At 41.9% G+C, this 103370-nt stretch overlaps 2 protein-coding genes and 1 long non-coding RNA gene across 10 annotated transcripts; 2 read left to right on the top strand and 1 right to left on the bottom strand.

The window, feature by feature from the left end:
- Window positions 1–11731: 11731 nt before the first annotated feature.
- AP1S2 (adaptor related protein complex 1 subunit sigma 2) lies at window positions 11732–68423 on the top strand. 6 transcript variants are annotated; one of them, XM_075914237.2, is made up of 5 exons: window positions 11732–11966; window positions 13319–13497; window positions 22554–22662; window positions 23407–23544; window positions 65826–68423. In XM_075914237.2, exons 2-5 carry the CDS (start codon window positions 13319–13321, stop codon window positions 65871–65873), a joined length of 474 nt encoding a protein of 157 aa, XP_075770352.1. In that variant the 5' UTR covers window positions 11732–11966; the 3' UTR covers window positions 65874–68423. The 6 variants fall into 6 exon arrangements, with proteins under 6 accessions (XP_075770352.1, XP_014428960.2, XP_014428961.2 ...); XM_014573474.4 differs by lacking the exons at window positions 11732–11966; window positions 65826–68423 and adding exons at window positions 12680–12890; window positions 33732–33881; XM_014573475.4 differs by lacking the exons at window positions 11732–11966; window positions 65826–68423 and adding exons at window positions 12684–12890; window positions 28764–28901.
- Window positions 68424–68538: 115 nt separating this feature from the next.
- Window positions 68539–95995, bottom strand: ZRSR2 (zinc finger CCCH-type, RNA binding motif and serine/arginine rich 2). 3 transcript variants are annotated; one of them, XM_075914233.2, is made up of 12 exons: window positions 95772–95995; window positions 93931–94010; window positions 92049–92124; window positions 91486–91594; window positions 89362–89448; window positions 86790–86828; window positions 84913–85028; window positions 82242–82455; window positions 77966–78021; window positions 77414–77523; window positions 75186–75663; window positions 68539–68920 (listed from the first exon to the last, which is right to left on the bottom strand). In XM_075914233.2, the coding sequence occupies exons 1-12, from the start codon at window positions 95816–95818 to the stop codon at window positions 68917–68919; spliced, it is 1416 nt and encodes a 471-aa protein (XP_075770348.1). In that variant the 5' UTR covers window positions 95819–95995; the 3' UTR covers window positions 68539–68916. The 3 variants fall into 3 exon arrangements, with proteins under 3 accessions (XP_075770348.1, XP_075770347.1, XP_089631171.1); XM_075914232.2 differs by having other exon boundaries at window positions 92049–92181; XM_089775045.1 differs by lacking the exon at window positions 68539–68920 and having other exon boundaries at window positions 75021–75663.
- On the top strand, window positions 92181–94437 carry LOC149525709 (uncharacterized). Its single transcript, XR_016348223.1, has 2 exons — window positions 92181–92400; window positions 93707–94437. It is a non-coding gene; the product is annotated as an uncharacterized LOC149525709 (long non-coding RNA).
- Window positions 95996–103370: the final 7375 nt, after the last annotated feature.

The following is a 103370-nucleotide window of genomic DNA, read 5'->3' on the forward strand; positions in this document are numbered from 1 at the left end:
CCTAGCTTAGTGTCATCTGAAAGCTTGCTGAGGGTGCAATCCATCCCCTCATCCAAGTCATTAATAAAGATATTGAAGAAAATTGGCCCTAGAACTGATCCTTGGGGCACTCCATTTGAAACCGACCACCAACCAGACATCGAGCCATTGATCATTACCTGTTGAGCCCGACAACTTAGCTAGCATTCCAACCACTTTACAAGTGCATTTATCCAATCCATACTTCCTTAACTTGCAGGCAAGAATATTGTGGGAGACTGTATCAAAAGCTTTGCTAAGTCAAGGTATATCACATCCACTGACTTCGCCATATCCACAAGGCCAGTTACCTCATCACAGAAGCTAATCAGATTGGCCAGGCATGACTTGCCCTTAATGAATCCATGTTGACTATTCCTGATCACTCTCTCCTCTTACAAGTGTTTCAAAATGGATTATTTGAGGATCTCCTCCATGATTTTTCCAGGGACTGAGGTGAGGTCTATAGTTCCCTAGATTGTCCATCTTCCCTTTTTAAAGATGGGCACTACATTTGCCTTTTTTCCAATTATCTAGGACCTCTCCCGATCTCCACGAGTTTTCAAAGATTATGGCTAAAGGCTCTGCAGTGACATCTGCCAAATCCCTTATTGCTCTTGGATGCATTAAATCCAGACCCATGGATTTGTGTATGTCTAGTTTTTCTCACTAGTTCTTAACCAGTTCTTTCTCCACCATCGGCTGCCTACCTTCTTCCGATACTCTGGTGCCTAGTGCAGTAGTCTGGGAGCTGACCTTGTCCATGAAGACAGAGGCAAAAAAAGCATTGAGTACTTCAGCTTTCCCCACAGCGTATCCCTATGTTACCTCCCTCATCCAGTAAGGGTCCCACACCTTCCCTGATCACCCTATTATTGCTAACATGCCTGTAGAAACCTTTCTTGTTATCCTTCACATCCCTTGCTAGATGCAATTTGAATCGCACTTTCACCTTCCTGATTACTCCCCTACATTCTTGAGCAATTTATACTCCTCCCTGGTCATTTGTCCAATTTTCCACTTCTTGTAACCTTCCCTTTTGTGTTTAAGCTTGTCAAGGATTTCACTGCTAAGCCAAGTTGGTTGCCCTCCACTTTTGCTTTTCTTACTGTGCATCAGGATTATTTGTTCCTGTGCCTTCAATAAGGCTTCTTTAAAATACTGACATTTCTCCTGGATTCCTTTCCCCCTCATGTTAGCATCCCAGGGGTCCTGCCCATCAGTGTTGAGATGGTGTTCTAAGCCCTAAGGTAAGTGGGGACGTGGGATACTGGGAAGAAATAGAAGGAGGAAGGAGAAAGAAAGGAGGACCCCTGATTCGTATGGAGAACGTGTTTGCTCTTCTGCTTTTTTTTGCGGAAGAGCAAATGCGCTCTTTCAGAAGCCCTCTACTCCTTGTCCTCTTTCAAAAGAGGGTTTTTTCTGACATTTGGCCCAGTCTAGACAGGCCAAATGTCGGAAAAGCCTCTTCCAACAAAAGAATCCAATAAAAACTTGTAGTCTAGCCATACCCTAAGAGAGCAGTATGATTGCTTAGTACTCCAGTATATACAGGGAGAAAACTGTTGAGATTTTTTGAGTTAAGCTTAGAGGAAGGAGCAACAGAGGTGATGTTGTGGTTGGTATATGCTATAGACCTCCAGATCTGGTAGATGAGGTAGACAAGACTTTCTTCAGACAACTAAGAGAAGCTTCCAGATCACTGGTTCTCATGGGGGACTTTAATCGCGTGGACATCTGCTGGGAGACCAATGCAGCAGTACACAGACAATCCAGGAAGTTTTTGGAGAATGTTGGGGATAACTTCTTGGTACAAGTGCTGAAGGAACCAACCAGGGACCATGCACAGCTTGACCTTCTGCTCACGAACGAGGAGGAACTAGTAAGGGAAGTAGATGTGGGTGGCAACTGAAGAAGCAGTGATTATGAGATGGTTGATTTCAGGATCCTGACCAAAGGAAGAAAGGATAGACGCAAAATACACACCCTGGACTTCAGAAAAACAGACATTAATCTGGAGTCAGATGTGGCAGCTAAAAAGTCAGTGAAATGTTGGGGGCCTGATCGTGGTAACACTAAAATGTGTGCATGATTGTAAGAGTTTCAATAATATGGAAGTGCTTGAGATTAAAACATACTTAAGTGTTTGTAGGATCATAGCCAAGCAGATAGATAAACAGAAGTTCCTTTTATAGTTCTGGTCTGACTTTGGAATGATCTATTCACATCTCAGCTCTATATTATCAGAATGATGCTAATACATTGGAAGGTGTCCAGAGAAAAGCAAAACATTTGTCAAGGATTGGGACTGATGATTTATGCAGAAAGATCAAAAGTAAGAAAATTGGATTGCTTGCTTAGGCAATGACTAAGAAGAAAATAGACATATTTGAAGGTTATATATGGCAAGGATGGATAAAAATTATATAATGTATACGCCTGTAAAAGGAGCAATGGGATTCAATTTCAGAAAGAGACGAAGAAAGAGTGGGGGGAAGGAACCACATTTTGTGGGACTTCTAAACTTATAATGGCCAAGCTATTGTAAGATGTATTGTAGGGAATAATCCTGTATATGCAAAAGGATGTACTGGTTGATTTAACTTCTTTCCTTCTTTTATCCATCAAAAACAACTAAATACCAGACTCACAGAAAGGCAAGTTAAAATGGGGATATAATGAATTTACTAGTTGAGAGAGTTTTCTGTGTGTCTGTGTTGTTTGAGCAACAACTCCTCCTAAATGGTAAGAGCTAGATTCACCAAATTAAGTATGCAACTTCTTCTTATCATAACTTAAAGCAAGGTAAGGGTTGGTAGTGCCAAGAAAATGGGATGTTCCTGGAATGGGACTGCTTCTCATAAAACCATATGGAAAAGAGACAGACTCACCAGGCAGATGCAAGGGGCTGGCTGGGGATGCTTCCCTCCCTCCCATCTGGGAGTGCCCCACTCCCAAGTCTCCCACCTCCCAAGCACACTTTAAGAGGGGGGGGGTATTCTCCCCATTCAACGATTTGTAAGGGAACATTGCTGGCTATTCCCCTTTGTCAGGGAGTGAGAAGAAAGTGCACAGTTTACTGCATTCCTCAGTCTGGCTGGGAAGCTCAGAGGGCAGACAAACCTGAACTACCCCAGCCTGGAGATATGCTCGCCTCCTCCGGCTGTGCCCACTAGAGCTGCAGCAGCCATGGGCAGGTGCTTCTCACTTGGCCCCAAGCTGCTGCAGTGAGAGAGGGCTGGGGTAGTCCTCTCATCCCCAAGGCAGCCTGCATACGGAATCCCTCGTCCCCATTCCCAACCCAGAGCCATGATTTAAATGAAGCATGAACATTTTCATTTTTATTAAAAAAAGAAAAAAGAGTTAAGGACTCAAGTAATGCCAGTAAATCTTCTAATGCTAAATAAACATTTACATATTTTGGTGATGCACGCCTTAAATGGTGTCTTTGGCCTAGGTTCGAAAAGTTACTTAGTCACCTAAGCCCTAGAATTAGGCACCTACGTTCCATGCCAGAGTCTACTGCAATCCACAAACCTTCCTAAACTTGTAGTTGACTAAATTCTTTTGGTGCCTAAGTTTTCCAGGAAAAATTTCCCCAGGCATCTATGTTTCCACCTCTGGGAATCCATCTCCTGCCTAAGCCCAAACAAGATCTATAAACCAGGGGAAGAGTGCCTATTTCTCTGATCTGATAGTCTTGCTCAGAGCATGCTAAGGGATCAAACCTTGTTCAAAAATTAATCTGTGGGAAGAGAGCAGCAGGTAACCTTATGGGTATGTCTACACAGCAGGGCTAAAGTCAAATTAAGCTACACAATTTCAGCTATGTCAATTGCGTCGCTTAAGTCAAAATCACTTAATTTGGCTTTTGGCACTTTCTGCTCAGCAGGAAGTCAAAGGAAGAACACTCTTCCTTCAACTACCTTTACTCCTAGTAAAATCAGAATTACCATGAGTCAGAGTAAGAATTCTTCCAGCTTGTCATTATTTTGAAATAAAACCTTGTAGTGTAGATGTGCACTATGTTACTTCAGAAAAATGTCAGTTATTCCAAAATAATGCTGCTGTATAGACGTACCCATAGGCTACGTCTAGACTGGCATGATTTTACGGAAATGCTTTTAACGGAAAAGTTTTCCGTTAAAAGCATTTTCGGAAAACAGCGTCTAGATTGGCATGGACGCTTTTCCGCAAAAGCACTTTTTGCGGAAAAGCGTCTGTGGCCAATCTAGACGCGCTTTTGCGCAAAAAAGCCCCGATCGCCATTTTCGCGATTGGGGCTTTTTTGCACAAAACAAATCTCAGCTGTCTACACTGGCCCTTTTGCGCAAAAGTCTTGCGCAAAAGGGACTTTTGCCCGAACGGGAGCAGCATAGTATTTCCGCAAAAAGCACTGATTTCTTACAGTAGGAAGTCGGTGCTTTTGCAGAAATTCAAGCGGCCAGTGTAGACAGCTGGCAAGTTTTTCCGGAAAAGCGGCCGATTTTCCGGAAAAACTGGCCAGTCTAGACACAGCCATAATGTTTAGCCCATTGGCTCTCAAACTTTCCAGTCTACTGTACCCTTTTCACGAGTCTGATTTGTTTTGTATATGCCCAAGCTTCATCTCACTTAAAACCTATTTGCTTCCAAAATCAGACATAAAAATACAGAAGTGCCATTGCACAGTATGATTGAAAAAATGCTTACTTTCTCATTTTACTATATAATTATAAACTAAATCAATTAGAATATAAATATTGTAATTACATTTCAGCATGTAGTATACAGAGCAGTATAAAAGTAGTCACTATAGGACATTTTAGTTTGTACTGACTTTGCCAATGCTTTTATGTAGCCTTTTGAAAAATTAGGCAAATATCTAGATAAGTCCATACACTCCCTGGAAGATCTCTGCATACTCCAAGAGGTACACTTTTCCCTATTTGTGAATCATTAATTTAGCCCAGTGGTTAGTTAGCACACTCAGTTGGGTTCTGAGAAATGCAGGTTTAATTCCACTCCACCCTCCTTGTAAGGGAGAAAAGATTGAACAAGCAGCCCTTGTGAATATGTACCAATCCTGGTGCTATGGGGTAATCTGACACTGAGCACCCTCCCTTTCTCCTGTTGAAGCTGTTCTGCTTTGAAGAATGACTCAGTCTTTGGACCAGAGTGTGTGAATGACTGTATAACTGAGGCTAGAACAACCACTCAGGCAGTAGTTGACCCAAGGTCCAATCTGTGGTTCACAAACATGGTTGCCAACCTCACAGCAAACTATTATAAACCTCAAACTGGTTGTGTGTTCTATAATTAGATTTCAGTAACCCAGGAACAAGTGTAAACTTATATTCATGCTATGACCAGCCACTTATCACAGGTCAATTATATCTTATATCTCTCACCAAAGACAATACGTAAATGAGCTATAAAGATTTATTAACTAGCAAAAAGTGAAAGTTATTATTAGACACTCTTTCTATTAAGCAGCCACCGTTCTTGTCTGTCTGTCATGGAATTTTCAATTTGCTACTCCTGCGCACACACCAACGTGGCCCAGCTGCTGCGCACGTGCCAATGCGGCTGCTCCTGCCAGCTCCTGCAAGCATGCTCTGCTGCCTAGCTCTGTGCCTTGTGGCTCCTGGCCACCCTGGCAGGTCGCCCCTGTCATGGCTCCTTCCCCACTCTGGCATGATAAATGCAGAAGTGGGGGCCAGCAAGTGTACCCCAAAGCCTTATCTACCAGGCTTTGGTATAAAACTTCCCCCAAGATCTTAAAAACCTTGATCTTGGGAATAAAACTTCCACTGCCACCACTCAAATGTTGATAAAGAAATTAGGGGAAGGATCATTTGGGAAATCTCACCCCTATGCAAAAATCAGGGCACACAATTAACCACTGCTAGGTTAATAAAAGAAAAGAAAGAACTTTTATTATTACAATATTCCTGTTGCAAGCATAATGACTAGATAGGAAGGTAACAAAATATACTCATGGAGAAACTCCATCGGCCTAGAACTTAATTACAAAGAAAAGCCAAAACATCTTTTAAACAGTGCCAGATCTCAGATCCCATACCCAATCCTTAAAACAATAAAACCTAACGAAACTACCTAAACTTTACCCTACTTACAGAAAATGAAGAATGGTGTCTTGGAGAGAGAGAGACATGCTTGTCCCTCTCTGTAGCTGTAGAGAACTCTCTCAGGGTGTGTCTAGACTACAGGGTTTTGTCGACAAAAGTGGACTTTTGTCGACAAAACTATACCTGCGTCCACACTACTGCTGAGTTCTGTTGACATAACGTCGACAGAACTCAGCAGTTTTGTCAACGCTGGTAAACCTCATTTTACGAGGCATAACGCCTTCTGTCGACAGAGTTTCTGTCGACAGAAGGTGTTATTGCATGTAAACTGTCCTTTGCGTCTACACTACCATGTCGACAAAGCAGCTTGCTTTGTCGACAGAACTCAATGTAGTCTAGACGCTCTTTGTCGACAGAAGTTTTGTCGACAGTATCTGTCGACAAAACTTCTGTCGACAGAAGCCTGTAGTCTAGATGTACCCTCAGAGAGACAAAAGGGAGAAAAGAAAAACCCAAATTCCTTTGTCTCAGTTTGAAAAGTCCCACCTACATTCCTATTGGTCACGCCACCTGGCTAGGTGTAGTTAACCCCTTAATCCCCAGGCTGCTGGCTAACCCTCATAATCATGACAGCCCCCTCCGCCAGCCTGTCTGCGGAAGCCGTCGAGGAAGCCTTTTGCTGCCACCCTCCCTCGGCTGGCCTGACCACGGGAGCTGTCACGGACCTCTTGCCACCATTCTCCCCTCCCCGCCAGCCTGACCACAGGAGCCGTTGAGGGAGAGGGCAGTTACAGGTAACAGGAGCTGAGTGAGAGAAAGTAATTGCTTGGAAGGGGCCTAAGAGACAAACTAGAGGATTGCTGGGTGTGGTGGGAGAAGTAAAGAGCAGATTTTTTTGTGGGGAGGAGGAGGGGGACGGGGACTGTTAAGAAGTTGGTATTCTCATCCATGCAGACTCTAGCCTCTCCCATTTAGTAAGATACTTCTGTCTTGTACCCATGTGTCCCTGCACACTTCCATCTCCCTATCCTCATGTATCTCTGCTCCCTGCCAGCCCCATGTGTCCCTTCACCCTCTACTCATCCATCTCTTCCCCATCTCCATGTCACCCTGCTCCCCTCCTCCCATTCAGCTCCTACTCCAGTCTGTCCCTCCACTAGCCGTTCTGAACTCCTTGCCGCTCATATATCCTGCTCTGTCTGTGCCCCATAACCCATGACTCCTTACCTGGCATCATGAGGAATACAGCCTATCCCCCTCTATTCCGGCATCACAACAACCTCTGGTTGGCCAAAGGCTTAATTGCAGCACCTCTCCAGCAAAATATATTTTCTGCAGGAGACATGAATTTTGGGCATGCACAGTTATGTAATAAGTTTCAGGAGCTTTTGCTTATGCTCCAAATTTTAAGCAGGATAGTGATAAAGTGATTTCTGTTCAGGATTTGAATTCTCTTCCCCCAGAGTTCAAATTGACGGAACAAATTTTAGTGCTTGTTTCCTCTTCGAGGGGTATATGCAGGGTTTGTGTATGTATGGATGAAAGGGCATCAACACATTTTTTGTTCTTTGATATTTCGCAATGGCTTATATAGTTTCAAAAGGCCTTCTTGTGAAACCACTTCACATTCATTAATGCTTCTTTCTTGTTTGGTGAATTATACAATTACAGAGGCTTACAATATAATTTAATACTACAGGCTACAGATGTAGTAAGTAATACGCACAGCATCCTACAAGCATTTAACCAAATCCAAACAAACACACTCTTATAAACTTCACATCTATATTAATAATGCTAACACACAGGTGATCAGCTATGTATTTGTCACTGCTCTGAGGGCTAATGCCCTCGGCATGAGCTGGCATCTGGTCTGTCAGTATCAATCTCTCCTGTTGAAGCTATTTCACTTTAAGGCTACATCTACACTGGCACATTCTCACGCAAAAACTCTTTTGCGGAAGAGTTCTTCTCCGAAGACTCTTCCAAAAGAGATCGTCTACACTGACATGTGCTTTTGCACAAGAGCATCCATGCCAGTGTTGACGCTCTCTTGCGCAAGAAAGCTCTGACAGCCATTTTAACCATAGGGCTTTCTTGCACAAGAAATCCATGTTGCCTGTCTACACTGGCCCCTTGCACAAGAGGGCTTATTCCTGAGCTGGAGCATCACAGTTTTTGCACAAGAAGCCCTGATTTTATACAGTAGAATGTTCGTTTACTCACACAAGAATACATGGCCAGTGTAGCCAGGCAGCAAGTTTTTGCGCAAGAGTGGCCGGTTTGGCACAAAATCGCGCCAGTGTAGACACAGCTAAAATATCTGACTCCATGAGAGGGGCTCTCAGGTCTGGATCACTAGCAGAGATAAGGACCTCCCTGCATCCAGGACTAAACTGAGATAGCACATCTACATTAGTGAAGCTTGTCTTTTGAGGCTTCCCTGAAGTGTAGATGTGCTATTTCAAAATAAATTATTCTGGAATAGCTTATTTTGAAATAAATGTGCAGTGTAGACATAAGTGCCTACCCCAGGCTTTGTGGATCCTAGTCTTGCTCAAAGGTTTTCAAGGCACCCAAAAGTTAAACACCCGTTGTGGATGTTGTCTTCTTCTTTGTAGTCTTCAAGCTTGTGATCAACTTTTCTGTCGAGTTTGGCTTTACACATTCCTTTCCTTTCATATGTTAGGTTCTAGACTAACAATTGTCATCTCAATATTAGAGATGAAGAAAGTAAGGCACAGAAAGGTGTGAATAATTTGGTCAACAGTAAATCACTACTAGAACTAGGGATTAGATTCCAGTTTTTGCTCTAACTGCTACACATCATTCACTTACTTGCCAATAGCTTTAATTGCTTTAGAAAGCATCAGTTTTTATATAGTCTTTTTTTTACTACTGTTATTAACTACGTAAGTTTAATAAATTACATGCTTTTGGAAAGAAACAGTTGTAGCAGCAGAAGTTGTTACTCCAAACACTATTTGGAAATGTTTCCTGCCATTTCATAAGATGTTGTAATCAAAAGTACTTGAGAAAAATTGCAAATATATTTCCCTTTCTGTGCCTTACTTTCTTCATCTCTAATATTGGAGGGGGGGGAAGGACAATTACTAACAACTGTAGTGTTGAAATTTAAGTTGTTTGTTAAAGCACTTTGAGTTGCTTATACAGAAGTTTCTTTAGAAGGTCAGCCAGTACATTCTATCATCCCCATTTTTACTTTCTCTTATTCCTTCTGTACTGAAATTTTGTATGTAGGTTCTTAACTAAAAAGGTGTGAAAGGGAGGGGAGAAGAGGGGGAGGAAAAGAATTTGAGTTGTTTGAGCTATGTGATTATGGAAAAAACACTTCCCCTCCATACACTAATCACTATCATAAATTTTGCAGTCTGATATAATTCAAACCTCTGACCAGAGGCCTTACAATTACAGTAAAACTCTGATAGTCCGGCATCCAACTGTTCAGCACTCCTGATAATCTGGCATCAAAATGCCAACTGCTCCTGGCCAACTGATTAAAAAGCCTGCCGCTCAGCACATGTGCTGGCTGTAACCAGAGGGAGCATAAGGTTGGGGGAAGGAGAGGGGAGAGAGAGAGTGGGATCCTGTTACAGTATGGAGAAGAGCATTTTGCTTCAGGGAAGGGGAAAGGAGAAGGGAGGGGAAAGGAGATTGTGTCCTGGCCAGCTGTTAAGCCCTGCAGCTGTACCGGAACTCCCGATTCTTCAGCGAATCTGATAATCCGGCACCACGTTGGTCCAAAAGGTGCCAGATTATTGGAAGTCTACTGTACTTTTTGAAGCTCAACTGTCATTCAAAAAGGTGACACAAAAAGTCTGTTGAGTAGGTTTTAAATTATGCATGATTAAATTCAGCAGTTTTGCACATGGACACAATCTAGTCCCAGTTTTGCAGACTCATTGCAGCTATGCATTTGTTTAAAAAAAAAAAAGCACACACACAAAACCCTAAGCCACCCCATTTATTTCACTAAGGGTTTGTCTAGACTACATGGCTCTGGCGACAGAGCCATATAGATTAGTTTACTAGACATACTCAAATGAAGCAGGGATTTAAATAATCACCACTTCATTTAAATTAAAATGACTGCCACACTGAGCTGATCAGCTGTTTGTCAGCTCAGCGCGCTAGTCTGCATGCTCCGTGGTAGACATCAAAGGCATTTGTCGACCGCCCTGGTAAACCTCATCCCACGAGGCATTTGGGTATGTCTAGTAAACTAATATACATGGCTCTGGCAATAGAGGCATGTAGTCTAGACATACCCTAAGACAGTGGTCCCCAACTATTTGAAGCTGCTGGGTGCCAGGGGGCAAGGCCATTCGTCTGCTAGGCGCCAGAGAGCAGGGACACTTGTGCACACGGGGGCACGCATATGCCACACCTCCCCATGATCCACGTGCCTGGGGCCAGCAACCCTATGTGCCACGTGGCCACGGGTGGGGCCGCCCATTTGCAGCAAGCCTAGGGCCAGCACTCTGCAGAGCCATGCACCCAGGGCCAGCACCCCCCCCATAGCTGTGTGCCCAAAGCCGGCACCCCCCCCCATAGCTGCGTGTACAGGGGCATGGATGCCAATTTGCCGCAATACTGGGGCTGGCGCACCCTACAGCTGCATGTCCGGGAGCTGGGGCAGCCAATTGGCCACGCTCCTGGGGCCAGCACTCCCCATAGCTGCATGCCTGGGGGCCGGGATGGCCAATTCGCCATTCGCCTGGGGCTGGCACTCCCCATGCGCCATGAGCCTGGGGCCGGCTTCAGCACTGCACATGCGCCACACGGCGCCAGCCCCGAGCACTTGGCGGGAACACACAAATGCCCCAGTGGGAGGACCATTGCCCTAAGGGACTCACAAAACGTGTAGATGGTACCTTGAGTTTTCATGGGCACAGCCCCCTTCTTCATATGAATTGGTTTGAAGAAGAGGGGTGTCCCCACAAATGCCCATGCTAGCAGCTACACGCTTTGTTACTCTCTACGGTGCTGCAAGACTAATCCTTGTTTTTTAAGTTTTCCCAGTTACAGACTAACTCGGCCACCCCTCTGCAGCGTTTGGAAATGGCCAGTTGCCCTGCCTTCACCCTGAACAGCCACTGAGAAACCCCTGAGGCAAAGGATTCAGCTTCCTCCTTCCCCCACCCATTCACACCAGCCTCCCCAGGCTCCCGCTCTGGAAACACCCGCAAGACTCTATCAGCTGCCTAATAAGTTTCCCTTCGGGATGAGTGGCGCATGCGCAATAAATACCCCTGGCTCAGCCACTTCCGGCTCTGTGTTAGCGGAATTTATCTCCAGCTTCCTGATTGACTGATGTCATTTTCCTATCTGCGTTTCCGTCGGTGATTGGATACCGCAAATAAAGGCTCCGTCTTTGATTTTTCTGGTTGGTTGCTGGACTCTCTTTTTCACCCCTTTTGTGGTTCTGTCTCGATGATTGGCTCCTTTCGTTCCCTCACGCCCTGCCCAGAGCGCCCGGCTCGCTCATTGGCAGCTGCTAGGCTACCTCCCGGCCTGCCTATGCGTCCGACTCGCTGACTGGCTGCTCCAACCGCTGCCCTCCCACAGCCGGGTGCGCGCAACTCCCCCCGCCCTTCTTACCCTCGCGCGCGCTGGCGCCTCTGTTCGCCGAGCTACTAAAGTTTTGCGGAAAGAAACTGCTCGCTCCTGCCCCCTCCCTCCCGGGCTGCTCGCCGCGCCCGGCCCCTCCTTCCCGGCTCGAGCCCGCCCTGGGGGCGGTTGTTTGTTTCTCGCCCAGCTGCGCGCGCGCCACGAGCTCGAGCCGGAGACTCCCGGAGGCTCCCTCCGCCCGCCCCGCGCTTGTTGCCGCCGCCGCCGCCTCCTCCTGTGGGCACGGTAAGCGGCTGCGGGCCCGGCCGCGAAGAGGCGTTGGGGTGTCCCCTGGGGGTGGGGGTGCTGCTCGGGCAGGGACTCCGGGGTATAGACCCCCCCCCCCCAGCCGCTCGGCGCGTGTGGCCCCGGGGAGTTAACGGGACCGGGGGGGGGGGGGGGCTGCGCAGGGTTCTCTCCTCCCGGTGTGTGCGCGGCGGTAAAGCGAAGCCACCTGCCTGCCCCGGGCCCTTCTGCCCGGCCGGGGCGTGCTCCGGGCCCGGCTCGTGGCGGGGGGGGCGGAGGGGGAGGGGGGTGAGTCTGGGGCCGAGGCGGTGCTTTGCCCCCGGGCGGCTCCGTTTCTGCAGCCGCTTGGGACCGAGCATCCTGCCTGCCCTGCCTCCGGGTCGGGTTGAGGACCTGGGGAGAAGCAGACCCGTCCGACAGGGTGGTGCTGGTGCGGCCCCTCGCTCTTCCATTCAACAGACCTCAGAGGCCAAACAAAAAAAAACCCCAACAAAAAACAGAAACCCCCCCAAAAACCCCCCAAAAGTACGTTCGGTCCCATCATCGCAAGAAAACGCGCTGCCGATAAGTGGTTTCTCAAACATCATAGTCCCATCACACCGTGTGTGTGGTGGTGGTGGTGGGGTGGGGAGGGGGGGCGTTGCGACCTGGCACAGCGGTCCTTAGCCGGCCTCTTCATTTTGTTCCATTTTCCTTGTTGGTCATACGGGGAAAAGGGTTGCCTCCTCCTAGGATGTTAGGAGTCTTAATCAGTGTCTTGCAAGCGCTTTCACACACTGGAATAAATTAACAATGGTGTGGAAAAAAGTGTTCTTCATTCAATGCCTAAAAGCCAGTCGACAGTGAATTTAGATTTTGACGTTAGGCAGGTGATTGTGCATTTTTTTTTCATTTGTCTACAGTGGAACAGCTGTGTTGATGACCGTGAGTATCAGCAAAAATATGTGAATGCGCTAGTGCTGAACATGGCTAAAGCTGCAAGCACAGACTTATGTGTTCAGCATCTGGTGACATTAACCTCTGTTTTTGAAATTCCTGAACACTGTTTCTTTGTCTACACGTTACTCTTGAACATCTTCACTGTTCAAACTGTTGTGGACATCTTATCAACAGTGCTTCATTTTTCTATATAGAACATGCTTTAGTTAAGACAGTGGTCACCTCTTAAAATATCTTGTAGATAGCTTTAGCATGTCAGTCTTTGATACATCTCATTTTCAATTGTGTTTGGGGGAATATGTGGTTATCTTTTTCTACATTAAAATATTTTTCAACCAATGAAACTAATTTTAAACTATTTGCATTCAGTACAGCTGAACAAATAATTACACTTTTATTTGTTAATTCAACAGATGCAGTTTATGTTGCTTTTTAGTCGTCAGGGGAAGCTGAGACTTCAGAAGTGGTATGTCCCATTGTCTGACAAAGAGAAGAAAAAAATAACAAGAGAACTTGTTCAGACAGTGCTAGCTCGTAAACCGAAAATGTGCAGCTTCCTGGAGTGGAGAGACCTGAAGATTGTCTACAAAAGGTGGTTCTGCCTCACTAAGCTTGTAATTATTAGATGTAAAAAATAATAATAGAAGTGGTATGTTTTCTCCCTTACTGGTTATGAAAACAGGCTCATTTTGAGCTTTTTCTTAGATCTAATTTGATAATCTAATAGGAAGCATTCATGTGTAAAGAGCACTCATGCGTTTAGAAATGTGCTGAAGAACAGAGATTAGATTTTCTTAAATTTGAGAGAATGATTCTTTCTGGTTCTGTGTTCAGCACTAAGTAAAACAAGACATACAAATAGGAAAACATGTATGATTTAATGGATATTTAGAATGATTAAACTCTATGTAAATATGTTTATCTCCAGCAGTGGATGATTTAAATTGGTTTCAACATAATTGGTTCTAAAAGGCCTCATATATATGAATAAGATTAGATTTTTGCTATCAGTAAAAAAATATTTTTTCACTTTGAGAAATCAAGATCAGTTTTCTATGGGTGAAAATACTATGCAGTTTTCTTAGAAAGCTCTCTTTGTATCTGTTTACAAGCAAAATACTAAGGTGGAATGTTTTGATTCTGCAGACCTTTTGAATGTAATACAAAACGGCAGTGAAATTGCTTTTCTCCAAAAATTACAGTAATTGATAATTCATTGAGATGAAAGAAATAAATGCATCCTGCCAAAAGCTAATTTTATAAAAGGAGTTTCATTCTTTCAGTTTTAATATTTAAGTAGGAAAATCAGGGAACATCAGAGGTTTGTTTTTAGTATTTACTGTAATTCTTTCTTGGGCTATAAATGTTTTGCTCTACTGTTGTTGACTTTTCTGTTGATAGCATAGATTTCTCCACCTTAAAAATGGAAATGAAATTATTATGTAAATAATATTGATGTATTGTGGCAAATAGTATAGCTATATTCAAGAAAGAATTTGACACTTAAGCCACGGTCCTGCCTTTTTGTAATTGTGTATACCTTTATTCATATCAGTCCTGACATTGATTGTCAGTCTAAAACATGTGAGTAAAGGTATGCTTATATTAGCAAGATCAGTGCCTCAGAATGAAAGAGGATATTGTATCACTTGAAGCATGCATATAGAATGTGTGCCTTTTATGTCTTGCTAATTGATCATGGAACATTTCTAGGCAGTACTTGAGAGAGGGGGTATGCATACATACTTTGAGTCCTTATAACCTATTAACAAAGATCTATAGTATCCATTGTAATCACTAGTTTCATTCTCCTCACCAACAGGTGGAATTAAGTTGAGGAATTTATTAAAACAATTGCGTTTGTAGTTTTTTTTTTTATGGAAAATTATTTGATGTTGGGGAAGTAATTTAATTTTTCCTTTGTTTATTTTTCCTTGTTTTTCTTCAGCTTTGGATAGTCATGGTTCTTGTGCAGCTCAAAGAATACTACTAAGAGGACTGTGTTTAAGTAGTGATAGATAAAAAACACTTAGGCTGCGTCTAGACTGGCAAGTTTTTCTGCAAAAGCAAGTGCTTTTGCGGAAAAACTTGCCAGCTGTCTATACTGGCCACTTGAATTTCCGCATGTAAGATTGTCAGTGTTCTTGCGGAAATGCTATGCTGCTCCTGTTTGGGCAAAAGTCTTTTTCCAAAAAACTTTTGCGCAAAAGGGCCAGTGTAGACAGCAGATATTTATTTTCCGCAAAAAAAGCCCCGATTGCAAAAATGGCGATCAGGGCTTTCTTGCGCAAAACCGCTTCTAGATTGGCACTAACGCTTTTCTGCAAAAAGTGCTTTTGCGGAAAAGCATCCATGCCAGTCTAGATGCTCTTTTCCGCAAATGCTTTTAACGGAAAAACTTTTCCGTTAAAAGCATTTGCGGAAAATCATGCCAGTCTAGATGTAGCCTTAGTCTGATAGGTATAAGTGTATTTGGCATTGGGAGAAGTACATTTTCCAAATATACTAATGAAAAGCAAATGGAATAAGCAACCTCTGGTGGCCCAAGAGCAGCCTTAAAAGGAAGCAATCCTTCATATTGGGAGAGGTTTTGTAGACTTTGTCATAAGCAGGTAGCCTAAAGAAAACCAGACACTCTATAGTAATTGACACACTTTGGCAAGAGTTATGATCTTCGTTAGCAAGAGATGCAAGTTTGATGATGCTACAGAGGATCCTGAACTAATCCGCTATCAAGTTCTGCCATCTATCCCATTTTTGGTGATAGTTTGGATCATGTTTGGTAAAAAACATGAATTGTTAAAAATACACAATATTTAACATTTTTAGTTTTATGGGGTAGTTCTTCACGTGTTTCTAATAGTCTGAATGGCTGAATGCTTTGTACATATTTCTTCTTTAATTATTAAATGTTTAGAATTTCAGATACAGCCGTTCCCCAAGTTACGAATGGTCAATTTACGACCATTCTCATTTATGACCAGACCTCCCATTAAGCGGTCATAAAGGTGGTCCCCGAGTTACAAACGCAACCCGTGCTTACAAACAGCGCAGTCGCAATGTAACTCAATGGGGTCCAACTTACAAACATTTCGAGTTATGGCCAAGTGTTTGGTCCGTAACCCGTTCGTAACTTGGGGACCGGCTGTATTACAGAGCATGGTACAAAGAAAATTTAAAGTAATCAGTTTTAATTGTTTTTTCTTTTTACTCATGAAGAGAAATGGTTTCTCACTGATATTTAAAAAATTAGTTTGTAACTAAATATAGCCTTTATATTTAATTTGATACTGCTTTTTGTAAAGTAGGAGGAAACACTATGTATGCACATTAATATAAGCAGTTCTATTGCTTACTTTACATTTATTCAGATGTTTAATTTTTCTAACATATGCATTGTTAGAAAACAGTTAATGCATTTATTTGCTAGATTTTTTTTATTTGTGGTTGTTTTGAGCTTTGGATAGCAAATGATATGCAAGTAAAATGCAAATAACATTTTAGTTTTTAATTAATAAACTAAAGTTATCAAATATTCTGAATGCATAAAAAAGTTATTCAAAACATGTTTAAAACTATCTGATTTGTTACAACAGACAGGACTATGCAGCACTTTAAAGCCTAACAGGATGGTTTATTAGGTGATGAGCTTTCGTGGGCCAGACCCACTGCCTCAGATCAAATTATGGAAGAAAATCGGCATGACCATACATACCAAGGGATACAATCAAAAAAAGTGAACACACATAAAATTGACAAATCAGATTTTAGAGCGGGGGGGGGGGGGGGGGTCAGGGGGTGGAGATTAGTGTCTGAGATAATGATATTAGGGGTGATAATTGGGGAAGCTATATTTGTAATGGGTAAGATAATTAGCATCTTTGTTAAGGCCCATTCGTAAAGTGTCAAATTTAAGCATGAATGACAGTTCTGAGGCTTCTCTTTGTAGTCAGGTGTTAAAGTCTCTTTGAAGCAGGATGCATGTAATAAGGTCATTGAAACAACGCCCAGTCTGGTTGAAATGGCAAGAAACTGTTTTTTCTTTGTGAAAACTGTTTTTTCTTTGTGGATGGGAGCTGGAGGCATTTAGGTAACTCTGAGTCAGTGGGTTTTCTGTAGAGAGTGGTGTCTAATTTACCACTGGTAATTTTACAGTGGTGTCCAGGAAATGGATCTCTCGTGTAGAATGGTCCAGGCTGAGATTGATAGTGGGATGTAGGTTGTTAAAGTCTCTATGGAATGCATCCAGTGTTTCTTGCCTATGGGTCCAGATCATAAAGATGTCATCGATGTACCGTAAGTAGAGAAGGGGTAAAAGGAGATGGGATCTGAAAAAATGTTGTTCTAAGTCAGGCATAAAGATGTTAGCTTACAGTGGGGCCATGCAGGTACCCATGGCTGTGCCGCTGATCTGGCAGTATAAGTTGTCCCCAAATTGGAAATAATTGTGGGTGAGAACAAAGTTACATAGGTCTGCTACCAGATTGCCAGTGGTATCCTCTGAATATGGGAGTGTTTCTTTAAGAGGTCAGGCTTACTATTGTTTTGATTATTTGATTATTGCTGACATTGTTTTGAAAGACTGCTTTCTTCCTAGCCAGTGTATCATTAAAGGCAACTTTGACTTTAACCTTTGTATTAAAGGTGCCAGCTTAGATGCTTTTGTATTTAAATATATTTAAAACTAGCAGGTGAGGCCTGTCGCTGACCAGGCAAAGTCATTTTGCTTAGATTACACCTATAGGAAAGTCCAAGAAATTAGAATATATGTAATAGTTTTTTTAATTAATGTGCTTGCAGAAGGGAAATTAAAGAACAGTTTTAAATTTATGGGATTTCAACTTCACACAGTATTTTATTGAATACCATGCACAGTAAATTTGAATCAGAAACTTGTAAAGCTTCCATTACTCTTTCCAGAACTAATTTCAATTACTTTGTGATTTGTAAAAGTAAAAATTTTCTTTGCACTAAAATGACAATTGAATAGGTGACTCGATTTTAATTTTGTTAGCAAATACTTTTATGAACTCTAATCATAATAGTCAGAGCTCGACAAATAATGCAATCTATTCGCTCGTGGCGAGTAGATTGCAACCTGGAAGAGCCGGATTCAGCCGATCTGCGCATGCGCAGATCACTGGACAGCGCGGCTGGCGAGCCTTGATAATAGTCATGACTTTTGTCCAATGAAAGCCAAAAATAATTATTTAAACCTTTCACCCAGCATATTTTAGTGTAAAAAGTAGTTCATTCAGCTATTTAAGTAGCAGGATTGTTTATGCAAAATGTGTTATCTGTATAATCACAAAATATGACTTGTGTTTGCACAAACAAATCCACAAAAATTATTTAAAACATAGTAGGTTTCCCCTCCAAATTGCATGTTGTAGAACTTGAAAATGTGTTTTAGTTAATGCTTGCTTTAACTTAATCCTAAATACCATAGAATGTTTCCTACTTTTAATTTGCCTTTAAATATGTTCATAAAAACAAACTGTATAGTCTTTAAAGAAGAAAGATCTAGGCCAGGGATGGGGACCCTAAGGCTCGGGGCCGAATTAGACCCCTGGCTTGCCTAGATCCAGCCCCTGAAGCTCTGGCAGCCCATGCTGGTGCTCCAGTCCCACACCGCCTTCTCTTGTAACTCCCTCCATGGAAACTAGCCTGGGACCTCCAAGGCTTTCCTGTGCGAGGAGAATATGGGGAAGTATCTTTCTGCTTCTCAGATGGTGGGTTTTTTTTTTTTCGCTTTGCTTTTTTCTTCTCACTTCTTTTGTTCAGCCTCCCGACTGATTTTTTTTTCCTGTGGGTCAGTGGCTTCTGATTCAAAAAGGTTTCCCACCCCTGTAGGCTATGTACTCTTTCATATTCTCAAGACATACTTTTATGTATTAAAATGGTCTCAGAAAAGGTTCTAGTTTTAAAATCTTAGTTGTGGACTCTATTATAATCGTGTTGTGGAGCGAGTGTACTTTTTTTAAGTGGCACAAAAGCTGTTTTGTCTGAAACAATTCAAATTGTTTAGATTATATTTAAGGCCTGTTCTTGTAAGAGCTTACTACTCGTTTAACTTGAAATGAAGGTCTGCTGTTGTCATGAGATTCAAATTATCCTTACGCATTAGAGGAGAAACAATTTAGCTGAACCTAGCAATACTCAGCTGACATTAAAATGAATGTGGAGGAAGTCATGTGCTTTGAGTAACAGAATAGAAGTATTCAGACAGACTTGCTTTGTGTGCTAGTAATTAGAATAAGCTTCAGACTAATGTGCTAAAACAGCACACAAGTATTCTTGTTTCTCCAGACTGATATTTAAACCCTAATGTATTATTTCTAATCTAGATTTTTATATCTTATGTTGTGAGGCTTCTGTATCCTTTTAAAAACCAAGCCAGTAGAAAGCGATTTATACAACTGTGTATAAAAGACATAATTTGCTTTGTAATGTATTAAAAAAATCTTTGCGTTATTAACAATGTAGTTCCTATGTTTCTATTTCTGTTAAATCAAGTTTGACAGAAAAAGCTAAATTTTTTTCTTTTCATTTTTTAGCCATCTCTATTTGACCTTAGAGAAGCCAGTGATTAAAAAGGCCATAGAAAGGGGTAAACAGTGAAGTGGCAAAATTTGCAGATACTAAATTGCTCAAAATAGTTAAGACCCAAGCAATGTGTGAAGATATTCAAAAAGATAGCACAAAACTAGGTGACCGGGCAAAAAATGACAAATGAATTTTAATGTTCATAAATACAAAGTACAGGTAGTCCCCGAGTTATGTGGATCCGACTTATGTCGGATCCGCAGTTACGAACGGGGATTTTCTCGCCCCGGAGGACTCGAGCGGCGGGACGCTTGGTCCCGCCGCCCGCCTCCTCCGGGGCGAGAAAAGTTGCTCCCCGTCTCCCTGGTCTGCGGGAGCCAGCAGACCAGGGAGACGGGGAGCAAAGTGGCGGAGGACCCGGGGCCGGACCCGCAGCCGCTTCCAGATCAGCTGGAAGTGCCGCGGGCCGGGTCCTGCGCGGCTTTGCTCAGCGTCTCCCTGGTCTGCAGACCAGGGAGACGCTGAGCAAAGCCGCGGAGGACCCGGGGCCGGACCCGCGGCCGCTTCCAGATCAGCTGGAAGCGGCCGCGGGTCCGGCCGGGTCCTGCGCGGCTTTGCTCAGTGTCTCCCTGGTCTGCAGACCAGGGAGACGCTGAGCAAAACCGCGGAGGACCCGGGCCGGACCGCGGCGCTGATCTGGAAGCGCCGCGGTCCAGCCCGGGTCCTCCGCCGCTTTGCTCCCCGTCTCCCTGGTCTGCTGGGGGGGATGCAGCTAGTGCCCCCCCCAGCAGACCAGGGAGATGTGGAGCAAAGCCCGGGGCCTGTGGTAGAGCAGGTGGGGCGCTGCCGGTTGGTCCAGTAGCGCCGAAGAGTGGCCGCACTACTGGACCAACCCAGCAGCACCCGAGCTGCTCTACCCCAGGCGTCCCCAAGTTAGCCGTTGCTGAAACTGACCAGCAGCTGACTACAGGAAGCCCCAGGCAGAGTTGCTCTGCCCCAGGCTTCCTGGAATCAGCTGCTGATCAGTTTCAGCAGCAGCTGACTTGGGGACGCCTGGAATTCTTAAGTTGAATCTGTATGTAAGTCAGAACTGGTGTCCAGATTCAGCGGCTGAATCTGGATGCCAGTTCCGACTTACATACAGATTCAACTTAAGAACAAACCTACAGTCCCTATCTTGTATGTAACCCGGGGAATGCCTGTACAGTAAAACTCCGATGTGCTCCGGGCAGCCAGACCATTGGAGCTGCTCTGCCCCCAGCTTCCCGGATTCAGCCGCTGCTAAAATTGACCAGTGGCTGAATCAGGGAAGCTAGGGGCAGAGCAGCTAGAGTGCTGCCGGTAGGTCCCGTAGCGCCGAGGAGCGGTGCTGCCAGACCAACCCGGCAGCACCCCAGCTGCTCTGCCCCAGGCGTCCCCAAGAGCAGCTGGGGTGCTGCCTGGTTGGTTTCGCTGTGCCAAGGGTCGGCGCTACCGGACGAACCTGGCAGCACTCCAGCTGCTCTGCTGCAGGTGTCCCCAATTCAGCCGCTGCTGAAACTGACCAGCAGCGGCTGAATTAGGGATGCCTGGGGCAGAGCCGGACTATCGGAAGGGGGGACTATGAGGAGTCTGGGGCCAGACCCCTCATAGTCCCCCCTTCCGATAGTCAGGCATATTTGATAATCCGGCACCCCCTGGGTCCTAAAGGTGACGGATTATCGGAAGTTTACTGTAATGCATATACTGGAAAATATAATCCCAACTCTCTCTATATCTATATCTAATCTATATCTAATCTATATCTATATCTATATCTATATCTATATCTATATCTATATCTATATCTATATCTATATCTATATCTATATCTATATAAAATAAAAATGATAGGGACGAAATTAGCTATTACCACTCGAGAGATTTTGGAGTCATTATGGATAATTATTTGAAAACATCCATTCCCTGTGCAGCAGGAATCAAAAAAGCAAACAATATTAGGAATCCTTAAAAAAGGGAGAGAGAATAAGACCGAGAATATCTTATTATCTTTGTATAAATTCATGGTATGCCCACATCTTGAATGCTATGTACAGATGTGGTCACCTCATCTCAAAAATATATCTTATCATTGAAAAAAGTTCAGAAAAGGGGAGCAAAAATGAATAGGGGGTTGAAACTGTTGCCATATGAAAAGAGATTAAAAAGACCGGGACTTTTCAGTTTAGAAAAGAGGAGTTGGGGGTAGGGGTAGAAACTGCGAGAGGTCTATAAAATCATGACTGGTGTGGAAAAAGTGAATGAGGAAAAGTTATTTACTTGTTCCCATAGCATAAGAACTAGAGGTCACCAAATGAAATTAATAGGCAGTAGGTTTAAAACAAACAATAAAGGAAGCATTTTTTCATACAATCTGTAGAACTCCTTTCTAGAAGATGTTATGAAGACCAGGACTTTAATAGGATTAAAAAATAGAACTAAATAAATTCATGGAGGATAGGCCCGTCAATGCTTATTAGTCAGGATAGGTAGAAATGGTGTCCCTAGTCTTAGTCAGAGGCTGGGAATGGGTGACATTACTTGATGATTTGTCTGTTTTGATCATTCCCTCTGGTGAACATGGCATTGGCTACTGTTGGAAGACAGGATACTAGGCTATATGACCTTTGGTCTGGCCCAGTATGGCCATTCGTATGTTATTAAATTGAAATATTATTTGTAGAGATGTTAAAATGGTTAACTGATTAGACGAGAGCGCTTAACTGGGTAACCATATTGACTTGATCATTAGGTTCCACCACTGGGTGCGCTGGCCCAGCAGACTGGTCACCACTGGAGTTCACTGGCAGTGGTTTTAACCAGAAAGCATATCAGTAAATCTCATGCTTACTAATAACCTAATTATTTTATCCATGGAGGTTGTCCCTGCCAGTTATTTTTTAGTCACAGCAGGCATACTGTGTGGGCAAGTTTGTGGTGCTGCTGCCTCTACTCTGCTGCTTCTGAGGATAACAGATCTTAATTTCCAGGATTGAGGACAATTTGGTATCTTTCAGGAGCAGTAATTTAACTGACATAGGCATTGGTGGTTTTATACTAACAATAATTTTGTTGTTGTTGCAGATATGCAAGTCTTTACTTTTGCTGTGCTATTGAAGATCAGGACAATGAACTGATAACCCTGGAAATAATTCATCGTTATGTGGAACTACTTGACAAGTATTTTGGCAGTGTAAGTTAGTGGTTCTGATTTTGGTTTCATTTTTACAAAGTTCTGTTGTGCTTTTGTTAATATAGCAAGTACATCATCTAATTCAGTATACAAAATATTTTTTAAAAGTGATGTTTGCTCCTGGATATGGATTTCTGATGGACGTGGATATGGCAAATCTTACATCACTTATATTGCCAAACCAACTTGGTAACTAACTTACCTTCACAACACCCTTGTCAGGTCAGCAGATGGTCATCTGTCCTGTTCCCTTTTCTTCCCAGGTACCTTCCCCAATCTGCTTTCCTTCAGCTACAGTTTTAGGGAAAGTTCTTTTCAACCTCCTAGTTATGAAGCTCAAGCAAGTCTCTACTAGCAGATATGAACTGTGTTTTTTCAAATGCTTGTGATTTGGTCCATTTGGGTGGATTCTCATGGGGAGAGTGAAAGGCCCATCCCTGACACTGCCGCCTCCTTTCCAGATTTTAAATACCGATTCCAAAACATGGAGGTACTGGAGCTTATCATAACAAAAATATCACAAGAATTTTTTTTAACATGTACAAGATGTATGCCTCACTAACCACGTTCTCAGAAGTGACTGAACCGTTTTGGCTGAAATTTTTCGAAGATACAGCCTCCGGCAAAGGCTAAAAAGTTGGGCTAAGTTATGAGCAAGAGAGAGAATCTAATGGCAGGAAGCATAGGACAACCTTAATAAGACTGGGCTACTTCCCCCATTATAACACTTACTGTGTTTTTCAGGTGTGTGAACTTGATATCATCTTTAATTTTGAAAAGGCTTATTTTATTCTGGATGAGTTCCTGTTGGGAGGGGAAGTTCAGGAGACCTCCAAGAAAAATGTTCTCAAAGCCATTGAGCAGGCAGATCTGTTACAAGAGGTAAGCAAATGGTACTTCTGCCTAAGCATCAGTTTGCTGTACTCTGGCAAAGGAAGGTTCTCACTTTTCTAATATGGTAGAAAGTGCTTTTTAGCATGCTTAGGATGTACTCTCCATTTAGTTTTCTTGTGTGTGCAGTGTATGTACTGTCATATGATTTTCCTTCAGTTTTATTCTTTTAAACTTTTATTCAGTATACACATATGTAACCTACTGAATGGTTTGCTGCTTTTTACAACTTTAGATTTATTTAGTCATTGTCCCTATGTTGTAAGTTTTTTGCTAAAATTGCAAGCTGCTTTTCTGTGCTTATACCTAATATTTACAGATGTTGCTATTTTATTTTATCCATATCTTTTCCTTAGATTTACCTTTATTTCACTTTAATTATCTTGATAATTATCACTAGCTTTTTGTCGTATCTGATGCATGTGTGCTTCTTTACTGTTTCATTGCTCGTATCCAGAAGCTAGACTCTCTTCTTTGAGGCTCTTTCAGGTATAGTTAATATTAACTATTCTAAAGACATTGGCTTAATGCTACAGTTAATTTACTTTAAAATAGAAATGCATTATAAACTTAGAATAATAGTCATTAGTCATGGAAATATGTAGAATGAAATAGAATAAGTATTCAAATCTTCACCCGTTATTCAGTTATTGGAAAAAAAAAATAAAACTGTTCATTTCTGACTTTGGAGAATTGTTAGTATATGAACTCAGCTCTTAAACCCAGAGTGTGGAAAGCAATTATCTTTTAATTGTTTGGCAAAATCCCTGGTAATAAAGTAATTTTTTTTAAAAAAGTCCTCTTGTTTCTACCAGCCCTTTTGTATTTTATTCACTAATTATGATCTCAGGGTCATAACAACGAGTTGGCACTTTCGACCCTGTCATTAATACCTAGTAAGACCTTAGGAAAGTCACTTAACTTTTCTGTGTACAAGTTTGTCACAGGGATGTACAACTTGCCCATCTCATGTGCATATTAAATTTTGAGGCTTGTAGAGTAAAGCCCTTTTATCTGGCACTTCACAAACTGGCAAGCTCCATAAACTGCCATTTCTGATCTGCACGGAAAGTCCAGTTTATAGGATGGTTGGTGCATAGCTAATAGCAGGTTGGGATGAGGGAGAGGTTTCAGAGCACTTTCTGGGAGGGAGTTAGGGTCCAAAAGGGGTCTTGGGTCAGAGGTTGGGTCACAGGAGGAGCTCGGGATGCTGGATGGGAGGCGCTCACTTCCAGTGGCTCCCTATCTTTGCTGTTGCTGGTAGAGACGTGGTTAGTTAGTGGCTTGGCAAGCACACTGCTTCCATTTCCCCCACCCTGAGTACTAACTCCAAGGCTAACAGCTCATTGACTGGGAATTGCTGCCAACGGGAACTGCGGTGGGTGGCACCTGCAGATGGAGGCTTGCAGCAGACCTACCTGGCTGCTTGTGGGGGCTGTCAGAAGAGAGTTCCTTTCCCCATTCAGCACACCACGCCCTTTCCAGGCCCGAATGCCATGCTGGATGCAAGCTTTGTCCCAGAGTCTGTCCCCTGCCCTGCACTCTGTCCCCCCTACTCTAAATCCCTCCCTCTTAAATGACATTTTTAGTTTACTGGCACCCCCTATTTCTCCATGCTGAGTTAAAGGGCTTTTACTGTAAAATGGAGGTCACTGGTAAAAGATGCTATATAAATGCAAAATATTTTTCTATGTTTGTCCTGTGAGCATTTTGTGGTGGTGTTTTGTCTGCGAGAGCTTTCTATTGATCTATCGTGAGCATTCCATAGTTTTGAGGGTCTCTTCCTGCCGTCTGAGCTATTGCCGCATGAATATTTTATTGTTAAATTATAGGATCGCAAATTCATGCCATTCTTTATTCTCCATCCTTACAGTTTAGTTGCATTTTGTAAGCCTATAACTTGAGGTGAAAATGAGAGGATGGCATATCAGCTAAAGTTCATATTCATAGATACAGTTTACTAGCATCTATGTGATATATCCTTCTTTTTGGTGTGGGAAGCTTAATTATTCCTGCTTTCAAAGAATGCTCAGAATCCTGTTTCTCATCACTACTTTATTGTGATAAAAGGGAAATTTCCTAATGAGGTGGATCCTACAGAACTGCTGAAATTTTAGCTGTTTGTACTCTACTAAAGTATCCATTTCAGGAAACATTTCATGGGGTTTTACTTTTAAAGCTTTTGCTTCCCTAGAATCAAAGAATTGCAGAAGTTACAAATGGGAAACGACCTCGTAAATAATCCATCTCCATTTTTTGAAGAGTGAATTGCCCCCTTAGAGATTTGTCCGTTTGTATTCCCCAGCAGTTTTCTAGGAGATGCTTTGTACTCTAGAGAACCTTTTGGAGTATGGTGTACTTAAACTCTCAGTGCTGTTATACTCTCTTAAAAACACTCAAAGCTTGTTCACATTTAAAACACTGCAGTTGTACCTCTGTAGTGCTTCAGTGAAAACAGGAGGGCTTCTTCCCTCAAGATAGGCACTCCTATCTCCTGGAGAGGCAGTAGTTGGGTTGATGGGAGAATTTACCTATTGACCTAGTGCTATCTATGCTGGGGGTCAGTTCAGTTTAAAGACATTGCACAGATGTAAAAGTTGTTTAATAATGTAACCGCTAAAACTCCTACTGGTTACACGGCTGCATGCACTGTAGATTCTGCAGTACAAAGCTTAAATAAGCTTTCTACAGTACTGCCTGCAGTGAAGTCATGGCTCCTAGGGAGAAGGCTTCACAGTGGAAAAGCTTCACCTGTTAAGGTTAACAATTTAGATCCCTGCTCAATACTGACACATAGCAGGCCCTCACTTTACGACGGCCCAATTTACAACCCCCCACACTTACGACCTTTTCCGTAAGTGCGGAAAGGGCCGAAATCCCCCGACTTACGTCCTCACATTTACGGTGGCGTACGACGCCTGTCATAAATGTGGGCCTGAGTTGCGATGCCCCTGACTTGCGACGCTATTCCTGGAACTGATCACGTCACACGTCGGGGACAGTCTGTAGTTATACCAGCTTAATTTCCTAGTGTAAAGCAGCCCTAAATTTTGTTAGCCCTCATCTCACTGTAATGTACTGTTTTTGGAGACTAACATCTTTGTACTGAAGCTTCTAGCCCTGCATATCCACAGATAGTGAAGAGGATACCATCGCAGCCCTGTTCTTTTCACTTCTTCCTGCCACACAGAAGGAGGGAAAGGACTCAAGAAGCTGTGTCCTAAATCTCCCTGCAGGAAAGGTTGAATGCTGGCCCTACCCAGCCCCTTTCTCTCCCCCTTCATCTGCCTGGTGAGCACTGATCTGCAGAGACCCAAGCACATTGTTAAAAAAGGACAGAAGCCTCCACAAGTGTGGAAATCCAACAGGTAGTTGCTGATCCATCCTTCCCCCCCACCCTCTTTCTGTATGTAGGAATGGAAACAATAGTGCTCAAAATAGGGATTAAGTGATTAATCGACTAGTTGACTATCCAATAAGCAAAAGCTTATTGGATAGTCAACACATTAGTTGACTAGTTGCTTCCCCCCTTGCTGCCTCTATCAAAGAAGCCGGTTCTCTCCAGCTCCAACTCATTGGGATGGGGTAGCGGCTCAGCGGCGGTGCTTCCTCTCTGAAATGTACTAGAGCCCCAGTAGGGGCTCGAGTGCATTTCAAAGATTGAAACGCCACATGGAGCCCAGGGTTAACCGGGGGATTCGGAGTATCCTGCTGGCCCCAGGATCCATGCTGCACTTCCTCTTTGAAATGTACAAGAGCCCCAGTGGGAACTATTGTACATTTCAAAGTTGGAACACTGCATGGAGCCTGGGGCCAGCAGGGAGCGCCCCATTGATCCCAGACTCCATGCTGGGGCTCTTGTACATTTTTAAAGCGGAAGCGCCCATATGGAGCCTGGGATCTGTGGGGGATTCCCCGCTGGCTTCAGGCTCCATGCTGCGTTTAAATCTTTGAAATGTACAAGAGCCCCAGGAACGGCTCTTGTACATTTTAAAGGCAGAACGCGTGATAGTCTTTATCAACTAATTGAATAGTCAATGGAAATCCCATCAACTATTGGATTAATTAATTGGTTTTTAACATCCCTAGCTCAAAAGAGACTAATAATAAAATAAAAAATGTGACAGTCTTGCTACTTGAGCACACACACTATCCCTGCTGCTGCCTGCTTCTTCCATGCGGGATCTTGTCCCATCTTTGCTTATTGGTGTTTCTTCTTCATTACCTCTCAAGATTTTTTTGTGCAGATACAAATAAAATCTGAATTGCAGATTGGATGTGGCTCCACATTTTTATATCCATGCAGAGCTCTACTGATGCTCATTTTTCTTTAGAGTCCTTCTTTGCACTCTCCACACTGACAGCACTTTGAGTGTTTTTGTATCTGGTGCTGTCTAGGGATGTTAAGATGCGGGTAATTTGCTCATTGAGTTGTGGATAGAATTTTTATCTATACTCACTCAGTCCTAGCTCGTGAAGAGTCCTTGCATCAACCTAGCTGCAGCTCTGCAGTAATAAGGATCTGGGGAGCTGACACCAAAGGACACTGGCTCAGTCCTGGCTCTCCTACTTATAGCGTCTCAGCCCCCTGCAGTGTTTCTGTTGCCAGTCAGCCATCTCGGTTTTCCTATAATTAACCTTCTGGCTTGCTCAGTGTCCTGGCTGTTTATGGGACCTGGGGGTTCTTTGTTACTTTCTGCCATTAATTTCCTTTATGCCTGTCTCGGCATCAGCATTATTGATGTGGGCTGCTGGTCCCTACTTGGGCTTTGCTGTTCTCAACGTTTATCTAATCTGCAAATATTCCCCTTCCCTCACGTTGTTGTGTCCTCCTATCTCTCCTACCACATGTCTTTGTTTCACTCTGCAAAGTAATTCTCCCTCCCTCACTCTTTGCTGGTGTCCTTTTGTTTCCACCCCCAACCCCAAGTCTTCCTCTGCCCTCACACTTTTGGTAGCCATCTTCAACCAGCTACCACCTGTCCTTGTCTTCCTGGGCAAAATGCAGAAAAAATTCAGTTGGTGTCCCACCTGTTTGTACACCTTGCCAGCTTTCTTCATAGTTCAAACAGCATTGAAGTTTTTGTTTTATTTTACTGTTGGTGACAGCTACTGGATAGTTAAGATGGAATGATCAGAAAGGAGTGTTGCCTGGAATTATTTCACACAACTTAGTGGAGACACTGTTACATGTAAACTGTGTTCTGCAGAGCTAAAGTATGCATGGAGTACGGATCAATGCGCAACCATTTGAGGCTGAAACCACCCGCCTGATTCATGTGAGCCAGAAAGCACACAGCAAAAAACATGGACAGCATTTGTTTCTGGCAGTTCTTCAAGAAAATGCAATGCACAGCATGAGGAACAACTGACGGAATTGTTGTGCACCGTGATCACTACAGACATGCTTCCCATAAGTTTCGCTGAGGGTACCATTTTCCGTGTGCTGATAAGCTTTGTGGAACCCAAATATCATGTGCCTGTGAGACAAACAATGACCTTGCAATTAGAACATTGCTATAAAGCCTGTTTGAAGTCTCTCCGTGGCAAATTGGACAAAGCTGTGACAGTAGCTTTAACCACTGATTGCTGGACTGCATTAACTACTGAAAGCTACATTATTGTCACTTGTCATTACATTGAAAATTGGGAGCTGCAATTTGTAGTTCTACAAACCCAACAGTCTCCCAGGCGGACATACAGCAGAAAACCTTGCTGCAAAATTATGTGCTGTAGTTGAAAGACAGGGACTGGTAGGCCATGTCCTGGCGTACACGAATGACAATGCAAGCAATATTGTGTGTGCTAACTCATCAAGGTTTGTTACATGGGAATCTGTCCATTGCCTTACCCATGCCTTGCAGCTAGCCATAAATAATAGCTTCTTTGGGAAACAAATGCACAATGCGATCACAGCAGTGAATAAACTAGTTGCGCACTTCCATCACAGCACCATGGCCACCAAAACACTGGAAAGAAAACAAACTCCGCTTCAAGTTCAGAAACACCATCTGATCCAGTCATGTAAAACTTGCTGGAATTCAGTCTAACATGTTTGAAAGACTCTGAGAAAAGGTGGGCAATAACGGCTGTGGTTTCTGAAAGCACTGTAACAAGACAGGCTGATGCCCTCACCCTTCAGCTGTGCGATGAACAATGGCAACTAATAGAGGATGTCTTATCAGTGCTTTCCACTTTAAAGTATGCTACAGCTGTCATGTCTGCTCAACAGTCAGTCAGTTTCAAATATTTACCCAATTTGCAACAGTCTTCTCCACACTCACCTGAAAAGTAAAGCTTCTGAGAATACAATTGCCAGTACCTTCAAAGGTGCTGTAAGTTCCTCTGGAGTGTCTCATGACACAGTGACCTTGACACATTGCCTCCTTGTTGGATCCACACCATAAGTGCATGCGGTTTCTTTAATCTGCTGTCCATGATTCTGCTAAGACTAAGCTTCTTGAACTTGCATCAGACTGGAAACAGAAGAACCTCCAAGTGCTGGGGCTGAACTAAGAGATGCTGAGCCAGATCAGGCATTAGAGCTAGCACCAAAGAAAAAAATGTGTCATTGTGATGCTTCTAGGTGAAGGTTACACCAAAAAGGATATTGAGGAGAAATGCTGTGGAAAATGAACAGGAAAATTACTTCTGGGAGTCTTGCCCTTCATTGGAATGCGGTTCTTTGGCGTGGTAGAAGGCCAAAGCCTAGCACTTTCCCATTACCTATGCATTCCAGGAACCTCTGTGCCTTTGGAACTTGTGTTTTCTAGCGCTGGCCTTTCTGTTAATTGGCTTCACTCAAGGCTGACATCAAACCATTTAAACGTTCTTTTTTCTTAACAAAAATAAGTAGTAGTAATGCAATTGTAACCTGATGTTGTGTGGTTTTTGGTTTGGATACCTCAGGGTTACTGTGCACAAGATTTTAACAGTTCAGTTTTTGCACTAAGACTGGGCTGGTTTTGTTTGTTAATAAAGGCATTTGAAAGAGAATACATAAGTATGACTGATTCATTGTGAGGCATTTGCACTGGAAAATCTGTAGTGGGGACCCTAGGTGTAGGCAGGGTCAAGCCTAATGCCAGATATGCTAAGAAGGGATGCTGGGCATCAACGGAGCCCTAAGCAGGGCACAAGTATAGCCCCAAGTGTGGGGCTTGCAACTAGGACATCAAGAGAGGGGCTGGCAGCCCCTAGTTCCCAGTGGAGTGCACACTTGTGTGCCTGCACAGGAGGAAATGAAGAGCTGTGCATCTAATTAGTGGCAAGCATGGCTGTTGTCCCACTAATGAGGTGCCTCTGAGCTACCTGGACCCTGAAGAAGACCTGGCAGGGAGAGGTGTGAAAGAGAGTTGGGCAAGGATCAGTGGGTCAGATGGAGTTGGGGGGAGGGCAAAGTTTGAGGTGTCCATCCTACTCCTAGCCAGACTGCCTATGACAGCCAAGAGAAGTCCCAATAGCTGGCCGGCAAAGGAGCATTCCGTTCCATGCAGCCTCGGCTGAGAGAGACTGGAAGTGTGAGCTGCAGCTATGTGAGTCAGCAGGTAGAGGACAGTCTACTTCCATTTCAGCCCACAGTAGGGTGGGGAATGGGGGCGCTGGAAAAGACTGAAAACCATTAAGGGTGGATGCCAGATCTTTGTTTTCTAGGGTAATTTCTTGATTCTTCATGGTACCTCAGTTACTCATAAGTCTCACAAGCACGGGAAGCAAACTCCACAGAAATGTGTTAGTGCTCTGTCTCCTTTAGTGGAGGGGGAAGCAGGAAGGTTACCTAGTTAAGCCTACTCTGATTTGGGGTGTGTGTGGGGGGAGGGTGTGTTTTTTTTTTTTTTTTTTAAATCTTTGTGAAATACAGTGAAACCAAGAAAGTTTTGCCTTTTTCCACAGGGCTCTGGTCTGCAGCATTTGCTGTGTGTGGATCCAACACACTGAGGCAGCATCCTCTGGCACCAGCTCCCTAGTCCCTAATAATGCACTGGAGCCTCAATGGGCCGGGGGTTAGGTTGTTATGCTGAGATCAGGCGGGACCAGGGACGGAGCCAGCATCTTTGCACACTGGCTCCCCAGTCCCTTAATATTGCAGAGTTGCAGCAAGGAGGTGGGGGTGAGGGTTAGGGTGCAAGTAGTCGATAGTGTTAACCGATAAACTGCTTATCGGTTTGTCGACGACTCACATCCATAACTATGGAACATTGAGGTAAAATTTTTCAGGTCTTGATGTGATATTAACCACGTTGCATTGTAATTATATTTACAGAACTAGTTTTCCATGCCATGTTCCTCTATTCTACTCTGTTTGGTTTGATACTGATATTCTAATAGTATTTCAAAAGAATTATAGGAATTTCTAATCTATGCATACAGGGTTTTTTTCTGTGTAGATAATGTTTTTCATTATATATTTTTTCTTTGTAGATTTCATGATGTGAGCATCAGTTCAGCAAAGCATTTAAGCATAGTTTTAAGTAAATCTTCATTTAGCAGAACACTTTAGTATTGTAGTTCAGTTTGGCTGCGTCTAGACTGGCATGATTTTGTGCAAATACTTTTAACGGAAAATTTTTCTGTTAAAAGTATTTGTGCAAGAGAGCATCTATACTGGTATGTGCCTTTGCGCAAAAGATTTGCTTTTGCGCAAAAGCATCCATGCCAGTGTAGACGCTCTCTTGTGCAAGAAAGCTCCGATGGCCATTTTAGCCATTGGGCTTTCTTGCGCAAGAAATTAACGTTGCTGTCTACACTGGCCCTCTTGCACAAGAATACTTGCGCAAGAGGGCTTATCCCTGAGCAGGAACATCAGAATATTTGCACAAGAACCACTGATTTTGTACATTACAAAGCCAGTGTTCTTGCGCAAATACTTGCGGCCAGTGTAGACAGGCGGCAAGATTTTGCGCAAAAGCATCTGCTTTTGCGCAAAATCATGCCAGTCTAGATGCAGCCTTTAAGTTTAAGTGCTTTGCTGAACAGGGTCCTTTTTTGATGAAACATGCCTGTTTTATTGCAGTTACCAGTGAGTTTTATAACTCAAAACAGTTAGGCATACCATTGTGAAAAACAGTATTTTGCGTTTGCAGTCATAGCTGAACTCTTCACCCTCTGGTGACATTTTTCCTCCCTAAGTATAAAATGCTTTTGCATTTGTGCTAATTTGTGTCTTGATACTGAGCAGCAGAAAAGTAATTTTACTTTACCTCATGCATCATATTTTGTGGATAAGTATAGGTCATGTGTCCAATTTCATGTTTGTTTACCATTCCAGTTAACTGCTAATTGTTTTAATAATGCTCGACACATAAGTAAATAAGGCAAACAATATAGTTTTCATTGTTGTAGCATGTTGATTGCAGGATTTGAAAGATAATGTTAGTGAGCTTACATCTTTCATTAGACCAACTTCTGTTGGAGGAAAAGACAAGCTTGAGCTCTTTCACGTTTGAAAAATAGGTTAATTGCCTACTTCATTTTAAGAGGTTTCTTTCAGCATTTGTAAATCCCTTATTTTTAACAATCTGTCCCACCTTGTAGTTAGCTGTGATATTCTGGTTATCTTTTTTCCAGACCCGAAGAACTCTCAAAAGCTTGTCTCCCTCAAGCATATGTTTGGTCCAGTAAAAGATACTACCTTATGCCCCTTGTATCTGAGTGTAGTACAGAACAGTAATGAAGTGTCAGTTTTTCATTTAGCAATATAGGAATTGCCATTTGGTAATTTAATGATGGTCCATTAATACAAGATATTGTCTCTAACAATGACTATTGTGCAAACCTACATAATAGTTCCAATATTCAGTGTGGAATTTTTTGTCTTCAATTCATGATCAGCCTTGAAGCACGAGGATAAAATAAAAGGGCAAGCAATCCCACAAGTATAGTTACAGATACTTTATTATATATTTTAATAATATTTAAAGAATGAATCTCCTTAAACAAAACAATTACCATCAGTGATTATTAAACAAAGAACATAACTGTTAAATGTGTATGAGTTAGTGATTTTTTTTTCTAGTAACCACACTTCAAAATAATTTTGTAATGTAAGTGAATTTTTTTTCACTAGAATTTCCCAAACCTTGTGCAGCCCACATTTTCACTTGGAGATATTTATTTCTCCAGAGGTCTTCAGCTTAGCCGTTGGATATTTCATTTTGAATATTGTTGTTTGTTTTCAGGGGAAGTTCCAACAAGAGCGTCAAAAGGCCTGATGAATCACAATTGGTTGTTATTTGTTGCCATATTTTTTATTCATATTTTATAATTGTATGGTCCTTTACTAAATATTACTTACTTATGTGCTGCATTAAAATCAACAATTAACCATATTTGTTTACTCTTTTAAAAAATATCTTGCATCCTAATTTCAGTCAGTGGCTACTTGTTCTTGTATTTGAAGAAGGATAAGTGTGCATTTTCAATCTCTTACTACTCTACTTTTTTGAAGGTAAATGTTTCAGGGGAAGGGGGAGTTGTATTTAAAATCTTCTTCCCCACTGAGATAAGTAATGTGTGTGTGGAGGTTATTTTGGAAATCTCTTAATTATTCCATTAGAATTTCCCATCAGAGGAAGAATAACTCAACTTGGAAACCATCAGTTTAAAAGAGCACCTATATGTAGACTGTAGAATTGTATATGGTATTTTAAAGGTTGTAATATGACTTTAATAGTATATAACAATTATGTTTATAAATAATGCTAGCAAAATAAAATCTCCAAATATTTTAACCTGTTTAAGGGATCTCCACAAGTGCATGAAAACATAATTTTTCCTCTATCTCTATTAAAAGAGCACCCCTGTAAGCAACAGCTTTTGTTGGTCCTTCAGTAATTGCTTAAGATTGTTTACTTATAGTAAAGCTGAGGTTGAAAAACTCAGCCACTGGTGAATGGAGCGCTTTCCATGTAAACGTGGTGACTTCACATTCAGTTTATGCAGAATTTGATCTTACATTTAGAAATATTTTTAACTTCTCATAGATATAAACTTGTCTTATCTATATGAGAAGTTTTAGTTGCTTCTCCCACCCCCTTTCTGCCTCTATTAGATAGAGGCAGCAAGGGGGAGAAAGAGGAGGCTACCACCACAAAGGGGCAGTACCACACAGAGCCTGGGGTCAGCTGGATTCCCCAGCTGACCCCCAGGCTCCGTTCAGTGCTAAGCCTGGGATCAGCTGTGCGCCGCTGCTCCTTTGAAATGCTGCCACAGTGTTTCAAAGCAGCAGCACCTCATGGAGCCAGGGATCAGCTGGGGAATCCATAGCGACATTTCAAAGGGGCAGTGCCGCTCTATCAACTAATCGAATAGTCGATGCAAAAATGCATTGACTATTCAATTAGTGAAATACATGCTAGTTAGCATCCTTCTGCTGAACCCCTCGTCCTTAGCCCCACCCCAGATCAATGATTTAAATGAACCATCACAGTGTAAATCTAATTGTTCATTTTCACAAAAGTAAGAGAATTAATGAGAAAAGCAGAGTTTTGACTAATTCATGCAAGCTTGCATATCATGATAGTAGTACAGTAGACTTCCGATAATCCGGAACCTATGGGACCTAGGTGGTGCCGGATTATCAGATATGCTGGACTATCAGGAGGTACTATAAGCTGGTTTTATCTATATACTGTATACATTATATACTGTATATAAAGTGTTCCTAACCCTTTTTATTGTACATACTGTATACAGTATACTGTAATGTTTTAGTTTAAGCCTTTTTTACCCTTTTTGCTCAGTTCAGCTGCTGCTGCTGTTACCTTGTGACTCATTTTTTGCCAAAGCTCACTCACTAGGCTCTTGCCATTTTGATGCCGGACTATCAGGAGTGCCGGAATATTGGATGCCGGACTATTGGAGTTTTACTGTATTGTGAAATGTGTTCATCATACATAACTTCCACTGATGTCAATATGGGACACATCTTATTGTGATACCTTTAGATGTTAGTCCTTCAGAAGCCTACAGATATGTTGTGTCTCAGGGATAATCTAGATAAGGGCTACTCAATTTTGGAATATGCCACGGGTTGCAACTTAAGTGTGGGTGCATATGCATGCAAATATATGCAAATAGCTTTTTTCACACAGTGCCCCAGCGCTCGTGGCACCACCTCCCTGGGGACTAGAAATGCTGATGCCCTGTACCCGTCTATTCCAGCCATCCTGTCCATTTGCATCTTTCAGTGCTCACCCCATCTGGGAGACACCTTGTTGTTGTGGAGCGTGTTCCCAATGGAGGCCACGTTCAAAGGATCCCACCCACGGGCCACGTGTTGAGCCTTGTGTAAACCCAAACTGCATTGTGGGCCACAAATAAATGGGCCATGGGCCGTGTGTTGAGTAACCCTGATCTAGATGGTGCTTGGTCATGCCATGAGGGTAGGGAACTGGACTTGATGACCTCTCGAGGTCACTTCTAGTTCTAGTATTCTGTCTAATTTCATGCAAGAATTTCTCTTGATTTGCATTTGTAAATTAAGCTATTGTGTGGGAGCACTTGTGGAAAAGCAATATTGTGTGTGTCAGTGGGATGCATTCAGTTAAGTATCTGAGGGTTGGGCAACAATGGAAATTTATATATATTTGTTGGGAGACCGCAGAATCACAGGGAAATGTAGGAAGCAGTGGTGTTGATCAAGTAGACAACAGCCTTCCCCTAAATCTAATACTGGGTAGTGATGTTACATAGTGGATAATAGAATAGTTGAGTAACCATATGAATTCTTATTGGTTACTCAGCTATTCTATAATTCTTCACTGCTTGTTTGCATCCTAATGCTGAACCAGTATCCCTACATCCCAGGAGAGTGAAGGGGAGTGAAGCTCTTCATTTTGGAGGTGAAGTCTTTACAATGAGGTGGGAAATATAAGGGTATGTCTACACTACAAATTTAAGTTGAATTTATTAAGGTCAACTTTTTAGCTTCCGAATTTACAAAGTCGAAGGTGCATATCCTCATTGGGCACATGAGGTTGACAGAGTGCATCTTCAGTAGCATGGCTACTAGGGATGCAAATGGTTAACTAGCGCCTAGTCTGGCCAGAGCAGCTTCCCTCCCATGGTGTGCTGGGCCTGGCCCAGCTCTGCTGCAGGCGAGGGAGACTGGCACACCCAGGTGGGTTGGACACTGTGCTGTGGGGCCTCCGGAGGGGGCGAAGTGTTGTTGATGGGATAAACATAGTTTATCCAGTTAACATTTTAAACAGGATTTTACATCACTAGTAGCTACTTTCAACTTGAACAGCAATACACTATGGGTATCCATCTTACAATTTGTTGTCCATTTGCATTCTGGGTTAGGCTTCCAGTATCTAATGGGACAACAACATTGCAGCGGGTGGTTGTGTACATACCAGCTTCCCATAATGCACTTATCTCCTCCCTTCCTACTTGAAAGAGATAGCAAACAATCTTTTTGCTCCTTTTTCCTATGTTATCCATCCAGACGTCATAGCATTGCAGGCATGGACTCCACTCAGCTTTAGACTGCTGTGGCAAGCATTACAAATACCTTGCGTATTATGCTGCAGTTTGTCCAGAGACTAGCCAAGAGCTGCCAGTACAAGGAAGAATTTGAGTAGCCATGAACACAGACTTGCAGGAACCCACAGCATTTGGCATATGCTGGCAGCAGTCAGACCTATTGATAAAGTGGAATGCCAGTTCCGATCACATGAGATAAGCACAGACTAGTGGGACTGCATAGTAATCGGACATTATCCTTTTGAAGAGGTGTTAGCCAGATGAAGAGGTCCTGACCACATACAGGAAAGATGATCTTGTGCCTATATAATTGGTTTGGTATATGTTTGGAGCATGAGATTTGGGTTCTGATGTGGCTGTGCCATATATTTCCTGTGATCTTGAGTAAGACATTTCATCTCTATGTGATAATACATTTTGAAAAGATATAGTCATTAATGTTTGAGGCCCTAAAATACTGCAATAAAGCCTGTAGAGAAGTCTATATGTAAATAAAATACTTGGGTACAGTTTGGGAAACAACATTAACCCTATTTCAATTTCCTCTGAAGTTTCACTTGCTTTCTTGCTTCTGTTGTTATAAGATGTGGCTGCATCTCAGTGCTAAGATGAGGGGATAAGTAACGTATGTTTTTTGCGAGGCACTTGGGGATCCTCTGGGTAGAAGGATCTAAATGTGAAATGAAATAGCTTTTGTGGAGCTATTTAATTGAGAGTTAGGAAACTTGTTAAAATACTGAACTCAAAAGCAAAATGTAACAGTGTTAACCCAAATTAAGGTAATAATTTAAATGTTCATGTTTCCAGGCTTTTAAGTTAAACATAAATTATTATTTTCTTCCCTATCCAATTAGTTATTTCCATCATTTCATCAAAAGTAAATGTTTATATCTTTTAATCTCTGGCTTTCTGGACCAAGAAGATATTTGTTAAAACAACTGATACTTTTCTTTGAGGTGTGTCTTTGTGGGTGCTCTACCTTACATGCCAGAGCGCTGCTGAGCCTCTTATCAGAGATTTTTTGATAGCAGTGCTTACTGTCAGCTGTGCAAGCAGACCTACCAGTGTGCAATATTTGAAACAGCTATTCCACATTCGCAGCCAACTGTCCCTTCAGTTCCTTCTCCACTGCTGCCGGCTTTGGTCGCAGCTTAGCAATTGCCCTCATCTCTTAGAATTAGATAGCTGTTAATAGCAGTTTTTTCTTAGTAGTTAAATGTTAGTTACTGTTCTTGTTGACGTGTAGTTTAAACGTTTTTTTTTCTTAGTACAGTTGGCCTAAATAGTGTAGTTTTGTGGTGCCATTTTCCAGCAACCACTAGAAATATTTCTCCTACTGGGACATCCCTGGCTCACCTGGGTTTAAGAGGGTGTATATAGCCTGCAGTTGTCCATTCCAATAAGATGGGCATTCACAGTGTGTCTGCTGCCTATGAGAGGATCACTTCGCTACTCAGTGCTCCCACTGTAAGAAGTTAACATCTAGGATGAGAAAAGCCAGGGAGATCCAGTTAAAAATGATGCTCCTAGGAAAAAACAGCTTGTCCCGTGTTGGACCTGGAGTGTGCCACACTGCCCAGGCAACCATCCCCTGGCACGGCATCAGGAAGAGTGGCTTCCACAAGTTTGAGTCCAGAAGATCATGACAGGGCTCAGGTGCCCCAAAAGAGGTCTCACTCTTCTCAGGGCCTGATTGCCCCTTAAGAAAAAGGCTGCTCCTGCACTGGCAGCACTGAAGACACTGGAAAAACCAGTACAGAGACCCTAAGAAGAAGAAGGCTGGCTCGCTCCAGGCACTGACAGAGGCCAAACAGAAAACCTCATCGGGGCCAGCCAAGGCACCATTGGCACCAGCCACGGCACTGACCAGGCAACACTTGGCTTCAGCACCAAGCGCCACCATGCCGCTACCAATGGTAACATTGGCACCATCCAAATACTCGGCACCGACAATGCACACCAAACAGTTGGTACAGTCTTAAGCCAGATATCGGCTTGGTACCGATGCTGCAAGTTGTATTGGTAACCATACTGCTCCCTTCTCTGCCGGTACTGCATGCTTTTATTACTGCCACAGAGCTCATGGTTTCCTGAATGCATCTTGATTAAGCCTCTCATTTACTCCAGCTACCTCAGCACTACCATTATCCAGTGATGACGATGATGAGCCCATCCAGGGACATACCCTAAGACACCCCTCAACCAAGCCCACTTGGCAGCAGTGGCAACCACCACAATGGCTTCCACCACCCATCCCTCCCAGCTGGCCCTATTGGGACCCATGGGCAGCTTACAGACCACAGCAGTCAGAACAACTGCAGCAGCCATCTACAGCATCCAGATATCAGGCTCCCATGGCTCAGTCACCCACTCATTCCAGTTTGTGTGGGGATGAAGATGACATGGATATAATGAGCAATGACCAGAAACTTGATTTGCCCCCATGCTTGCTTCTATCATCATTATCTCTGGTCAACACAATCATGCCCCTGCCTTCAACATTGGAGGATGATTTAAAATTATCTCAAGGACTTTTAAAGAGAATTGCAGACACATTAGAGATCTTTTTCAGCCATGCCAGAGACTCAGCATAAGTTGACAAATATACTCCATGCCTCCCATGCCATTCTCGAGGCTGGGCATTCACATACCTGTCAAGAAAAGAAAGCAGGGAAGGTCGTTTACACAAAGATACACACTGACACTGTTCAACCAGCAACCCAGGCAATACAATAGGTACCAACCATGTCAAAGTAGGTGCAGACAGGCGCCTGACCAGGCAACGACCCAGCAACAATCCACTTCATGACAAGCATTTTGAAATACTGGTCAAGGGTATGACAGCTTCCGTTTTTCTATGGCAGCAATTTAAATCTGCTGCATTCTAGCCAGCATGACACATCATTCCAGACAGGTGGGTGCTGGGAATCATCAAAACTGGTTACTGCATCCCATTTTTAGTTATCCCCCCACCCATTCCTACCCCTCTTGCTTATCCCCCTTCAGGTACCCCCTCCTGAACATCTGCTCGTGCAAGAAGCAGAACGCCTCCTCCAGTTGGTGTTATAGAAAGAGTACCTCCAGAGCACAAGGGCAAAAGGTTTTACTCCCATTACTTCCTCACTACCAAGAAGATGGGTGGATGGAGGCCTATTTTAGACCTTGGAAAATCCTTACCACCATCATTCCTGCCTTGGAAAAGGGAGCTTGGCTGCCTATCCTCAACCTCCGGGACGCCTATTTTCATATATCAATATGTCTACCATACAGACACTTCCTGAGATTCACCATAGGCGACCTGCATTTCCAATACAGAATACTACCATTCAGACTTTCAACAGCCCCAAAAGGTTTTCACAAAGGTCCTTGCCATGGAAAACTCACCTACACATATTCCCGTATCTGGATGACTGTCTAATAAAAGAACCCACGATATGTGACACAAAACAGGCAGTCAAGACCATTAGAGCCCTATTCGACAGCGTAGGCCTCAAGATGAACCTGTGAAAGTGCTCACTCGTTCCTGCTCAGAGTCTAGAATTTATTGGAGCACATCTTGATTGCAAGACACCAATAGTCTTGCTACCAGAACAGAGTTCTCAGCAATTGTAGAGCTTATATCTCTGGCACACACCAGGCCATGCATAACAGCTTGACATGGTCTCCAACTTCTTGGACACATGTCTGCAACCACATTTGTGGTACCATATTCCCATCTCCATGAGAGACCACTTCAGGCCTCATTACTCATAGTATACAGAGCACATGTCCATCATATTAATAAACAGTGTGCCATGCCCTCCGAGATAAAGAGCTCGCTCATTTGGTGGACCGCTCATGACAGTGTTTGCAAGGGGTTTCCTGTCCCACAATTACAAGTGCCGCTAATAATCACCACGGATGCTTCGCTAGTAGGATGGGGAGCTCACTTAGACCACCAAGTTATCCAGAGACAGTGGGTCCCAGAGGAATGCAAACAACATATCAATCTGCTCAAGCTCAGAGCAGTCTGTAAATTTACTAATATACTTACCATTAACTGTTTTTGAGGCTACTGTTAAAATGTCTTAAACATATAATAAAAGTAGAGCTGGCTTTGATATGAATAAATACAAGACTATGCATATTCATAAATTATAGGAATAGTGGAACCATCATCCTTTTGGTTAGTATTTTAGATCAGGTATCTAAAATAAAATATCGATTAAATGAATAATTGTGTAACCCTATCAAAACATAAGTTACATGATTATTCAGTAGTTCTGGGGAGTGGGCTGGCAGCCAATGCGCTCCCAGTCCCACTCCCAGGGAGTTCCCTGCCACCTTCGGCAGCAGTCCCTGTCTCTGGGGGGCCCGAGCTCATCGTGGACAGAGCTTACACCACCATCTCACAGAGCAATCTCTATTTGTGGTGAGTCTGGATCTGCCACGGACAGAGGCTGCTCTACTGTAGCTGCCCTTGCCCCCTGTGCTGCTGCAGCAGTGGAAGGTGGGGGGCTCTACAGAGCTGGTGCTTATGGTCAAGCCATCTTTTAAGTTGACTCTTCCAGAGCACAAGCTCCTGTCTGCCCTCCCTCAACTTCCCCACTGCCTCTGTGGGAGGCAGCAAGAGGGAGGGTAGGCAGCTCCAAGATCTGGCAAGCAAGGATGGGCTCCTGCCACTTCCCTCTCCTCTCTCTCCCCCGACGCTGGTTCCTCTGCGCGGGAGGGCAAGTGGCTACATGGGAGCTGATATGTGTGGGCAGTTGACTGACGCCTGCCTCCCTCACCCTCTGCGATGCTGCCTTTCTATCAGCGCATGGGTGATTGGAGCAGGTGGCTCCGTAGGATCCAGAGGCTATGGGGAGTAATCTTAAAAGCTGTGATACAGAGGCAGCAAGGGGAGAGGAGTGTGTGTAGTCAATGGGATTAACCGATGAGCCCAGGCATTGCTAGTTTAATATGGAGTCTTTATTTTAAAAGTTATTTAAAAGTAAAATCAGCCTTTTAATGCTACTAAATGTGCTCTCTTCATGAGTCATCAGCAAACTATTTCTTCCATCTTTGGAGGAATGGGAATTAGGATAGATGAAAAGCAGATTGGACCTGTTTCTGGTCTGGCACACTCAGGACCTGACTGGTCCTGGATGAGGGACCAACCCAGGGAAAGTCATTTTTGCCACCACCTACTTGCCCTGCTGACCCACTGGGAAGCCATTGCTGTGCTGCCAGGTAGCCAGGAGCTGGGTCTCCAGGTAGCTGCACACACCAGGGCTCCCTGGGCAGCCATGTTCTGGGGCTTCAGCTCTGCTGGGCAGTCTCGCTTCCATGTGCTGGGTGGCCCCATCATCATCTCCCTGCAGGTAGCCCACTACCCTGCTGGCCTTTCAGCGATCCTCACTGCTGGCCCTCCACTAGGACTCTCTGGTCCTGCAACATCCATGCCGGACCATGGATGTTGCTGGACCAGAGAATCCCAGTTGAGTTTCAACCTGTATGAGAATTTCTCTAAAAATAAAATGTTTTAGAAGAGCAATATGTAAAAGTAACACATAAAACTGAAAAGGAACTATGGCATTTGGGCATTGTAGAGGTTGTAGAAAAAATTCCTTATTTTATTCCTCCCCCTGAACGTGATTATTATTTTTTTTTAAACCATAACTGCAATATCTTGATGATTGTCCAGACAAACTCATTTTTTCTGTAAGTATTATGAAATAGAACTGTTCCTAATTTCCGTAGATTGGTAGGCCAAAATGTTTTTAAAAAGTAATCCTTCGCTCCTCCATTCTAGCAAATGTGATTGCAGACAAGTGTCACTGAATGTGTGCTGCTACAAGTTTTCAGGCAGTTCTTTACACTTTAAAATTTCCAGTTATGCCTCCCAAAAAATTTATTCAGTGGTGGAACAGCTCACCTCTTCAGTTCTGTTTGCATGGAATTGGATAGGGGACTTGACTTAATGTAAATAACATTTTTCATAATATAAAAAGAGTTGGTTCCTCGAGAGGTTCATAGATTTTAAAATTAATTCTTTGGGTCATATGTGGAGTTTGGAAAATTTCTTCCTCATTAGTACTCGATTTAGTTTTCTTATGCTGCTATCTGTTGAAAGTACTACAAGAAATCTTAATGATAGTTTTTCCTATTTAGAGACTTTCCAAATTCATTAATACTAAGAACTGGGAATACTAGTAACATTACAAAACTATCATCATGAAATTATTATAAACAATCTTTGTAGACATGCCAAGGAATCAGTATATCTGCAATCTAAATTACCATTTCATCCCTAGAGATGCTTTATTCCGGAACAGGCTTGAGGCATGCTGTTTTAAAGCAGTATGTGAGAGCTTGCATTATCGTTGTGTGTATACTGCTTGTTTTGAAGATTTTTAGCCACCAGGGTGGTAATCAATATGCACAGTAAAATCACTGAACAATTGGAGAACACTCTCTGCTTTATAATAGTTACTACTAACTCTTATCTCTCAATTCGTGTGCTTCTTGTTTAGTGATTTTTTTTTAATAATCTGCATTTCAGCATATTTTATACTTTCCTTGAATCCACACAATGCTGAAGAGTAATATTTAATGTTTCATATGTATAGAGGCTTTCCAGTTTTGTGGAACAACCTGCCATTTAGTATGCCACCTTCTCTTCCTTCTCATTACTCCTAAAGATGTTTCTTGAGGCTTCAAAACTCTAGGAAAAATGCTATTAACTCTGCATCTGTCCTCGCATTGTGTTCTGTCCTGTACTTAAGTTCCTTATGTTAGGGATTGTATTTCTCTGTCTTGCATAGTACCAAGCATATTGTTGCCCTTTTAGCAATAGTTTCTATTCTTTCTGGCTGTCTCTATACAAAAGAAGAAATTGTAACAAACAAAAGATAAATTCCAGTGCTGGCTTTTAAGGTTCATTAAAATTAAATGCAGAGGCTTTTTAGATGTTCTGCCAAAGAATAGAGAGGGAATACTTTTAATCTGTAATCTAAATACATGTAATCTAAATACATGTATACATTTTAATCTGTTGACATTCATCTATTGTTTTTAATATTTTGTAGATTGTAATGCTACCTGAAATAATTTCTTTGAGTTATTACCATACATAACTATATTACTGATAAGGGTAATCGTAGGAGACGTTTTGTAAAAATATGGTTGAGTGAATTTTGTTTTAAAATATTTGCTCTAAACTAAAACAGAATATTGTATCTAATAAATTAGTCTACAATGTAACTTTTGCTTTATACAGGAATAAAACATTGATTTTGCTTTAATTATAGAGCAATATTAATAGTAAAAATTACTTTGTGAAATGAAACCACAAGGATTAAATATATACAACATATTGCTGTAGCTTCCTACTCATATTTTATAACTCTTACAGGTATAAGTAGTGAACGATTGATGTTACAATTTAAAGCTCATTTTGGTACCTGGGTGATGGTTAATTATAAATGTAGATTTATAAACAACTTTCAGTAAGTTCTTTTTTTTAAGGTTTAAAATTCCACTAGTGTTAAACTTTTTGCTTCTGTTTAAAAATTATCAAAATTAAACTATAGCGCGCTTTTTCTCCCAATGTAACCTATTGAGATCCTCAAAAGACCTTTGTTCTATATTTTCCTAATTGTATCTAGAAAAACTCCTCTATGAATAGTTTATTAAAGTGGTAACTATGAAATTTTCACTACTGCTTGATTTTGTGTTTGTAGAGCCAGAATGAAGACTGGGGAGGTTTGTCTGAGGATATCTTATGATTAAGAACAGTCTAAGGCTTTATCCCTTTTGAGCTCCCCATCTAAATTGGTAACTACCAGATTTACCATTTTGGTGGCATGGATTAAATGGGTGCTATGCAGAGACTATTGCACGTGTAATGAAGTCCTTGCCTGATTAGTAAAGGGTATACACAGGAATTATGGGTGATGGGCTTAACCTTCTGCAACATTTGCATGATGGTATTTGGACAGTGCTTTGGGTGTTCTGTTTTATTTTCCCTTTATACTAACAGCATCAGTTTGAAGTGTGATTTCTTTTTTTATGAGCTTTATTTTGGTGTTGGCAAGTAAGTGGGTTAATGGAGTTGAGAGAAGTGGTATACCAAAACTAATTACTAAACAGATGTTTGACTTCGTTTACTTACAAGCAACCAACTTAAGCATATGTTTACTGGAAAATGCACTGTTTCCTCTGGTAGGCAAATGATATAGAGCCCTGTATAGAATGGGCGCTATTGCAATTGACTATATCTAATATCCGATGCTGCATGACAGAACAGAAACATTTGCATATATAGTGCATAGCAAAATATTTTTGTACAGGCTCCTAAGAGAGGAATATATTGTGACAGTGTTATAAAGAAAAGGTAAGATTGTCTTCAAAAACCCACACAATCGAAAAATGAGCGACTTTGAAAATCTGTTAGTCAGTCTTACTCTGTAAGTCAGTTCTGTGACACAAATCTAGTTAAATCAACGTTTATTGTGTACTAATGCAACAGTAGATATGCTTTATTTCAAGTGTAGTTTCACATGTGTAAAGATTAAGACTTAATTCATTAGACCAGATAAATGTAAATTTACACTCTTTGCAAATAATAAATTTCATCTTTAAGAAAATACAATTTTGGAAAGAATGAGTTGAGATGCTCAGATTTATTTTTATGATTAGTTATAATTTTGGTTCATGTATATTAGGAATGTTAATCTGTACTCACTATATGATTAACTGATAGTATCGGTTCATTTGTTGACTACATGCATTTCTCTCCCCCCCCCCCCTTCCCCCTCGCTTCTGTATTAGAGACAGCAAGTGGAGGGGAGCAGGAGCCGGTGCTGGAGGGAATCAGTTTAAAAGCAGATTCCCTGCCCTCCAGCACTGGCTCCATGGTGCCACATGCCCTTCCCCCTCGCTGCTGCTTATCAGAGATAGCAAGGGGAGGGGAGCAGGAGATGGTGCTGGAGGGAACCAGCTTAAAAGCTGATTTCCCCCCAACACTGGCTCCACGGTTCAGAGGTGTTTGGGGGGGGGAGGGAGAGGAACAGGGAAGGCTGCTGCAAAGCTGCCCAGGCCATCGTGGGCCCAAGCGTCCCATGGACAGAAGCTGCTCCACATCCCGTAGAGCAGCCTTTGTCCACGGGGAGCCTGGGCCCGCTGAGGGCATAGGTTGTTTTGCTGCAGAAGCCCTTGTCCATGGGGGTGATCCAAGACTGGTTTTTAAAATGGCTCCCCTTGTGACTTTTAAACTGTCTCCCCTTGCTGATAGAGGGGGCAGCTTGGAGTAGCAGGGGGCTCCCTGGGAGTGAGGCCAGGAGCACTAAGATTTCATGCAGTTATGACTATTTAGTTACCCAATATCGAACATCCCTAATATGATATATAATTTTTTCTTTATATGATGTCTTCTAAATAAATTTTTTTTTATTCATGTGATGACTCCTGTGCTGGCATTAAAGTGTTCTGCTATAGGTTTTTTTTTTTCTCAAATGGCCTGGTTTGCACTTCATTATTTCATTCTACATGGCACTGTTTAATTTAAACTGTAAAAATCTTGCAGAGCTCATGGATTAAATTGTTACTTATATAGATTTAACATTATTATTTACTTTCACTGGAAATGTATTTGTTGGAAAGGAATTTTTCCACTTTTTGGAAGTATGAGGGAGATCGTTGTAAAGTGTGCAAGAAGAAGGGACTTAGGGCACATAAAAATAGAAATTTGAATTCATTCAATAAAGTAATTTTGATAGGTTTGTTTAAGGGAAACATGGAGCATAAATATTCATCATAATGCATTTGTTTGCTGGGAATATTTTGAAACTTAGTTGGATGGAGCTCCATGTGAAACCTTGATACAGCAGGTCCTCGCTGTAAGTCCAAGATACGTTCCAAAAAACTTGAACTTATAGCGAAACAACTCAAAGCAAGGAATTTTTTCCCGCAGTTGACTTCCATTTAAGCAAACTGGAGGAAGTGTTTCACATTACTTATAGTGGGGAATGGAGGACTTATAATGCATCAGTTCCTACAAATATCAATGACTTCAGTATGGAACGGATGTATACCGGGGTGACTTACAGCAGGGACTCTCTGTAGCACTTTTTTCATGCAATTAATTGCCATGGGGAATGGAGCCTTTATTAGAACTATTGACACTATATCATGTTAAAACAACTTCTGTTGTGGCCTTTAAATAGCCTTCAAATCATAGGAGGGTAGTTATTTAAAATGATATAGAAGACATACTAAATTTATATCTGAAGGACATTCATCTAGGACTGGGGGTTGTGCAATTACCCTGCTGGGATAGATGGGGATTCCTAGTAGCAGTTTCAGGCTACAGTGACACAGATCTACTGATCTAGAAGTTTTGCATGACTTAAAATATTGATGTGACAATGGAGTTGCTTTGTTTGTTTGAAATAAAACTATAAGAAGTGAGTCATCGTCTTCGTGGGTGCTCCACATCAGATCAGTGCAGCACTTCTGAGCCCTCAATATGAATTTTCAGAGCCGTGTCCTTGTGGCTGCGCATGCACGCATCTGCAGTAGCTTCCTTCTAGTTTACAAGCATCGCATATTCGTGAGCCTCCCTCCTCCCCCAGTTTTTTTCCTTCTACCACCGCTCCCAGCTCCCCAGGCTTTAAGCACTGTTCCTCATGCAGAGACCCCATACTGGTGTCTGATGGACACGTAAAATGTGTCTGATGCCTCAGTGAGGCACGTGTCTCAAGAATAACTTTGTACAATGCAGGCAAAATCTAGAGCTTGATGAGACAGACTTGTGACTCAAACTCATTCTCCTTTAGAAATCATTAAGACCAGCCTCTGATCCAGGCAAGCAGCTTGAAAAGCCACAAACGCAAAGGGACAAAAAGCCCATGAAAAAGCGAGCTTCTTCTCCATCTCAGAAGGCTTTGGCATCGAAATGACTTTCACCAACACATTCGGTGCTGAGACACATGGCGGCATCATGCCTGAGCACCTTCGATGCACTAGGCTTATTGGGCAACATCAGCACCAGAATCAAAGTGGGTAGTTTAAAACCCTGCTCTGAGGCATCAGGCTTTAAGTTGCCTGCCTCATTTGCTGCAGCACCATCTGGCACTGAGAAAATTTTGCCGGCACTGCAAACAACCCTGGTTTCAAGTTTGGCACTTGGCACCACAGCAGCACTAACCACATCGCCTGGCCAATCAGTACCGAGACACCATCCGGCACCACAGGTAGCATTGGTGCAGCCAACTACGGCACGATCAACTTCAGCACTACAACATAGGGTCCTCTTGGTTTCCTCCACTTTTAAATCCCCTTTCCTTGGTATCGGCCGTTCTCCTGGCTCGCCAGCATCACAATCAATTTTGTTGCTGGAAAGATTTTCCACCGACTCAGAAGAGGACTTGGATGTGGTTTTCTCCCCCCAAATAATTCTCCTGCCGCCTACCACTTCATCTATACTGCCAGAACCCACCCACCACATTTCAGGCATAGAAGCATATCACCATGGTACGGTAACCTCTCGATGAGCCCCCGTGCCATACGCACAGTGGCAATACTGGAGCCCCTGGCAGTCTCGACACAGACCATATTATACCACAACATTCCCTGCCACCACAGTCCCCATCTCTCCAGCAACAGTAAGCCCTAGAAGGGGACCTCTGATTCATTACCTGACACCTCGCCGAACACAAAAGAATCCTCATACTAGACAAAGCATTCATGCCTTCACCTCTGACTACTACAGATGATTTTGTACATTTCCAGGATCTTTTTAAACAAGTATCTACAGAGCTGAACATCCCCTTCCAAGAGGTCACCGAAAACCAGCATGAGTTGATGGACATCCTGCATTCTGTGACATCTTCTAAAATAGCACTACCCATCAATCCAGGAGTCATGGAGCCGGCAGAGACATTTTGACGAACGTCTACAACAGAAATGCCTACTTGTAAGAGGGCTGACAAAATATTATGTTCCACCCAAGGGCTCTGAGTGGGTTTTTTTTGTTTTTTATTTTTTTTTATTCACCCAGTACCTAACTCGTTGGTAGGAGCTGCACACCAAAGGAACAAGCAGCATCATTATAGATTTACACCATCATATCGTGACTGCAAGAGGCTCGATTTGTTTAGACGCAAAGTATACAAGTCCTCAACATTACAATTCCAAGTGGCTAACTACGCTGCTCTTCTAAGTAAATATGACTACAGGAATTATACCAAACTTAATGACTTTATTTCGGACATTCTGGAGGCAAAGAAACAATAGGTCATGACCGTCATTACTGAGGCTCATACAATTTCTAGGACCACCCTACGGGCCGCGCTAGATGTGGCAGACACAGCTGCGTGGTCTACAGCAACTGTGGTGGTAATGACAGGAGCCTCCTGGTTCAATGCTGCTGCTTTCTCCAGGGAAATTCAATCTGCTATTGAAGATCTTCCATTCGGCAGTCAGAAGCTCTTTGCGGCAACACTAACAACGCCTTCCACTCAATGAAAGATTTCGTGGTATCCATAACTCAGTACCTAGGCGGAGGCAATACAGGTACCAGCCTTACCTTAGGCCACGATATCTGCAGTACACCCAACAATACACTAGACAAGACCAACATCATCAGAACCATGGCAGAGGCAGAAATCAACGATGCCTGACTAATTTGCTACAGTCATATTAATCCAGCAAGCAAATTTGAACAGCATAACAAGGGTCAAGAGAGTCTCACCTATTCTAACACCATGCTTGCAGTTTAACCTTTTGCAGCATGGTCTATTTCCAGTTTTAACAACTGGCAATGTATAGCCTCTGACAGATGGTGCTTCAGATTATTGAACAGGTTTATACCAACCTTTACGTCTATACCCCTTCCCATCCTCCTCCCCAGTCCCTCTTCAGGGACCACTCTCAGAAAATCTTCTCCAACAGGAGGTGGAACATCTCCTTCACCTATGGGTGACTGAAATAGTCCCTATTCAATTTAGGGGAAAAGGTTTTTATTCACATTATTTCTTCTCAGTGAAGAAGTCAAGAGGATGGAAACCTATCTTTGATTGCGAGCACTGAACACATTTGGTAAAAAGTGGAAATTTAAGATGGTGACACTTGCTACCCTCATACCAGCATTGGAACAAGGCAATTGGTTTTCGTCCCTCGACATACAAGATGCATATTTTCGTATTTTGATCCATCCAGCTCATAGACATTTTCTCCAATTCATTTTAGGTACACAACCCTACTAATACGAAGTTCTGCCAGTTGGCCTTTCTACAGCTTCGAGTGTCTTTTCAAAGGTCCTTTCAGTCGTCACAGCATACCTGCAAAACAAAGGGTCATCATATTTCCTTATCTGGATGACTGCCTTCTCAAAGCACCGTCAGAAAACTACTCTCATCGCTCGCTATCTGTCACCAGGCATTTATTTCAACACTTAGGCATGTCAATAAACTAAACCAAATCAATCTTAACCCCTACTCAGAAGATTCATTCATAGGGGCCAGTCTTGATTGTACAAGTGCCATTGCTTTTCTTCCCACAGACCGCTTCGACAAAATAGTGGCCTTGGTAAAGCATTACAGTACACTCTAAGAACGACAGCACATGACTGCCTCCAGCTCCTGGGCCACATAGCAATATGCAATTTTGTTGTCAACAACACTCACCTCCATATGAGGTGTCTACAGGGCTGGCTTAAAACAGTTTACGAGCCCAGCCTACACCCTTTATCCAAGTCCATCTCAATTCCACTACCAATAAAGAAGTCCCTTCAGTGGTGGACAGTGCCACAGAACCTTTGCTCCGGAGTACCATTTCTCCCCTCAGAGCCGTCCGTTTCCATGACGACAGGCACATCCCTCACAGGATGGGGTGCTTATCTATGACGACATACGGCTCAGGGACTGTGGTCCAGTAAAGACAAGAATCTTCACATAAATGTCCTTGAACTTACGCCTGTGAGAAATTTCTTCCATTCATTGCCAGTTATGTAAAACTGTATATAGACAGTGTCATGGAAGTGTTTTATATACGTTGCTGGGGGGAGGAGATCTCATGCCCTATGCGCAGAATCAATCATATCTTTTGGAACTATTGCCTAAAATATGGCATAAATATCATGGCTGTACACCTTCCAGGCACCGTCAGTACGACTGCTGAAGCCTTGGCAGGACCTTCCCACCAAGCACAAGTGGCAATTGAACCCAGACTTTTTGTTGTGGATTTTTCATCAGTGGGGTCATTCAACCATAGATTTATTTGCCACACAATTCAACAAAAAGTGTCACTGATTTTGCTCAAGGGCTGGTATGGGGAAAAGCTCCATGGGAGATGCCTTCCTAATGAGTTGGCCATTCCATTCCATGCCTTTCCCCCCATACCTCTGTTAAATAAGGTTGCCAACAAAGCAAGGAGGGAGAAAGCATGCCTAATTGTCGTAGCGCCATCGTGACCGTGACAACCTTGGTTTCCCTTCCTAATCAATATGTCCCGCACACCACCAATTTCCTTACCACGTATTCCAGATCTCCTTTTCCAGCCTTGAATGCAGACCAACTATCCAAATCTCTGCATGCTGTATCTGGAAGCTGGGCTCCTGAATAGTTCTTGTGCAGAAAACCAAAGTGTTCACAACAGAGCATCCGTAAGACTTATTTTTAAAAATGGGAGAGTCTCGATGTGGCTCTCAGACCATTAGTTTGCTCTCTCCATATCTTCCTTACCCTTCATTCTTGTTTACTTGTTGCACCTTAAATAAGCGGGCCTTGCCATGAGTTCCATCGCGGTTCACCTTGCTGCTATAACAGCCTTCCACCTCAAGATAGATGACTTGTCAATATTTGCACATCCGCTCACTAAGAAGTTTTTGAAAGGCCTACAAGAACTTTATCCAGAGGTCACCTGATCGGTAGACATCTCATTTTGAACATTCGTACTTGACCTTCATTTGAACCAAAGGTCTTTTGCACCTTTCTGTGAAAACAGCCTTTCTCATAGCATTATGTTGTCTATACGGGTGGCAGAAATTGCAGCTTTGATGGCATACCCTCCCGCCCCACATGTACCACCTTTTTTCAAAGACAGGCTCACCTTATGTACCCACCCCAAGTTCCTCTCGAATATATGGTGATTCTTCCACCTCAGTCAGACCATATACTTTCCTACCTTCTTCCTCAAGCCCCATGTGAACTCCTTCAAATCTAAGATGCACACGCTTGACTTAACAATACACTTAGACCATTTAGGTCCTCTCCAAAACTGTTCGTGTCTATAGCATACCACAATAAGGGTCAACCCATTTCATGACAAAGGCTCTTCCACTGGATTTTTGACTATATCAGACTTTATTTCCTGTCAGAGATGTTTCCTCCTAACAACGAACAAGCACATTCCACTAGAGCCATGTCCACCTTGATAGCATTCTTCTGTAAGGTTCCCATAATGGATATTTGCGCAACCGATATGTAGTTGTCAGACAACATTTTTGCAAAGTACTGTGCAATTACACAAGGTCCCTTATCCAACTTAAAATTCGCCAAGTTGGTCCTGTCTACCACATTCATGTCTGATCTGAAATCCCTATTTCCTTAAACACATATAGCTTTGCACCTATGGGGAAATTCATCTCAAAGAACATCAGTTACTGCACAGATGAATAACCTCCTTTTTTTTTCTTTTTCTTGAGAGAGAGAGGGGGGAGGGAGGGGAAGTTACTCATCTGTGAAGTAACTTACATTCTTTGCAGTGAGTGCTCCACTACTTTCCCTTCCTCCCCTCTACTTCGGAATTTTGTCCTCCTTAAGAGGTTTTGTTCCAGTTTGGAGGAGGAATTGAGGGGAAGGGAGCTTGCACATGCGCAATGCCTGCAAACTAGGAGCGTGCAGCTGCAGACATGCACATGCATGGCCCCAGAAACACTGCTCTGAAAACGCTGAAGGCTTAGTGTTGGCACACCAACCTGATGTGGAGTACTCACAGGGACACTCCTCTCGAAGAACGTCTGTTACTGCACAGGTGAGTAACCTTCCCTTGTAATACGTTCATTGTATACATTCAACAACCTTTGGTAAGTATTGCTGGGAGAACGTTGTTCACCAATCATGAATACTGGGTTTCTGTTTCTTTTTGTACTTTGTAGTTTCTCATCTTTCTGCTAGAACAGAAATCCTATATAAAGATGTGACATGTGACTCTTACGGTTTGGCCAGTGTTAATTTTGTGATTGTAAAACATTGATGCTCCCTGATTTGGTTTTTCTTAAGTGGATACTTAAAAAAATGTTCTGTTCCAATCTATATTGAGCTGTTAGACTATGGGCTTTTGATGAGTCTATGGAATTTGTTATCCTGTTTAGTTTGGCTACTCCTGGAACGTTTTTAGGGTGGGATCTATATTCATATATGTACAAATGGATGTAATCCGTGGTATGTGACAGTGCACATATTCTGTAGCATAGATGCAGAGTTTCTCCTTTTGTGTTTTTTACTCTGTACAGTAGCATGCATATGCTCATATCCCAGAACCCACAGTGCTTGGTGTGTTCAATCACATGTTAAGAGACAGTTTTTGCCATAAAGAGCTGCATCAAATTTAAGGCAAGGCCACAACTGTAATGAATAGTCAGAAGACACAAGATGGCTTTGTTTGGCTGTTTCTATTTTTTTTCTCTTTTAGGTTATTTAAATTATAGGAATAATTGGGGTTTTGTATCTGGGGACTGTTTTGAGCTTTTGTTACTTGAATCATCCTTGATCATCTTTGATTAGCCTCAGTCTGCCTTGTAATCACCCCCCACCCAATGTGATTAGAGAGCCTTAAAAGCAAGAGGCTAAGCAACCAAGAGGAGCCAGTGAACAGGGGACTGCAGACAGAGGAGTTTGAAAATGAATTTGTAGGAGAGAATCATAATATAATTGTTATGATTAGGAAGGGCTGGACACTACTTCTATCTTCTAAACCTGCACCTGTATCCAGTAAAATCCTGTTTAGTTAACTGGTTGAACATTAAGTTTAACCAGTTAACTGATTAAACAGGGGCAGTCAGAGTGTAACAGCCCCTTCACTGCAGGCAGGGGCTACTCCAGCCTGGCTGCTTCCAGCCCCGTGTGGGGCAGCCGCCTCCCAGCCCTCATGGAATGGGTGCTGGCAGTGCTGGAACAGCCCTGCCACCCATGCTCCCTGGTTCTGGTTTAACCATTTCCCAGTAAGTATCACCTGTTACCCCTTAATATGCCAGGTATCCAGACAGGGAATCTGACCATAGATTCTGAGGTGGATTTGCAGAGACTGTGGCCTGCATTTCTCACACACAGAAAGCCAGGCTTGGGAGACCATCCAGTGTAAAAGGTTCCTGTTGGTGGAATCTCTCAGGAAGTCGATGGGAGATCTACAGGAAGAGGTGGCTAGGCTGAGGAGCATCTGAGCTCATGAGGAGTTCTACGAGAGTATTCATATGGAGACATCCAAGGTTGAAGAAACTATCCAGCTGCAGAGGGCTGCTGTCATGCTTCCATGGAGGTGGAAAATAAGGCTCTGTTACAGGAAGACATGAGGTACTGGTTACTTATGACAGCAGGTAGCTCACCATCCCTATTCCCAATCCACTTGCTGTGGTGATGGAAAACTGTTATGCTGCCCTCGCAATGACATAAAGGAATCAACTCCGAAGGTGGAAGAGGAGAAGCCACTACTCCCAGGAGGGGAGCAGTGGTTGGTGACTTTATTCTGTAGGGGACGGAGGCGCCTGTCTGTTGCCCTGACATGTCATCCTGGGAGTTGATGGCCTTCTGGGGCCTACATCTGAGATGTTAGAGGGATTGTCTAGGATCATCTAGCCCTTGAACTACTATTCCACGCTACATGAACACTAATGATTCTCTGAGGTATGATCCTCAGCAGATCAGAAATGACTACAAGGCTTTGGCAGCAAGGGTGAAGGAGTTGGGAATGTAGGCAGTGTTCTCTTCAATCCTTTTAGTCATGGGTAGGGGCCTAGACAGAGACAGTTGCAACCTGGAGGAAAGTTGCCTGTGTGTAAGGATGGTGTCCTAGAAAGGCTTTGGCTTCCTTGACCATGGTATGCTGTTCCAGAAAAAGATGAGGTTGATCTATCAAGGAAGGGGGAGAGCATATTTGGATACAAATTGGCTAACCTAATGAGGAGGGCTTTTTAAACGGAGTTAAAATGGGGCAGGTTACCAAAGCCCACAGGTAAGTAAAAAGCATAGAGACCTGAGAGAAGGGTTGGAGTTTGAGAGCATGAGCCATGACAGCAGGGATACGGGAGAGATGAAACTGAAACTGGGGAGGATCAAATCCATATCTTAGAGTAATGCGAGAAATATGGGGAATAAGCAGGGAAAAACTCATAATACTATAAATAGTTGGCACCACAGACTATGGTGGGATATTACTCATGACTGGAATATTGGAATAGAAGGATACAGCTTGCTCAGGAAGGACAGGCGGGGAAAAAAGGAAGAAGGTGTTGCCTTATGTATCAAAATATATGCACTTAGACTGAGGTTGAGATGAAAATAGGGGACAGACTTGTTGAAAGTCTGGGTAAGAATAAAAGGGGTTAAAAAAGGTGATGCCATGATAGTGGTCTACTATAGACCACTTCAGGAGGAAGAGGTGGATGAGACTGTGATGATCTTCCCCACATACTTTATGAAAATTAGCTTATAAGTATAAATATGCGTAACTTAAGGATGCTTTAGACAAATACCTCAGCCTATCAGTGTTACTGTTACAGTCTGCTGGATAAATCCTATGTTGGTGCATATATCATTCTTGTATGTAAGTTTGAAATATGAGACTATATAGGTTTAAATTTGCTAATGAGAGCCTTTACAGTTGTCCCTGATGCCTTAATGACTGAATGATCCGCTTAACGACTTAGACAGCCTTGTTTGTCCTGTAAATCCAAAGATGATTGGAATAATAAGACGTGGCCATCCCATCTGGTACTGGGATTCCATTTTAAGCCAGGTTATTTTCCATGGAAGGGGGAATGGAAAACACAGGATTCCCACCTTGTGGGGAAAGACTCTGTGCCTTGTTGAGGGGAGACCAGAGGATCTGGCTTGGCTTAGGACAGAGTGGTGGGGAGCCCCAGAAAGCAGGAAGTAGGGTTTCAGTCCCATGATCAGCACACCGGGGAATAATTCCAAGGGGTCTTTTGTGAATGCAACCCATCACAGAGGCTATTTTTTAAACAACTAACAAAAAAGTAATCCAAAGCACAGAACTTGGTAGTGATGGGAGACGTCAATTACCCGGACATCTTTAGGGAAAATAACACCAGCAAAGCACAGATTAAGATTTTGTTTTATTATTTAGAAGGTGGAGAAAGTTACTGGAGAGAGGCAGGTTTTTATTTGATTTTGACAAATAGGGAGGAACTGGTTGAGAATTTGAAAGTGAAAGGTAGTTTGGGTGACAGTGATCATGAAATGTTGGAGTTCATTATTCTAAGGTATAATAGAAGAGAGAATAGTAAAATAAAGTAGCCCTGTGTCTGAGAGTCTGTAACGCCAAAATGCTGTCTGTTCCCTTTGGGCGGTGCTGTTTCTGAAATGCTGGATGTTCCCTCCGAGCGGCCCGTGCTGCATGGGGAGTGCGGGGCCCAATCAGCCGCTTGCTCCCACGTGGCGGCCTCGCTGAGCGGCGCAGAAGTCAGCCAAGCGCTACGGCAGGAGGGGAAGGGGGCAGGGCGGTGATGTGCAGTGTGACAGTGGCTCCAGGCCCTGCCCCCTGGCCATGAATGTTACCACCCTGCCCCTCTTTGCCTCCCGCCATGGCGCTCGGCTGACTTCTGCACCGCTCAGCCAGGCCACCGCATGTGAGCAAGTGGCGCAAGTGTCCGTTTGGGTTCCGCACTCCCCATGCAGCACGGGGAGCTTGGAGCCCAAAAAACCATTTCGACTTTGCGGTCCCCCCGAGTGAGAGGCAAGAGGGGGAGGAGAGCTGAGAGAGAGCGTGGGGGAGGCAGTAGGAGGAGAAAGAGGGAGACAGGAGGCTCAGGAGAGAAGACCGATGTGGAGGAGAGACCTGAAAATCCCGTCTTATGACGGGTTAATTGGCTAGTAGTAAAATAAAGACAATGGATTTCAAGAATACAGAGTTCAGCAAAATCGGATTGGTAGGTAAGGTTCCAAGGGAAGCAAGTATCAGAGGAAAAACAGTTCAAGAGAATTGACAGTTTTTCAAAGACATTTTTAAAGGCTCAAGAGCAAACTACCACACATTGTGTAGGAAAGCTAGGAAGCATGGCAAGAGACAATCCTGGCTTAACTGTGTAGAAAATAGGTCAAATTACAAATGATGAATATAAATGAGTAAGTTGGGACAGAATTAGAAAGGTCCAGGCACAAAACAAGCTCAAACTAGCTAGAGACATAAAGCATAACAAGAAAACATTATAAAAATACATTAGAAGCAAGAGAAAGACCAAGGACATGGTAAGCCCATTACTCAATGAAGGAGGTAAAACAACAGAAATGGCAGATGTGCTTAATGACTTTTTTGTTTGTTTTCACAAAGAAGGTTGGTGGGACATCTGGCATAGTGAATGACAATGAAAATGAGGTAATAACAGAATCGAAAGTAGGGAAAGAACAAGTTAAAAATTACTTAGACAAGTTAATCTGAGGGGTAGTCTGTAACATTAAAAACAAAGAGCGGTCCTGTGGCACCTTTGAAACTATTGTTAAAAGTACTTGAGTTACAGGTTTTTGAAAACAGTCCTGAGACACATCCCTCCTATGCCTGATCTTGTTCCTTCAGAGAGTTCAAGATTTGTCAGTGTTGAAGCTAAGCTGAGTCCTTCCTGCGCCTTCTGTTTCCTGCACATCTAGCTGATGTGATAATGGTCAAGCCCCCTTCTTCAGAGCAACATCCCTTTTTAAATGTATCTTTAAATGTTTCTTCTTTTGTCATGTGATCAAGCTGAGAAGCTACAGATCCATCAGCCATATTAGTTAGTGCCCATTTGTAGAAAATTCATTATTCCATATGTCATAGATTTACAGGATCTATGCCATTCCCTAATTTTTAGACCATCTCTGGGGAGTATATGGTTGATGTTAGACCCCTCCCCCCGAAAAAACTCCTTTTTCCAGAAGGGCAGGCTATGCAGCCTTTGTGGCTACAAAATTGTGCCTCTGGGCTCCAGTATTCCTGTTTCTCTTACCCAGCACGTCCCATTGAAGTAGACTTCTGTTCAAAGACTTTTACTCCCTTCAAGGACCAATGCATTACAGCAAGTATTTGCAGCAACTTCAAATAGCCTTTTCAAAAGTAGGCTTTTTATTGGTCACCTGGAAAATAGCCTCAGGAAGCCCCTACGTTAACCTAGAAGAAACAGAGGTTAGGATGTATTCTAAACTGACACTCAGGGAAGAATAGAAATCTAATTTGGAACGTACAAAAACAGCAAGGTAGTCACTGGAGATAGTGTTCTTATTGTCATGTTCCAGTGCTGCAAGAAATTGAATTATAGCCCTCTTTTTTCAGAAATGAACTCTTGTGCAAGAGAGAAGTTGGCACTGTTCTCTGAAGATCTTTAATTGATGGGCTTTTCAGAGAAGAGTTATGGAAATTAATTTTTGTTGGATTCCATGGATTTTCCTTGTCACTGACTAGAAAAAGCTGTCAGGTGGTTGAGATAAGCGATAACTCAGCAAGCTGTGACAGTGGCAGCTGCTGAACAAGGGGAGAGGAACCCTATATTCCTTCCAGCGACAAGCAAGAGGAGAAAATAACGTTCGTGCATTATTCATGGCTATTTCACATACCTTTCCCAAATCTAAATTAGACACAACTAATTTAAATGAACTTATTAGAGACAAAATTAAAATAAAAATTAATATAGCACTGTTAAAAAGCGATTTATTTGGACTTAACAAATTAAAACATCTATTATCTTGCAGTGCTTCCCAGGTCCTTTAACTTGCACCACTCAGTCAATATAAGGCAAGCAGAAACTTTCCATAAAGACCCTGTTGGGATTACTCCTTCCGTGGGGGGAGATCTGAACAAATATTTCTTCAGGATTCTACACAGCCTTTTCAAAGCAGAGCATGGCTTTTATTAAGTCAACTGAAAAACTACGTCGAGAAGCCCCTAGGTTAACATAGAATAAGTCCTCCATTTCTTCTATACTGCCACTGAGGGAAGAATAAAAATCTAATTTAGAAAATAGAACTAGCATTTATTCCTCCTTTCCCAAAGGCCACAGTATGGGGGGAGAGAGAAAGAGAGGTCAGCGCTAAGGCAGAGAACAGCCCTCCTCCCTCTCAGAAAATCTGTCTCAAGAACTCTTTAAGTGCCCATGTCACTGAGAGAACCCCTCCCATTAGCATAAGGAGTCTTCCATTGATGTAATGCTGTCTATGTATTGATTCAGATTGGCGTGGAACTTAAGGGTATGGATTTTTAACATGCTGGACTGAATTAGATAAACCTGTCTGATTTTTCTAGTGTAGACCAGGCCTAAAACTTTCTCTTCAGTGTTTATGCTAGCTTACATCTGTTTTGGTTTGGGCAATGTGAGAGGTTTCAAACTGCCATGTTACTTTTACTAATTTAATCAGTATAGTTAATAACTGAAGAAGAATCTATTGTAAGCTTAAACCAACCCATGTATATTACCTGATTGTTTCTCTTCCACCCATAGTATATGCACCATAATTTAAGATGTGCTGAATTACTCAAATTCACTTGTTTATAGTCAATTTCTAACTAATTGGTATGCTTCAATGTTTGAGGGGCAAACATTGTGGGGTAATATTACTTCTTCAGGAATGGTTTTCCTAGAAATTGGAAACTTGGTGTGGTTGGGGTTTTTTTGTTTTTTTGTTTTGTTTTGCTGATGTGTTAAAATATTTGATATTAAGCTGAGTTGGAGATATTTAAAGACCGACTATTTGGAGGGTGTTAATTGATGAGATTAGCAAGTGCAGAAGTATTTCCATCCCTTTTCAAGATTTTTGCTTGTATTGAGATGTATTTTCTTGGAGATTCCTGATATGGAAAATGAAGTAATATATTTAATAGGCATATAGTAAAGGATAGTAACTGATGGGGAGCTGTTCAGAAATGCCTGATAGACTTCAGAAGTAAATGCCCTATTGAAAGTTGACTGGACTTCTAAATTCCTTGAGCATTTCTGAAATTTGACCCATTTGTCCTTAAAACTTCATAATGCATTGCAGACAGTGAAAGTGTGTTGTGAATGTTATGGATTTTAACAGTATATTTCAATTGAAGCTGTTTGTCTAATGTGCATATTCATAATGCAGTCCAAGAGCATAGTTATAATAATAAAAATAATTGTGAAATAGTACCATTTCATCTGTGAAAATGTTTATGCAAACCACTAGTTTGTTAAAGAAGATGAGCAATCATTAGAAGTGCCTTTTGAGAGGAGGGAATCTCTATAGTACCTGGCCTTTTCCATGAGTCTGATGTGCATATTTTTGACAGAAAAATGAATTTTTGTAGCTTAACCTCTTGGCAGTACAAATGGAATTCTGTACTTTACTTCCCGTAACAAACTGTACTATGCTATAGAGGATAATGTAAGGAAAAATATACCGAGCCATCATTTCGGTAATTTTTGTTGAAATACGCTTCCTTTTTTCAAATCTTCTGATTTGGATATTTATGCCTTAAGAGGAAGAGTTCACACTACATAATTTTATCAGGAAATTCCTATCTACACTATCATTTCAAATACACCTGTGTTAGTATTCAGAGCTCCAGAGAGGACAAGTCTTTGTTGCTTGGAACTGGTGCAGATAAACTGTTGGTAGTACCAGCCATGATTTGGTTTAAAGAAGCTTACATGGGTCCTTTCCACATGTAATGCACAGTTAGAAGATCAGATAAGCACATAACATGTATCTATTTCAGCAGTATATCGTTTCCGCAAGTATACATGTTATAGCACTATATTGTTACATGGATGTTGTATTCACCAGATTTGAATTCATGATAACAATTGAAAGGCAACCATCAACCTGTGAATGAAATTTGTGGTGTTTATATATAGGGAGGGAAAATATCTTTTTCAAATAATAACAAAAAACCTCACCTGAAATGATTTCCAGTACTGTCTACATTACGCTTTTTTGGAAATTCACTTGTGCAGTGCTGGTACTGGTAGTAGTGGTGGAAGAGCTAATGCAGATAGACCTCCAGCATATTGTAACCTATGTCTTCGGTATCTGCTCATATTAGAGCTAGATAATGCAGTGGTAGAAATGCCTGTGCCCTGTCTTAGTGAACCCAGCATTACTATCTCCAGAGGAGGAGCATTAGTGGTAGTAAAATATTTCCCAAGAAAAGGGGCTAGTGGAGATGAGGATAGTATATAACTTTATATTAGTCTTAGTACTGTAAGAACCTTTTGACAAGAATATTTATTGTATGTCCACCTGTATACTATGTGTAAGAATGTATACATTTCTTTTTGTAGCCACGTCATGAATACTTTAATGTCCCAGTGTACTAAATGGCTTCATTCATCATGCATGCAGAATTTCAGAGAGGAGATAGACCTGACTTATTCATGGCAGAACATTATCATCAGCTTGGTGAAATCAATCATCTTGAACACAATAGAATATACCACAACCATTATCTTTGCTGTTGTACGTTTCTTCTTCTCCTGTTTGTGTATTCTCATCTCATCTTGATATAACTTGTTCTTGTCAGCATGATTTCTTACTGTGTGAAAAGTTTCTAGTCTTATGTTTAACATTCAGCTTGAATAAGTACATACTGTAATATAAAAGGCCAAGTTAAGTATTTCAGCTGTAGTGTTACTTTAAAATACATATACAAATTGTACTATAAAGCTAAAGCTAATGATCACATGGGATGGGATAATGTGAATGTTACGTTTTTAGTGTGTGTATAGAATATATACATAGTTATATACATATGTATAAATTTGCTTTATGTATACTTGTAAAACTATGTATGTATTGCTAATGAAAAATGCAGAAGTAAAATCCATTTTCCTCTACACTTTTAATTTTCTTAGAAAGTATTATCACTGGGGCAGTGGTAATTTGCTGTTTATCATAAACATAGGTAGAGGGGAGAAATTGTTCTGCCTGATGGTTGGCACTTAGGATAGATAATGTTTTTTTTGTAATGTCACAGAATGTCTAAGCTTCTATCATTCTGATTTGTGTTTAAAGGTTGAGTACTTGAGCAGTTGTCCTCCTTTTTAAAGAAATGTTTAAATAAGTTACCCGGGTACATTCCTTTGCAACCTAATATTTCAGAGTTGTAACTTTTAGTTTTATTATTTAGTTGCTAATAGCATATTCCAGGCATATTAAAATTTTAACATTTATTCGTCAGTTTTTTAGATTGAAATAAGTTGTATTGAATTGCAAAAGGAATACTATTACTTTGAAACTTTCTATTAAAGTAAACTATCCTGGGTGTATGCAGAGCCAAGATGAAGATATATACTTTACCCTATAATGTCCTGTAAAAGTAAAGGCTGTTACATTATATAGAACTAGCTTATCTTTAAGGTAAAGATCATATACAGTTAAATAGAAAGGAACTAGTTAATTAAATCAACCCCAGTTTAAAATTTCAAAAATATTTCATGTGTTGTAATGCACTACATTTTAAATGCTAATCTGACTTGAAAGGGGGATTCTTGTATTTAATTTGCAGCATTTTGCGATATGTTACAGAAAATTAAAATAGAATATAAGGGTGGCTTTCCATTTCAAAGTTTGCTACTCTGTTTTGTAAGACATTATTAACAATTTGTGTGAACATGTGTGTTTGGTTAATGCTGCTTTAATCTGCATCCTCTCATGCCTGCTGGCTTAAAATGCTATGCATTGGGCTGTAACAAAATGCTGTTTTTCTTGTTGTTTGTATACAGCTGCTTGCTTTCATATGACTAGATAATGAATTTGCTTTCCTGGCATGTCTGAAATAAAGTATTGCATGTACTTCTGTCTCATGTGAATGGCTTTTTACTCCACTCTTGGTTCTGGTATTTCAAGTGCACACTGGTTACCTCAGTTAAATTCTGAATTGCAGATGCCATATGAAATGTTTTATAAAATGTTTTTATCTAGTTGTTATGGAATATATGCAAATGTTTTCTAAATTTATACATAAATAGAATTTAAATATAGCATAGATTTTGTCCATGTTTAGTTTCTTCAAAAGTTTTAACATTGATTCTTAAAATTCATAACAAAATGTGTTTAAAAATTGATAGGCATTCTAAATTGGAACAATGAAGGCAATAACATTTTCTCCTGAATTCTATGTCACAAGACTATCGCTCTCAAACAATAAGCATGCACTCTGATGCACTGGTGAGATTTAGCTCTAGAGTTGTAAAAACACAGTACCCGGTCAAGTGCCAGTGAATTTTATTTGAGTAATGAATCAAGCAGTGTGCCTAGCTAGACAGGATCGGTTAGCTGAAAAAACGTTTGACTACCAAAATTGAAGTGGCAACATTAATCAATAGTTACCATGGAGTTCATCATGTAAGAAGTGTTGTGTGTGGGGTGGTGTGGTTTTTTTTTTTTTTTTTTTTTTTTTTTGTAATTTAGGAAATAATCCAATTCACCTCAGTTGTAGTTGTAGATTTTCAAATCCATTATAATTGAGTGAGACTTGCAGAAATGTCCAGCTGCAGGGTACCTTGCAATCATAGTCCAATACGCTGCCCTGAGAGGACACCAAATAAACACTCTTAACGGGTGTTGAAAAATTGCATTAAACAGAATACATTTGCTCATCAAGCCCCAGAAACTTGCATGAAAAAATTGACATTTCTTTTAATCCAAACATAGGAATATAGTTCAACAATCATTTCTTATAATGTTTAAAATCAGTGTAAAGGGAAGCAAATAGTATTTTCATGCTCCAAGATCATTGAAGAACAAAAACAAACTGAACAATATATTTAATGAGTTAATAGTGTCCTTTTCACTATTTCTTTTCTCACCAATTTTGATAATTCGTTTTCCTTCTATTATCGAGTAGAAATTTGCATACATATTTTTAACATTTTTATAATGTATAGTATGCCAAGACTGTTTCACACCTTCTTCCATGTGAGTACAGGTCTGGAAATATTTAAATATTGCTTAAGAAGGAAAACCTACCTTGTTACATGGCTGGAAGTGGGATTTTATGTCTTTGGCTTTATTGGAAAAGGATTTTTTTTCATTTTATTGAAAAGTAGGTGGATTGAGAAAATCCACTGGATTTTGTCTAATCAGATTGTAATAACCTTGATTTTTCAAGTGTGGGTTGTTTTTTTTTCTTAATTTCCAGCATTATCGTTGGAGTTGTGCATACATTGAGGGTAGGAATGGGCATCTTGGATGGGCTTACGCTGTTTAACAGTGGCCTTTGAATGTACTAAAACACACCTGTTTCATGTGAAGTGGCACTGTTAATATTTGTGTTTTTTAATAGTAAATCAGGGTACACACATGGGTTAATCTGAAGGTTATAAACCTGATCATTCTACATATAGAATGTATAGAGGATACTTTTCAGAAGTGCTAGTGTTACAATACTAAACCCCTTGAGTCAAATAGGTACAAACTATTAAAGTGATACTTTAAAAATGCATCTAAATATTCTGTAAAACTACGCTAATTGAGAATTTGCTGCTTAATTGTAATTTATTTTTTTTCTTGCTTCATGATATGCATTGTCTTAGGATGCTAAAGTAAGTTTTTCTTTTTTTCCTGTTTGCTGGGTTCTTTAAAATTGTTTTTGTTTCATAGAAACATAGTATCCCTCTTCATTGACTATTATAATGTTACTAGTAATTGTTGAAATGAACAGCTCAGTTTTTGTAATCTGATGGATCTTTTAGTTGTTTAGAAATAACTCTTCAAATTCCCAACATGAAAATCAGATATAGACTTATTTAATTTATTTGTATATATGCTAATCTACTTTATTTGGTGCAGGCCAGAGGCTTTCATTGAAAATGTAGTCCAATAACTTTAGGGAAGAACTGGTTTCAGAAGTATATATCTGGCCTAAAATATTAGTCACAAATCTTGGGCTTCTCTTCACTTCAAACTTGGCCATTTCATCCTTCTAAAGTAGTTTTTATCCAGTATACAGTAGTCTCTCTAGCTGGGAGGGCTATTTTGAGTATTAATGATTTTACCTGACTAGGACCTGTTTTGAAAACTTACAAGTTAAGATTTAAAGCAGTGGTTTGGTATTGGTAGCACCTTTTGCACAGCAGGCATCTAGGTACGACCCCCCCTCCTTTATACATTTAAAAACTTTTTTAAATATGTACTGCTATTATAAATGTAGGAGGAGAAGTGGGGCTGAGGGTGGAGGATGACAGCTTGCGTTCCCCCCCACCCCCACATAATAAACTAATGATGTCCAGTTTGAGAGCATCTGATTTAAAGTATATTGTATCTGTACAGTACAACAGCCATTTTATTTTTTCTTGAGGGATTTTGGAGTTCTCGTCAAAATATCACAATGCAATAAATTTGAATCCATTACATGATTTTTTTAAAGTTTGTCTGTTTTTCTAAGTTATGACTTGTCCCATGATGTCAATATTTTGTGTGCTAAGGAGGGGTCATAAAGCTTACAAGCCATCCCTCTACATTACGGAAAACTTCTTAACAGCCCTTTTAGAAATGCAGCTGTTGTCATAAGACACTTTCCATATTAACTTTCCACATATGAGCATGTTTGTTAGGCGCAGAGGATCTGTTTACCACTTTTTTCAAATTTTTCCTCCACAGGAAGCTGAGACCCCACGTAGTGTACTTGAAGAAATTGGACTCACATAAATCTTCTCCTCTGGCGTTTCCTGGGTGTTTCACATACTGTAAATGTTCACTGCCATCATTTTAATGTTTAGCTAATGGTGTAAGATGCTGTCTGTCAGTATTACTGTTTTGCTAAGTTGCTTCATTTGGGCCTACAAAGTAATATACCACTTATAGGTTTAAAAAGGGAAGAAAAATTTAAGCCTCCAAAAAGGATAAAAGAAAGGGATTTCAGTTTACAATGAGTAATTCCAGACTCTCTCTTTGGTGCATCTGAGAAAATCATAGGTGATGACTTCTGTAATTAAACTGTTCTATAAGCAACTGTGAATCGGCTTCAGTGCATTATATCATTTTAACAGAAAGGAAAGTATTTGTGACAACTTCAGTAATTATATCATGTTTAACAGGAAGAAAAGTATACGTGTCAACTTTAAATGTGAAATGTAACAACATGGAATTTGGTTTTATGCAACCAAAGACTTATTTGTTCATCTACATTTTGACAGCATTTGTGAAAATTGTTTTTTCAGTTAATACAGAAAGATTGGGAATTAGCTGCTTACTGTGGATTTTTTTTCATTATACCAAAGAACCCTATTATGAGCTGTATATAAAACTGGTATGAGCTGTTAAGGTGTTTTCATTTTTAGCAATGGGTCTGTAACCAGACCACTTGATAGACATGAAAGTATTCAATACAAAGATTTTACACAAAACTGCATGAGTTAGAGTTAACTTAATACAAAGGGAATGCAAGTTGTAAGAAGTAAGTTTTATATTGGAATCATCCTGTTTTTAACTCCAGTATTATTGCTTTAACCACTGTGAACTTACACCTAGATTATGGACTTTGCCCTTCTTACTGTTCAGATGAGTAGATATATAATGTAAAATATGGTGGGGGTAGCACTTGAAATCATGGTGAGGAGAGGGGCTGACTTAAAGGGAAAGTTACAAATGTGCAATTTAAAAGAGAGAAAAGATGGGTGAGGCAAGATATTTCATTGGACCAATTTCTGTTGGTGAAAGAGACAAGTTTTTGAGCTAACTACACTGAGGTCTTTTCTAGGTCTGTGAAATGTACTCTGAGGGCGACAGCAAATACAAGGTGGACCAGATTGTTTAGTAGTAAACAGTTAACCTATATTGGAAAGGATTATTCAACTTAAAGGGTCTCATTAATACCCCTCCAGGCCTAAGGTGAAAAAGAAGCAGGCAGAAGACCACTGAGAGAGGGCTTACATTTATAACTTTGCTACACATTAAAAATCATGGACTGATCAGACATTGAATTTATAGCTTAGAACAATAATCTATATCCACTAACAACCCCCCTACCCAGTTAGCTTCTCTACCTTTCTCCCCCTTCTCACCCCTAAGAACGAGGGGCGCGTTAACAGGCTGTCACTTTGAATCCTCCTTGAAATGTAACAACTACTTATGCAAAATATTCTGTTCCACGTTGTATTTAGCTGTGACCCTCTGTGTACATTTCTCACACCTGAATAAGAGCTCAGTGTAAAATCATAAGCATTTTTCTCTCACACTGATAGTTGGTCCAATAAAAGGTATAATCTCACCCACCTTGTGTCTCTAATATTCTGTGACAGACATGGCTGCAACACTTCATGTAACAATTTAGAAGTTCTTGTTTTGATTCCTAGAAACAAGACTAATGGCATTGCATTTACTGCTGTATTATTATGTTCAATGGTGGCATAAGCACCTATTTAAAATCTTTTAATAATCTATTTCATTAATAGATCTTTTTAATTAATGTCCTGATTGTCACCATACCTGCAGGTGACATCATTGTTAAACTACTAAGCTTAAAGAAACACCAGTGTTTGTTTACAGTAGAACCAAATTAATTTACACTATTTGAAAATTAGTGAGTTTCAGCATGTAAATGAACAAATCAAGGATAATACACCATAAAATGTACTTCATTTATTTTGACAGTTGCGTATTACAATATAGTCTACACTTCCGAGTATTTACTCCGAAACCTCTGTACAGAACTCTGTTCTGTTACTGAGAAAACCAGTGCCATTTTTTTCTGCAAATTACATATGAAGTACACAGTAGAACTTTGCTGTATCTTCAGTGATCACAAGGTGAGTGGTTTTTTTTAAGCTTGCTGTTATGTTGGAACTGACCAGGACTCCCTCACATTTCAGTTTGCACACTTGATGTGAGCAGTACCACACATGTACAGTATTGATTTCCGTTCATTTACAGAACACAGGCCTCTCAGATCACTAGAATATCATATTTGTATCAGGTACACAAGAGCCCTGTTTTGTATTTCACTCATGTAGAATGTGCAAAAAAGAGGAGGTACAGCTAGTATCGGGATGGCCTGTTGTTTGTGCTGTCAAAATGATTCTTTAATTTAAAGTGTCAACCCTAAAGCAGTTTTATGTGTGTTTTAAAAAACCTGTTTCTAAGGTTTGTCACTTGTATGTGCTAGGCTGAATTAAGCTTTGTTGTGATTGTCTCAAAACCTGTGACCATTGTCTTAGTATCACATCAATTTAATTGTAATAAATGCTCATTTTTACACCATTGCTATGTGCTTATATATAATCAGAGGTTTAATATTTTTCCTGAGGAGAAAAAGGATAGGCAAATCTTTTAGTGAAAGGTAAAAATAATGTACAGTGAAACTACACTATAGCACTTGAGTTGCATCAAACTTTATTAAAAATGTTTAAAGTTTACTTGAACTCCATTTATTTACAATTATTACAATTTCTACAGAAAACAATAAGCAGGTAATTGAAAGCTTAAGCCACAACACTGTACTGTAAAGAAACTTCATCTAAATGGATATTTAGTTTAGGTTATAGTGCTATTTAATTTTAAAGTAAAAAACACATTAACTGAAGGTATTTTGAATAATAAAACTTAACATTCCGTTTCTTGACTAGAATAAAGGGCAATTTAGTACACCATAGGCAGTCCTAATTTCAGATGAAGTTTTTCTGTAACTGGGAGAAGCCACTTCTCATTTTCCAAAAAGGCAGCACTAAGATGCTTGCCTGAATTCCACTTGACTTTACCTAGAGAAAAAAAATATGGAAAATCATTAGAAATCCTTAAAGAGAGGATACTAACAAGGATAAGATAAAAGCAAGCGTACATACAAGAGTAAGTTTATCTACTTAATCATCACTTTGTATTCCAGCTATTGCAATGCAGTCTATGCTGTCCTTGGAATACCAAGCATTGGACTCTTAAATAATTTCAAGCCGAACGCCTTGCAGAATATTTTTCCAAGTGTTGAGAATAGACCAAGAAACAGCATTGAAGAGGTTGATTTATACCCAAGTTAACTTCACTTATCTAATTTATAAGCAAAATTTCTGCTAACTTTGCCGTGCTGCAAAATTTAACTCTGGCCAGCAGTCAAGGAGGAAATCTAGTTTTTTCTGGCAGTTTGGAGTCCACCTTTTGATCTCCTTTAGTACCAGGACTGTAAAAGTCTGATCTGCTGCTTGATACTACTAGCCTTAAAAAGCAAGAGGATGTTCTCGTTTATATTCTTATTTCAGTGAAGTGATACATCCTTGTAGAAATGCTGGTTTGAGATTGCTGTGACCAGGGTATCTTGGACTAGTTCTGTCCTATAGCTGTGACTAAGTAGATGATGTGGGAAAAGCTGAAGTACTCAATGCTTTTTTTTTGCCTGTCAGCTCCCAGACTACTAAACTAGGCAGTGCAATAGGGGAAAAGTGGGCAGCCCTCAGTGGAGAAAGAACAGGTTAAGAGCTATTTGGAAAAACTAGATGTACACAAATCCATGAGTCTGGATTTAATGCATCCAAGGGTAGTGACGGAGTTGGTAAATGTCATTGCAAAGCCTTTGGCCATTATCTTTGAAAACTCATGGAAATTGGGAGAGGTCCTGGATGATTGGAAAAAGACAAGTGGAAAGCCCATCCTTAAAAACGGGAAGGACAATCCAGGGAACTATAGACCAGCTAGCCTCACTTCAGTCCCCAGAAAAATCATGGAGGGGATCCTCAAAGAATCCATTTTGAAGCACTTGAAAGAGGGGAAAGTGATCAGGAATAGTCAACATGGATTCACCAAGGGCAAGTCATGCCCGACCAATATGATTAGCTTCCATGATGAGAGAACTGGCTCTGTGGACATGGAGAAGTCAGTGGATGTGATATACCTTAACAAAACTTTAAATACAATCTCCTACAATATTATTGCCAGCAAGTTAAGGAAGTATGGATTGGATAAATGGACTGTAAGGTGAACAGAAAACTGGCTCGATGGTGGGACCCAATGGATAGCTTTCAATGGCTCGATGTCTGACTGGCATTCGGTTTCAAGTGGAGTGCCCCAAGGATCGGTTCTAGGGCTGGTTTTGTTCATCTTTTATTAATGACCTGGATGAGGGAATGAATTACACCCTCAGCAAATTTGCAGATGACACCAAGCTGGGGGAGAGAGAGATACGTTAGAGGGTAGGGATAGGGTCCAGAGTGACCTAAACAAATTGGGAGGATTGGGTGAAAAGTAATCTGATGAGGTTCAACAAGGACAAGTGTAGAATCTTGCATTTGGGACAGAAGAATCTCAAGCATTGTTACAGGCTGGGGACCAACTGGCTAAGTAGCAGTTGAGCAGAAAAGAACCTGGGCTATGTCTACACTGGCAGGTTATTGCGCAAGAACGGCCGTTCTTCCGCAGAGTGTTCACAATGCCCACCTGCTCTTGTGCAAGATGATTTACAGTACGGTGTGGTGAGAGAGGGCTTCATGCGTAAGAGCTATGCTCTTTTCTAACAGGTGTAAGCTCTCTTACACAGGAGCTCTTGTGCAAGAGGGCAGTGTGGATGTACGCCATGGGTTTCTTGCACAAGAAAGTCCTATGGCTAAAATGGCCATCATTGCTTTCTTGTGCAAGAAAGCATCCACACTGCCATGGATGCTCTTGCGCAAAAGCACATCTTGCACGTGGCAATGTGGACGTGTTCCTGCACAAGAGTTGTTGCACAAGATGTTCTTGTGCAATAACCTGCCAGTGTAGACATAGCCCTCGAGATTACAGTGGATGAGAAACTGGATATGAGTCAACCATGTGCCCTTGTAGCTAAGAAAGCTGATGGCATATTAGAGTACATTAGGAGGAGCATTGCCAACAGCTCTAGAGCAGTTATTCCCCTTTATTTGGCATTGATGATGCCATGTCTGGAGTAGTCATCCAGTTCTAGGGCCCCCACTATAGGAAGGTGGTGGATGCATTGGAGAGGGTCCAGTGAAGGGCAACCAAAATGATTAGGGGGCTGGAGCATGTGACCTATGAGGTGAGACTGAGGGATTTGGGCTTATTTAATCTGCAGAAGAGAAGGGGGGAGGGGATTTGATGATAGCCTTCAACTTCCTGAAGAGAGGTTGCAAAGAGGATGGAGAGGCTGTTCACAGTAGTGACAGATGGCAGAACAAGGGAGTAATGGTTTCAAGTTACAGTGGGGGAGGACTGGGTTGGATATTAAGAAAAGCTATTTCAGTAGGAGGGTGATGAAGCAGTGGAATGGGTTACCTAGAGAGGGGGTGGAATCTCTATCCCTAGAGGTTAAGTCCCAGCTTGACAAAGCCCTGATTGTGATGATTTTGTTAGGGTAGATCCTGCTTTGGTCAATGACCTCCTGAGGTCTCTTCCAGCCCTATGATTCTATGATAATTTGAACATACACCCTTTCATCTCAAAGCTACCCTTTTCCCCCCCCAAAAAAACTGTTGCTTTAGCTATTTGTGTCTCTCCACTATCTCTGTGTGATCTCCACTTCTTCCCCTGCCCGCCATTTATATCTTGTGAAGCTGGAACAATGGTGGCATGCCAATTCCATAGCTTACAGGAAGGGATGCTGTTTTTTGTAGCATGCTAAAGTAGATCCCTGCATCTTGCTCATAACCTGCCCCAGTAAGGCTTTTTTTGAAAAATTCATAGATAGTGATCTCTCTGGCTCTCATCATATAGCCTGACCTGTATAACACAGTGCATACCACTTTTCAGCATTAATTCATGTTTGAACTAGAGCATGTCAGAAAAACCAAATTTGATTAAAGTCTAGTGATTGACTACAGCTGTACTAACTTTCAGTGGTCAGTTATACTCCTTGTTAAGAACTGCATCTATGTCTAGTCAGATTGTCTAGCTTCAACTTCCAGCTGTTGAATCTTATCTTTGTATGCTAGCCTTGAGAACCATCCTATCTTGCTTTTGTTCCTCACATAGGTACTCAGACTTATCAAATCACCCTTTAATCTCCTGAGTTAAATAGATTGAGCTCTTTGAATCTGTCACTACAAGGCATGTTTTCCTGTCCTTTAATTATCTGACTTGAACCCTCTTCAGTTAAAAGCTTCAGAGGAGTAGCTGAGTTAGTCTGCAAGACTATTCATTTTTTAAGTTTTTCCAGTTACAGACTGACAACATGAAATGGTGGTATGAGCTGTCATGGGTACAACCTTGAAATAGTGGATGACAGAACTGGATGCTATAGTCGAGTAGTGGTTGCAATAGCACTGTATATTTAAGGAACCGGGTGAGGCATCATAATGTGTGGTAAACACTCTTGAAAGAAACTGAAAGCAGTCCTCCTCTTGATCTCTCAACCTCTGCAAAGAAAGCTACATGTGCTCACAATCCTCAAGCTGATGTACCCATGCTTGAAAGCATTACTGGTTACAAACTAACATGGAACTACTCTGCTTCTGAGAGCTATTGATGTGGGCCTGAGAACAATTTGGATGACATACAGTATAACTCTAGTTTTCATTATTTGAGGCAAAGTACAGTCAATGACAAATAGCATTACAGATGTCACCAACAGTTGTGTAGGTTTTAATACTGTACAGTAAATATAGTAATGCAGAGCATGCTTAATCTGTCCTGAGAAAATTACTCTTCCCTTCAAGCATGGAGGGCAAAAGTTAGAGCTAAAAGTGTTTTCAGATGTTTTAAACATGCTCTACTGCTATGAACTGGCGAACTAAGCAGGCCAGAAGAGCTGAAGAGCCTGATTTTCCTGTGCCTTGTACCTGGGTCACTAGCTTTTCTCTGAAGTAGAGTGCTATGAAATTAGTTGCTGCTGCTGCATTTTTACAGAGCATGTACAGAAACCCTGTTTAAAGTACACTCTACCAGGATTAAATCTTGCTTTGGGGTGGGAATCTTGTCAATAGCCTACACTTACTAAAGACTACTTGAAATGCCCTTTTTGGGGGGAAGAGACTGAAAGGTCCATGGAGCAAGGAGCTACCTGTACAGTATCTAGAACATGGACTCCTCAGTGCTATTCTCATTTCTTTAGGACACCATGTATTAGGAGCTATTAGGGCAGTAGAACTACACCATGAAAAATTCATCTAATGAGTTTAGTCCCTTTGTAAGCCCTTCTGCTATTTCTCCTGCAAAATTTAAGCTTACATTTAAAAGAGAAAATTGTGGGGGATTTTAAACAAAACAGATTGCTCATTAAGCTATAGTGTAATTGCAAAAAGCCATACCTATGACTTATTCCCCATGCACTTGATCACTAGATGTTATGCAGGAGGAAGAAAAGCAATTGAAAAACAAATGCTGACACAAAGTTGTGGCAACCTAGCTTTTGATGCTAAATGCATATCTAAACAGCTTAAATGTGGAGAAAAAAATAGCTGCTGAATGCACTATTGATATTAACACACTGATGCATGGATAAAGCTTTAGAGGAAGCTGTGCCCTCAAGTCAAGGCTAGAATAAATACTTCCTTTTCTATTTAACAGTGTAGCTATAAACAAGCATCTGCATTATGGGTTGTATTTTCAAGAATAGCTACATTCCCAGTTCTGCTTGAAAAAAAAGTCAGTAGGAATTAAGTGCCTACATGCCCTTTGAAAATCTTTTAAATTCTGCATCTCTGTCCCAAGATAATACTGGTTTCAAACATCCAGTTGGAATGCAAATGAAGTTTTTAAACACTGATAGCTGTGGGGTGTTATCAGGCTTAACTGTGGTTTCTAAATATTTTTATTACCACTTTGACCAAAACAATTCATCCAAGTTCATTAGTGGCAGCATGCTCCACCTAGGAAAGTATATAAAGAACTGGAATAAGGAAGTCCTGACAGCAGTACACTTATTACTCCCCTACATGTACTTTATTAGTTTCTTCAGCCACTCTGTTTCTTAACACTCCTGTATTTAAGTTTATAGTATCCCTGCAGTGATCTTTAACCCTAAGTTCACGTTAGCCATTGCTCCCCATTTTAAATTACCATGCCTTAACATTACTGCCTTGATTTATGCCCAGTTTAGTTGCTGAACCATGTCTTTCCTCATTTAAAAAGGCAGGAGGAGGAATAAGAACATTTCTGCTAACACTATTATCTAAAGCAAGCAGACTTTTTTTGGGTCTATTCAAAGTATTTCCTGTTGCTGCTCTAGGAATACAAGCATAAACTCTTAACTAGCTTAAGGAGCACAGTATTAAATATCAGTTGGTGTGGCCTACCATTGAAACCCCTGTGCACTCCCTCTTGGTATTTTTGTTCCTCTCCTTCATTCATCAGGACCATTCCTATGCTGTGCCTATATGCAGAATTTCCTCAGTGGCACTAGTACAGAAGTGGGCAAATTCTGGCCTGCGGACCTGCTTCGGTCCGCAGGGTTAGTTCCTGGCAGGCCTGTCTCTATTTACCTGCACTTCTGCTGATATCTGGACATGGCAGCTCTCGTTGGCTGTAGATCACTGTTTGTGGCTAATGAGAGCTGTGGGAAGCAGCGTTCTGATCCATGCTGCCATGAACAGCAATCTGTAGTCAATGAGAGCTGTCGTTGCCTGACACCTGGGGAGGCACAAGTAAATACAGTGGCCAGTCAGAGACTAATGCTGGCAGGCTGTTGGGGTGGGTTTTTTTTATTGCTCACCCCTCACTAGCAGAAGAGGCAAAGTGGCTTTCAAAATCTTAAATGTCACCCCATGATTGCTTAGTAAATAGTAAGTTAAAGGAACAGCACAGGGAGCATTTTGATCCCTGTTCTCCACTTGATCTTGGGATAAATTCAGTGATCTAGTCCTCCAGGAAGGATTTACACAAAATATTGAATTTCCATAATCCTGGTCTGTGGTAAGTTTAAATAATTAAATTTATACCATCTTTCTTGGTCATAGTCCAAGGTCTTTTATTATTAAGATACTCAATTTTAATACAAGATATGCCCTAATATAGTACAACATTCTTTATACATAGCCATCTTTGACACACATGGTATGTTAGTAACACTATAGTTGCTCAAGTGGCAACTCCTCAAAGCATTCTCACTTTTTTGGCGGGAGGTCATTGCTTCTGCCCCTGCTGTCTGACCTCTTTTTGCCCCGACTCCTGGACCGAGAGGAGCTTCGGCTTCGACTATGACCACGTGTGCAACTATGGCTTCTGCTGCGACTACGACCTCTCCTCTTCTTCCCTCTACTATGTGACCGCCTTCGTTCCCGACTTCTCGACCTGCCAGACTGCCGTCTTTTCTTGCTCTTGTGGCTACTTTTTTTCCTATCTGATTCTCCATTTCTTTTGTAAGAATGGTCTGAGCTAGGACTGGTCCGTCTTCTTGACTTGCTGTAATAGTCCTCATGATGGCCTGATCTGTTTCTCCTTTCAGAGTTTTTAGCTGATTGACTGGTCCGTTCAGGAGAAATATGTATATCTCTATTAGCCTCCCAGAACTCATTGTGTGGATTTCTGAATACGTGAAGAAAGTTGCAGTGTTTCCCTCTTGGGCATTTCTGCCTTTCAAATAAACCTGCAACAGATTTTTTTTTAAATGTATTAAAGGTTACTTTAATATTCTTTAAAGGCAACTAAATCCTATTTTACTGTAATGAGTCAGTCATTAAATATGCATTTTAAAAGACTTTTGTACTTAAATCTTTTGTTTTTCCACTGTAGATATTCCTACCATGTCTATCTCATTTACAAAGAGAAAAAAAACCCTTCAGTTCTTTCCAAGATTACATTTTATAATCTTAGTCATGAGACCCACACATTCTAATAGTAGTTTTAAGCATTCAAACATTCTAGTATGTCTTATGCTGAAGTGATTTTAGTAATTTTATAACTTAATTTTTACACTTCACTAAACTAAAAAGTAAGTATCCTTATATAAATTGGGTTGAATGGGTGTGTTAGTTCTGTCTAATGGCTGGTTTACTCATGCCTCTATCTAAAATGTTAATGTACATGGACTGGCCTTTTAAGTGCTGTCCTAGAGGTAAGAATTTTTTGTTTAAAGACCAATACATTTAGTATTGTAACAAGACTGAGGAAGAATCCGCTAAATATAAATCAACACTGATCATAATTACTCGAGGAAATTCTGCACTCAATATTTTAAAATTCTGCAAAATCGCCAGCATGACAGTAGGAGATAAGACAGAGACCACTAGCTGCACAGAGGTGGGAGATCAATGAACAGGGTCCCTCTTCCCCACATGAGCACAGACTCTATGGTGAGGCTGCATCCAACCCTGACACAGCACAAGGACTGGGACTGCCCTAGATATACTCCAGGACCCTGGCTCCTCCATTGGGTGGGCAGGCAGGCTCAGCAGGGCAGAATTCAGGTTGGCAGGGATTAGTGTGGGGAAATGTGGGTGCAGGCAGCTCACTGGAGGATCTGGGTGCAATGGTAATTGAACTCTGCACAGGTCCAAGGTGAAGGTAGTTAGGGATCAGTGGGGGGAAGGAATCTGAGGAAGGGCACAGAGCTCACAAGGGGCTCTGGGTATGTGGGGCTCAGTGGGGGGTGGTAGGACTTGGTGGGAATCCAGATACAGCTGACTGGAGCTTAGTGGGGTGGAGATCCTAGTACTACAGACTCATCAGGATGGTGCAGAGGGAGTGGGGCTCATCACAGGGTATGTGTGTCAGCAGAAGGGTCTGGATCTAAAGGGTAATGGGGGAGCAAGTCCCTATACAGAATCCCTCCCCCTGCAATTGAGGAATGATTGATGCAGGTAGTGGAGATGGGGGGAGGGAGTTTGTAGATCTTCCTCTAGCTGAGGGGAGAAAGCTGGTGTGTCTCTTGTGGCTTTGTTTGCTTCATCAGAAAGCAATTTTTCTGCAGGGAAGCAAATCTTGCAGAGGACATAAATTCTGTGCATGTGCAGAATTCCCCTAAGAGTGTCATTATGAAGAAGCTCTGTTTTAACATTTCAGAACCTAACTAGGTAGCTAGTTTTGAATGAGATAACAGACGTCCTGCTTATTTTACAATCTATAATCCCAAAGCATTCTTCCTAAAGATTCAGGGTGACACTGCATCCTAACTACAGCCAGTTTCCTAAATCACTCCCTGCAGTTGGATACCATATTCACTTCCTGCCCAAAGCTTTTGTATATTCACCCCAGAAAGTTCCTCTACTGTAATTTTATGTGGATCTCTTTCTGATTTGAAAGCCTATAAGACACCACTTCTTAATCTTTCAGTTCTAGAACAAGCATTTTGGTAATAAGACACTTTCCCCATCTATAAAGATAAGTCCTTGGCATACCACATATAGCAGTTTTCCATCTTGTCACTGGGCAAAATTCACACTGAAGCTGTCGTCCTGCATACCATCGTCCATTGAACAGAGCAAGGGCTTCTTGACAGTCTCGCTCCCTTTAAAGATAAGGGCAGCATGTAGCATAATTGTGATGTTATATAAACCTTTAAATTCTGTTCTCTATCACGTGTGGACTGTTACTGCAGTGTGGGCATTAGTCATTTACAGGGCTTGACAAACGGCGGTGAATTCTACTCACCAGCCCCGCACTGCACAGCACATGTACAAGACCTGCATTGCACATGCACGTGCCGCCAGTGAATGGGGCGACTGGCTGAAATCTACTCGCCCTGAGCGAGTAGAAACAGCGATTTGTCGAGCCCTGGTCATTTAGATAAAATAGAGTTTAAATGACATTCAAATTTAAGTAAAATGGAAATAAGGAATTAAACCTTTTAGAACCTAACAGGAAAAGTAACATTTTATTTCTGGGGTACTGCCTATGACCTAGACTATTTAATTGTCAGACATCATAACAGTTAACTGGAAAGCACTTACAACTGGTATTGAACGTACACATTTCCCCGCAGGTGAGGCTCATAGTTGCAGCTGACCTAAAAAGAAATTAAATATTTTATTAATACTTCTGAAAAATTGAGAGATCCGCAGCAGCTCATTCATGATGGAACAATACTCACTCCGATTTCACTCACACACTGGGTGACAAAGTAAAAGTATTTAATTTATCGATTCTTCTGGCTTGTTTTCACATATAGATTTAATAAAACTGAATATTTAGTTCTGATTAAATAGGGAAATTAAGTATTCCTGGTGTGTTTGATTAACATTTAAAATGAGTTGCTTTGATGTTAAATTCTTGATGTTTCCATTTCCCCCTATCGCTGACAGCTTTTAGTTGAACACACACACACACACACACACACACACACACCTCTGCAAACTAAAACCTCATTCTGTTAATCAAGTTGTGTTTTATTTTCCATGAGGCTGTGGGTAGGCAATATTGATGGCACAGCAATCTTCCTGATTAGATGGTGTTCTGTCCATCTAAACTATAAGATTTCCCCAATCCTAGGAAGACAGTCAACAAACAGCAGCTGGACTTTTAATAGAATTTAATACTAGTAATATAAGCTAAGTTACTGCTGGATCTGCTAATGCTCATGATTAGACATTAAGATCATTTATAGGAAAGGAAAAAATGACTAGTCAATGGGGAGAATGAATACGGAGATGGAGAAAAATGGTAGAAGTGAAAAAAAATATCCACAACAAATTTAAATCAGATAAGTAATATTAGCACAAAAAAGTTTGATATTTTGGAAGGTTGTAGGAGCAACAACAACTAACTCACCAGAAGTGTATTAAAAAAAAAAAAAGATCACCATGCTTTTAAAATGTTAAGATACTACAGCTCCAAAGTGGGTACTAAGCACTAATTCTTAAATTCACATAAAACCAACTAATTTTGACATGGAATGAAGCAAAGCTCAGCTTAAAACAAGAGTAAGGTGGCTATTTGGCAAAAAGCTGTTAAAAATTTAGCCCCTGTAGTTATTTTCTTTCCTGTATTGTACCATAAAGCTGGCTTCATTCCACAGAAAATGATTTAAAAACTCTTGCAGGCATGGTTTTGTTGCACAAATAAATTGTCTAGTCTTTGTGATATTTTTCATAAAAGGTATGTTATATCAGATTTAACTTGCTTGTCAGACAGAAGTTACCCAACAGGTTGAAAAATGCTTAGTACAGGAATTTTCAGACGGATACAAGTAAAATACTTAAAAGAGAATATTAGCTTATTATTAGTAAGTAGTGACATAGTCAACACTGTGTAAAATAACTCAAGTGATTAGATACAGAATGGCCCTACAGCAGTTGTGACTGGCCTTAGAAGCTCTGTCTATACCAGGACTAGTAGGACTTTGTTGTCCTAGTTTTGTCCTACAATAATCATGCCAGGCATGACATTTGAGAATGAATCAGATCACTCCTACAGGGTTCTGTGTAAGGGCTTGATGTAAGGTGTGAAAACCAAAGAGCATCACTTCTGTAGAACAGTACTTTAAAACAGAACAGGTATGTGTTAAAACCTGCTACTGAAACATCTTGCAGGGAGGATACATTTTGGTCCCATCTCTATTGATGTGCATCTTCACTTACACCATAGTGATTTTTTACCCTGAAATCCTTTAGTATCAGAATCCCTTGTCTTTTAGCCATTCATTTCAACTAATATTTTCCTTGATAGGGCATCAATATCCTCAACTGCTGTCATTCTAGCCTGAGTTTTGAATCTTCCAACTATGGCCAGATCATCAGCTAACTCCCATATGCACTTCTGTGGGAGAAGCCAATGTATTGCCTTTCTTTCTGATTCTCCAAGTTTCATTATCAACAATGCAATTCACACTGTTCAGGTGGAAATGTTGTCTTGTAATACAATTCCCTACAGTGGGCAAATATATTGTACAATAGGAGAAAAATATCTGGGGGTAAAAAAAAGTAGTAGATAACCCTCTTTCCTTTTGTTGGACTGTGTAAGGGAGAAAAAAAATGGAAAACAAGACTGCTCATGAAAAAGATATTTCTCTTTCTTGAAACAGATTAGATATGTTAAATATTTGTTAATTGGCTCGTCGAGTAACCTCACGAATTCTTGTTGGTTAGTCAACTACTCTTTAGTACCCGGAGGCAGCCAATGCACTCCGGCCCCACTCCTGAGGAGCCCCCTGCCTCTAAAAACCAGCTTCCCTTGCAGACTGGCTTGTCTCAAACAGAGGCAGCAGCACAGGGTGGCAGCAGCCCGTCTTGGGGTGAGGGGAGCTGTGCTCCTGGACCTGGCCGAACTGGAACTCAACCAGACTGCCTGCCAGCCTAGCTCCTAATACACTTTAAATGCAGAACCACAGCAGGGGTAGGTCCCAGACCTGTCACAAGGCAGGACTGAGTCAGGTTGATGGCCAGCTTGCTAAAAAAAATTTACTTGGGGGAGGGGGAATACGTGTAGTCTATATCATCAAACTATAAGCTTTTGCTTATCGGTTAATCAACTGCACTATTACATCCCTAGAATAGGTCATAATTAAAGCTGTAAGAAAAGAAAATTGGGGGGGGGGGTTGTTCAAAGGTTGTAACCACAGTTAATTTAATTTGCAGTTTTGGTGCTGAGCACATGTGCTCTAGAGTTAGCCCCAGCACAGAAACCCCTGAGGCCGGTGGGAAGCCAGTACTCAATTACCCCAAGCCCTGTCTGTACCTGTGGGAGGCTGAAACTCCAGACCAGTCTCATTCACTTAGGCCTCCCCAGGACCATCCTCTGATACAGCTGAAAAAACCACAGAAGGCGAAGTCCTCTAGGTCACAAAGGAGCTGCTGCTTCTTGGCAGGCACCACCTGGTGCAGCCAAAACTGCATCAGGTCAAAGTGCAAGGCTACCACCAGCAGGACAAAGTGCAGGCGGCAGCACTCGTCCTTGAGCTCAGGCAAATCCCCATGGAAACCTGATCTCAACTGCGTGGCTCCTTTGCCTCATCCTTCTCATCAGCCTTTGTGCCTGTCCCGCTCATGATGAAAGGTTGGGAGGTCAAATTTGAGTAACTGGCACTGCAACCGAGCACAGGTAGGTACAATGCCTCTCAAACATGCGGCAACTATTAAAGCTGGTGGAGGTCAAAGCTGCAGTTTCCACAACAGCGTCACATCCTGCAGTTTTCTTACAGCTTTAATCATAATTGAAGTAAAGATACAAAAGGGAATAAAGGTATCATAAATTAGGAATGTAGTCCTGTTTAACTAGTTAAACGTTTAAACCGGTTAAACATTAAGAGGCTGCTCTAGTCCGGCTGCTTCCGGACCAGGTAAGCATCACCCATTAAGGGTGATGCTTACCAGGTGACCAGTTTACCCATTAACATCCCTATCAAACATGATGCAGTGAGTAAGGATAGCTGAATGGTATTTAACAGTTTGACAAATTACACTAGGTGGTTACTGAACATATCTTTGTGTGTATTCTATCATTTCTGACTCACCATGTGCTAGTCACATATTTTACTTTCATACTGTCAAACAAATGTTTTTCTGCTCTTCACCAAGCCCTAGTAGCAGTTACATTTTAGAAGTGAAAAACAGAAAGTTGACTGTTCCAAATCAAGCATATAACAACCATTTTCCTCCTTTAAAATTCCACAAGCACAACTTGTAAAGGGAAGGCACAGGTTGCATGACCATGGCTGCACAGCTACCTTTACTTTGGCTCAAAGGCTTAGTCCTTGGGTTAGTAGGTGGTTGATAAAGTTTTCCAGCTCTGGCTGAACTGCTCAGAATCTTTGTAAAATTGGGAAATAAACAGATTAGTTTAGAAGGTAATTTTATAAATATATTGTGAATTTGTCCCAGAATAAGTTTTGGGAGAGATTACAGATGCAAAGAGGATGCTTTTAAAGCTGGATTGGGGAAACTTTTTAGGGTTGGGAGCTGCTGACCCACAGAAAAATTAGTTGGGAACCCACGGACATCTGAGAAGCAAAAAACAAACCCAAACCCTTACTGACGTGGCCCCTGACTGAGACTCTGAGCCTCAGGATTGCTAAATCCAGGCTGTATTCAGCCTGAGGCTCCCCAGCTGTCTTAAAGAAATACAGTCCTCTGTGATGGCACAGAGCTTAGTGTACAGGAACCATCAGAAATATATGCATTAAACTTAGCTATGCCGTACTGCACAACTAAGAAGTACACTATTCAAGACCAGCAAAGGAACCATGCTGGTATGCAAGAGAGGTGATAATTATCTTTGGGCTCATATGCGTACCTTGAATTGAATAACCTTCCCCACATTCTTGAACTCAGGCAGCACATCTTCATAGAAATCTAAGAACTGCTGATAAGTTTCCTCTTCACTGTACTCAAGACTTGCATCTGTATCATAGTCATCTCTTCTACACTGCTCCATCCCAAATGTCACAAACATACCTCTGATCAGAAGCGTCTGACTAGATGTTGGGTAGTTGTGTTTGCGGGAACACCTAAATCATTTATGGTAAAGAAAAAAAAATGTTCAGCAAAGGCTACAACTGCTCAAGCTGCAAACATTGCTATCTCTAGACCCACTAACAGATCTTCATTGGGAAAAAAAAAAATCTATAAAGGAGCCTCATTAGTGTAATTATGAGACTGAATCAGCATATTTCAAGGACTAAAGCAGGTCATTCATGACAAGTTTCCTGATAGCTTTAAACCCTCCAGCCATATATAACCCCATCAATGGTCAGACACACAAAGTCATCACTTGGCAATTTCAAAAATTAAAGGGGTTTATTTAATGCTGCTATTTTGAAATGTGTGTCAATTTCTAAATTGTGTTTCCAGATCCTTTAAAGTCTCACTTCTGTAAGAACCCCTCTATTATTTTATGCAAAATTAAAATAACTTAATGAAGTAAATGTAGTTACCCTCATCCTATTGGTAAGGAGAAGGAAAGTCAGGTCCCAGGTTGTGAATTTATGCAGCTATGGAAGTACCAGATTTTACAAGTGACAGCACCATGCAGGTTTATTTTAATCTTCATCATATTGGTGGCCACAAGAGGCCTTCAGATGCTGCAATAGAGTGTTCACCAGAACTGCCTGAAGTTCACTGAGACACCCTCAAGTAACAGTCTCCGTGACTTGCTTCTGAATGAAAAGGGGTTCATTCTGGTGTAGGATCTCTGTTCTCCCAGGTTAAGTGAGCTCTGTCCAACATGTGTCAGTTTTTTCTTGGAAGCACTTTGGAGGATGTATCTTACATTTCATGTAGAAAACTACATCATTTATTAAAACTATGTATGAACAAACCTTATATTAGAGGAAACTAACATTGAGAATTAGGGAAACCATGTTACTACTCAGTAGCTTTGTTCATGACATAGGAACAAATGTACAGCAGAATTTATTTATCTGACCCATGATTATCCTCTTCTCTGCATTAACCAAGCAACCAGCACTCCAGGGCCAGAAGTGGGTGATCTCTCCTGTGACTGCTAGACTACATTGAAACATGGCACTCTCCCATTCTCTGGATTATCCAACTTTCTGATTATCCAATCTGGACCCAGTGTGAATTAAATTAGATAAACAGGTTCTGCTATACCTGCTCATATCAGTAATCAATCTAGTGCAGTAACACATCTGACACTGGCAAAGAATAAATACTACAAGGTACAAGCTCTGTAACAGATAACTATCTAATAAGCTGCCCACAGACAGTTTCTTCCGATCTCCACACAGTTAGCGTCTGACACACACTCAAGTCCCATTTACTGTAAATATGTTTTCATTTTTTGACAAGACTCTCACTTAGAATCCTACTAAGATCAACTTCAACATGTAGACAGTGATTTTCACAGGTTATTTCTGAATTATACAAAAAGTTTCACTTCAGATTTAAATGTATTATTTTTCAGTTTGATCTCTTTTATTGCAAGATAGTAAGAGCACACCCTCTTGACCTTCTGTACCCTTAATTTCATGTATTTCATAACAGAGGAGTGTGTAAGAAAGGCAATACATGTGATTCAAATCATGGAATCACATTATGGCTTATTAAGTTTTGAGAGGCGATAAGTAAAAGATTAGAAAGTCTTGCAGTTGTGTTTACCTTGCCTCATAATATGGAAATGGATTAGTGAAATTAAAAGAAAACATTTATACCCCTGACATTAATTTTTGGTTTTTATTCAATACATAGTTAACCCACGGAACTCACTGCCACAAGATACCACTGAGACAAAGAGCTTAGAAAGATTAAAATAGGTTAAATGTTAATTTGAAAATTGAAATAGCTAGGATGAAATTTAAAGGTGATACCAACTCTCCTTCAGGACTGAAGCCAGCCATTAATTGCCAAAGATAGTAAGAAGCTTCTCCAGGGTTAAGTTATTGTAGCCTGTATTTTGCAGATCTCTTTAAAGCAGCTGACAGAGCACTTTTTGAGAAAATGTATTAATAGATGAACAATGTGTACTGTACAAATAATGAGATATCGGAAATCACGTGACACACTTCCGGTCATGTAGATAGATATATACTGACTTGATTTTCTAGTAGTTTATGTGCATTGTATGCAAATTAAGACATCTGACTGGATATCATCTTTTAGAGTTGTACCAATAATTACAGGAAACTGGATATACTCCAATGGCATAATGATCTGCCACTGCAAATGCTTCTGCTGAATCAATCAGATCAAAATGGGGACCTATCTATTAGCAGTTTAGTATTCTAGTATTTGGTATTCTAATAAAAGAAGATAGCCCAGTTCAGACTGTGCACTCCTTTTACTCTGAATTCACAGCTGTATAACTGAGAACAGACTCCAAACCAGTAAGTGTACAAGAAACCCCCACCAACAGTAGTGACAAGATAATCTGACAGGCCTGTAAGAAATCCCAAAGAAGCTAACCTTTTTAAAACATATTATATTCCCAACATTGGACCAATTACCTGTCTCCAAATCTGCAGGATCCTGTTTTGATATAAAATGGGCAATTAGCTCTATCTTTTTCTGTTCCTATGTTCTCTGGAGGTTCTGGGTTATGCCAGGTAGTGCCGTTTTCCAGCTGTTTAAAAACACCATTAACATATCATTACTTTAACAAACAGGAAATCATAAAATAAGTAAATAAATGAATATGAAGGTATGGAGTCACATTTGACTCTCATATAATTCAATATTACTTCCTTTGATATCCAGATAAGTTTGAATGAAATATCACTGCTCTGTATGGTGATCCAAGTGCTTTTAATCTATCCAAAGATGGACAACTCTTCCTTTATACCTACTCAGATTCAAGGCATCTCTACAAAAAGTGAACTTATAAGGGCACAAATGGAAATCTCCCATTTGCCAGAGTCCAGAATACATTAAGTTTTTACAAACAGTGACAGTACTCAGCCTTTGGGTAGTCCACATTCCAGCATTGGGACGGGGGGGGGGGGGGGGGGGGAGGAGATAACCTCAGGGAAGAGGCTCATCTCCAAGCATAGCAATCCCAGGACTAGGAGTGTTTGACAGTGGCTAAAGATACCTTTGCATCCCCAATCCTGAGTTGGGCTGAATACTTTTTTTGGCAGGAACTGAGGGCTGTGTCCATTAACTAATTTATTCTTACAAGAGCCCAGTGAAGTAACTTAACAAATAGGAATTTATATGCAGGCAGAAAAAAAATGAATTACTAAAGTTAAAGTAACTTGGCTCTAAGGCCACAGGAAAAAAGTGTCAGAGCTATGACTGGGATTAAAACGCAAGAATTCCCTCTGTCTAGTTCTGTATTGAACTCACTGGCCTGGGACTCCTAAAATTGAATACAAGATTAGAAATGGAAAATATCTGTGAGTGGAAGCAAAGATGAAAGCACCCCTGAAAAGGTGAATTTGACCACCCATATTAATAAGAGAAGCAGTTTAGAAAAGTGTCGAAGCCAGGCTTCCACATTAAATAACTGAAATTTATATGAGTATTTACAGTTGGCATTTCTGAGCCTTCGACTGGTGATAATGCCATTTGGCAGGAGGCGGGATCAAAATGTCATTTGTGGCTTCAGCTGTGATATTTAAAAATCGAATACATTGTATTTTTCCTTTGTTTTTATTGTACAGGGCTCAAAGCACACCTCTGGTACTTCTGGAGAAGAGCAATCAAAGCAGTATTCCATTCAGGCTTTTGTCAAGCAAGTTTAGTTCCCTTGCTTGGTCTAAATATAATTGAGAACCCAACAATATTCCAAAGTGGCTAACAGCAATCAACTCTGAAATTGGTAACTATTAACTTTACTTTTCAGATGTGCAGGAGTCTATTCAGTGAGAGACTCTTTACAAACCTTTACTGCCTGGGTGAGATAAAATACATTGTTTTCTTTTACAGAGATGGAAAGACTGAATTCAGGCACTGAGATCTAATCTTACAGCATTCTGCAGAATTTTACCAATTTGAGATCTGTACATTTCCAGATAAAGAAGGAATCTCTTGGGTATTTCAGATTCAGTACTCTTTTCGGCTACAGACTTCTTTTATTCAATATAAACATACCATCATAGCAATTGAAAAGGAAAGGAAAATCCCAAAGTCATTCTAAATCTGGCCCTCCTAACCAACCACAAGCACATATAGCTACACTGCTGCCAAATAGCCACAAATGTGCAACAAAATTATAGGTTGCAGCTAATAAATACATTGTTTGTGGCTAATGGAAACTATTACATATTAAATAATATAAGGCCATTAGGTTCTCAGAAAAGATGAATATCATGTCAGAAGGTAAAAGTCAGATGGTAGTTAACTATCATCTTTCAATTCTTTATTGAAAAGAGACTGAACATACCTGACTTTCAGCTTGATCCAGCATCTTCTGCACGGCTTCCTATAAATGGTGCAAACACAGGACTAGTGAAAACCTTGAAGGGTGGTAATTCATCTGTTTTCTTTAGTTAAGAACCTAACTCAATGTTTAATGACCATACACGCTAAAGAAGTCCAGTGGTAGGTTTTAAAAATGCTGAAAATTTGATTTTTGCTTCGCAGTAAATCAAGCCCCCCCTATAATGTTAAAGGATACATCTGAGAAGATTTCAATGTAGATGACAATTTTCTAATATCTAAAAGCCAGACCGCTTCACAAAATTACTTTTGAAACAAATAGCCTTCTCTTGCTCTAATTCAGATGTCACTGAACTATATCTTACTTTGCATGCCTAAACTTATTTGTGGCACTAACACTTTGCTTGATAAGCGCACATAGAGATATACACAATGGCATTCAGGTGAAGCCTCTTAATATATATTAGTATTAAAAATGCATTTGAAACATAAGTTTGAATATGTCTAGTTGTAGGTCTCTTTGCATACACACAGCCAAGTGAGCAATATTAACAACAAAATTGTAACTATGCTTACATGAGGGATCTCCCTCCACAATTTAAATTTCTTTTTGTGTGCACATGTATAACACATGAGGTTCAGTTTAAAGGCTGATTTTGGATTTTAATTTTAGCTCTGGTGTTCTCAAACCATTTTATGAACGGAACCACATATTAATAATGCTCAGCACATGCAGCCACCTTTCCTCCCTGTCACAATGATGTAGATTGCTTCCCCTCTGAGCATTGATTATACAGAGTTTCTGTGCAATTACAGCACATTTACATTAAAAAGGAATTTTAGGAGGGCATATAATGTATTTACATTAATTTTAGTGCTATTTAAGAGAGAAAACAAGATGTAGAGACCAGCTAATTGTCTATGGGCCACTATCAGATGGCCATGAAGAACCATGGAATCAGTTTTGCCAACAATTCACAAATTTTCACTGGCCAGAAGCAGCACATATGCACTCTCTTTAGTTTAAACATGACATTTATTCTGTCAGATTGGCAGTGCTCTTCTTACACTATCTACTGGATTCCAGAATTCACAACACCTTAATTTCACCACTCTCCTCTTCTTCAGTTCTCATTTCAATCTTTTTATTGTTTTTGCTTCTCTCCATTTCAGTCTATCCCACTATGTTTGAGGTTCTCCTCATACCTATGTCTTGGTTTGGACATCTAGAATCATACACAGAAAACACGCACCATAGCAACTTTCTGTTCGGTGGAAGGAAAGGGAGTAATGGATGGAATTGATTTTGCAGTAGTCCCAGCTCCTGCTGACTCAGGGAATGAGGGACATAATTCTGCTTAGCCAAGACAGTGCTGATTGCTGAACCAAATCCATCCATCCTGTCAGTCTCCATTATTTTATTGCATTTGGACCAATTTACTAACTTCCTAGTTTACTAACTTCTCCCACTTATCCCCATTTTACTTTTCAGTTTATCTTCATCCAGATGATGATAGCTATATCTTGGTGGCTGTCTCCCCCATATCACTTCCTCAGTAGTTCCAGAAAGAGACTGACAATTCTGGTCAGTGTTACATTTTTGCTTGTACTGAAGAAATATTATGTACAGTAGCCTCAATGCTATCTTCCATTATTAAAGGCAGCAGGAAAAACTACTTGTTCTCTCTCCTGCTGCAGCTACTTGAATGTGGCGGAGGGCTGAATCACGTCGGCATTTCTAGTGAAGCAGCTCTGAATGATCAGATCAGTTTTCATCTCTTGCTGCTCTGGAGAAGTTGAAACAAGATAGATGAACTCCAGAAAGTTGTGATCATCCCTCTCCATGAGAGCAATGGGTCAACCTGACTTTGGATCTTTGGAAGACGAAATCCAAATAGACAACTACCATCTCTTTCAATTCTAAGCAGATACTCTACCAAATCACTTTTTGGTTAAATTAGTTGTGCAGCTCTTAATACTTCTCAATATTATGTTCTTCCCCATCAAAAAAGTTATGAAAAAGATACATCCTGATGAATGAGTCAGGTAAAGGGGATCTGTAACATCTTTTGAGTAAGAACACTGTTAAGGAACAGCAGCAATATAATTCTAGATCAATGTAAGAACCTTTTTCTTTAAAATGATTACACTAAGACTGCTCAGATGTCTTATAGGGAAAACATACAATACTATGTTAAGAGTTATCTTAAACATGTTACATTTTGGATGAAAATGTGAGAACTGGCACCACCAATATATGTTAAGATTGGCCCAATGCAAATAGTTATAAGGGAAGGGTTATACATGAAACCAATAGTTTGGGTAGAAATGTGCAGGACTTGAAGCTAGTTTTGTTTAATTCTTAGCCACAGTAGAAGGTTTCATTATAATAAACTATTTGGAGTCTATTTCCCTGTATTAGAACCACAAGATCCATTTTTACCACTCCCCATTTTTAACTCCAATAAGCAGATAAAGTCAAGCTAACTTTTGGCATTTATATACAATTGTAGATTGTTACATCTGGTACTTTAAGAGGATATGCAGAGTGTTTATCCTCCTAGTGCAGCCATCACCTCTCTTTCTCTCTTCTCCTGTTGCTTTTGCTCCTCCTCTTCTCTCTCCTTCCTTTGCTGTTCTTCCCATTCTTCTTTTATCTTTCTCTTTGAGAAGAAATACATAAACTCTTCATTTTCTTGGTAAGCGATTAAAAGAATATTTTCAAAAATATAGCAGAATGTACATGAATGAGAAAGCTATAAACATATCAAAGCATTTAAATAGTCAATTTTAGGGATGTAAAATCCTGTTTAATTGACTAACTAGTTACACGTAATGTTTAACCTCTTAACGGATTAAAAGGGCAGCGGGCATGGAGCATGCCCCTGTGGAGGGGGCCTACTCCAGCAGAATACTACACCCTGTCTGGACCTGCTGCAGACAGAAGCTGCTCCAACTAGCTGAAGTGCTCCCGCCTATAGCAAGCTGCTCCAGCCCCCACCAGTTACCCATTCACATCTCCAGTTAATTTTAATCATGTTTAAATCAGCAAACAAGAAACCCTTATTTATTTGTAACTAAATAATCAATAAGTTCTTATGGTAATCAGAGACTTTCCACTAAATATAGTATTTTTTGCAAACCAAAAAGATACACAATATATATCTATATACATTTAAGCAATTACATAGTTTAACTTGCATATATTCAGATTCTTAATGTTTACATTATTATGGTAAAATGGTAACTGACGCATTTCTCATTTTCTAGATAATTTTTACCTGCAATGTGTGTCAAGTTCTGTTTCAATTCAAATAAAGATGCACAAAGACAGCATTTTACAATTTTTGTCATTAAATGAAACTACTTGCAATGCACTCAATACCTAAGAAAAAATATAATCAAATCGTGCTTTGCATTTATAACTACAGGTTGCACATACCTAAACTGGGACTCTCGGGTCTGGCAACATCTGGGGCACATAAAGATTACTGATGTTCCTAGATGAGAGTGCCCCGACGCAGGAGGATCAGCAGCTGGGAGCCCAATGGGGTTGGTGTTGGCTGGGTGGGGCCAGCAGCTGCAGAGCCGCAAGCCACCCAGCAGAGGCAGCCTGGCATGGGCTGCGGCAGCGGGGCTGGTTCTGTGACAGCCCAATTGGGACTGCATGTCATCTGGCAGCAAGGCTGAGGCCAGGGCCGGGGCAGTGACAGCCTGGGTCAGGGCAGCCCAGCAGGCAGAATGAGCTAGCAGCAAGAAGAAACAATAGGCTGAGGGGCTGTGGCAAGGGACTTCCCCATGTCCGGCAAATTCCCTCATTAGGGGCCAAACAGGTCCCAAGGATGCTGGACCAAGAAGGTACAAGCTGTAATTGATTAATTAAACAAAGGAAATATAATTTGTAAAGAGTCAACTGAACTGATTGTTTCTGGTCCCAAATCAGTCAAGATTTTAGAACTAGTCGATCTCATTCTCTCACTCCAAGACTGGTAGAAGAAAACAAGCTTTTCTGCTTTTTCAACTCCTCATTGGTTTCTTAGCTTGAGTGAACTAAAATCCCCATTAATTGAATTTACTGAATACACTCAGATGAAGATAATACTGTCTGTATATCTGCTACACCTGGGAAATCTGCATCAAAATGACAAACCAGTTCCTGGTTCTCTGCCCCCTACCCCTCCAAAGCCCAGATGAGGGAATATACATGCACAACCCCTCCTATCCCAGTGCCCAGTGGTGCAGAATTCTCCCAGGAGTAATCTACAGAAGAGTCACTGCTGTCAAAAGTTGGCTCAGCATTTCAGCTGGTTGAACTTCTTGAAAACTTGGCATCAAACATATATTAAATATTTTATGTAATTTATTTTAATAAATTATAGTAAAATAAGCCTTAATATATTTCATGTCATCATTTCAAATTAAATTTTAATTTTTAACAATAAACTGGAATTAAAATATAGGGTTTTTATCCACCTTGCCATGTTATATATTGTAACCTTTCTACCTCTGAGTTTTTAGATGTACAGATATCCTTTGGTAAGCAGTGAATGGTTTGTGTCTTTTAAGATCAAAACTGAAGTAAATAAACATACTGGACTTCAAGTATTGTGTATTTGCTATTAAAAAGAAAGACATTAATAATTCTCCTGAAGGATGGGTAGTATACTACAGTTAAACATTGATCTCAGTTTATACTTCACCTCCTCTTCTTCCTGAAGTTTTCTTATGGCCTCTTCTTTTTCCTTCTTGACCTTGAAGTCTTCTTGAGCCTTTTCTTCTCTCAGCAACCATTCCTCATGTAGTTTTTGCCTACCAATAAAATCGGATATTACTTAGTAAGAGAAGTTTAGAGTCCATCACTAAGTTGTTAACATACTTTTGTTTATATTTCATGTACCGTGGTTGCAGGCTTATTAAATACAATTATAATTATTGAACACTGCAGCATATTACAAAGACATTGTCCTAACATTAAATTTCCCCATAAAAGGTGCTTATCCAGGTACTTTTAATATCAAAATGCCATTTTGAGTCTGGAAAAATCAGGGAAAATTAAACAGGGTTTTAGACAGTTATACTTCCATTTTTTATTCTGTTGCCAGGAAACTCTGTTGGATCCAGTTAAATTTTCAGCAAAATTTGACTAAACTGCATAATATGGATAAATTATATATTTACTTGTCAGAGATTTTAATATTTAATTAAATAAAAGACTAAACAAGTTTTCAGCTGCCGATATTATTTTAAACACAAGATTATTTACCTTTCAGCCTCAAGTTGTTTTTCCTCTTCTTCCAGTTCCTCCTCTTCAGACAATGGTTCATCTTTTTCAGTGACTTCTGAGGAAAAAGTAACACGTCCCTCTACATACAATTTTTTCTCCTGGGCTTCAATCACTGTATATAACATAAATGCTATAATATAAACCTTCAAATTAGAGCTACATTAGTTTTAAAATAGTTTCTCCTTAAATTAAAAATTTAAAATGCCATTTAATCAAAGATATGAATGTGTTAGTGCACTCTTTTTTTTTTTAATCCTAGAGATTTAAATTTAAGGTTTATTTAGAAAACCTTTAAGAAACTTCAAAAATATTTACTATACATTGTTGTACCGTATATTCCGGCGTACAAGACGACCTCTGATGTTAAAAAACATCCCCCCAAAATCGGGGGTCGTCTTGTACGCCGGATGCACCGCCGCCGGAGCCCCTCCGCGGCTTTGAAAGCCTCGGGGGAAGCCGGCGGGGGGGCATCCCAGGCGCGCATGGGCTGCCCCCCCCCCCCGGAGCCCCTCCGCGGCTTTGAAAGCCTCGGGGGAAGCCGGCGGCGGGGCATCCCAGGCGCGCATGGGCTGCCCCCCCGCCGGAGCCCCTCCGCGGCTTTGAAAGCCTCGGGGGAAGCCGGCGGGGGGGCATCCCAGGCGCGCATGGGCTGCCCCCCCCCCAGCCCCTCCGCGGCTTTGAAAGCCTCGGGGGAAGCCGGCGGCGGGGCATCCCAGGCGCGCATGGGCTGCTCCCCCGCCGGAGCCCCTCCGCGGCTTTGAAAGCCTCGGGGGAAGCCGGCGGGGGGGCATCCCAGGCGCGCATGGGCTGCCCCCCCCCCCGGAGCCCCTCCGCGGCTTTGAAAGCCTCGGGGGAAGCCGGCGGCGGGGCATCCCAGGCGCGCATGGGCGGCCCCCCCGCCGGAGCCCCTCCGCGGCTTTCAAAGCCGCGGAGGGGCTCCGGCGGGGGGGCAGCCCATGCGCGCCTGGGATGCCCCGCCGCCGGCTTCCCCCGAGGCTTTCAAAGCCGCGGAGGGGCTACGGCGGGGGGGCAGCCCATGCGCGCCTGGGATGCCCCCCCGCCGGCTTCCCCCGAGGCTTTCAAAGCCGCGGAGGGGCTCCGGCGGGGGGGCAGCCCATGCGCGCCTGGGATGCCCCGCCGCCGGCTTCCCCCGAGGCTTTCAAAGCCGCGGAGGGGCTCCGGCGGGGGGGCAGCCCATGCGCGCCTGGGATGCCCCGCCGCCGGCTTCCCCCGAGGCTTTCAAAGCCGCGGAGGGGCTCCGGCGGGGGGGCAGCCCATGCGCGCCTGGGATGCCCCGCCGCCGGCTTCCCCCGAGGCTTTCAAAGCCGCGGAGGGGCTCCGGCGGGGGGGCAGCCCATGCGCGCCTGGGATGCCCCCCCGCCGGCTTCCCCCGAGGCTTTCAAAGCCTCGGAGGGGCTCCGGCGGGGGGGGGGGGGGGGGGGCAGCCCAGGCGCTCCTGGCGGCTTTGCTCCCGGTGCCTCTGGTCTGCTGGGGACCATCTCCAGCAGACCAGGGACACCGGGAGCAAAGGAGGCGGAGGGGCGCTGGGGTATAAGATGAAACCCTATCTTTTAATTAAAAAGATAGGGGGTCGTCTTATACACCCAGTCGCCCTATACGCCGGAAAATACGGTAAGTCATCTGACATTGTATGTGGGAAATATTGTGCTACATGTACTTATCTTCTAAAGAAAAATTTTATATTATAAATTCCATTTTTCTGGAGCATCATTAAAATTGTGTGTGTTCTGGACCATCATAAAAGTAGGCTCATATTTTAATGTTCCTTTCTTTCTCCTAATAAGAATTAGTAATGCGTACATTGTTACAAAGTATCAAAAATAAAGGCTTAGTTGTTTACCTGAATCTCTTAACCTGGCAAGTGCTTGCCTTTTTTTCTTTCGTTTCTCTTTCTTCAGAATAGCTCTGTATTTTTTATGGCTGAAAAAGGCAAAGTATATCACCTATATTATGAAAAGTCTTCAGAACATTTTTCATTACATAGTTAAAAATAACATTTCATATTCAAATTTCAGCAACACTAATTCATAAAATCAAAGATATTAAATAACACCAAATATTCACCGATGCAGTATTTCTCAAATTGTGCTCTGCGGAGCCCCAGGGCTCCGCGAGGTTGACAAACTGGAAACATCGATAGGTACAACACATACAATCAGTGGACCGCTGGGCCTCTGCATAAATGTTTATGCACGTAAAGGGCTCCGGAGTCCAAAAAGTTTGAGAACCGCTGTATTAAAGTTTCAGATGTTGGGTTTTTTAAAAGCAGGAAAATGTGTCATCAAAACTATGTCTGGCCAATAGTAATAATCATAGTTAGGCTTAAAAAAAATAAAATAAAATAAAACAGCAGCTCATTCTCCTTGAATTCTCTGCTGTTTTTGATATTACACTGCTGATCACAGATGCTTTATGATATGTGGAGAGATGAGACTTCGCACTGACAGTTTTGAACTCTGTCCTCTCCTAGTTATTCTATCTCTCGATTATTCCTCTGGCATCCCGTTTGCTTGGTCCTCTTCCTCCTCTCTCCTGTTGTCTCATATTACTCTGTCTTTATCCACTTTCTCCTCTAAATATTGTGTGGGTGTATAAAAGCAACAGAAAATTCTCAGATCTACCTTTCCAATTCTAAATTCTTGCCAATGCCACATCTCGGCCTGTGTCTGACAACTCTAAATCAATTAGACTCTACATTTATTTCAGCCAAAACTGAATTCATAATTTCCTTTTGAAAGTCTGTCTACTTCTCCAATTTTCTGTCACTATCAATACTATTTCTAACCTTCCTCTCATTCAGGCCTGTAATGAAGTTTTGTAGCTGGAGAGACAACTCATCTCTGATGGCTCTTTTTTACTCCAAATATCCAGGCAGCATCCAAAAATGTTGCTGCTTCATCCTCCATAATACACCTACAAATCTGCAATTTTCTTTCTGCTCAGTCCGCTGAGAACTCTCCTCCCCACTCTCAAGGACTATCTCCTACAGCCATCCTCCCACACCACACACTGTTAGAAAAAAAAAAAGCTGTCAAAATATCTTCCCCTGAACATCCATTCTAAATGCATTATCCTCTTTTTTTAATTTCTTCATTTAATCCCAGTTTCCTCACATTCAGGATTCACGCTTCCTATCCTTTCAAAGCTCTCCACAACTCTTTAGCTCAGAGATCGTCAACAGGCAGGTTGTGGGTCAAATCCGGAATGCCAAACAATGATGAACATATGCCAACACGTTTTTTTATTATCATTAACATTTGTTATTTTCTCTAGAGTCTAGACCTTTGACTATGCCTCGACCAAGACATTTGGATTCCAACAATCAATAACCCGTTTAGCCCCTTCTAGTCGTCAAACCGTCACGCTCTTAGTCATCAACAGCAGCAGCACCCTTGTCTACCAGGTTCTCCATCTCTGTCAAGCCCGTTTCCGTGCTTCCTGTTAGACCTCCCCGCCTCGGAGCCCATCTGCCACCCGCTGGGGGGAGAAAAGAGGGGGCCGCTCCCCAGCACAGCGGGCAGGCGGGAGAGCCGAGGCAGCGAGGGGACCGGACTAGCTGCACGGCGCAGATGCTGGCAGGTGTGTGCGGCGGCGGGAAGCGGGGGGGGGGGGGCTCAGGGTGGCAGATAACGGCAGCACGGGCGGAACGAGGAGCCGTCACGACAGCGCCGCCGGACTCACCCCAGCTTCTCCGGCGCCGCCGCGGGGAGCAGCACGGGGGCCGCCATGTTGTCTACAAAGGCGCGTCACATGATACAACAGGAAGAGGATGAAGCGGCACCTTCCTTCCGCTTCCCTGGGCCGGGAGGAAGAAGGGCGCGATGGGAACTACGCATGCGCGGCAGAGCGGCTGGCTGATGTCCTCTGCGCCGTGTCCTTGCTTGAGCGCCGGGCCTGGACCCTACAGCGACCATGGCATCCGAACCCCCCCCCCCCCCATGGGAACATGTTGGCCACGCCCCCTGGCCGTGTTAGCCACGCCCCTGAGTCCTTAGTCCCGCCCCAGCTGTCACAGGAAGTCCCGCCCCAGGTCAAGATGGACACGTGACCCAGAGTAAAGAGTGTCCTGTGACCCCCTCCGCCCCAAGAGCTCCCACGGGAGTTCTCTGCTCGGTGTCCCCATTTGGTTCCCTTGTTTTGAACCCGTGACCCGCACTCCTTGAGCCTCCTGTCATTATTTGTCCACCGTAATCAGTTGGACGTGGGTCCAGTTGTCCCTCCTGTAAGGCTGGGGAGGGGCTTTTAGAACGTGGGCGGGCTTTGCCCATGGTTTTCAGATAGACCCAAGAACTCCCACCCTCCTCTACCAATAGGGATGGGTTTGGGCCACATAGGACCCTCCTCCCCGCTACACTGGCCCAAATTTCGGAAAGTCCTCCTCTTTCCCTTCCATCGTTCCCTGGATGCGGCGGTATCCCAGAAGAACCCCATAGTCTAGACATAGCGCGGCTACGTCTACATTGGCCCCTTTTCCGGAAGGGGCATGTTAATTTCACTAGTCCTAATAGGGAAATCCGCGGGGGATTTAAATATCCCCCGCGGCATTTAAATAAAAATGTCCGCCGCTTTTTTCCGGCTTTTAGAAAAGCCGGAAAAGAGCGTCTAGACTGGCCCCGATCCTCCGGAAAAAGTGCCCTTTTCCGGAGGCTCTTATTCTTACTTCAAAGTAAGAATAAGAGCCTCCGGAAAAGGGCACTTTTTCCGGAGGATCGGGGCCAGTCTACATGCTCTTTTCCGGCTTTTTTAAAAGCCGGAAAAAAGCGGCGGACATTTTTATTTAAATGCCGCGGGGGATATTTAAATCCCCCGCGCATTCCCCTACGACGACTCTGCAGCATTTCACCTGATGTCAGAAATCAGAAGTCCCGTGTAGAACCCATCACACAAAGTTAACATGCAAGTTGCCAGATCTGTAGTTGTTTTTGCCTATGTTGAAGATCAGATGCATTTGGAAAAGCTCCCAATTCAAATCCCCTTCTGCAATAATGAATCAGTTTCATTTGCCTGAGTTTGAAATATCCATTAACATTGCAGAGTGTAAATGAATATTAAGGCATAAACTACTGATATACATCAGTACATGGCTGTGTGCTCCTGATGTTCCCAGAACTATTGCATACAATTCACAAAAAATACCTTCTTCAGTTGCTAGCAATGAAGCAGTGATACGTTTTATAAAGTCATACTAAATGGCTATGCTAGCCACTATTTTCTTTGTCATAGTTCAAAGGGTATGTCTACACTACCACCCTAGTTCAAACTAGGGTGGTTAATGTAGGCAACAGGAGTTGCAAATGAAGCCTGGGATTTGAATTTCCCGGGCTTCATTTGCATATGGCCGGGTGCCGCCATTTTTAAATGTCCGCTAGTTCGGACTCCGTGCCCGCAGCTACATGCGGCTCGAACTAGGTAATTCGGATTAGGCTTCCTATTCCGAACTACCGGTACACCTCGTACACCTAGTTCGAACTAGGGTGGTAGGGTAGACATATCCCCAGCAACTGCATCTGTATTTCTTCTCTTCTCCCACCCCTTCTCCTGGCTCCTCAGTTAACTTTCTTGGGTGGAGACTCCTTCTTTCTCCTTCCTGACTGTGGGTTCTTCCAGGCTTCAGAGTTCCCTGCCTACAGCATGATATCTCCAGCAAGATAGATGTCCTAAACAGGCCAGCATCTCTGCTTGCTTACTCTTTGAAGGCTGTTAAAAGTTGTAATTGCCAGCAGTTACAAATTACCATACAGCTATTTATAAACAAGCACATTTATTATTAAAGTGAAATTATTATAGAGAAAATATTGAAAACAGTAAAAGAACCTACACATGCTAAACAGTCTCAGAGGGGTAGCCAGGTTAGTCTGTAACTAAAACGTCTTTAAAAACAACAATGGTCCTGTAGCACCTTAGAGACTAACCAAAAAATATGCTAAACAGTTTGCCAGAGATAACGCAAACCTTCAAAATCCACGACTAGGTCAGCCCTTTGGCAACAAGTTCCTCACTGTTCAGGACTAGAACTACCATGAATAGTTTAGCCTTTCCTGCGTATAATTTGGGGTTTTCATCTTAGCTGCCAGGAATATGTAATCGGCAGACAACGATCCTCTCATCAGGACTGAATTATAAAGCAGGACTCTCTGGTCCAGCAACATCTGTGGTCCAGCAGACCCACAGATGTTCCTGCAGCAGAGCCATAGGGCTGGGAGGCTGGCAGTGGGGCTGAGGGGTCAGTGGTGGGGCCAGTAGCCCGGCGGCAAGGTGTGGGAGAGCTGTCTGCACAGCCAGGAACCCAGTGGTAGGGGGCTCAGGTGGCATGGGCAGCCCAGTGGCATAATCAGAAGCCCTATAGCAGTGAAACTCCAGCAGCGCAGGGAGCCCCATGGCACAGCCGGGAGCCCCACGATGCGGCCAGAAGCCCTGCAGCAGGAAGGTGTGGGCAGGACTGGCAGCACAGCTGGCTGGCTGCAAGGAGGATGACAGGGACCAGAAGTGGAGCCAGTAGTGAACTGGGAGGCCAGTGGCAGGGGATCTCCCCAGATCCGACAAATTTCTTTGTTTGTGATGGGTCGGGTCCCAAGGTTGCTAGACCAGGGAGGGCGAACCCATAATGAATTTGTTGTTCATTAGAAGCAGCAGATGGCAGTAGTGTGCTATCTGAGAACTAATCAACTCCTTAGATTCTCAGAAAAGTTATAAAAGACCTAAAACAGTATCTCTCTCAATTCTGGTATCTCCTGTATAGTTATTGAGTTATAATAGTAGTCAGTATGATAAATCTCTTAACTGAAATCCCTCAGCAACAGAAAATTAGGCATAGTTGTGAACCATTCTTTTGTGCATTCTTCACAATATAATATAGATTGAACCTTCCAAATCTGGGACTCTGGTCCAGCAATATCTGTGGTCCAGAAAGGCCATGGATGTTGCTGGACTAAAGAGACCTGGGAGTGGGAGCCAGCCAGGAGAATGTGGCGTCTGCAGAGTCACGGCTGATCCAGCAGTGACTAGGGAGGGGAACCTGGCATCAATGGGGCCAGGCAGTGTTGAGAAGGCTCCGCCCCCTGCTGGAGAACCACGGATGTCAGTGGGGTTAGGCAGCAAGAGTGGCCCTGGCAGTGTGACAAGCGACATCCGGGTGGCCTCAGCTGGGGAACCCCGGGAACCCCTGGAAAGTAGTGGGGCCACACAGCAGCCTGGGATCCCCAGCCAGGGAACCACAGGTGGCAGATGGTGAATTCTGGTCCCAGCAGGGACTCCCCAGTGGCAGTGACGCCAACCAGCCCTGGTCACGAAAGCCTAGGATACTCTGGGTAGCAGGGGGGCCAGGCCACAGCAGTGGGACCAGCAGCAACCAGGGGCCCGGGGCCAGGGCCAGGGAACCCCGAGGAACCCAAGGAGGTAGCAAAAAAAGCAACAGCTGAACGGGGCTGGCAGTGGCCAGGTGGCCCTAGCTGGGGAATCCCAGACAGGCCATGGGTTAGTGGGGCAGTATCAGGGCGGGAGCCCCAGCCTTGAGAGCCCCAAGGAGAGGAGCTGGCAGTGAAGCAGCTAGCAGTGGAGCAGCTAGCAGTCTGGCAACCTCCATGGTCCAGGTCAGCTTAGGTCCCGCGGGTGCTGGGCCAGGTAGGTCCAACCTGTACTGCACTTTTCAGTGGTTAATTTCAGCATCCATTTGTTTATTATGATCACTCATTATGTCCTTATGGAAAAATCATTCTTAAGACTTCATAACATATTTAACTGGTTCAAAAGATGACATTCTGCCCAGCACTCTCTATGTTTATATATTTTTTGGGGAAAATATAGTAGTGTAATTTTGTCCATAAAAACTGATTAGTCTCATGTAGCCAGCAGTAAAGACAATGGTCCAGTGAAAATGTGATCATCCGTCCTTGCAATGTCTGTACAATATTGCGTATATGTATCTTTCTGTGTTAAATGCTCCCCAAAACTTATTCCATACATCCCAAATAGTATGGGGATGTTGAAATAATTATTGATGCAAAAATGGACAAATATGATGTCTAGATCAGCATGTTCCATTCATGTAACTAAAATAATCTAGATTTCTAATATGATCATTCAAGTTTTATAGTACATGGGTTTTAATACACATAGTTCTTTTAGCAGCAAGTTTCCAGTGGTCTGCGGAAGTCACGTCTTCAAATTGCTTCACAATTCAAACTGAGAAAATGTATTTCTGGGGATACTTCTTTTACATCAACTTCCATAAAAAGTAATCGTACATTTTCCCCTCGATTAATATCCCACAGCTCCAAAGCTGCAACTGTAAATACATGTGAACATATTTTTGCCATGCTGTGGTGCATTCCAGACAGGGTGCATCTACACAGCAGGGCTTAACTCGAAATAAGATAATTGAGTAGCTTATTTTGAAAAAAGCGTTCTTCCTCCTAAAATGAGGTTTTCCACTCTCAAAAAAACTGCCATGTTCCTTTCATTTACTTTCAAAAGAACGCAGCAACAGGCTAGACACGAGAAGTTTTTTCGAAAAAGGCCACTTTTGTCGAAAAAATCCCTGTAGTCTACACACACCCTATGTCAAAATAACTGCTGGCTGTGTAGACGCAAACTATGTTATTTCAAAATAACTCTAGTTATTCCCTCTGTGTGCTTTTCATCACCCACCCTTCCCTTTTCCTGCCCTCCTTTCCCTGCTTGGATGGGGATGTACTGGTTCCCAACTGAATGGTAGATGTCCAGTGTGATGAACTTCCACAGGGTGATGGCCACACGCTTCTGCACGGGAATGGCAGGTTGCATGTAGGTGTCCTGTCACCTGAGAGCAGATGTGAGCCACTCATAGAACTCCAGGAAGGTGGCCTTCTGCATGCGGAAGTTCTGTAGGCACTGCTGGTCATCCCATCGCTGCAGGATGTGTGGTCCCACCAGTCTGAACTTGTCTCTTGCTTCCAGAAACAGCATTCCACAGTGTCCTGGGGATTGAGGAACATGCGCAGCAGCAGGAGCGCCAGGATCTGTGTGAGCAGGGTCTGCAGTCCATGCTGTGGTTCGTCCTGCTGGTCCTGCTGAAGCAGCATGTGGGCAGTTAGGAAGTACTGCGCCGTGAGGCACAGCACGAGGTCCATGAACCTAGCACTGCTTTGCAGCAGCTCTGGCTCTGTGCTGCGAGTGCTGTGGCATCTGCAAGGGCAACCAGAGCACAAGAAGGCACATGCCCACTGTATCCCTGTTGTGTCTCACAAGGGGGAGGCAGTGCAGGAGTGGCTTGTGGGCGTAGCGAGGAGCCCCTGAAAGCTTGCCTGACTAAGCAGCCACAGGAAGTATCTGCCCTCCTGGTGCCCTCCCCACAGTGCTTCTAAACTCAAGGCAGGCTCCATTCAATCTGGACGTGCTATTTTGGACTTATTCTAACTAATATCGATGCTTCCCCATAGTGGGCACATACTGTTTCGATTTTATTCAATTGGGAGTTATTAAGTTGATTTTAAGTATCAGAGGGGTATCCGTGTTAGTCTGAATCTGAAAAAGCGACGAGGAGTCCTGTGGCACCTTATTGACTAACTGAAGTGTAGGAGCATAAGCTTTCGTGGGCAAAGACCCACTTCATCAGATGCATGCATCTGACGAAGTGGGTCTTTGCCCACGAAAGCTTATGCTCCTACACTTCAGTTAGTCTATTAGGTGCCACAGGACTCCTCGTCGCTTAAGTTGATTTTAGTAATTTCATAATAGTTTTCCTAGTGTAGACATGCCCTAAGGTGCCACAGGTCTACTCATTTTTAAAAGTTGTTTTTAAAGTTACAGACTAACATGGCCATCTGTCTGAGCCAGGGAAAAACAAGATCAGCTTCACCATCCTTTTCCAATGTACAGGAAGTCACTCTCCCACCTCTTTTCCATCCTTAGTGCTAGTTCCAGTGAAGCAAGTCCTTAATGCTACTCTTTCCCACCTCATTGGTGTGCAGATTTCAAGGGAACACATAGTAACTTCTCAACATACAATGTATTTGCTGAAAATATATATTAAAAATAAATCATGAATTAATTGCAGAGGGATCACTCCTTCCTTCATTTGCACAGCTAATAGATATAGAGTTGCTGTAAGAAGCTACAGATGTGAATGACATATATCAATCAAACTGGGCACTTCTATGAGCACAAAGAAAAGACACAAGTTATGTTTAGTTATAAATATATGCTTTATTTATACATGACAGTCACTATGTATGTCTAGATTGCATCCCTCTGCCGACAGAGGGATTCAGATTAGGCTGGCAAAATTGCTAATGAAGCAGGGATTTAAATATCCTGTGCTTCATTAGCATAAAAATGGCCGACACTTTTTTCCCCCACAGAGCTTCGGCGGCGAAAAGCGGCAGTTTAGACGCAGATCTATCGCTAAATAAAGCCTTTGCCATTAGATCCCCTATGCCTTGTAAAACGAAGTATAAGAGATCTATCAGCAAAGGCTTTATTTAGCGATAGATCTGCGTCTAGACTGCCGCTTTTTGCCGCCAAAGCTCCGTGGCGAAAAAAAGCGGTGGCCATTTTTATGCTCATGAAGGACAGGATATTTAAATCCCCACATCATTAGCAATTTCGCCCAGCCTAATCTGTATCCCTCTGCCAGCAGACGGGTGCAGTCTAGACATACCCTATGAGTCCAATCTAACTACTGTCTGAATAATGGGAGTTTGTCATTTTGTTTAATAGAGCTGGATTGGACACTATATCATCCAACATCGACATATAACTTTGGGACTTTATGTTCACTTGGAATCTGATTCTGCACAATTCTGATCACTTGAAGAAGTGCTGAGTGCCTTATTATTCCACTGAACTCAGTGGGAACTACTAGGCACTTTCTAGGGTTAGGTCTGTGAGTGATTAAATGCTGACAGTAGCACATTGATACTTTTGTGCATAATAGTTAATTTTTAGCCCCAAGTGGTAGATTAACTTTCTCAGAATTGAAAACTGTTAGTTGGTGAAACAGAAAATCAGGATGAAGCATAGCTATAGCTATTAATTAACTTATACAATGTCTATAAATAGACAAGGTAGGTAAGGTAATATCTTTTCTTGGACCAAATTCTGCTGGTAAGAGAGACAAGCCTTTAGTCTCTTTCACCAACAGAACTTTGTCCATTTAAAGATATTACTGCATCCACTTTGATCTCAGGCTACTAGAGACAACATGGCTATAACAACACTACACACAGAAATCAATACATACTTTAGTGTCTTGGGATGTTCCATTTCAAAGATATTTAAATGTGAGGAGGAAACAGAATACTG

Source organism: Pelodiscus sinensis, chromosome 1 (assembly GCF_052426305.1).
Source record: "Pelodiscus sinensis isolate ZL-2025 chromosome 1, ASM5242630v1, whole genome shotgun sequence".
Lineage (NCBI taxonomy): Eukaryota > Metazoa > Chordata > Testudines > Trionychidae > Pelodiscus > Pelodiscus sinensis.

Coding starts and splice junctions, on each gene's coding strand:
- AP1S2 (XM_075914237.2), top strand. CDS start 13,319: ATGCAGTTTATGTTGCTTTTTAGTCGTCAGGGGAAGCTGAGACTTCAG. Junction 22,663..23,406: donor TTGACAAGTATTTTGGCAGT/GTAAGTTAGTGG, acceptor TGTGTTTTTCAG/GTGTGTGAACTTGATATCAT. Junction 23,545..65,825: donor AGGCAGATCTGTTACAAGAG/GTAAGCAAATGG, acceptor TTTCCTCCACAG/GAAGCTGAGACCCCACGTAG.
- ZRSR2 (XM_075914232.2), bottom strand. CDS start 95,818: ATGGCGGCCCCCGTGCTGCTCCCCGCGGCGGCGCCGGAGAAGCTGGG. Junction 82,456..84,912: donor TCCTGCAGATTTGGAGACAG/GTAATTGGTCCA, acceptor TAAATGATTTAG/GTGTTCCCGCAAACACAACT. Junction 75,664..77,413: donor ATGGAAAACTGCTATATGTG/GTATGCCAAGGA, acceptor AATCTGTTGCAG/GTTTATTTGAAAGGCAGAAA.